The sequence below is a fragment of the Microtus pennsylvanicus genome, chromosome 5 (genome assembly GCF_037038515.1).
Source record: "Microtus pennsylvanicus isolate mMicPen1 chromosome 5, mMicPen1.hap1, whole genome shotgun sequence".
In the NCBI taxonomy this organism is placed as follows: domain Eukaryota; kingdom Metazoa; phylum Chordata; class Mammalia; order Rodentia; family Cricetidae; genus Microtus; species Microtus pennsylvanicus.
The window spans coordinates 121,868,633-122,012,811 of NC_134583.1; the positions used below are offsets into that span (position 1 = coordinate 121,868,633).

The 144,179-nt window shown below is 37.3% G+C and overlaps 1 protein-coding gene across 1 annotated transcript; it reads right to left on the reverse strand.

Moving 5' to 3' along the window:
• Positions 1-1,573: 1,573 nt before the first annotated feature.
• Positions 1,574-89,246, reverse strand: LOC142851421 (inactive heparanase-2-like). The gene is made up of 4 exons (XM_075975264.1): positions 89,104-89,246; positions 88,588-88,745; positions 2,540-2,701; positions 1,574-1,632 (listed from the first exon to the last, which is right to left on the reverse strand). Exons 1-4 carry the CDS (start codon positions 89,244-89,246, stop codon positions 1,574-1,576), a joined length of 522 nt encoding a protein of 173 aa, XP_075831379.1.
• Positions 89,247-144,179: the final 54,933 nt, after the last annotated feature.

Consider the following 144,179-nt stretch of genomic DNA (forward strand, 5'->3'; position numbering starts at 1 on the left):
GGAAGGTCTATTTTACGAAAGTGATATTACAATACCTTCAAACATAGATTATCATTTTTCCTCATCTAAGGAGTAGCTGATTAAAAGTTACCAGTTGAAATAATAGACTATTAAGTAAGAATTCTTACCTCAACCAAGGTTAATATTCACATCAGCTAAAGGTAGAACACTGACAGATAAGCTATCTACTTTAAATTTGGAATATATACTACACCTTTCAAAGATATCATTATTATATATACCATTAACTTGCCACAAAGCATTTATTACACACTACAAAACATATACATGAAAGTCAGTAAATAATATGGGAGGATAAGAGAAACTTAACTTTTCCTGAGATTTAGTGGCCTGGTTTTCTAAGTACTTTCATTGCAAAAAATTCATAGAGTATGCCAGAGCTATTGAAAGAATAAGTAGACTACCACCAAGTAGAAGCCCTCAAGTAGGTGTTCAGAATATGTTGGTAAAGAAAGTCAATTCATTTGAGTGGTCATGCCCCTTCGACTTCACCCTCCTTACCAATATACATTCATCACTGAAAAGGGAAATATTTACAAAACTTAGTTTAGTTATGTTTAAATATTATGTTTAGCTGTCTGGAGACCATGTTCTCAAGATTTATATAAGAAATCAAGGATTAAACTTCATAACAATTAGAAAACCACACTGTGTAAAATCAAAGACTTAGTTAAAGGACATTAAAATAGTTTTACCATTGGTACGAAACTGAAATGACTCCATCTCTCCCCAGCACCTGGAACTGAAACCTTTTGAACTTTCACGTAAACAAACCAAGGCACACCAAATGCTCTGTCTGCTGCAAGGTACCACCTCTGTACAAAGGCATATGAGTGAAAAATGTGGAGAATGCCTGAGGACGCTTTGAAGCAGCTTGGGAGAAGTGAGAGCAGGAAAGAGGCTCTTCTCTAGGGTAAGTTTGTTTAGTAGAAAGTAAGCAAGTTGTCAGGGTAAAAGTTGACAATGTTGATTCCAACAGTTTGAACTGTGAATAAACATCCAAAGGGATTATGTTACTGAGAATTAGAAAGATTCCATTGAACTCAATAGAACTCTAGTGTTTTCAAAGATAATATGCCTTTGAACCATACGCTGGATCTGCAGTTTAGGGTTAGAATTACTCTAAAGTCTTTTGTATGCTATAATAAAGAACACAGGGTATGACCCTACTAATACAATACTAAAATTGTTAGAGTAAGGGGGAATAAAAATATTTCATTTTTAATAACTAAATTGGAAAAAGAAAATATGTATACTTGTGCATATTTTGGAATAAACTAAAGAAATCTGGAGAAAAAAAATCCATATTCTTTTCAAACATCTAAACTTAAACTTAGCCTTGCTAGCAAATTTAGAAAATACATGCATTGGCCATAAATCATTTTTAAGTATTCCCTTCTTAATGCACTATCAAAGAGCAAAACACACCCTACACTTATGGAATCCATAATCCACTTCTCTGCTCACCAAAGCCACATTTAACCTGGCTTTCATCTCATGCTACTGGGTTTCCACCAGGTACAGGATGAAAAGTTCGAAGAGTCTTGTGCTTTTACAAAAGCAAAACAATTTGGTTGCCACTCAGCAATTCCTGGTAAAATGCCAGGAAGCCTGTAAAAAGAGTTAAAATTTTCCAAACTCAGAGTTCGCAAAAATAAATATGAGCTGTTCATACTGTCAGATACCCCATCTTTTTCATTCTTAACCATTCATAAACAAAAAAAAACACACACACAGTTTTGAATTGTTAAAAAGTTCATTCAAAACAGTCATCAAGTGTACTTTAAATGCTCCCGAGAAACTGAAGGCAGCTGAGATGGTTCTTAGTTCATCTTGCCCTAGAGAACTTTCACAGCAGAGTCCATATGAAAAATCTTTACAACGCCTAACAAATTATGCACCTTGCATATTGTTTACCAGAAAGGTTTGTAGGCAGTGCTACAAAATGTTATTTTCCTTTGCAGTTCTAACTCATATTTATTTCTAGAATCATGAATGTGGGCAAGTCCAGTTTAGCCTGAAACCTCTTTATGCTTAAAAAGAAAATCAAGTCCACAGATACTTTCAAACACTATCAGGAATAGAACATTCTCAGTTCTGTATGAAGATCATTATCATTTTACACATTGTTTTCATATTTACCAAGTTCATAGAAAGGGCATAAGCAGAAAAAAGAAAATAGCTACTTCTTTAAAAGATTCCAAATTTAGTAACCCTCTCAAATCTATTGGCACATATTTAGAAAGCTGTATTTTCATAAGACTTAATTAATTTTCCACTGGTTTTATCATTAAAAAAAAACACAGAGACTCACCCATAACTTTAAACCAAAAGTATCTACAGACTTCAAGAAATGTTTGTTGTAGGAAGAGAAGAGTCATCACAATTAAAATGCAGCAGAGTGGGTAAAGACAGGCAGATGTGGACTTATCTGGATGTCACACTAGTATCTCCTACGCATTAACTTGCTAACTCACAGAGGTCATCAATATATAACAATGCTCTAAGGTTCTATTACCTGTTAATATGAGATTACTGTAAGTATTGGAGAACTGCTCTTTCAGAAGGACCAGATGCATCTGAGCTGCCTTCTCTCTCTGGAGCTCCAGCATAATATCAGGATGCTGGGCAATCTTGCAGCCTTTCTGTTTATCCAAGGCAACATCACTCCGGACAATGTCTACAAAAATAAAGATGACAGGCAGTAAAACAAAACAAAAAGCATATTTGTATAGAGGTTTTTTTTAATTAACCCAACATGGCAGAATGTATAAATTACCAGCTTCTTTATCAAACTGAAAATATCAAGAAGTAATACCCAAGAGGGTTCTTTAGCTCCATACTGAATCCTATGTTTCTCTCCTTATTTTCCAATTCTTTGATAATTTCTGATACTTAGCTCTCTCTGGCCTAACTAAAGACATTAATCAGATATGTTTCTTCTTAGCTCACCTCCAGGATTTATTTACCTTCTGGGGCCTTTTCTAAACATCATCTGCCATTCACCAGAAGGAATAATAAAACAACTTCAAATACTAGGAGCTATAACGTTGACTTCCTCTACTTTCTGCCTAGAACCAGGAACAAATAGTCTAAAAACTTGGCTATTTTCAATTCACTTTCCAGCTAGACCATTCAGCCTAATTTGGGACTGCCATCGCGTGGGTTACCTCATCAAGGACTCTCCTGCTATTTTCCCTGTATGACTGTGAAAATAGCTTCAATCTGACCTGGAAGTCATTTTGTCAATCCAGAAACACTTTTGAGTCTCTGAAGTAAGAAAGAGAGCTCAGCCCCTAAAGCCTCTCCCCTGCTGTTTTTTCATTAACTACAGGTCGCCTTTTGTAACTCTGTGTGATTTTGCACTGAGAGCAAATATAGCTTGGAGAAAATAGTCTTCCTCAGAAAAAACAAAAATCACTCATAAAGAATGCTTCCTAGCTATTAAGAAACACATTATATATACTATAATGTATGGAAGTTATTTCTCCATTTTGTCAATTAAAACCTAATTTGTCTGATTCTAATAGGAACAAGTGATACTGTTCAAAGCAATCTAGATAGCAACTCTAGAAACTTCCAAGTTTTACATAGCTAGTCAACAGATTTTATGGGAAAGAACTAGAAAGAGCCTCTGACACTGCTGAAGCTAATGGTTTCAAATGGGGTGAAAATGCCATAGTAAATTCACCAATAGGAAAGAGTTCCTAAGCAGTGCTCAAAAACACCTGCCAGAAAACACAGGACAGAACATGGCAAGAAGGGTTGGGTAATACTCTGAACAAGCAGGATTTTATGAGACCCTACATCAAAGAATGTCCCATCTAAAAATAGAAATTCAACACATGAAGGTTAGGATATGTGACCACAAATAATAGCTAGATTTGAAAACAGTCCATTCTAGTTCTTAGATAAAACAAGAGCTGGATGGAAATGATGTATTCCTTATATCTAAATATATTTGTACCAACTCATAGAAATAGGCAATAAAATTAGCTAATTCACGTAAAAAATATCAGATTTTATGAGATTTATATACAGAGAATGAATTAAGTAAAAGAAAGAGTCAAAAAAGTCAAAAATTCTAATTTTAAAAATTACCCCGATAAAAGAGGGTTAAAGTATTTCTTTAAAATACTAATTTCTTTAAATTTTGAATAGAAGTATTTATTTTAAATGTTAAAATTATTTAAATTTTAGATTATTTCATTGAATCTGCACAACAATATTATCAAAGATTGTGGCAGACATTGCACTGTGCTCTCTTCCTCTATTACAGAGACTGAAAGTCATTGTCACAAACTTTTCTAACTTCCTTGAAACAAAGACAGCAAACATTACATGGTTCTGGAAAGTAAGTTTGACTGAATCTGAGAAGGGACACCTTACACTGTCCTACTACCCTCCACCCCAATACTTGGGGATTTGAAAAAATAAATAAATAGAAATAGATGAGAGGATATCCCTATTCCTTGGAGAGAAAGGCCCTCTGGTTTGTTTTGATATTTTTTCTTTGCATTTTCTATATTTGATTGTTTTAGATTTGCTTTGTTTCTCTCACCATTTTTGTAACTCTTTATCTAGCTATATCTATTATTAACTTAACTCAGTATTTTCTTGTCCTTTCTCATTTTCATCCTTTTTCTCTTCTTATACTTAATTATATTTTCATTAATATAAGCAATTTAAAGTGTTTTCCCTTCTGGTTTCTTTTCTAGGGTCATTGGTATTGTCATTATTTTAAAAGCTTTTTTGTGAGTTTGTTTTTTTGTTGGGGGCCATTTATTTTGCTTTTACTATTACTAGAACTAATTTGTTTTTAAGTTATTCAAATTACTTTGGTTATTACTTTCCAAAATGGTGTTAAGCATATTGAACACATAAAGTTTGTACTATGATGTTCAGATATACACATTCCAATTAATAGAAATTTCACTTACACTGTTTACAAGTTAATCTGCTAAAATTTAGATAGATACTTAAACAAAAAGTTATGAGAGACAAAAGCCTACAGTTAACACCCCTGCTCTAAGAAGATACAAACTGTAAGCGAAAAGATAGAGATTACTAAATATTAACCTCGGTATAAAAAAAAGACAGAGGGAAAAATTACATAACTGGTACAATTGCCCCAAATGTAATAGACACTGGCATAGGTTGCTACCATTGTTTTTCAAATTACACAGTGATAACAAGTCTAAAGGAGTAACTACAAAAACCTCACGTAATTTATACTCTTCTGTTTATGAAATAGCTATCAGGTAGACCACAGCCACCTGAGCCCTACAAACAAAGTAGGTAACTAAGGTTCCAAAACTATGCATACAATCAGAACCCACCAAATATGCCTCAGAAGCCACAGGAAAACTGCAAATACATTATCCAATTAGAATTAAGATAAACACAGCTGAGTATGGTAGCACATATCTATAGTTTCAGCAGGTAAAAACAGCAAGATTAAGCCAGCCTCATTATAGCAAACTCAACAAAATCTTAAAGCAAACTGACTTTGGCATGCATACACATGCGCGCACGCACACACACACACACACACACACATACACACACAATTAAGCTCAATACTACACCAGTAAAAAAAGAGAAGCTCAAGAGAAGGTCATGCCAAAAGAAGACCTACAAGTGAGAGGCATACCGATATCAATGGATGTGTAATTCCTAACATAAAAACACAAAAAAAATATGAAAAATAATAAGCAACATGGTTCTACCAAAAATCCATAATTCTGTTAATTGCTTCAAAATATATTAATATCAATAAGGTAATTTACAAAGAATTTTAAAAACTAAGAATTTTAAAGAAAATTCAAAAGGATCAATGACCTCTGAGAAAACAGGAAAATAGCTGAATATAAATGAGAAAGACGAAGACAAAATTAAGAAATTAATAAAAAATGAAAATCCTAAGGTGAAGGGGGCTTAAAAATGAAAGGCTCAACACATTAACTTTCAGAATCAGTGGAAGCCAGAAAGGGTACTGCTCATTTATAATTATACACTCAAAGGTTAAAGCTGGAGGATCTTGAGTTTATGTACAGCCTAGTCTACAATGTAAGATCATGTCTGTCATACTTAGATCCCTTTTGCTACAATAAAACATTGACTAAAATCAACTTGGTGAGGAAAAGGTTTATTTGGCTTACACATCCTGATTACAGTCCATCCTTAAGGGAATCAGAGCAGGAACGCAAGTATAGAGGAAGAAAGCTGTATACTTGGCATCCACAGCTTACTGCTTTCCTTAAAATACAACTCAAGACCACAAGGCCAGCACTGACACCATACACAATGGACTGAGCCCTTCCACATCAAACATCAGTCAAAAAAAATAACATATAAGCATGTCCACAGCTCGATCCAATGAAGACAATTCCTCAACTGAATTTCCCTCTCTCAAGATGTGTAAAGTTGACAAAAAAAAAAAGCAGAAGTGACTGGTCAACTTGATACACAGACATATAGCATCATTAGACCATAAATTTTGTTTTATTGTTTTTCCCAAGTACACATAGCATAACTTCAAAAGTCCCATGGTCTCTAAAAATTTCAACACTTTAAAAATCCAAGTTCTCTTCTAAATCCTAATGTCTCTTTAAAAATCTAAACTCTCAGCTGTGGACTCCTTTAAAATCCAAAACAAATTAAATATTTTTTACTGCAAGATGAATAAAGAAGAGCACAAAAACAAAGCAAGCAAAACCAGACCTCACCAGTGTAAAAACTCAGTGCGCAATGCCTGCCACTCCCTCATGATATTTTAGACTCCAAATACCTTCAAGTAGCCTCAATTCTCTGCCAACTGAAGCTTACACATTTTATCTGGTGGACTTTAGCTGGCTCCACTCCACACCTGCTTCTAGCCTTGGTAGCCATACCACAGTTTTGACATATGGGTCATCTGTCATTTCCATCATGCTGGGTAACTACTAGGACTGAGCTTGCACCTTTACTGATGCTATCTCCTGAACTCTCAGAGCAATAAGCCCTAACTGTTCTACTTGACCCCTGTAATCTTACAGAACTAGTACCATGTGGAAGACGTATTACCAAGTTCACCTAACATCTTGAGATGCAGCCTTGACCCACTCTGGACCTCAGCTTCTGTGTGCTGACACTGAGTAAATATTTCCCAGATTTTTGCCTCAATAATGCCTGTTTCTTCTAAGTCACAGCTGATTTTTTAGCTCCATCTAAACAGCCTCAATTACCCAGTAAAGAAATGGTTTTACTTCAAAGGTAACAAACTCTTGTTAATCATAGATTATTTTTTTAGTCTCAGTTAGCCAGGAATCATAGATTTATAATTCAAAATCTCCACGCAAATGGCCCTGATTAAGTCTTTGCTTCCCACTATAATTTCACAAGCTAGGCCTCCATCATCTGCATTTCTCTCAACACTCTTACAAGTTCCCACAGAATACCCCATTATGTTTTAAGCATCTATTCCATGACTAAAGTTCAAAACACTTCCACAATCTCCCAAAAACATGGTCAGCAACAGCCCACTCTCTGGTGCTGCAGGATGGTCTTTCTGCACACTGTGAATATGTGTTGCTTTCATTGGTTGATAAATAAAGCTGCTTTAGCCTATGGCAAGGCATGATAGAACCAGACAGGAAATTCAAGCAAGAGATACAAGAGAAGGGAGGAGTCTGAGAGACACAAGACAGCTGCTAGGAAGCAAGACATATACAAAATGAGGTAGGTAGGTAGGTGCCAATACAAGAATTCATCCAACAACCTAAAAAGCAACATGGTAACATGAGAACTCAGTGGTCACACAACAGAAAGACTTGATCATCCTAACCCAGAAGAAGCATAAGACATTGATTTTAAATGTAACTTTATGAAGATGACAGAGACCTTTAAAGAGGAAAAGACCATGATGGGTAAACCCATTGAAACAGTCTACCCGAGCTAATGGGAGCTCGCCAATACCAGTCGGAGTGGGAAGAAACAAGCATAGGACCAAACTAATTCCTTTGAATGTGGTTGACAGTTGCATGGCTGGGGCAGTCTGCAGGTACACCAGGATTTATCCCTACTGCTTGTACTGGCATTTGGAGAATCCATTCTTTTTGTATGAATACCTTGCTCAGCCTAGATATAGTAGGGAGGGCCTTGGACCTTCCCCAAAGCAATGTATTCTGAGGAATAGATGGGAGGTAGGGGAATAAGTGGAGGGAATGGGAGGAGAGGAGGAAGTGGGAATTTGAATTAGTATGTATAATAAAAAAATAGCTTGTTTTCTTTTTTAAAAATATAGAAAAAAATTAAAAAGTAAAAATACAAAAGAAAATGAGGATATTCCACGGCCATGTGGCAATACATAGATGAATAGAAATGGGCTGATTTAAATCTAAGAGCTAGCCAGTAATAAGCCTGAGACATGAGTCAAACATTTATAATTGATATTAAGCCTCTGAATAGTTATTCTGGAACTGGCAGGCAGGAAAGAAACTTGAAGTTACACTCTGGTACCAATTTTTGTTATAATTTGCTTCCCCTCATAACACTACTCACCTGTATTCTTAGCAGTCAAGAAATTGAAGCAGGAAGATTTTGAATTTAACATCAGTCTGAGATAGAGTAAGTCCCTATCTCAAAAAAAAAAAAAAAAAAACAATTGATTTTAAGTCTCACCTTGAGCACCTTGATTACACTGATGGCTCAACTTGGAAGAAAGATTGAGAATATTTGAAGATATTATTGATGCATATTCAGATAGTAATAAAGAAAAGAAGAAATTATGATAAATAATCAAGACATTTAGAATGCAAGTATGAATTCAAACTTAAAATTAGTCATCTAAATCAGGTATGTGAATCCTGCAGCTCATAGAACACATCGGTAGCAGGATAGCTATACATGAAACCCAACATGCTTGTAGATGCATCACGTCACAGGATCAAAAGTTGGATACCTGTGTTCTAGACAAAAAAAAAAAAAAAAAAAAAAATCCATGAAGTGAAAACAAAAACTTTCCCAGATCTCAAGAAAGGTGTAGCATAAGATACATTTAGAGCCCCTGCTAGACAAGTCAAGACTCTCCTCTCCACAATTTATAGACAAAAGGACAAACAATGAACATTGAAAGCTGCATAGAAAGGATTCAGGCACATGCAAACTCGAGCTCATCAGAATAACAACAGGTATTTCATAAGAAACCCTAGAGGCCAGAAGACCATGGAACAATGCATTCTAAGACTTGAATGAGATTAACTGTCTCAGTGGGTGGACCAACCCCTTGCAGTCCAGACTTCCTTGCTCATCTTCTCCCTCCTTCTTCTCTTCAACTGGACCTCGGGAAGTCAGTCCATTGCTCTAATGAGGGTCTCTGTCTCTATCTCCATATGTAGCTGGACGAAGAGTCCATGGTGATATTCTAGATAATCATCAGTGTGGTTATGGGGCAAGGCCAGTTCAGGCACCTTCTGCTCTGCTGCCCAAGGACCTAGCTGGGAACATCCCCACGGACACCTGGGATCCCCTCAGGAGCCAAGTTTCTTGTGAACCCTAAAATGGCTCCCTTAATGTAGATATCTTTTCCCCTGCCCCTATATTTGCCCTTCCTCCATCTCAACTGAGACAGTGTGCCTTATCTAATGGGAGCTCACCAAATACAGCTGGACCAGGACTGAATGAGCATGCAATCAAACTGGACTCTCTGAATGTGGTTGACAATGGGGGCTGACTGAGAAGCCATTGATAAAGGCACTGGGACTTGTTTGCACTGCCTATATTGGCTTTTTGGGACCCAGTCTATTTGGATGCAAAGCTTCCTAGGCCTGGATATAGGGGGAAGGGCCTTGGACTTCCCACAGGGCAGGATTCCCTGCCCTCTCTTAAGGAGGGAGGGGGAGGGAGGAGGGGGAGTGGGGGAGCAGGAGGGGAATGGGAAAAGGGGAGAAAGTGTAAATTTTTGAATGGAAATAATAAATAAAAAAAATTGTGGGGTAGGGGTGGGGTGGGGATAAGGGGAGATGGGGAGAGAGAAGGGAGATGGGGAGAGCTTGAGGGAATGGGATGGTTGTGATGGAGGAGGGGTAGATGTGGGAGCAGAGAAGTAGATATCTTAATTAAGGGAGGCATTTTAGGGTTGGCAAGAGACTTGACTCTAGAGGGGTTCCCAGGTGTCCAAGGAGATGTCCCCAGCTTGTTCCTTGGGCAGCAGAGGAGAGGGAGCCTGAACTGGCCTTATCCTATAGCCACACTGATGAATATCTTGCATATCACCATAGAACCTTCATCTGGCCACGGATTGAGATAGAGACAGAGACCCACATTGGAGCACTAGACTGAGCTCCCAAGTTCCAAATGAGGAGCAGAAGGAGGGAGAACATGAGCAAGGAAGCCAGGACCGCGAGGGGTGCACCCACCCACTGAGACAGTGGGGCTGATCTATTGGGAGCTCACTAAGGCCAGCTGGACTGGGACTGATGGAGCATGTGATCAAACTGAACTCTGAATGTGGCTGACGGTTGAGGCTGACTGAGAAGCCAAGGACAATGGCACTGGGTTTTGATTCTACTGCATGGACGGCTTTGTGGGAGCCTAGTCTGTTTGGATGCTCACCTTCCTGGACCTGGGGGGAGAGGGGAGGACCTTGGACTTCCCATAGGGTAGAGAACCCTGACTGCTCTTTGGACTGGAAAGGGAGGGGGAAGGGGAGGGAAGTTGGAGAAGGGGAGGAGGTGGAAGCTTTTAATAAAACAAATTGTAATGTGGATTTAACTAAAATTTAAGTGATCTATAGATCATATTAAAGAGAAATAATGTCTTAAATAATCTGAAGTTTCTCTCCATACATTTGATTTCTCACATTACTTTTTCGTATACTTCAGGATAAATGTACTCTACATTTTGATACATACAGTCAAACTTTTTTATACTAAATAGTATATTTAACAAATTACAATGTTTATTATAATTATAAATGAACACATAGAGTATTTAAAATAGTAAAGATAAGCTACATTTGTTTATGATGCAAAGATGTGTTGTGTTCTTTTATGTTGCATTTGTTTACCTCTGTGAAGTTGTGTTAATTTGCTTGTGTAAAATACTTGATTGGTCTAATAAAGGGCTGAATGGCCAATAGCAATGCAAGAGAAAGGATAGCCAGGGCTGGCAGGCAGAGAGAATAAATAGGAGAAGAAATCTGGTGAGAGAGAGATAGAGGAGTAAGAAAAGAAGGGGAAAGGGACATCAGGTGCCAGCCACCCAGCTACAAGCAAGCCACACAGTAAGAAGCAAAGAAATGTGTATAAAATAGAGAAAGATAAAATCCCAGACGCAAAAAGTAGATGGGATAATTTTTAAAAAGCTGGCTGATGGGCCCCTAAATAGTAAAAGAGAAAAAAAAACACAAAAAAATAACTAACTACAATAGAGTTCTCTTTAAATATTGACATTTTAATCTTCACTAAGAAAGTTCATTAGTTCTGGAAGTGTTTCCAAAGATTCTTTTGAATTTTTATGTAGATTATCATGTTACATGCAAGTACAGACATATTAACAACTACAATTCCAGTGAGTGTGCTTTTTAGTTCTCTTTCTACCCTTATTGTACTACTTAGGACTTCAATGATGTTGAATAAGAGATAAGGAAGAGAATATCCTTGCCTAGTTCATTTTGTCTTATTTGGATTTTGTCTGTTTTGATTTTCATTTGTTTTTGTCTTTAGCAGAGAGAAAATGAAATTGAATAGATAGAGAGATGGGGATGATCTGGGAGAAGTTGGAGAGATGAATAGAATATGATCAAATATATTTTCAAAATAAATAAATGAGGAGAATTACATTATGTTACAAACCCACAAGCCTAGCTCTAGACTTAGGGCCTAAGCATCCTCTTTGCTTGTGAGCCTCCTTTGCCAGTAAGTGCCTTCTTTTTCCTATGCCCATCCTGCATCCTTCCACACCTGATGTGGGAGTATCATATATCAATCTGTTGATTTCATTGGTTAAGTAATAAACAAACTGCTTGGGCTCATAGCTTAGAACATAGGTGGGTGGAGTAAACAGAACAGAATGCTGGGAGGAAGAGGAAGTGAGCTCAGACTCGACAGCTCTGCTCTGGAGCAGAGATGCCATGCTCCCCTCTCCCGGACAGAGGCAATAGCTCTGCTCTCTGAGGCAGACGCGATTCAGCTCCGACCCAGGAGGGATGTAGGCTAGAATCTTTCTGGTAAGCGCACCTAGCTGTGCTACATAGAATATTAGAAATGGGCTAGTCCAGGTGCGAGAGTTAGCCTAGAAGAGGCTAGATAGAAATGGGCCAAGCAGTGATTAAATGAATACAGTTTGTGTGTTGTTATTTCAGGCATAAGCTAGCATGTGGGTGGCCGGGGTGCTGGGGACGCAGCCCTGCCGCTCCTAATTACTACACACATCCATCTATGACTGTGGCCATCTCTGTACCCACAGGCCTAGATCCATAGATGTGGTCTTCCAACTTGTTTTGTTTAAAAGTTATCTTTGATGAGACACTGCTTCCCTCTCCCATCCTTACCTCAACAACTACCATCTCTGCATTACAGGCCAAGTTCCAAACCATCGTCTTTGTAAAACAGGCCAAATTCTAGACCATCACCTCTGCATCATAGACAAAGCTTCAGAACCATGTTTTGAAAGCTGTCTTTACCTAGTCCAGTTAAACAGTTCATCCACCACAAGTTTGACCTGGTTGAAATCAACTTGCACATCTCTTGCACTGCCTCAATCTAAGGAAGGCCAAATTATCACAGAAGACACACAAGCAAAGAAGTCTATATGCCAGGTCAAATTGCAAAAACAAAAACAACATGAATGGCCAAAATAGAATGTTTCCCCCATCAAACCAACTAGTCCTATAGACATGTTCTCTAAGAAAACCAAGTAGATAAACCCAAGACACAGAATTTGAAATAATACCCATAACCTTTATCAAAGATTTTATAAGAAGACATCAACAAACACTTCACTGAACTTTAAGAGGACAGCAACAAATGTTTGAGTTATGGCCAAGAAGATATAAATGTGTGAAATGACAAAAATAAATCAGGTTTTTGAAGACTTAATTCAATGTAGAGATAGATACATTGAAGAGTACACAAAGAAAACAAAAATAGAATTAAAAAAAATCTCAATTATAAAACTCAGGATGACGTCTTACAAGCAGAATGAATCAAGCAGAAAGTAGAATACTGGAACTCAAAGTAGAGGATCTGGAGTGACTAAGAAAAGAACATGAAAAAAAACTTTAAAAGCACAGGAAGAACATGCAGGAAATGTGAGGCATAATTTTTTAAAAAAAAAAAACTTTTGAATTATAGACATAGATGAGGGAGAAGAATCCCAGATCACTAGCATAGACCAGATCTTTAACAAGATCATAAAAAAACACTTCACCGAACAAAGGAAAAATATGCCCATGCAGATATAAGAAGCACACAGAACCCCAACTGAATAATAGCAGAAAAGAAACACCCTGTGACATATCATAGTTAAAATACTAAATATACAGAACAAAGGAAAATATTGAAAGCTGCAAGAGAAAAGAACACAGGTAATATATAAAAGAAAACCCATCAGAAAAATACCTCATTTCTCCAGGAAAACTCTGAAAGTCGAAAGCCTTGGGAACAATGCACTCCAAGTTCTAAAACACCAAGACTACCAACCTAGATTACAGTACCCACCAAAACTGTCTACTGCAGTTGGAGGGGAAAAAAATCTTTTCATAAGACAAACAGACTGAAAAGAGGAATAAGCACAGTCAGAAAAGTCTATAATGAATTCATTAAAATACAAAGCACAACTAAAACACAAAAAGAACAACATCCAAAAAAGATCAACAAAATGATTACAATCTAAACACATCTTTGAGTAATAACTCTAAATAGCAATAGCCTCAGACACAAACTAGCTGAATGGATTGATAAAATTCATTTATCTGTTGTCTACAAGAAACTCACCTATCTTTAGAAATGGGCAAAACCTTAAAAAATATTCCAAGCAAATGAGCCTAGGAAATAAGCAAGTATTGACATCCTAATATCTGATAAAACATACTTCAAACTAAAAACAAATCCGAAGAGACAAAAAGTATACTGTCAACTGATCAAGGTATCAACTAATTAAGAAAACATTACAGTACTAAAAATATATGCATCAAACTCTGGTACACTTAATCTATAAAAGGTATGCTAATAAAATAAAAACCACAGGTCAAAATAAATCCCACAAAAAGCCAGGAGGTGGTGGTACACAACTTTTCTAGCACATAGAGGCAAAGGCAGGTGGACCTCTACAAGTCTGGGGCCAGCTTGGTCTACAAAGTGAGTTCCAGGACAGCCAGAGACTGTTACACAAAGAAATCCTGTCTGGAAAAAACAATAAATAAATAAATAAATAAATAAATAAATAAATAAGCACGAAAATCTCAGAACTAAATGAAATCTTACATCAAATAAAAATAAAATCTGCAAAATTTTCCATATAAATACCAAAATATGCCCTAAAATAATCCATGCAGCCTCTCTGACTATTATGCAATAAAACTCAAAATTAAGCAAATAACCCCCTAGTAAATAAACTCATGCAGATTAAACAACTCATTGCTAAATGATGACTGGGTCAAAGAAGAAATCAAATTATTCTTGTAACTAAATGAAAATACGGCATAGCAAAACTATTGGTACACATTCAATGCAGTTCTAAGAGGAAAGTTTATAGCCCAATATGCCTACATTTAATTCTGGGACACATTCAATATAGTTCTAAGAGGCAAGTTTATAGCCCAATGTGCCTACATTTAAAAAAAATGTAGAAAAAAATCACAATAACTTAATGATGCAATTCAGTAATTTGGGAGATCAAAGAAAAATAAGTCCAGTAGACATTAAAAATAATAAATTTCAATACAGAAATTAATAAAATGGAAATAACAACAACAAAAGGTATTAATATTTCCAAGAGCTGACTATTTGATAAAATACAATATCAATAGACCCTTAGCCAAAAAACCAAAAGAAAGAGTGGCCCCAAATTAATGGAATAAAATATGAACATGGAAAATTACAAGACACGTGTAAGAAATAGAGAATATTATAAGGGAATGCTTTAAAAACCTGCATTTCTTTCAGCCAGGAAATCTGGTTCATTTCTTGATTCATCAAAATTACCAAAGTCAAACCAAGAAGAGAATAACAACCTAAATAAATCCATAACAACTAAGGAGACTGAGTAATAAAAAGCCTTCTAACTAAAAAATTCTAATCTACCAGTCTTATGGGTGGCAATGATAGCATGATTTATGATCATGAATTCTTCTATGATGTCAAAATTGTCTGGAATAACCCTGTCCAAACGGGGCAAGCCATTGGTGCAGAAAGCATCAAAAAACCTTCAGAAAGCTGTCATACATTTCATAGTTAATACTCAGCACAAACATGGAATTATACACAGAAAAAGAAATACTTTGGAATTCACAATTCAAGTATATTCTAGTCCTCATGGTAGAAGGGATAGCTGTAGATTTGAGTATATTAACTATCACAATCACACCATTTGATATCAAACTCTCCTGGAAGAGAAAACAGGCTTTCTATTTGATAATTTGCTTTCTGTTCTTTACCTTGATTATGACACTGATCATACTGGAATATGTAGAACATGAAATTTATGTAAAAAGAAAGTAGGTTACTTAAGACAACAATGCCTACTTTTCCTAAGATAAAAGCAGCCCTGATGACCAAGTCTCAAACAGGTTTAATTTATTTGCTCCAGTCTTTACCATCTGTTTCAGTAACACGGCTGGCACTGCATGAGAAGCCATAGTCAGTTGAACATGGAGGAACAAAGAACATTTTAACCTTTTAATATTAAATTTTAATTATCTCTGTGATAATATTGGGAAGTGAGTGTCATGATTTGAATGAAAAATGTCCCTCACAGGTCATGTATTTGAAAATATGATCCCAAGTTGATGGTGCTGTTTGGAAAAGTTATGGAACATTTAGGATAAGGAGTATTGCTGAAGAAAGTATGTCACTGGTGTCAGGCTTTCAGAAATTTTAAAACAGCATAACATTGAATCTGTGATATGATTGTTACTGATTACTCTTATGTAGTGCTACAATGAAATAAGGAAAGAGTCATAGATGGTTCCTTCATGGTTTCAGAGAGCCACTAAGACCCAAGCAATATATGGTGCAGCTAGAATTCCTTCTAGAAGTTTATCAGAGGCCACTACATGAAGTTATGAAAGTGAGACCTGGGTTTCAATGGATACACTAAGATACTGAAGATGCCAGAAACATGAGACATCTTCAAGGAGAGCTAGATACAGAGAGTAGGACCACCCTAAGAAAACCATATGTTGTCAGCAACAAAGTGTCCTAGGAACTAAAGCCATTTGACACTAAAGTCCCAAGAAGCAGCCAGGGAACTACACAATTTGAAGTTTGCCCTTCAGAGTTTCAGTCTTGTTTTGGTTCAGTCTTTTTTCACTATGCTCCAATTCCTCCCTTTTGTAATGCTAATGTTTTTTTCTGAGCCATTATTTATTAAAAGTGTGCATTATTTATTTTACAGAGGATCACAATTGAGAGACTGTCTTGAGTCTCAAAATAGACTTTGGACTTTTGAACAGTATTTAGACTATTAAAAATGGTGAGGACATTTAAAGGTGTCCTAAATGTATTTTACATTAAGATATAACCATAGCATCCAGGGAAGAATTTTGTGGTTTTTAAGGAGAAACATCCCTCCCCTCACAGTTTCATGTATTTGAACACTTGATCCCTAGTTAGTGTTGCTGTTTGGAAAGGACATAGAACTTTTAGGGTGGAGCCTTAGTATAAGAAGTATTTACTGAGGTTGGACTTTGAGAATTTATAGCCTTTCCCTATTTCTAGGTCATGCTGTCTGATCCCTAAGTACAGTTGACATGTGATTTTTCAGCGTCCTCATCATGCCACCATGCCTTCCTCACCAACATTGACTCTATCATTTTGGACTGTAAGCCAAGAAAAACTTTCTTCCTTAAATTGATCAAGGTATTTGATCATAGCAAAAGCGAAGTAACTAATAGAGTGAGCCTTCATAAGATGCTTAGTTCTCAAGGGTAAACCTTCATGAACTAATGTTGTTACAACAGATGTGGTTTCTCCCTCATACTCTCAAGTGTTCCCTTTATCCTTCTACTGTGTAAAGACTTCTACCATGTTATCACTGAAGAAAAAATGTCTTTAAGTATATATGTGTGTGTGTGTATCTTGATAGTAAACGTCTCAGCCTTCTTATCTGTGATCCAAAAAGTTTTTATTCATTAAAAACTGTCGTCATCATTGCACAACTAAGTAATTTGTATCTACAACTAACTAGTTGACAACTAATGCTGTCATAGGAGTACAAAAGGCATTAAGACAACTACTTAGCACTCTTGTTGCTCTGTGGGAATTGGAACTTAGAAAACTACTGATTATTTTGTCAATTATACTTTCAGGAAAAATAAAATTTTTCTATGGTATAAGAGTGTCACATTTTCTGTCAGTATCCAAGAAATGCTGGCAAGCTCTCTTCTGTTCACCTATAAGTCAGGTAAAATTCTCAAACCTTCATAGTAGATGACCTTATGATGTAGAATACCTAGTATACTAGGTAGAATCCCAAGTATAAATGTGACCTCAAGACGTTGTTGGATTGTTCCTGATTTTAAATGTGATTCCTATAATAATCCATCACTAATTTATAATTATAAATAATAATTTTTAGGTGGTTAGCATTTCTTTAGGATAGGGAAAATAGATAATAAAGACTCCAAGCCATTAATTTAGAAACTGAAGTTTTAATGCCCTAAAACATTTGATATACCTCCAAAATAGCTCTCTTTATAATAAAAAAGATGACTATTGATAAGAAATCTAGTGAAATTTCATACACCACAGTTAATATGTCCTCTGAAACGTCTGAAATTCTTAGCTCCCATCAAAACCAGAAGCATATTAAATCTCAATAGCTGAAAATCCCAATTTTTACAAATGTTTTCTAAAGCAGGAATTGTTAAAATTTCTATAGTCATATATTAGGTATTTTAGATTTTGCATTTGATACTCTGCTTCAACCCCTCAACTCTGTTACTATAATGCAAAAGCAGTCATAAGTAATACATAAATAAATAGATACAGCTATGCTCCAACATATCTTTAATAAAACAGATGGTCACAAAATTATATCTGAAAGCTATACTTTGCTAACTTCTAATCTAGAGGGCAGATAAAGCAGAAAATACCCTCACATTTCACAGATACAGAAATGGAAGTTAGCCAGGAGGTGGTGTTCATGCCTTTAATCCCAACACTCAGAAGGCAGAGGTTGGTGGATCTGAGTTCAAGGCCAGCCTTATCTACAGAGCAAGTTCCAAAACTGCCAGGGTTATGCAGAGAAACACTGTCTCAATAAAACAAGAAATAAACAAATAGATTTTTAAAGAAATTTTTTAAAAAAGACATGAAGGTTTGTGAGTAGAGGTTTTTTTTTTCAGAGGTTTTAGTGATTTTTCTCTAAGCAAAGATAAAGCCAAGCCTCCTGACTGGTAATGCCTCTTTGGATTGCCAGGATCAATCTCAGCAAATATTTTTTCCACTTTTACTAAATGTATGCAAATATATATATGGATACTTGGCAGATGCCCATGAATATTTAAGTCTCCCCTTGAGCTCTCTCCCTTGTGCTCTGCATTATTGTTCCAGCTCTGCATCATTCCCAGATGAAGACATCAGTTTAATTTCAATAATGTTCATGAAGACATGCACACCAGGTCTGATGCTACACCATGGAACAGTCTTCACACCACTAATAAGCACACATTGTTCATCTGCTAAGTGTTTCCAAGACTTGTCCCACTGTGTTGATTACAGCCCTGGTTTGTCATCTGTACACCAGGACTTCATATCTAAGCAACCTCATGTCTATTATCAAGAGATCTGAACAAAGAATCATCATGTATCAGCACTGTTTTATCTCTTTCATCTTCAATTTCTGAGATTCCATTCACTAAGATATTTTCTTTGTCTCACAGATTTTTTTCTACAAAAGTGCTAATAAAAGGACTGCAAGAAATCATAAATGTCTGCACGGAGATATAGAACTGGGAACAAACCATTAGTTCTTAGAAAAAAATTGGGCTAAGACAAAAGGAGCTACAACTTCAGGCTAGGTCAAAACCAAGAAATCTGCTTGTTCACTCGGGGTGTCTTAGAGCATTCTAAATCAAACCCAGTGGAATCTATGCGCTGTGTTTAAAAAAAAAATGACTACATTAACAAATTCTTTTAAAGTTAAGATTCAGTTATAGTTACTCCAAATTTTTTAAAAAATGATTGTTGTGGTCTGGAGGACTCCTGGAAGATGAACTCCACAAAGTATGAAAACTTAGATATTTAAACAAAAGTTAAAAGGCACAGGATGGTATTAACAGCTCTTCATATTCCTTTTATATTCACCACCTCTAAACATTAAAGAATCAAATGTCCACAAGTCATAGACTCATCCCAATTTTAAGGGCAACTGAGAAAGACACCCTTCTTGGAAATTTAGTATCCGCTCCACTAAAACAGTAGCCATAATGCCAAACAAATATGGCCAATAGTTTTGTACCTGAATAGCAACCAACTTATATGGTGATTTCCGATACTTTGGAAGTTGGTGGATTGGGTGAGTAGGGGAGTGGGAGAGGAAATGGGAAGAATTAGGGAGGGAAGATGGATATGGTCAGAATACATGCAATGAGACTCTCAAAGAATTACTGAAATATTATTTTTAAGTTCTTTGGAAGATAAGCGAATAATTAGTAAAGAAAAACCCAAGAATTATGCTTAATATACATATTTGGATAAATAAGTACACCTTATCTTTATTTTGTTCGTCTTCATTTTCTTGCAGAATTGTCTTTCTCTCTACAGCATGGGTAAATTGTCTATGAGTAGAATGTTCGAATTCCTGACCTATATCATTTTAGTATAAGTTCTTCAAAGAAAAATAAATAATCCAAGGTTGATGGTGATGAAGTCAAAAAGTAGAGTATTTGAAAAATATAAAGAATTTGGATGTCTAAATTTTTATAAGACTTGGCAAAGCATCATCAGATCTTTGTCTAACCTGGAAGGGGACCAAATTTCCTCATGTGGATGGTTTTGGAGCCTCCTAGTGGCAGCCTCAGGGGACCTACAGAGCTAGCTAAGAAAGGCTGAGGCTTTGAAGAGAAATAATTCATTATATATGTTGATTATTAATCATATTAGCTCCTGTAAGAAATATACAACATTGAACTTAGGAATAAAAATATGAATAAATGTTGGTGAAACTGAATAAATACTATAGAAAACAGGAGAATAGAAATATGCTAAAACAATGTAATAACATATAAAAACATAGGAAAGGGATAATGAGAGAACATATAGATATAATGGGAATGGGTTTTTTGCTAAACGATAAGTAGAAATCTAAATGAGAATCCAAGCACATATATTTTCACCCTTCCCTAATTCTGCTTCCTGTTTAGATGACTCCCTTGCCATCACACTTGAATACTAAGACTTCTTACCACAGATGAGAGGTAAGAAAGCTAGAAAAACAGATAAGTAACAAATTCAAGGTTTGAACTTTTATTTTTCATGCTTTGAAGAGATAACAGAAATTTTGAATCAAAGAAGTGGCCTACTGAAGTCCACACATTCAAATAACTCTGGAAATTGTATAAGGAACATTTTAGGACAGCTGATGATCTAGGAAGTGTATTAATTTATCACAGCAATCAAAGAAAGAGAGGAAAAGGAGCCTATCTGCTTTGGTAAAACACAGCAGTGTCAAGGTTTCAGAAATAATAATGGCTATACATAGTGATCAATAAAATGTAGAAATTATACCCAGAGTGCCTTAAGACATAAGGTAAATGGTGAAACTTGTAACAAAGACAGAGAACCACAGAAGAAATTGAAAGTTGTTATATTTTGAATCTCAAAAGACCTGAAAAGACTCCTGTGTTCATGGCTTCATTGCCAGCTGATGAACTTTGGAGAAGTGACAGAACCCTAAGGTCTCTGACCTAAACAATGGACTAATTCCTTGATGAATTGATTATATGATGGCACTGGTGGAAAATACTATAATGTAAGAGGAGGGGACATGTTGGAAGAGTAGATTAATGGGGGTGCTATTAAAAGATGCATATCCTCTCTCCAGCCCCGCACCACTATCATTCTCTGTTTGCTGCATGTTATGCTATGGAAGTCTTATCCAACATGTTCTATCTCCATGAAGTCCTTCTTGATTAGTCTCAGGACCCATGGAATGGAACCAAACAACTATGGTATGAAATCACTGAAACTAAACCAAAATAAATCCTTTCTCCCTTAAGTTCTTTCTCTCAGGTATAGAGTACAGTGATGAGAGTCTTACTAGCCCAGAAAATTGGTACCAGAGGAGAGATGTCTTTGGGAATGCCTGACAATGTGGTTCAAATATCTTTGGAACTGGTTTGTGGGAAGTTTTGAGAAAGTTTAGAGGTAAGTACTAGAGACAAGCGAAAATGCTATAAAAGGATATTGGTCAATGATTGTGGTGGCTGTGGTGAAGACTAAACTGTCCCTAGAAATGTACTAAAAACAGTACTCATGAGGACACTACTGCAAATTTGACTAGAAGTCACTCATGTTCACTGAGGCAAATAACTTACTTACATTTTGCCTATTCTATGAAATTTTGAGAGGTTTCATTTAAAATTGACAATCTAAAAAGCCAGCTCATGCACCAGGGACAGATCCCAGTCCCACTGCTAGTGGCCCCACAAACAGACCAAGCTACACAACTGTTACCCACATGAAGAGGGCCTAGGTTGGTCCCATGCAGGCTCCCTAGCTGTCAGTCGAGAGTCAGTGAGCTCCCACGAGCTAGGGTCAGCTATCCCTACTGGTTTCCCACAGAGCTTGGCCCAGTGCTTGGCTGTGGATTTCTGCATCTGCTTCCATCATTTACTGGATGAAGGTTCTATGATGACAATTAGGGTAGTCACCAATCTAATTACAGAAAACCAGTTAAGGCACCCTCTCCAACTATTGTTAGGAGACTTAGTTGGGGTCATTCTTGTAGATTCCTGTGAATTTCCCTGGCACCAGGTTTCTCCCTAACCCCATAATGGCCCCCTCTATCAAGATATCTCTTTCTTTGGTCTTTTTCTCCATCCCTCCCCTAACTCAACCATCTTGATTCCTCATGTTCCCATCCTCAAGCCCTCTCCTCCCTCCAAGCCCCAGTTTACCCAGGGGATCTCATATATTTCCCTTTCCCAGGATGATCCACTTGTTCCTCTAAGGGTCCTCCTTGTTACCTAGGTTCTCTGGGGCTGTTGCTCAGCCTTGATGCAGAGGGGAGCAGCTTGGCCCTGCCTCAACTTGATATGCCAGGCTTTGGTGACTCCCCAGGAGAGACCTTAACCTTTCTGAAGAGTGGACGGGGGAAGGGAATAGGAGTAGAGGAGGGAGGGAAAACAAACTGTGGTTGTTATGCAAAATAAAAATTAATAAATTGACAGTTGATGTGGGAGTGTCATATCAATCTGTAGCTTTCATTGGTTAATAAAGAAACTGCTTGGCCTGATAGGTTAGAACATAGGTGGGTGGAGTAAACAGAACAGAATGCTGGGAGCAAGAGGAAGTGAGCTCAGACGCCATAGCTCTCCTCTCTGAGGCAGATGCAATGAAGCGCCGACCCAAGATGGACGTAGGCTAGAATCTCCCTAGTAAGTCACCACCTCATGGTGCTACACACATTAGTAGAAATGGGCCAAGCAGTGTTTATATGAATACAATTTGTGTGTTGTTATTTCGGGACATAAGCTAGCCAGGCAGCCAGGAGCCGGGCGGCAGGAACGCAGCCGGCAGCTCCCCCTACTACAGACAGTCTATTGTCACCCTGTGTCATGGAAATCCTGCAGCTCTGGGTCTGCAGGACCAACCCTTTCATGTGCTCCAATAGATCATAAATGGGATAGATGGTACAGTGAGTCAACTTATAATCCTATTTTTGGGCTGGTTTGTCAGCACACCAGCTCTAAAATGTCCTCATAACCAGGGTAAGTTCTCTGGAATTTCCCCGGACTAGTTCACCCCTTACAGCAATGAGCAAGGAATTAGACCAGTTCTCCTGTTCTCGCACCTTTAGGGTTAGTTCTCTCACACCTAAACAAGCAGAGCCAGCTCTACTGTATTGCCCAGGCCAAGTGCAGGAGCACCCTCCCAAGTGCTGCAGCTGGTAAAGGGCAGGAACAGCTCTTCTGATCTTTTGACCTCTGGGCCACCTCTCCCAACCACCACATGAGGTGCTGGGAAGAGGGATCTCTCCCACTCCCACACCACCATATTCTGCAGGATCTCCATGACACAGATCAATAACAAAATATCCAAGGGGAGTCCCAGTGAGGGCCTAGTATCAGTAGGGTAGCAGAAACCAGAGGCCTCAAACCAGACCAATGAATCTTTAAAAGAACACTTGTAAGTAAAGATATATGAATAAAAGGATAAACTGTGTGACTCACTGTGTCACACTATAGCTTCCAAAACAAGATCTTTCTTTTTTTTCTCTTAAATTTAATTTTATTTTATTGGGGGGGGGGGAGTTACAAGGACAGAGAACAGATCCAAATAAATGGGAAATGAATAGGGTCAAGATGCAAGATGTGAAAGACACAAAAAAATGAATAAAAAGAAAGTTAAAAATTAAAATAAAATTGACAATATAATTAATAATATGAAAGAACTTTTCAAGAAGCCCACTATTCAATACTTGGTATAGCTTTTGCTGGATGCTTTTAACTGAGTTTATGGACAAAGTTGTGAGCAAAAAGCAAAAAAAAAATGTCTGGAAAAAAATCTACTTGCCATTATCCCAAAAAAGAAATGTCTGTGAAGATGAAACCAAGAAAAGGACATCTAATGTAATGACTATGGTCATTAAGTCCTGCTCAGCAAGAGAAAAATAATGAGTGGCAGAAGAAATCTAGCCAACTCCCCAGGGCTAGTAAAGTTATGGATCTTGGAGGCAAATCTACAACTACCACTTTACTATACCAGCATAATCCCTAACTACATTCTAAATATTTGTTCTTATATCCACGGTTAAGTGTACACCTCATCCCCCATGAAGGAAAGTTCTCTTTGCAACAATGGAGAATATTACAGAACATTAGAACCAGTCAAGTACAGAACCGTGGAGCCCAGTCCCACGGATACAACTACAAAACAAGTCCCAAAGCTGTCTTAGGAACATTGCAGAAAGAGCCAAAGGATCAAGGAGTTTGTTGTGAGACATTCATTCTTCCCTAGTAATGTCAGAAGCTACAAACATAAATTTTCCCTAACATGACTGCCTAAACATAAGCTGAACAAGGACAACAACAATAAACATGCCCGGATGGGGAGACACCATGAGGCCTCAAACTTACACAAAGAACTAAGGGTCACTAAGGAATGTTGAAAGTAGAAATAGTCTTCCCCATGGAAGAACACCAATTAGTTGTTCAGTGCCAAAGAGTGAACGGTGAAAATATTCAAACAAGTAATATAAAATTAAGTAACATTAAATGTTGAATAGGTTATATTTAGGAATATATATGTATATACACATCCGTGCATGTAGCAACAATTAAATAAAAAAGAGATCATGAATTTGAAAGAGAGCAAGAAGGAGTATATGGGAAGGTATGAAGGGAAGAATAAGAAAGAGAAATGTTTTTAATTATACTACAATCTAAAACATAAAAGAAAAATTTTAAAAGGCCACATACTTTATTTCAGGAAAGGGTCCTTAAGTCAAGAAGTAGCCAGACCTTTACACACACATACATATAATATACTTTGATCATTTTGAAACTTTCTAACATCTTTCCTATTATACCCCCACACTCCCTTTTCCCATTCCACATCCATAATAGTTCGTCTTTGATTTTGACACCTTGTGTTTTCTTTCTTTACATTCATATATCAGAGAGAACATGTAGTACCTATCTTTATGAGACTGGCTTATTTCACCTAATATCTCCAGTTCCCATTCATTTTCTTACAAATAGCATTTCGTTCTTCTTTACAGCAAATCAAACTCAATCATGTTTGTATACAACATTTTCCTCATCCATTAATCCACTGATTCTCACATAGGTTGTTGTTTCCATTACTTTTACTATAAAAAGCACATCACAGAACATGGGTATGCTAGTGTATCAATAGTAAACTGACTTTGTTTTGTTCTGGGATATTATCCAGAAATGGTGGTCATGGATCATATGGTAATTCTGTATTTACTTTTTTGAGGAACTGCTGTACTTATTTCCATAGTGTAAATAAGTGGAATTATTTATATTACTACAAGCATCGTATAAATGATTCCTTTATCTCTGTGTCTTTACCAATTTTTTATAGACATTCTGACAATGAAGAAACGGAATCTCAATGTAAGATTGATTTGCATTTCCATGTGGGTAAAACTAATATTTTTTCACGTACTCATTAGCTGCTAGGACTTCTTCATAGAAAAAATGCTATTTTAGTTAATTTGGCTAGATTTCTTCTATTTCTTACCTATGATTAATGAAGTAAGTCACAAAACAATTCCACACCAATTATGATTAATAAAAGGGTTATTTATTTAAAGGGAAAAAACGTACAGATCACGGTCCTAGACAACAGCCTCCTACATGACCAGGAAAAGCGTCTGGTAGCCAGAAGCGGAATTCGAAGCAAGAGAGAGAGTAGAGGGCTGCCGCCACTTTTTTTTTTTAAACTGAAAGATACCACACCCCAGTGGGCTCGTATCTCAAAGGCTATTGGCTAAAGGAGCAAAAGTAGCTCCCACAAGCATATGGTTTATTCTTTTGGTGTTTCGTGCTTTTTGTATTTAATCTGTTGTGGGATATTTGTACACTGTGTGAAGATGTATTGCTGTGATTTGTGTAATTAAAAGCTGAATGGCCAATAGCTGGGCAGGAGAGGATAGGTGGGATTCTCTAGAAAGAAAGAGGAGAAGGAATGGGAAACACTGAAAGGGTCAGACATTCAGTACAGAGAAGAGGTAACTAAACCATGTGGCAGAACATAGACTAATAAAACCAGGTTAATTTAAGTTATAAGAGCTACTAGAACAAGGCTAAACTAATGCCCAAGCTTTCATAGTTAGTCAAAAGTCTCCATGCCGTTATTTGCAGGCTGGTCATCCCGATGAAAAAGTATAACATATGGTACCCAAAGTGGAGGTTCAAATATCCAAACATAGGGCCTGAGAAAGCTAAGCAAAGTTCTGGACAAGCAGCTGGAAGTGGCTTCCTGTTCCCACAGTCTCTCAGGTAGGCTATGCTCATAGTGTACAGAGGTACAGCTTCTGGCCACTGCCATGGGCTTAAGCCAGCAGTCCATGCCATGTGATAAGCAAAACTGTATAGCATATTTACTGACCATTTAAGTTTTAGCTCATGTGGTCAAAGAACACAGCAGACATGCAGAAAACCAGGCCCAGACTCAAAAAGACTCTAAAAGGTACAATATACTTTAAAGGGTACGTAGGCACTGAAGAAAGAAAAAAAAATAGAGTATAAATAGTGATAACAAAATAGCTTAAAAATAATAAAGTCTTTAAAGAAAGAAAAAAGTAATATAAAAATGTAAGTCATGTAGGATGGAAAATAAAACAGGGAGTTTGGACATTATATGGTGCTTTGTTAATTCTGAATTTTCAAAAATGCTAATGAACAGAGAATGACAGCTGCTAAAAGACATTGGATTGTGGAAGGGACTGCTGAGTTAAAATATCCTATATACTTTAGTGATTAAGAACACTGCCTACTTTTCCTAAGGTCCTGAATTCAATTCCCTGCAACCACATGGTGGCTTACAGCCATCTGTAATGAGATCTGGTGCTCTCTTGAAGAACCTCATCAACTTATACCATGAAACCAAATATGGACAAGTTCAACAGAACTGCCATATATGGGCTGCCCATGCATGCTTCAGTACTGCCAGGCATAAATTTCATTTTTCATTTCACTCATACTTTAAGGATGGACACCAGACAATGTGTTGCATTGGGGGAGAGGTTTTGCTTTTGTTTCCACAGGAAATGAAAAGCTATGGATTCTATCAAAATTAATTGAGATCAGATTTGGCCATAGAAGACCTGATGAAGATGTTGGCTACAGAGGTAAAGGGGAAAAAAGCCAAGAAAAACTACAGGACAGGTGATATATAAGCTGGTCCTGGTTATAGGAACAGCTCTAAAACTGGATGAGATAAATGCTGTTGACTACAGAGACTTCATGACATACTACATGACAACTCTTCATATGGCATGGATAGAGATTTATATTACAAATTGGTTATATAGTCCAAATGGACTTATAAAATTGACAGATGCCTTTTATCTGCTCAAACATAGAACAAAAATCATCTTTAGATAACATGTGCACAGCACACATTCCATACTTGTTTTAATGCAGATATTTATGTTACCTTTAAAAGTTTGTGTGTTTCAGATAAAAAGGACCAGACACCAATAAAGACAAGCAACCCAGGTGATCCAGCCTCTTAGAATGCCTCTGTTGCACTTTCCTCAAAATTCTGTATCCAGAACAACTTCAGAGCTGCTGAGATGGTCCCGCCTCACAGACGACTCCAACCAAGACTTCAGATAAGCTCTACACTTTCCCACCACACAGAGACTAACAAAATATAATACAGCTAGCTCTCCCAGGATTTGACCAATATCCCAATTATCTCAGGGTCCACTAAAGATGCCACTGCCCCCAGACAACAGAAAGCAGTTTAGGGAACATGATGTCCACATTCCCAAGATGAGAGGTAAATGGTTTCTGATCATGTGATGGATGTCTGCCATTGTTTAGAGGTGTTAGTTGCAAGCTGTTACTGGTCACAGTCACACACACACACACAAAAAAAAAATCCTAAACTAAATGGGTTTAGATTCAAGGATCTCTTTCTGAAAAGAAAAAAGGGGGTTATAGGAAAGGGCAAATAAATAAATCTACTTTTAAATGTCAAAGGCTACTACTAACTAGTCTTAAATATTTTATATTGGTATGAATTTTTGTGTATTGACACAAATTTAAGGCTTTTTTTGTCATGCTGTATACAGTTTCAACTCTTTTTTAAGCTACTGTACCTATGTAGCTCATTTAACAATGTAATGTAAATTTATAGTCCTTGAAAGCTATTCTTAAAAACTACTTATGCCAATAACAAATGTAGGTTAATAGTTAATCACTTATAACAACAAAACCTGTAGTCATGTAGGTATGTTTCCAAATTCAAACAGAGACATATTTTAAATAGATAAATGGCCTTAAAATACTACAGAGATCTACAGAATATGGCATTTAAGATGTTTTAATAGCATAAAGCTTCTCATGGCAGTGAGATACATCTGCTCCTGACGGCATCAATCTACCTGAAAAAAAGATGATGGGCATCTAAGAACCTACATATGGAGTGTGCTTTCTTTGTGGCAAAAGTTAACCACTAAGCAAAAAATTTCCCTTGACTCAACTACTGACCACACACTGTCCAAATTGGGCAAGCAGGACTCAAGAGAAGGTGACTGACAAAATTTTCCAAGACGTGGTAGGACAGTCCTTCAAACTTCCTGCTTTACAAAATAGTCTGTCAGATATACTAGACCTGTATGCCAAATATGGATGCCCCAATTTTGAAGAGGAACCTTGAGTAACGGTCCAGTGCTGTAAGAATTCCTACCACCAGTAGCCTTTAAGTTACCCTCCCACTTGGACGTGGCCTCTTATATATGCTGATGTAAAGTGCACATCTGGGGGGAGATTCAGTTGCTGTTCCCCATTCCAGCAGAGGATTGTGGTCTGTGAGTCTACCCCTAAATAAATAAACCTCTATTATACTCAATTCTCAGCTAGTGTGGGATTTCTTTTAAGCATCCTTCTTCACCTGGCACCCCACATGGATCCAAACTCCACACCTACTGGGTAGATCAGCTTAAAAGCCTAAACAGTCCACAGCCCAGAGACTATCCCACCCCACCCACTTAGTCAACCTGCTTTTACCTACTAAATGTTTTTTTTTGTAAAACCCCTGCCACAGCAAAACTATCTGCATGTGGTGAATTGGAAATTTCCCAAGCACGCACATGCTCCCCACCCCCACTGCCACACTCCCTGCCGCGTGGTGATCTCAGCAACTTCTGGTTTATACTCCCGGCTTCTGAGTTCTGGGCTTCATGCTCCACCTACGAAATTGATTTAATTGCTTTGAATTTGTCGAGCAAAGCATATTTCTCAGTATTTAACCAGCATCAAGGCAGGGAAACCTAGGAGGCTGAGGACTGTTCATGGCATCAGGTTGCACGACTAGTCACAACTCTGCAACAACGATGCCTGCTAGACAATAAAGATTATTACACCTAAAACAATTTACTGAATTTTATAACAGGTAATTAATAAATCAATAAACTTGAAAGTTATATAATGACAGACAACATTACCATTGAAACATTTAGTAACTTATTTGCTAGAACTATGGATTATATTCTGCATGGCTTATATGGTTATGGTGACATATCCATTTATTGGATATTGGGATTCAGTTTTTTTCTTCATAGTATATCCTTAAGAAAATGGTTTGATAACAGAGCCAAGAATGAGACACTTTTACAAATTATACAATTTTTACAGACTAATAATGAACAGCTAGGTGACAAAATTAATACCACCGAAAATCAAAAGTTACCTGAAAAAAGTAATACTATAGAAAAGGGTAACATTAATTTGACAGACAAAATTGAATCCACGTCAAAAATACTGAGAAATTATCTGAAAGAATTCATACTATTGAATTTGACAATCAAAATTGGTTAAAACGTTATGATAGGTTAGCAGATAGTGTTTCTCTCAAGGATGGCAATGCACACTACCCAAATAATGTCCAAGGATGAGGCGTTACCTTTAAGGAAGAAACTTCAGACCTTGGAATCACATGTGCAGAATGAGGACCAGAGGCTAGGTGCCTCAATAAAATCACTAGAAATATTTATAGGCCAGGACATTCAGGATTTGCAAAAGACAATAAGAAAAAGATTTGAAATGATTGAGGAAATTATTAAAGCTGATGAACAGGGAAAGAAGGTACAAGGACAGGATTCAACATAACCAGTAGCTGTCAGAGATGATTTACCCAGGGTTTTAGATTCCTACCTTGTAATCTACTCTGACAAAGTATCAAGTTCTAAAGGCCCAAAAGGATACAAAGAAGGTAGATGGGTAACTATAGGAATGGATAATCTAAAGAAATTAAGCAAATTATTGTAATATAGGACTTGCATTCCACATTTATTAGGGAGATGATAAACACATGGGCTTCTAGCATTAAAGCAATGCCACACAAATGGCTTCAGTTAGTTTCAGAAGCCCTGGAAGCTAAAATTTTAGAACAAAGAAAAGCAAAAGGACTTGAGACTTCCCAAGATAAAATTCTTGGTAAGGGTACTTATGCTGACTCACAAGCTCAAGCTCTTAACAATGAACAAATCTTGTCCCTATGCACAAAGCAGCTTTAAAAACTTGGGACAGGATTCAAGAACCAAGAAAATGAAATGAATCATATACCCGGGTTAAACAGTACCAGAGAGAATCCTTTAGTAACTTTTTACAAAGAATAACTAAGGCTTGTACAAATAGGAGTAACAGACCCAAATGCTATCTCTGGCTTTTAAAAATGCCAACTTAGAATTCAAAAAGATACTTGGGCATTTAAAGATTAGATCAGCACCAATGGATGAATGGATCCTGCATACAATGAACACTGAGACATTTGACTATAATACTGAATCTTGGGTAGGAAAAGCAATTTCCAAAGGAATAAGGAGACATAAAAATGCCAAATTTTTAATTTTGGTAGAAATAGTACATCTGAGAAAGAATTGCAGGAATTCTTAGGAATAATATCTCCTCTGGGAATGGCAAGAATAGGAGGACTCAGCCTTCAGATATATGTAGAAGGAGTGGCAAAGGCCAACATTGGACCAATGAATGCAGATCAACAAAAGACAGACAAGGCAACCCAATACCATTGGGAAACTCCTTGGCGGGCCTCTTGAAGGCCCCCAAGTCAAAAGTGGTCCAGGCACTGTGGAGAACATGTCTCATCAGTAAAATTAAAAAATCCAGAGCCTTTTATAGAAAAACATACTGTTCTAGATGACAGAATAAGCAGGGAAGATAGAAATCAAAAATTCCAATAGGATATAGAAAATGTATATTCTGGCAGACTTCTATAAATGATCAAAGGCCAAAGATAAGAGTGCATATAAATGGCACTGTAATTGTGGGTTTGATAGGCACAGATGCAGATATGAGGATCATTACTCCAGAATCTTGGCATCCAAATTGGCCTCTTCAAGAGGCAGATGTTCAATTACTAGGAATTGGAACCATATCTCAAGTTAAACAAAGCAAGATATGGCTTAAATGCACAGGGCTGGAAGGACAGAGAGAGAAGCTGAGGCCAACTGTGGCTAATACTGCAGTGAATTTATGGGGCCATGACCTGCTGCAGCAATGGAATACCCAGATTAACACTGAAGCGGTTCCAGAAACTCATAATTTTGAGAAGGATATTATAAGGTACTATACACAAAGGTCACCAGCCATTCAGGCTGTACAAGAATCGTTTGGATTCTGCTTATCTCCAGGAATAACCTTCTCTCCATTTTGACAATAAACACACAAAATGACATTCATGGTGCATCCCCAGGCTTGCATTTCCGCTCTCCAGCTCTCCTTGGTTTATATCAAGAAACACCCTTCGTCAACAGTCAGTGCACTCTCCTGTGAGTCAAGACACCTTGCTTTGTGGGAAAACCTGATTTGTCATCCCTAGGACAGATACTTCTGTGGCCATTGGCTTAGACTTCTTAGAAATACTAAATTTGACAGACCACACCTAACAGAAGAGAATATAGTCTGCTCATTGACCTTCCCCCCAATCTGTGTTACCCCAGACCCAGTTCTCAGAGTTGCCATTAGCACAGCACCACAACACCAGCTACAGGTTCCCCTACCCTCCGTCCATGACTTCTGAAGATCCCACAGACCATGCCCACTGACCTTGCCTCATCAAGGTGTCCCAACCCCCAACTGGGGGAAGACATAACCTGCTCAAAACGAGCCACACCTGCCAGAAGACCAGGTAGGCTGTCCTTGAACCTTCTCTATCCTCTCTATTCCCCTTGAGCCAATTCTTAGGATCACTGCTTACAACCGCAACAAACCATCTCCCATTGAACTCTCCTTCCAACTGCCTCCAAAACAAGCAAGCATTTCCCCTTGAACACAAACAAAGAGGCTGGATAAACAAGCAACATACAACCAAAACACTCATAAATCCAGAGAAAAACTAGAAACTAAGGAACAAAAAAACCTACCAACAAAGAAAAACTCAGAAATCAGCACCTAGACCTATAGTCACCTCAAACACAGATGTTGAGATGATACCATAAGAATACAATCAATAACAGCCAGGGCAACATGTCTCCAGCAGAGCCCAGAAAACCTATCACAGCAGGCCATGAATATTTCAACAAAGCTAAAGCAAAAAAAAGGCCTTAAAACCAACTAAATGAAGATGATAAAAGTCCTTAAAAAGAAAATGGATAAATTTCTGAAAGAAATCCAGGGAAGCACAAACAATTGGAGGAAATAAGTAAATCACTTAAAGACAGACAAAGGCAGAAAACAAACAAAGAGTTGAAGGAAAACAATAAGACTGTTCAAAATCTTAAAATTGAAATAGAAGCAATAATTACAACACAAAAGGAAGAAAATCTAGAAATAAAAAGATTTAGGAATACTAAAAGGAACTACAAAGGCAAAATTCAACAACAGAATAAAAGAGATAGAAGAAACAATATCAAACACTGAAAATAAGATAGAAGAAATAGATACATACATGTTCAGTCTAAAAAATTCCTGCCACAAACATCCAGGAAATCTAGGACATAATGAAAACACCAAATCTACAAATAATAGGAATAGAGGAAAGAAAAGAACACCAGCTTGAAGTGCCAGAAAATATTTTCAAGAAAATCATAGAAATTTTGCTAATCTAAAGAAGGAGATGTTTATAAAGGTAGAAAAAAGAATCTCAGGTGCTGAAGATACGATAGAGGAAATAAACTCATTGATCAAAGAAAACAGCAAATCAAACAAATTCTTAACACAAAATATCCAGGAAATCTGGGACACCAAGAAAAGAACAAAACAAAGAATAATAAGGGTAGAAGAAGGAGAAGAATTACAGCTCAAAGGCCCAGAAAATATATTCAACAAAATTATAGAAGAAAACTTTCCCAACCCAAAGAAGAATATTCCTATGAAGGTATAAGAAGCATACAGAACACCAAATAGACTGGATCAAAAAAAAAAAAAGAAAACCATACTCTTGCCATATAATAATCAAAACACAAAACATACAGAATAAAGAAAGAATATTAAGAGCAGCAAAGGAAAAAGGTCAAGTAACATATAAAGGTAAAACTATCAGAATTACATCTGATTTCTCTATGGAAACCATGAAAGCCAGAAGGTCTTGGATAGATGAGTTGCAGAAATGAAGAGACCGTGGATGCAAGCCCAGATTACCATACCCAGCCAAGCTTTCTTTCACCATCAATGGAGAAAACAAGGTATTCCAGGATAAAAACAAATTTAAACAATATGTAGCCACAAACCCAGACTTACAGAAAGTAATAGAAGGAAAATCACAACCCAAGGAATCTGATAATACCCACAATAACATAGACATCTAACAACCCTCCACAAGCACAACCCAAAGAAGTGAAACACATAAACTCTGCCACTGAAATAAAATAACCAGAGTTAACAACCACTGGTCATTAATATCACTTAATATTAATGGTCTCAATTCACCTAAGAAAAGGCACAGGTTAAAAGAATGGATGCAAAAGCAGGATCCAACATTTTGCTGCTTGCAAGAAACACACCTCAACCACAAAGACAGACATTTACTCAGAGTAAAGGGTTAGGAAAAGATTTTTCAATCAAATGGACCTAAGAAACAAGCAGGTGTGACTATACTAATATCTAACAACCCTCCACAAGCACAACCCAAAGAAGCAAAACACATAAACTCTGCCACTGAAATAAAATAACCAGAGTTAACAACCACTGGTCATTAAGATCACTTAATATCAATGGTCTCAATTCATAGGTGACTCAAAAAATTGACTTCAAACTAAAATCAATCAGAAGTGATGGAGATGGACACTTTACACTCTTAACAGGATGAAGTATCAATCCTGAATATTTATGCCCCTAATATAAAAGCACCCACATACGTAAAAGAAACATTACTAGAACTCAAAGCACACATCAAACCCCACACACTAATAGTAGGAGATTTTAACACTCCACTCTCACCAATGGACAGGTCAACCAGAAAGAAACCTAGCAGAGAAATAAGAGAACTAATGGAGGTGATGAATCAAATGGACTTAACAGACATCTATAGAACATTCCACCCAAATAGGAAAGAATAAATCTTCTTCTCAGCATCTTATGGAACCTTCTCGAATATTGATCACATACACGGTAACAAAGCAAACTTCCACAGATGCAAAAGACTTTTAGTAACCAACTGTGTCTTATTGGATCAACATGGAATAAGGTTAGAATTTAACAACAATTCTACCCCCAGAAAACCAACAAACTCATGGAAACTGAACAGTCAACTACTGAACCACCCCTGGGTCAAGAGAGAAATAAAGAAATTAAAGTCTTCCTTGAATTCAACAAAAACAAAGACAAAACATACACAAACCTATGGGACACTATGAAAGCAATGCTAAGAGGAAAGTTCATAGCACTAAGTGCCTACATTTAAAAAACGGAGAAAGCTCACATTCGAGACTTAACAGCACAGGTGAAAGCTCTAAAAAAAAAAAGGAGGAGAAGAAGACTGGAAATAGTCAAAATGAGGACTGAAATCAACAAAATAGAAGCACAGAAAACAATCCAAAGAATCAATGAAACAACGAACTGGTTCTTTGAGAAAATCAACAAGATGGGTAAGTCCCTATCCAAACTAATCAAAAAGCAGAGAGAGAACACACAAATTAACAAGATCAGAAATGAAAAGGGGGACATAACAACAAACACTGAGGAAATTCAGAGAATCATTAGGTCTTACTACAAAGGCCTATATGCAACAAAGTTGGAAAATGTAAAAGAAATGGACTTGTTTTTAGATAAATACCATACACCAAAATTAAATCAAGACCAGGTGGACAATTTAAATAAGCCTATAAGTTGTGAGGAAATAGAAGCTGTCATTTAAAAAAACAAAAAAACAAAAAACAAACAAACAAAAAAAAACCTCCCAACTGAAACAAAAAAAGCCCAAGACCAGATGGTTTAAATGCCGAATTTTACCAGAAATTCCAAGAAGAGCTGATACTTATATTCCTTAATGTATTTCACAATATAGAAACAGAAGAGTCATTGCCAAACTCTTTTTATGAAGCTATAGTTACCCTGATACCAAAACCACACAAACACTCAACCAAGATAGAGAATTACAGACCAATCTCGCTCATGAACATGGATGCAAAAATTCTCAATAACTGGCAAACTGAATCCAAGAACAGATCAAAAAAATAATCCATTACAATCAAGTAGGCTTCATCCCAGAGATGCAGGCCTGGTTCAACATACGAAAATCTATCAATGTAATCCATCATATAAATAAACTGAAAGAAAAAAACCATATGATCATTTCATTAGATGCTGGAAAAGCATTTGACAAAATTCAACACCCCTTTATGACAAAGCTCTTGGAGAGGTTAGGGATACAGGGATCATATTTAAGTATAATAAAAGCAATATACAGCAAGCCAACAGCTAATATCAAATTAAATGGAGAGAAACTCAAAGCCATTCCACTAAAATCAGGAACAAAACAAGCCTGTCCACTCTCACCATATTTCTTCAACACAGTGCTTGAAGTTCTAGCAGTAGCAATAAGACAATGTAAGGAGATCAAGGGGATTAGAATTGGAAAGGAAGAAGTCAAATTTTCGTTATTTGCAGATGGTATGATTGTGTACATCAGTGACCCCAAAAACTCTTCCAAAGAACTCCTACAGCTGATAAATACCATCAGTGATGTGGCAGGATACAAGATCAACTCAAAAAAAAAAACAAAAACAAAACAAAAAAACAGTAGCCCTTCTATACACAAAGGATAGAGAAACAGAGAGAAAAATCAGAGAAACTTCATCTTTCACGATAGCCACAAATAGCAAAAAGTATCTTGGGGTTACACTAACCAAGGAAGTGAAAGATCTATTTGACAAGAACTTTAAGGCTTTGAAGAAAGAAACTGAAGAGGACACCAGAAAATGGAAGGATCTCCCATGCTCTGGGATGGGTAGGAACAACATAGTAAAAATGGCAGTTCTACCAAAAGCAATCTATAAATTCAATGCAATCCCTATCAAAATCCCAACAAAATTCTTCACAGACCTTCAGAGAACAACAATCAACTTTAGATGGAAAAACAAAAAACCCAGGATAGCCAAAACAATCCTATACAATAAAGGAACTTCCGAAGGCATTACCATCCCTGACCTCAAACTCTATTTACTGAGCTACAGAAATGAAAACAGTTTGGTATTGGCATAAGAACAGAGACATTGACCAATGAAATTGAATCGAAAACCCGAATATTAACCCACAAACCTATGAACACCTGATTTTAGACAAAGCAGCTAAAAGTATACAATGGAAGAAAGAAAACATCTTCAACAAATGGTGCTGGCATAACTGGATGTCAACCTGTAGAAGAATGAAAATAGATCCATATCTATCACCATGCACAAAACTCAAGTCCAAATGCATTAAAGATTTCAATATAAATTCGACCACAATGAACCTGATACAAGAGAAAGTGGGAAGTAGACTGCAACAAATGAGCACATGAGACCAGTTCCTACGTATCAGTATCCCTCCTACGTACAAATGACAAACTTAAAAAGAAACTTCTATAAATGATCAAAGACAAAATAAATAAATGGCATTGTGATTGAAGGTTTACTAGAAACAGCTCTGAATGTAATAATTAACCCAAATCCTGGCATCTAGATTGGCCTCTTCAGGAGGTAAATATTCAGCTTCTAGTAACTGAAACTTGAGGGGAGTGGGAGGGGGGAGATGGAGGAAGGGCGGATATAGGAGCAGGGAAGAAGATATCTACATTAAGGGAGCCATTTTAGGGTTCGCAAGAGACTTGGCTCTAGAGGGGATCCCAGGTGTCCACGGGGATGTTCCAAGCTAGGTCCTTGGGCAGCAGAGGAGAAGGTGCCTGAACTGGCCTTGTCCCATAACCACACTGATGATTATCTCGAATATCACAATAGAATCTTCGTCCGGCAATAGATAGAGATAGAGACAGAGACCCTCATCAGAGCAACAAACTGAGCTCCCAAGGTCCAATTGATAAACAGAAGGAGGGAGGAGATGAGCAAGGAAGTCGGAACCATGAGGGGTGGTTCACCCACTGAGACAGTGTGCCTTATTTATTGGGAACACACCAAATCCAGCTGCACCTGGACTGAAACCAGACTCTCTGAATGTGGCTGGCAATGGGGGCTGACTGAGAAGCCATTAATAATAGCACTGGGACCTATTTCTACTGCATGTGCTGACTTTTTGGGACCCTAATCTATATGGATGCACACTTTCCTAGGCCTGGACGGAGGGGGAGGGCCTTGGACTTCCCACAGGGCAGGGTACCCTACCCTCTCTTTAAAAGGGAGGTGGAGGGAGAAGAGTAAGTAGTGGAGCTGGAGGGGAATGGGAAGAGGAGAGGAAGTGTAAATTTTTGAATGGAAAAAAAAGGTTTGTTTTTCCTATTCCTAGTTTCCTAAAGGCTTCTACCAAGAAGGGATATTTAACTTCTTGAGGGCCTTTTTTTTTGTATCAATTAAGATGATCATGTAATTCCAGTCATTGATTTGTATTTCATGGCCCAACCTTATATTCTTGAAAAAAACACAACTTGATCATGCCAGAAAAAAAAAAAGAAAAGAAAAAAACAAAGTACAAGATAGGTTAAGTATAGAGGGCCATTGGGAAATTAAAGTCATATGTGGCTAACATAGCAATGAGTTTATGGGGAAGTGTTTAGGGACAGCAATGGAAAACCCAGATTAACATTGCTGTTATCTCAAAATAAACCATAAACTAATATATTCTTCTGAGAAAAATATTAAAATATATTATCATGAATAGTCACCAACCATTCAAGTTGTACATAAACAGGGCACAACAGCAAGCAGCTTATCTTCCAAAGGTACCAACAGCTCTACCTTTAAAATGGTTACCTGACAAACACGAGTGGGTAGAAAAATGGCCTTTAGCCAGGCAGTGGTGGTATATGCCCTTAATTCCAGAGCTCAGAAAGCAGAGGCAGCAGGACCTTGGTGAGATCCGGGCCATCCTGATCTACAGAGCTAGTTCCAGAACAGCTAGGGCTGTTAAACAGAGAAATACCCTCTCAAAAACCAAAACAAAACGACAAAAGACCTCTGACGTCAGACATTAGAACAGTTGGTATAGGAGCAGCTAAATGCTCAACACTTGAGGGATTGAACAGTCCTTGGGATTCCTCTACATTTATCATTAAACCAAAATCTGAAAAATGGAGAATGGTAACAGATTTAAGAGTCATAAATAAAGTGATTCAACCAATGGGCTCTTTACAGTCTAGAATTCCCTTGATTTCTGTATTACCTAAAGGATGGTCTAGTATAGTAACTGATTTAAAAGACAGTTTCTTCACTATACCTTGACAAGAACAAGATAGAGAAAAACTTGCCTTCACAGTACCTGCTTATAATAATCCACAGCCTGTTAAAAGGTATCAGTGGAAATTTCTCCTATAAGGAATGTTAAACAGCTCCACCCATGTCACTATTTTGTAAAACAGTCATTGGAAATAATTCATAAATATAGATTATTATGAATTCATAAGTATAGATAATTTATAATCATACATTTAGTTTCCTAAATCTATACATTATATGGATGATATTTTACTAGCTGATTTGGATGCGGATACCTTAGAAAATGTTTAAAGAAATAAAGAAAATTTTACCATGTTGGGGATTACAAATTGCTCCTAAAAAATACAAAGAAAAGATACAATTAATTACCTAGAATATAATACAGGTTTACAAAATGTCAACCACAAAAGTACAAATCAAGAAAGGTCTATTTACAAATTCTTAATCATTTTTCAAAATTTGCTGGGAAATATTAACTGGCTTCAGCTCACAATTGGATTAACTACTCAAGAACTAAGTAAGTCATTTCAAGCCTTACAAGGTGATAGGGCTTGAACAGTACAATAAAATTACCAGTCAAGGCTGAGAGAGAATAGCTTTTGTAGAAAAGAAACTACAGGATGCATATATGGATTGTTTGGATCCAGAGCTTAATTGTACCCCAGTCAAACTGCCTTCTATGCATTCTCTTACAAAAGTTGTTATGCAAAGAGAAGATAATATTTTAGAATGGATATTATTGCCACACAAAGGCTAAAAAAATAAATATTTAGAAAAGTTTTCTGAATTGATTATGAAAGAAAAATTGAGACTTCATCAATTAACAGGAATACACCCAGCACAAATTGTGTTACTTTTTAACTTATGTTAAAATTTCCTCTTTATAGGAAGAACATTGGAAAAGAAGTTACAGTAGTTTCTTGGAAGAGATTCACAACAAATATCCCAAAAGAAGAGACTTCAGTTTATAAAAAGAAATAGCTGTATCCATCCTCACATGGTAAAAGCAACACCAATTTCTTGAGCCCCTATATTCTATACTGACATAAATAAATCAGGAAAAACAAGTTATAAATCAGGAAATCTAAGTAAAGCGGCTCAAAGGCTTTATGATTCTATTCAAACGTCAGAATTTATATGTTATTCTCATAGTATTATTAGATTTTTCAGACCCTCTTAATATAGTTACTAACTCTCAATATGCAGAAAGAGTTGTTTTACATATTTTACATATTGAAACTGCTGAAATTATTCCAGATGATTCAGAATTAACATTGATAGTTATTTAATTGTAAAAATAATCAGAAGTAAAAATCATCCTCTTATATAATGCCTATCACATTCCATACTGCTCTACCAGACCCTCTAGCACAGAGTAATGATGAAATTGATCAGCTACTGATAAGAAATATGCTAGAAGCCTCAGAATTTCATAAGAAACATCATGTTAATAGCAAGGGTTTGAAAAAAGATTTTTCTATTACCTGGCAGTAAGCCAATAAAATTAGAAGAAACTGTCCTACTTGTACTTTATAAACAAACTCCACTACCTAGAAGAAGTAACTCAAAGGGTACTCAAAGAAATGCAAACTGGCAAATGTATGTGTTTCATTTTGCAGAATGTGGACAATTAAACTATGTACACCATACCATAGACACATATTCACCATTTCAATGGACAACTGCTTTGAATTCTGAAAAGGCTGATTCTGTAATCAGACATTTATTAGAAGTCATGGCCATCATGGGATTACCTGCACAACTTAAGACTGACAATGCTCTAGCATATGTCTTTAGTAAGACGAAACAGAGTTTTTGCATATTGCAGCATAGATTATATTACAGGTATACCACAAAATCCCACAGGACAAGCAGTTATAGAAAGATCTAATTGCACTTTAAAATATATGCTTAACAAACAGAAAGGGTTAACAAAGACACCAGAAATAGATTACATAATGCTTTATTCACTTCAAATTTTTAATGCTAATGAGGAAAGAACGACAGCTGAAGAGAGACACTGGATAATAGAAAAACCTGCTAAATTAAATAAGCCTGTATAAAGACGTGTTGACCTCACAACAGAAACCAGGTTATGTATTATGTTGGGGAAGAGATTTTGCTTTTGTTTCCAAAGAAGAAAAACTATGGATACCATCAAAATTGATAAAGAAAAGATTCAAAAGAGAGACCTTTTGATAGAAGGGGTGATAGTTCATCAAACAGTGTGGCCATTTCACCTGCCAAGAAGAGGAATTCCCAAAATTAAGGTTGGAGCAGGGTTTTTTGTTTTTCCAGGAAAATAAAAACATCTAACTAAAGAATCTGAAGACCACTAGACAAATGAGACATCTGAATAAATCACCCAGAGAAAATGTTCCAAGGAAAAGGGTAAATTGGCCTAATGTTATAGCACACTTCTAATAAGATAAAATTTCAAAAATTTTCCGAAATGTTTGCTTTTGCTGCTTTTACCAAATGCATAATGTAAATGGTCTTTTTGTAGTCCCAGTTAAATTAAAAATAAAGCTAGCTTTAGAAATGGAATGTGGCTTTCTCTTTTTCTAAACCCAAACATGCTTGTTAAAGGAAAATCCAAAATCCCTGTCTCATGTCAGAAGAGCTACCTAGTATAAGACAGAAAAAAAGCCAAAATTAAAAAACTATTCTATTGGCACCAATTTCATAATCTTTTGGTCTTGACTATTTAAAAATTTTCTTAAGATATGATTGTTATCTCAAAATGTATAAGATTAATATACATGTATATATGTGTGTGTGTATAGATGTGTGTATATATGCATATATATTTAAACTTTCTGTCATGATATTAATGGTCATACAGAGTACTGATTCTAGAAATAGGCTTCATCAAGCTTCCTGTACATTACCTCGATTTTGAGTCTGAATCAAGTTAATTAGTAATTAAGTTTGTGTACCCTAGATATATGTAATAGATTATGGTTATTTAACCTCTAAGATCTGCTGCATACAATGTTTAAAAAGTTTAAGTTTTTTGCAGTGAACCATGATATCAAACTTGGAAGTCTCCAAAAGTATGATGGGGCCCCAAAATGATAATTTTACCTACATTGTGGTAACACCACTAAGCTGACAAACAGCACCCAAAGATTAGCTTTAGATGTTATTTGTAAAAGTATGAAAAAAAATATTAAATATATTCCATTGCTTGGAAAGATAAGAAAATACAATAGCAAAGATAAATATAAAAGAAATAAGTTGAATTTTAAGTTGACAGGACAAGCAAGATACAAAAAAAGACTGTCAGCCGGGCGGTGGTGGCGCACGCCTTTAATGGCAGCACTCGGGAGGCAGAGGCAGGCAGATCTCTGTGAGTTCGAGGCCAGCCTGGTCTACAAAGGGAGTTCCAGGACAGGCTCCAAAGCTACAGAGAAACTCTGTCTCGAAAAACCAAAAATAAATAAATAAAAAAGACTATCAAACCTTGCCAAGACAGGGTAAGACAGTTCTAAAAAATTCTCTGCCTCTACAAATGGTCTGTCAGTTACGCTAGGCCTTAGTCAAAGTTGGTTGCTCTCTCTCTCTATCTATCTGAGGAACAGTTGAGCTTGAACTTTCTGTTCCTGTTCCACGTGAGTTTTCCCCTTACAATAAATAAAAATATAATTGTTTTATCCTTTAGCTAGCCTGGTTACTTCCTGTACTGAGCTAATTTCTACAAATGATGTTAAGGACATAGGATTACAAACTATCCAAAATGAAAGGGGAGGAACCTTGAGCACCACCAACCTCTAAGACAATATTAAACAGTATAACATGAAAATAATTTGTGACATCACAAAATAAATGAGAGAATACACGAAGGAAATTTGGAAAATATGAATTAGGTTTAAACTATAAACTCTAAGAAAAAGTAATAGGAACAACAAGGCACATCAAAATAAAGCTGCTGAAGGCTGGGGAGATAGCCCTGTTGGCAATGTACCTGGTTCCCAAACTTGAAGACCTGAATTGGATCCCCAGAACCCAAGAAAAAGTTCTAGATATCATTGACTGGTGCAACTCTCGGCCTTAGGCAGAGTAATCTCTTTATAAACCATTTAAAACACTGAAAATGAAAGACTACTAAGTGTTCAACTCCAAATGAGACATCTATAAAATCCATTCCAAGGCCAGGAAACATTTCAGAAGAATGACTAGACGGACTTTAAGAACCAGATGTTCTTAAATGTTGTCCAGATGCTGTCTTCTGGATATGACATGGCTATGGCAATAATTAACCCACAGCAGCTGTAATTACCTGCAAAAGACTAGCATCTCTCAAAATACAAAGATCTAAAAGGACTAAATGGGAAAAGATGGGGTGAGCAAAAATGGGAGGGCATAAGAGAAGGTAACAAAGAGGAAAATGCTACCAACACATCGTATACAAATAAGAAACTGAAAAAATTTTAAATTGATTTTCAGAAACAAAAGAAGTTTACTTCAGACTGTGGTGGCTTGGATGAGATTGATACCCTCCCCCAATAGACTCATATAATTGAATACTTCATCACCAGAGAGTAGAACTATTGAGTAGATGTTGGCTACTATTGGCCTTCTTGGAGTAGCATGGCCTTAGAGGAGGTATTGTCACTGGTAGAGGGCTTTGAGAGTTCAAAAGCTCAGGCCTGGCTCAATGTCTCTTTGTCTACACCTACAGATCAGATGTAAAGCTTTCAGTTACTTCTCCAGCTCTATGCACTTCCAGCCATGATGATCATGGACTAACTAGGAGAACTATAAACAAGTCCCCAGTTAAATACTTTCTTTTATAAGAGTTGCCTTGTCCCTGCTGGTGCTCAAACTAGAGCCCATGTCAGGTGGAACTGGGATTGGGAATATTAGGGACTGCAAGGTTGAGTCCCTGAACAGCAGGATAAAGTGGTGCATGCTTTTAATTGCAACACTTGAAAGGTGGAAGCAGGAATATTAGCAATTCAAGGTCATTCACTGCTCAAAAACAACTTTGAGGTTGAAGTAACTCAAGATGGATGCTTCTGCCACCACTGGAAAGATGGAGGAGCAGCTCCCAGGAATGTGAGAGAGTCTGGAGGCTCAAAGGGGACACAAGTTGGCAGAGAAAGAGTCTACAGAACCTGCAGTATCTCAGGAAAAAACTTTCAAAAAGGCAGGTCTTATTAGAAGATGCTTTTAAAATGTGGTCTCACAATACTGGGAGGAAATATGGTAGAGCAGAGCTGCTCAAGGTGGACAATGAGGAACCTAGAAATACTATGACAACAGGTATGGGAATGATGGGTCTGTAGCATGGGCCCTGCTGCTGCGACCTATAGTGTCATTTCAATTATACTAATAAATAGAGACCGCCTGAAGTTCTGAGAGTAAAACAGTCACACTAATCAGCCTTACAGACAAGGTTATGGTAACACACATCTTTAATCTCAGTAGCCATAATGACACGCACCTTTAATCCCAGTAGCCACACTAGTTGCCATAGAAACTGGGCGGTGCATGCCTTTAATGATGGTACGTGCCTTTAATCTCAACTCTAGAGAGGATTATAAAATTGGGGAAACAGCTCCCAATACCCAATCTCATTCTAAGATTCCTAGAGACAGGATCATCATTTTGGTCTGAGGTCAAGGTAAGAGCCAGTGGTTAGCTGTTTTGCTTTTCAGATCTTCAGGTTGAACCTCAATTTCTGACTCTGTGTTTTTATTAATCATGCATCAGAGGTCCATCCTGCTTGCACTGCTGGAAGAAGAGAGAGCAGGGCCTTGGGGCTGACCAGAAAGCAAGCACAACAGTTATACCCAGTGAGCTGTGGGGCAGGAAAGCACTAATGGCAAGAAGAAATGCAGCATCCTGGAGCTTGCATGGGTTCTGGCCCAGGATACCCTGCCCAGCCACATGACTGCACTGACTCTGGGCAACAACAGGATGTCCAAGATGGAGAATATGATATAGATATGATTAATTTGCATTGATATGGATCTTGGTTTATTGATACAAATTTAAGGTCAATTTTGTTATATGTATTTCTGATCTTGATTAAGGTATTGTGTTTGTGTAGCTCATTTAAAAATGTAGGGGCTGGAGAGATGGTACAGCGGTTAAGAGCACTGACTCCTCTTCCATAGAACCCAGGTTCAATTCCCAGCACCCACATGGCAGTTAACAACTGTCTTTAACTCTAAAATCTGGCAGCCTCACACAGACATGCATGCAGAGGAAACAGCAATATACATAAAATAAAATTAATAAAAAATTTTAAAAAAATAAAATAAAAATGTAATGTATAATTAAGAAATATGAGTTAATAGATATAGGTATTCTTCAAATATTTCAGAGGCCTTCAGAATACGGCATTTAAAATGTTTTAATAACTTAGGACTTTTCATGACAATGAGACACATCTGCTCCTGGCAGCACAAGCTACTTCAAGAGGAAGATGGGCATCAAAGAGGCTCCTTATGGAGTTGGTTGGAACTGGACATGGAGGCCCACAGAGAAATGACTGCTGAACTTGCCTAAAGGTGAGACAATCCTTCAGAGTTCCTGCTTCATAAAAGAGTCTGTGAAACATTCTGCAGGATACAGAAGAAAGTGAGTGACTGAACTGTCTTTGAAATTTTCTGTTTCATGGAAAAGTCTGCTGGATACTATGGGCCTGCAGGCTGAAGATGGATGACCCAATGGTACAGAAAAACTTTGGGTGACTGCTCAGGCAGTGAAATGTCTCTGTCCATTCTAGAGTTCTGGAAGTTGCTTACAATGCACTTCCTGTTTACTTAGTTAATATATCCTTCTGGAGTCTTTGATGGAGTTGAAAAATTTATAGTTATAGTTTTCCTTAGTTATGATAAAAGTAAATAGAAATATTGTAACTGTAATTCTTGCTTGATACCTGTTTTGTTATATGTCGTTTTGCTATGTTAAAGCCTTCCTTTTTGTTTAAACAGAAAAGGGGAAATGGTGTAGGAGGTCCTTCTGTCCATGTGCAGCTTTCATTGGTTAATGAGAAAGAAACTGCCCTGGCCTGTTGATAGGGCAGAACTTAGGTAGGCAGGGAAAACTAAATGGCATGCTGGGAGAAAGGAGGCAGAATTAGGAGACACCATTGATCCCCCCCCCGCCAGAGTCAGACACAGAACCTTGCCAGTAAGCCACAAATGTGGTGATGGTTGTTAAATCAAGATGTAAGAGTTAGCCAATAAGAAGGTAGAACAAATGAGCCAAGCAGTAATTTAATTAATATAGTTTCTGTGTGGTTATTTCTGGGCTAAGTTAGCCGGGGCAGTCAGGATAAACAAGAGGGCCTTCTTCCTACAGAGAATGGCTCATTTTCTGGACTAAACCTCCTCAAAATACTTCCATGTTCCAGGCTGCTGCCACAGACAATGTTGTTACCTGTGGTCTATGCTACCACCCCAGGGCCTGTTGATGTATGAAATGTGCAGCTTACTGGAGGCCATGTTGACATCTGTGGTCCATGTTCCTGTGTGGCAGAATATTTGTTTACACTGTGTAAATTTGTTTATACAATGTGTCATCCAAGTGGATCAAAGACCTCAACACAAAACCAGATACACTGAACCTGATAGATAGCCTTGACACACTGGCACAGGAGACAACTTCCTGAACAGAATACTAATCAAGCAGGCACTAATATCAACAATTAATATATGAGACCTCATGAAACTAAATAGCTTCTGTAAAACAAAGGACACTGTCAATAAGACAAAACAGCAGCCTATAGAATGGGAAAAGATATTCACCAACTCCATATCTGACAGAGGTCTGATTTCCAAAATGTACAAAAAAAACTCAAGAAACTAGACATCAACAAGCCAAATAATCCAATTTTAAAAATGGGGTACAGATCTAAACTGAGAACTCTCAACAGAGGAAACCTCAAATGGCCGAGAAACACTTAAAGAAATGTTCAACATCCTTAACCATCAGGGAAATGCAAATTAAAATGACTCTAAGATTCCATCTTATACCTGCCAGATGGCTAAGACCAAAATACCAAGTTACAGCTCAGGCCAGCAAGCATATGGAGCAAGAGGAACACTCTTCCATTGCTGGTGGGAGTGTAAACTTGTAAAGCCACTTTGAAAATCAATATGCTGATTTCTCAGAAAATTAGGAATCAATCTATCCCAAGATTCCAACTGTATTGGGACCACAACACAGTCACATGACCTCTGACCTGCAATTTGCTCTACTTACAAGATATGCTGGGACAAAGGAGACACAGAAATTATGGGAGTGGCCAACCAATGACTGTCAAGTTTCAGACCCATACTATGAGAATAAGGCCACCCCTGCCACAGCTTGAAAGGCCAGGACCCAGAGGCTGGACAGCCCAGAGACCTACAATAGAACCAAACATGGCAGGCAAAAAAGAAAAAAATAGTCAGTGAAATGATTCCTAATGATATTCTGCTATACTCATAGATCGTTGCCTAGCCTAAATGTCATCAGAGAGGTTTCACCCAGCAACTGGTAGAAACAGATACAGAGACCCACAGCCAAAAATTAGGCAGACGTTGAGGAATCATGTGGAAGACGGAGAAGAGAAAATATAGGAGACAGAGGGTTTACCAAGGACACTACAAGATAACCCATAGAATTAACTAACCTGAGCTATTGGCACTCATAGAGACTGAACTGCCAACTAGAGAACTTGCATGGGTCTAACATAGGCCCTCTGCACATGTGTTACAGTTGTATAGCTTGGTCTTCTTATGGTACATCTAACAGAGAGGGTAGGGGCTGTCTCTGACTCTATTACCTGCACTTGGGACCCTTTATTCTTACTGTGCTGCCTTGTCTAGCCACAATAGGAGAGGAAGTACCTAGTCTTATTGCAACTTGATATGCCAAGTATGACTGATATACATAGGAGGACCATACATTTTTGAAAAGAAAGGAGAAGGAATGAATGCAGGGAGAAGAGGTGAGCTTGAGGGAGGAACTCGGGGGAGAGGAGGGAGGGAAACTATGATTAAGCTGGGGTAAATTAATTAATTAATCATAAAAATCATAATATAAATCTCACCAAATGACTCTATTAAGCAGGACATAAGAAAGGAGTACCAGGATAACACAACAAATCTGATGAAAGTGTACGTGCACACATAAATAAGGAAATAAAAACCAGCAAGGTTATCACAACTTTGAATAACTACAACATAACCAAGTGTCAAAATCTAATAATCCATGAGATAGAAGGGGTTGAGATAGACACTAAAAGCTTTTAAAACCTATTTAATGAAATTATAGTCAAAAATGTCCCAAAAGACATTTTTACATGGAAAAGATATAGATATCCAAACACAAGAATCATTCAGAACCCCAAAGATATCTGACTACAAGTCTTTCCATAGCATGTTATAAAGTGGTAATCCTACAGAAGAAAGAACCAGCAATAAAAGCCAGAAAGGGGTAAGAAAACTCCCTTACAAAATAACCCCTAAAGAGTAACATTGAAACATCTCAACAGAAACCCTAAAAACTAGGGAATTATTAAACAATATACTTCAAGTCCTGAAAGTAGCTAACTACCAACCAACTGACTAAAGTTATTTTTAATAGAAAAATAGTTATTTGAAGAAAAGCACAAATTGTTCATAGCCACAAATCTATGACTGAAAAAGATATCCATGCAGAGGAGAAAAGTCTAAAACAAGAGCAGTAGAAAGAATAAATGTCATAACAAGAAGGATAAATGAACAAAAAAAAATATTGGGAAACAAACAAGATGTCACACTTACAAAATCAGCACAACCCCAATGAGAATCTGAAAGAAAAAATTAACAAAGAATATTCAAAACATCATCAACAAAATTACTAGAATTAGCAAACTGCTCTCAACAACAATTCTAAATCAAAAGTCTTAAACTTTCAATTAAATGTGCAGAATATCTGACAGGTGTGACTGCCTTTTGTCTACAAGAAACACATCAAACTGAAAACCACTGACTCTCATAAATTGCCGAGAGAAAAGCAAAATTGAAGTGCAATCCTAATTAGTCTTAATAATAAAACCTGGAGTCAGATATTGTGGTAAAAGCTGAAAGAACAAAGTAAAGGATCAGCCAAAGTGGCCTCTTACCTGCTCAGACCGAAAAGGGCCAAGATCTTGTCTATGCCCCACCTTATCACCTCCTGTCTGTCTATACAGATCTTCAGACATCTATGATTAACTAATGGCTAGTTCCACCCTCTTATCTCCAAGCAAGATTTATTTGTTAGAACACAAACAAAATATCAAAACATTTCCCCCTTTTGTAAAAAGAGAGGGTTATAACTTACCTAGAAAAACTACAAACAATAAATACAATGACTACAATGCTCTAGGATCCTGTATGCTGTGACTATGTTGCTCTCATTAGTTGATAAATAGAGCTTCTTTGGTCTATGACAAGGCAGGATAAATCCAGGCAGAAAAGCCAAGCAGTGACACAGGTAAAAAGGGGTGGAGTTAGAAGCCTTGACCCTAACTGCCTCCCAAGAAGTAAGTGTCTGGGTTCCCAGCGGGAGGGCCCTGCTTTCCAGGTCCTAGCCCCCAGGGGCACATCTGCACACCATGCTCACCCTTCAAAGCCCCAGAGATCCTGGAGAAGCCTCACCACACCCACAACAATACCCCACCATAACTGCAACCACCAGAGCCTTGGCCCTGACTGCAACTGAAGAGGAGCCCCCAGAGTTGCATCAGTGATCACCAGAGGTAAGGCCCCACCTGCACCAATTGGATGAAGAGGGACCTCTAAAGCACAGGCCCACCTATACCTGTAGTGATTTTCATTTGTATTTTAACAAATAAAACTTGCCTAAAGATCAGAGAGTAAAACAGCCCCACTGATCAGCCTTACAGACCAGGCAGTGGTGACACACACATTTAATCCCAGTAGCCATACTAGTTTGCCATAGAAACTGGGAGGTAGTGGCACATGCCTTTAATTCCAGCCCTAGAAAGGAATATAAAACAGGAGGAGACAGCTCTCAGTCAGTCTCATTCTGATATTCCTAAAGGCAGGATCGCCCTTTCAGACTAAAGTAGAGGTAAGAGCAGTGGCCAGCTGTTTTCCTTTTCTGATTTTCAGGTTTAACCCCAATACTGTCTCTGGGTTTTCATTAATCATACTCATGTACCCATTGGTGGAAGAGATGAGTAGATGACAGTGTAAAAATACATTCATCAACATAAAGAGCAAAACAGCATCATCAGAAACTAGAGGTTCTATGTCAGTAAGAACTTAACATACCAACACAGATGGAGAAGAAAACAACCTTAAAAATAACTTTATGAAGATGATAGAGGCCCTTCAACAGGAAATGAAAATTCTCCTTAAAGAAATGGGGGAATAAGCAAACAATAATTAGAAGAAATCAACAAGTCCCTTAAAGAAATCAAAGAAATATAAGAAAAAACAATCAAACAGGTGAAGGAAACTGTTGCGGGAGCTCCTTCCGCTTTTTCAGCCAATAGCCGCTGAGATACCGCCCATTGGGTATTGACCTGTTTCCCGCAACAGGAAACAGATCAAACTTAAAAACTGAAATAGAGGAAACAAAGAAAACACAAACCAAGAGAATTCAGGAAATGGAAATTATGGGTAAATGATCAGGAACTACAGATTTAAGAATAACCAACAGAATACAAGAGATGGAAGAGAGACTCTCAGGTGTTGACAATACAAAAGAAGGATCAAAGAAAATGATAAATCCAACAAATTCTTAACACAAAACATTCAGGAAATCTAGGACACCATGAAAAGACCAAACGTAAGAATAATAGGGATAGAAGAAGAATTCCAACTCAAAGGCACAGAAAATATATCCAACAAAATCATAGAAGAAATCTTTAACAACCTAAAGAAGTATGCCAATGAAAGTACAAGAAACTTACAGAACACCAAATAGACTCGACCCAAAAAAAAAAAGAAAAGAAAAGAAATCTTGTCACATTAAAACACTAAGTATACCATACAGAATGAAAAAAGATTATTAAGAGCTGCAAAGAAAAAAGACCCAATAACATGTAAAGGCAGACCTCCAGAATTAAACCCAACATCAAAATGGAAACTCTGAAACCCAGAAGGTCCTTCATAGACGTTCTGCAGACACTAAAACAGACACTAGCCCAGATTACTATACCCAGTGAAGCTTTCAATCACCACAGACAAAGAAAACAAGATATTCCGTGACAGACAAAATTTAAACAATACAAAATATTTCATGACAGAACCAATTTAAACAATACAAAACAAATTAAAAAATACAAAAAGGAAAACTCCAACCACAGTAAGTTAGATATGCCTATAAAAACATATGCAATAGATAATCCCACACCAGAAAAACCCAAAGAATGGAAACACATATACAATACCAACAACAAAAGAAAAACCAAAAATAACAGAAAGTATCAATCACTGGTCATTAATATTACTTAATATCTATAGCATCAATCTGCCTATAAAAAGACACAGGCTAACAGAATGGATACAAAAAGAGAATTCATCCTTCTGCTGCATATAAGAAAAACACAGCTTCAAAGACAGACATTACAACAGAGTAAAGAGTTGGGAAAATATTTTCCAATCAAATGGAACTAAGAAACAAGCTGGTGTGGCTATCCTAAGATCTAACAAAATAGACTTCAAACTAAAATTAATCAAAAGAGATAAGAAGGACATTTCATATTCATCACAGGAAAAATTCATCAAGATAAACTCTCAATTATGAACATCTATGCCCTAAATACAAAGGCAACCACACTTATAAAAGACACATTAATAAAGCTTAAATCACACATCAAACACCACATACTAATAGTGGGAGACTTCAATACTCCACTCTCACCACTGGACAAGACTGCCAGACAGAAACATAACAAAGAAAAAAAGGAGCTAACAAATGTTCTGACTCAAATGGAATTAAGAGATATCCATAGAACATCTCACTCAAACACAAAAGAATATACTTTCTTCTCAGCACCTCATAGAACATTTTCTAAAATCAACTACACACTCAGTAACAAAGCAAACCTCAAAAGATACAAAAAAATGGAATAACCTCCTGTATCTTATTGGATAACCATGGTTTAAAGTTAGGATTCAACAAAAACACTAATTGCATGGAAATGGAACAACTCACAAATGAATCAACCCTGGGTCAAGGAAGAAACAAAGAAAAAAATTAAAGACTTCTTAAAATTCAATGAAAATGAATGCACAGTATACCCAAACTTATAGGACACTTTGAAAGCAGTGCTAAGAGGAAAATTCATATCACTAAATGCCTATATATAGAAACTGGAAGCCAGACTGTGGTAGCAAACAACTTTAGTCCTAGCACTCATGAGGCAGAGGCAGGAGGATCTCTGTGAGTTGGAGGCCAGTCTGGTCTACAAGAGCTAGTTCCAGGACAAGCCCCAAAGCTACAGAGAAACCCTGTCTCGAAAAACCAAAAAAAAAAAAAAAACCAAAAAAAAAAAAAAGCAAGGGAAAGAAAAGAAAGAGAAAAAAGATAAAAAGAACCTGGAGAAATATCACACTAGCAACTTAACAGCACATTTAAAAGTTCTAGAACAAAAAGCAGAAACTTGCCCAGGAGGAGTAGAGGCCCAGAAATAATTAAATTAAGAATTGAAATAAATAAATAGAAATGAAAACAATACGTGCATTACATGAAGCAAAGAGTTGGTTCTTTAAAAAAATCAACAAGATACACAAACCCTTATCCAAACTAACCAAGAGACAGAGAAATATCCAAATTAACAAAATTAGAAATGAAAAGAGAGATATAACAACAGACAATGAGGAAATACAGAGAGAATCGTCAGGTCATACTTCAAAAAACCGTACTCCACAAAATTGGAAAATTTAATGAAAATGGACAATTGTCTGGATAAGTACCACATACCAAAATCATATCAAGGCCAGATGAACAATCTAAATAGACATATTACCCCTAAAGAAATAGATGCAATCATCAAAAGTCTCATTAACAAAAACACTCCAGTAAAACAGTTTCACTGAAGAATTCTACCAGAATTTCAAAAAGGAGCTAATACTAATACTCCTCAAATTTTTCCACACAATAGAAACAGAAGGAACACTGTGTCAGGTAAACAAGGAAAACTACAACTATAACTATCTAGTCTTTAACTATCTCAAAGACCCAAGAAGGAAATAATATTAACTGAGTAAACAGGAAGCATGTGCAAGCAACTTCCAAAAAATATGAAAAATAACAGAAACAACTGACTGCCTGGAGAGTCACCAAAGTTCCTCTCCAACATTGGGGCATCTCTATCTTTGTTCCATAGGCCTAGCATATCTGACAGACTATTCTGTGAAGCAGGATATTCTGAAGGGCTGCCCCTCTTGTCTTAACAATGTTTGCCAATCATTTTCTTGTGTCCTGCTTGTCCAATTAGGACAGCATACTGTCAGCATTCTCTTGCCCAGAGGCTTACTTTTGCCACAAATAAAGTAAACACCATGTGGAGTTTCTTCAATGCCCATTTTCTTCTTTGAAGTAGATTGGTGCTGCCAGGAGCAGACATGTCTTATTGTCATAAAAGAAAGCCTGTGTTATTAAAACATCTTAAATGCCATATTCTGTAGATCTCTGAAATGTTCAAAGATGACCTGTCTATCTAAAATATATCTTTGTTTCACCTTGAAAACATACCTAATGTGTCTACTAGTTCGATAATGATAAGTGACTAATTACTAATCTGCATTTCCTTATTATCCTAAACAATTGGTAATAATAACTTTTAAGGATTAGAAATTTGCATTACATTGTTAAATGAGCTCTTTGGGTATAATACTTTGAACAAGATCAGAAACATATGCACAGTATGTTTTAACAAAATTAATCTCAAATTTGTGTCAATATACAAAATTTGTATACAGTATACCAAAGTTCAATCCAATGTAAAACATTTAAAACTAGTAGTTGCTTTTAAAAAGTAGATTCAATAATCTACCTTTTGATCTTATGTCTATAGCCTCCATTTTTTTCTTTTCAGAGCAGATTTAATAACCTACCTTTTTATACTATCATATCTATATCTCTTTTTTCTTTTCTTTCCAAAACATGAACCTCAAATCTAATTTCCTTTTTTAGACTTTTTCCTAAACATTATCAATAACTACCTGTAACCAACACACTAAACAAAGACAGGCATCCATAATCCATTTTGGGGGAATATGGGTGTAGTTTTCTAGGCTACTTCCTGCTAACTGGGGTGCTGATAATCTTAGGGGGGCCCAAAAAATTTAGAATTATGGTGAAGTCCTGACTGGAGTATTCTGTGAGGTCAGATCATCGCAGCCAGCAGTCTTGAAGCTGTTTTGAATGTAGAACTCAACAACTGCAACAGGGGTGCTCTAAAATATTATGGATCATCTGGGCCATTTGCTACTACTGGAGATTTTTCAGGAGAGGTCTTCCTTGATCAAACCTTATTTTTCTTAAGCCAGAATGAATCCACAGTCTCTCACTTCATGTGGGAAGAAAAGGAAAACCTCTTCTTTATAGTAACATACTTTTTGACTTAAATTTTGAATTCAAGGCATTTTCAAAATATATAGGTTAGATTAATCCAGCAACATTAATAATCAAATGTCTTTTAGCAATGGCTGTGCCTTCCTTAGCAGTCAAACAATTCAAAGACAACACAATAACATACAGTATCCAGATTCTCTGTGTATTTTCCCTCTTTACATGGAAGCTAAATTGGGGTGGATGGTAGCTAGAAGTGTTAGTTTCTCTTCCAAACCCAGGTGGCTAGGTTTGCATTCTGCTCAGACCTGCGCTGGTGGCTAAAAAGCCTCAGGCAAATGGGTTTTTTTTTTCCATGAATTTGTACCCCAAACATTGGGAACCAAATGTAGCATGAATAATGAAAACACAGAGACAGAAATTGGGATTCAACCTGAAAGTCAGAAAAGCAGAACAGCCAGCCAATGGCTCTTACCTCTACGTCAATCTGAAATGGTGATCCTGCCTCCAGGAATCTCAGAATGAGACTGTGTCTGTGAGCTGTCTCCTACCGTTTTATATTCCTCACTAGGGCTGGGATTAGAATAGAGAAATGGAATAGAGAAATGCATTGCCCGGTTTCTATGGCAAACTAGAGTGGCTATGAGGATTAAAGCTGTGTGTTACCACTTCCTTGTCTGTAAGGCTGATCAGTATAGCTGTTTTACTCTCTGAAGTTAGGGCAAGCTTTAGTTTTAAAAATACAAATGAAACATCACTACAGTACTTAAAGTTCTAGCTAGAGCAATAGGCAACTGAAGGTCAATGGGGATACTAAATGGAAAAGTCAAACTTTCACTATTTGCAGATGATATGATAGTAAACATAAGTGATAAAAAATTCTACCAGGGAACCCCTAAATTGATAAACACCTTAAGGAATGTGGCAGGATACAAGATTAATGGGAAAAAATCAGTAGCCCTCCTAAATACAAATAATAAAGAAGCTGAGAAAGAAATCAGAGAAACATCCCCTTTCATAATAGCCACAAATAATATAAAATATCTTGGGGTAACACTAACCAAAGAAGTGAAAGACCTATTCAACGAGAATTTTTAAGTCTTTGAAGAAAGAAATTGAAGAAGATAACAGAAAATGGAAAGATCTCCCCTGTTCTTAGATAGATACAATCAATATAATAAAGATGGCAATCCTACCAAAAGCAATCTACTGATTCAATGCAAGCCCCATCAAAAATCCAGCACAACTCTTCATAGACCTTGAAAGGACAATACTCATCTTCATACGAAGGAAAAAAAAACAAAAATCCCCAGATAGCTAAAATAATCCTGTACAACAAAGGAACTTCTGGAGGCATCACCATTTCTGACCAAAGGATCTATTATAGAGCTATCATAATGTAAACAGCTTGGTATTTGCACAAAAACAGGCAGGTGAATGAATGGAATTGAATCAAAGACCTTTGATATTAATCCACAAACCTATTAACACCTAATTTTTGACAAAGGAGTGAAAATTATACAATGGAAAAAAGAAAGCATCTTCAACAAATGGTGCTGGCATAACTGGATGTCAACATGCAGAAGAATACAAACAGATCCATATCTATCACTAGCATAAAACTCAAGTCCAAATGTACAAAGACCTCAACATAAATCCAGTCACACTGAATCTCATAGAAGAGAAAGTGAGAAGTACCCTTGAATGCATTGGCACAAGAGACCACTTACTGAATATAACAACAGTAGCCTGTGCTACTGAGATCGACAATTAATAAATGAGACCTCCTGAAACTGAGAAACTTCTTTAAGGCAAAGGACACAGACAATAAGACAAAATGGCAGTTTACAGAATGGGAAAAGTCTTCACCAACCTCACATCTGACAGAAAGCTGATCTCCAAAATATACGAAGAACTCAAGAAACTAAATATCAAAATACCAAACAATCCAATTTAAAAATGGGGTACAGATAGAAACAGAGAATTCTCAACAGAGGAATCCCAAATGGCTGAAAGCCACTTAAGGAATTACTCAACATCCTTAGCCATAAGGGAAATGCAAACCAAATCAACTCTGAGATACCATCTTACACCTGTCAGAATGGCTAAGATCAAAAGCAATAATGCTGTGGGACAATGGTCTATACCCTGTCACTTGTATTGTAATAAAACGCTAATTGGCCAGTAGCCAGGCAGGAAGTATAGATGGGGCAACCAGGCAGGAAGTAGAGGCAGGGCGATGAGAACAAGAGAATTCTAGGAAGAGGAAAGACTCAGTCTGCAGTCATCACCCCGACATAGAGGACACAGATGAGAATGCCTCGCTGATGAAAGGTACCAAGCCACGTGGCTAACACAGACAAAAATTATGGGTTAAGATGTAATAAAGAGTTAATAAGAAGTCTGAGCAAAGTAACTGATAGGGACAGATGCAGAGATCCACAGCTAAGCATTGGGTGGAGCTCCTAGAGTTCAGTCAGAGAAAGAGAGGAGTGATAATACGAGCAAAGGGGCCAAGACTATGATGGTGAAACCCACAAAAACAGCTGATCTGAGCTAGTGGGAGTTCACTGACTCTGGACTGACAACTGGGGAACCTGCATAGGACTGAACTAGGCCCTCTCAATATGGGTTACAGTTATGTAACTTGGGCAGTTTGTGGGGGTCACTGGCCATGAAACCAGTACTTAGCCCTAGTGTATGAACTGGCTTTTGAGCCCATTCCCTATGAATGGATACCTTGTTTAGCATAGATAGAGGAAGGAGGTCTTGGTCCTGCCTCAAGTGATGCAACAGACTCTATTGACTCCCATAGGAGGCCCCGCCCTCTCTGAGGAAAGGATTTCTGGTAACAACCTGTAATGCTTGCAGCTGCTCTGAGCACGAGACCCTCAGGAGTTCTTGATGGTAGGGGAGTGGTTTCTAGTGGGTTTGGCTGGGGCATGGCTCTCAGTTAAGGATCCCTATATAAGCTTCCCCTGAACACAATAAAGGAGGCATTCCTGTTTCAAGGATGACAATGTCTCTCTCTGTCTGTGTGTCTTTGTGTGTTTCAATCTCCAGCCCCTTGCCCGGTTCACGAACTGTATGGTAGAACATAAGCACAGATGGCATGGTGCACTACAGCTAAACACATCTATCAAAGAATCCAAGAGTTATACCCATAAGTACTTACCCCAAATAAAACACACTTGAAACAGTCAAAACCTAATAGGAACACAAAATTCCACTGAATGGAATAGGTAAGTTATAGTATATACATTAAATGAAAGAGTTTTTTATAATAAAAATGAGCAAATTTCCAATAAATACAACAATGCTGAAGAATTTCCAAAGGATTATACTAAATGAGGGTGAAAAGGTCAACTCTATTATCAATAGTTCTTAGAAGGAGTGAAGCACAGAGTTAACTGTAAAGGGGGAAAGAACAAACTTTTTGAAGAACAGAATTGTTTCTCAATCATTTACCATAATAGGAGTAGAAACAAGCAAAACTCACTTAAGCATGTGGTTAATAATTTGGGATGTTTACCTAACTAATGCTGCCAATAAAAATAAGTGAATATGTCAGGTGGTGCAGATTTTTAATCGCAGCATTCGGGAGGCAAAGGCAAACAGATATCTGAGTTCAAGGCCCACCTAGACTGTAGACTGAGTTCCAGGTCAGTCAGAGCTACATAGAGAAACCCTGTCACAAAAAAAGAATAAGAATAGGAGGAAGAGGAGGAGGAGGAGGAAGAGGAGGAGGAGGAGGAGGAGGAGGAGGAGGAGGAGGAGGAGGAGGAGGAGGAGGAGGAGGAGGAGGAGGAGGAGGAGGTTGACGACGACGACACAGTCAATAAGACAAAATAGCAGCCTAAAGACTGATGAAGCCATTGCAATAAAGAACATTTGGGAGGCAAAGCAGGATACTTGTAGAGTTTGAGGGCAGGGTAAATCTAGAATAGAAAAGATCTTTTGGACAATTGAAACAATCTGTTTAAATACTTCTACAATATTCAAATGGAAATGCACTTTCAGAGATGAAAAGCTAGCTATCCTTGGTTAGAGTTCGTACATTCTTCATGGATCCATATGGACTCGCTTGTATGCTCATGACCTCATAGTTCTGAAGACAAGTGGAAATTCAGCACACTGTTCTCTGCTTGAGTCTTACTTACCCACATGACTTTTCTCGCCTTTTAATACCACAAGAGACATCTAATTAACTTTTCAGCCACAAGCAGCTGGCACTAAAACAAACCAAGCTGTGAGGTGGCTGACCCAGAATTTCTGATGAATTTTCAAAGTAAACAGGCTTTTCAGACAATCTGGAATGGTATATTTCTAAGAGGACAGAGAACCCTTAAAGTTAATTAACTCATAGGGACAAACTGTCCACTCAATGGAAGTTTTTCAGTAATGAATATCAGACCACGGGTCTTTCTGCAGCTGGGCTTGTTCATCATTCAAGAAGGCTGCTTCTGCATGTCTTGTGGATATTTTCATGATTATTTATTTTCACTGGCTTCTGACTTCTTGTAATCAAATAGAAAGACCAAGAAAGCAAACATCAAATTAAATAGAAGATCTTACATTTCCCCAAAAGGCAGAAATACTATTTTTTCACATGTAGAATTTTGGAAGAGAGAAATGAGTTCCATTAGAAAGCATGAGTCTACGTAAGTGATTTTGTTACTATGTGAAAATTTTAATAAAGTGTTCTCAACTGAATTTTTTTAATTATTTATTTATCATTACACAGTTGTTCGGTCTGCATGCCAGATCAAATTACAGATGGTTGCTGGGAATTGAACTGAGGACCTCTGGAAGAGCAGCCAGTGCTCTTAACCTCTGAGCCATCTCTCTAGCCCCTTAACTGAAATTTTTGAAGATTACTATTGTGACATTAAAAAAGGAAAAGAGGAAGAAGAAGGAGGAGGCAGGGGAGGAGGAGAAGGAGAAGAAGAGGAGAAGGAGGAGAAGAGAAGCTGCATTAGGCTAACATGAAGACTGAAGATTGTAGCTTAGCGCTAAATTAGGAAATAATGAAGTAAATAAAATAAATGTCCTGAAATAATTCAACTTGAGTTCATGAAACAGTTAATATATGACATATCAGGCAAGGGTTTTTCTACTGTTTTGCTTCCTTGATTATTTTTGTTAATGGAGAATATATTATTAATGGGCTCTGCACCTCTGAAAGGAATAGAGCATCTCATGTGTGTCCTTTTTGGAACAGCAGCATTCTTTGAGAGAACCTAAACTGTCTTGTCAGAGAGGGCATAAGAGCAACTCTGGCCAGCTTCAGGAGCGTTAATCAGTGCCGCTGATCTCCTGAGAACCAGCCTGAGTAGATGCTCTCTTACACTCCAGCTATTATTCTGATACTTACCTTCCTGTTTGGTTTCTCTGCGTTTATTCAATACAGTCATATATATTACAGATCACTTTAAGAGGCAAATAAAAGGAACAGTGTTCATTAATAACTAACTATGCATTAGACACTGTGCCAATACTTTACATATATAACTTGATGTTCTTCTATAATAGTTGGTGTTGCAATATAGAGTAATAGCTGGAGTATCAGTTCTGGAGTCAGACTACCTAAGTTAGGTTCGAGGGTTTTCTTGGTTCATCATGTATAGGTAAAATTAACTTGGTTGAAGTTATAGGACCTGTTTGTTTTTAGTACCTGTATCTGTCTATAAAATAATGATATAAAATCTATTTCATATACTTTATGTGAAAGAGAAATCAAAAGATCAGTAAATGTGAGTCATTTATCATTTTATAAATTTAAAGGAACTTGCCAGAGTTTTACAAATAAATAAAAGTTCAGAAATTACTTGGCCAAAGCAATAAAACCAGCAACAAAATATAATCTTCTGATAGTCCAACATTTCTAATACTGTCACCTACACCACTGTCTCTAAACTATGTTATGTGTGTACCATAGGCATAAGGGAATAACAATGTAACATACATTTTTGTATTTTAATGTGTTTTGATCTTTAATTATACATATAATATACTATATGAGTATATTAGTTATATTAGAATATAAATATATGTTATAAATAAATACAAAATTTCGAAGTATACTCAAAAATTATTTTACTAACAAAAAGATACTATCAGTAAGGTTAGAACTGGCAAACAACATGGTGCTATGACAGAGGACAAGAGGGCAGTTATAATAGACTCTCTATGGCATTCGCTAACAGTGTCTTCCAAATGCAAAATTCAGATACTGTTAAATAAAAGGAAAGGAAAGAAAATGCTATGGGCTGCCCTCAAAACTGAAATAACTTATTCTCCTTACAGTTCTTAAAATTTCAAAAATATAAAACCCAGTTTTACTTAGAGTTCTTAAGCAACCAAAATCTCTCAATCTCTCTCTCTTTCTTCTCCCCTGCCGTGTGTGTGTGTGTGTGTGTGTGTGTGTGTGTGATGAATTTAACATGTTAATGATGTGATTTTATTAAAATAGCACATTTTTTAGTTTACTTTCTCATGGCTTTGCTAAAAAAAAAATACTGAAAAAAGTAGCTTAAGAGGAAAGGGGTTGTTTGGGATCACAGTTCCAGAGGTATTCAATTTATCATAGCAGGGGAGACAAAGCTGCAGGCAAGGAAGGCATGGAACAAAAAGCAGGAAGCTGGAGAGCACATTGCATTCACCAACAAAGCAGTATAGTAACAGGAAGTGGCCTATCAGTCCTCACTGCCCACACGTAGTTATCCCCTTTCTCCAGCAAGGCTCCAACTCCTAAAACTTCCAAAATCTCTACAAGCAGAGCCACGAGCTAGGGCCCAAGTGTTCAAGCACATAATCCTATGGGAGACAGTCCACATTCAAACCATATTTCACCCCTAACCGCTATAAGCTTATGTCTATCTCTTCATGCGAAATGTATTCAGTTCAAAACTCTTTAGAGGCCCAACACTTGTACAAAAGTCCAAGTCCAAAGTCTTCTTAGAGATAAGGCAATCTCTTAACTAAGACCCCCCCACACACACACACACACTTTAAACCAAAGACACAAATTATGCAATCCCAACATACAGATTATACATTCCCATTCCAAGAAAGAGGAATGAAGACATAGCAAGGAAGTTTGCAAGACCAGATCAAAACAAGACTGAAACCAGTAGAAAAACACCTATATACAGCTATATGTCCAGCATATGGGACTCATAATGGAATCATCTTGGTTCCTGTCCACATCTGCAACTTTCTTCAGCAGATGTCTGTTGCAAGGTGGGGGCCACTTAGTTGTTCCAGCCGCCTGGCTAGCTTAGCCCCAAAATAACCGCAGAGAAATTGTATTAATTAAATCACTGCTTGGCCCATTATCTCTAGCCTCTTATTTGCTAACTCTCACATCTTGATTGAACCCATTTCTATTAATCTGTATATCACCACATGGCAGTGGCTTACCGGGAAGGATTCTAACCAGTATCCTTCTCAGGAGGAGGATCCATGGTGTCTCTCTGACTCTCTTTTCTTCCTCCCAGCATTCAGTTCTGTCTTTTCCACCTACCTAAGTTCTGCCTTATCAGGGGCCCAAAGCAGTTTTGTTATTAACCAATGAAAGGAATACAAAGACAGAGGACCTCCTACACCATTTCCCCTTTTCTGTTTAAACCAAAAGGAAGGCTTTAACTGTAACATAGTAAAAATACATATAACAAAACAGTTATCAAGCAAGAATTACAGTTACAATGTTTATATTTACTTTATCATTTATCATATCTAAGGAAAACTATATCTATCTATTCTTCAACTCCATCAAAGACTCCAGAAGGATATAATATTACCTAAGTAAACAGGAAGAAGCAACTTCCAAAGTTTTAGAACTGACAGAGACATCTCGCTGCCTGGACAGTCACCCAAAGTTCTTCTGTACCTTTGGAGCACCTATCTTTGGACTACAGGCCCATAGTATCCAGAAGACTTTCCATGAAGCAAGAAATTTCAAAGACAGTTTAGTCACTTTCTTCTGTATCCTGCAGAATGTCTCACAGACATTATGAAGCAGGAACCCTGAAGGATCATCTCATCTTTAGGAAAGTTCAGCAGTCATTTATCTGCAGGTCATGCATGTCCAGTGAAGCAATCCAGGCAAGAGCAGTTTCTTGCCCAAATGGATAACCAACTCTAAAAGGAGCCTCTTCGATGCCCATTTTCCTCTTGAAGTAGACAGGTGCTACCAGGAACAGATGGGTCTCATTGTCATGAAAGGTCCTAAATTCAGCCGGGCGATGGTGGCGCACGCCTTTAATCCCAGAACTCGGGAGGCAGAGGCAGGCAGATCTCTGTGAGTTCGAGACCAGGCTGGTCTATAGAGCTAGTTCCAGGACAGGATCCAAAGCCACAGAGAAACCCTGTCTCGAAAAACCAAAAAAAAAAAAAGTCCTAAATCCTTAAACATTTTAAATGTCACATTCTGAAAGTCTCTAAAAGATTTAAAGAATCCCTATCCATCTGAAATACTTCTCTGTACATCTAGAAAATATAACTAACATGACTACAAGCTTGGCTATTAAAGATGACTCTCTATTAACCTATATTTCTTAATTATACATTACATTTTTAAATGAACTACACAATCATTGGAAAGGTAAATCCATAAATAAAGGCAGGCCCATTAGAATAATACCTGACATTTCAATGGAAACTCTGAAAGGTCCCAAACAGGTGTTCTACAAACTCTGAGAGATAACAGACTACAATGCCCAACAAAACTATCAATCAAAAGTGCAGAGAAAGAAAAGCATTCTTTGAGAAAAACAAATTTAAGTAATTTCAACCTACCACTCCATAACTCTAGAGAAGGCACTAGAACAAAAACAACAATCTGAAGAGATTGATTCACTACATCCAAATAAAAAAAACAAGGAATAAATAATTCTAGAATATTAAATCAAAAGAGGTGGGGAAACCTATACAAAAACAACAAGATAACAAAAATCAATAAAATAAGCATTTCTCATTGATAACTATAGTGATATTTCGTTTGTACTTTAATAAATAAAGCTTACCTGAAGATCAGAGAGTAAAACAGTCAGCCTTAAAGACCAAGCAGTGATGACTGAGTAGTCACACTAGTTTGCCATAAAAATTGGGCTATAGTGGTGCATGCCTTTAATCCCAGCCCTAGAGAGAAATATAAAATGGGAGGAGACAGCTCTCAGGTTCTATTTCATTCTGAGGATTCCTTGAGGAAGGATAGCCATTTCTGACTGACATAAAAAGAGCCAGTGGTTGACTGTTTTGCTTTTCTGACCTTCAGGTTGGACCTTCAGGTTGAACCCCAATATTTGTCTCCGGGATTTTATAAATTGTGCTACATTTGGTACCCAACACTTGGTATACAAATTCATCAAAAAGCCATTTGCCTGATGCTTTTTAGCCACCGGCACAGACCAGAGCTAGATTCATACCTAGCCACCTGGGTTCTATAGTAAAACTAGTGTTCCCAAATTCCATCCACCCTGGCTTAGCATCCTATCCTGCCTCCTATCCTGTCTTGCCTGTGTGTCTGTGGTGTGTCTGTAGATTCCTGTGGCACCCGCAGCTTGCTGCCACCATGCACAGCACCCACACAGCCTCCCATGTCCCAACCCTGCAGTTTCCTGTGGCTTCCGTGGACCCACCAAACCCTGTGTGCAGGCCCCATGCAGCTATCCTGGCTCCTGGTGGCTCTCGGGGCCTGTGTGCACCAGCTGCACAGGTACCCTGACCAGCGTTTCTTTAACTAAAATCCATTCAGTTTGGTTTTGAGTTCTGCTTAGAAAATCCACAAGTTAGTAACATTGGAACAAGTATGACAATAGCTCCAGTGTCTCCAGACTGCTTTAGTGCTATATCTACAACACCTGCAGGCCCACATCGCTATTATACCGCAAATTCTCATTTGAACCAGGATTTTAACAGAGGTAAGTAATCTGATATTGGCAAACAATATCACCATCCAGGAATTTAAAAATCTTTTCATTTATACTATGAGGGGAGTTCTAGAATAGGTATATGACCTATCTGGAACATGTACATTCTTAGCCATAGCTGCTATCAGTTTGATACTTTATAATATATCCTTAAAGAAATGGCTTGATGACAGAGTCAAGAATGAGAAACTTTTAGAAATGATAGAGACTTTAGAGACTAGTAATGAGAAGTTGGCTGAAAGAATTCATATCATTGAAAATGATATCCATAATTTGACAAAAAAATTCACTCCATGTCAATAGTATATGAAACTTTACATAATGGTACTAAGAGGTTATCTGAAAGGATTCATACTGTTGAAATTGACAATCAAAATCTATTAAAAAGTTATGACAAACTAGTAGATAGAATATCCCTCCTGGAAGACAATCTACATGCCATCCAAATAATCTCTAAGGATGAGAAGATTTCATTAATGGAAAAACTTAAAGACTTGGAATCATATGTACATGATGAGAACTAAAAATTAATTTATTTAATGAGATTGTTAGAACAATTCACAGGTCAATAAATTCAGAGTCTACAAATATCGCCAGTACCTCTAAGAGTCAGAGATGACTTCCCAGGAGTTTTAGCTAGTTATCCTGTCACTGTTTCTTGTAGTGGCATTTTATTTATATTTTAATGCCCAAAGCTTGCCTGAGGATCAGAAAAGTAAAACAGCCATACTGGTCAACCTTACAGAACAGACAGCAATAACACACACCTTTAATCCCAGTAGTCACAATGACACATGCCTTTAGTCCCACTAATTGCCATAGAAACCAGGTGGTGGTGGTGCACACCCTTAATCCCAAAACTGGAGAGGATTATAAAACAGGAAAAGAGAGCTCTGAGTCTCAGTTTCATTCTGAGGTTTCCTAGAGGCAGGATCACAACTGTCGGACTGAGGTCAAGATAAGAGCCAGTGACTCGTGGCTTTACTTTACTGGTCTTCAGATTGAGCCCCAATACCTGCCACTGAGTTTTTATTAATCGTGCTTCAATTTCTAAAAAGTCAGCAAATAGTAAATACCCAAAAGGATATAGAGAATGTAAATGAGAGCCTATACACATGAAAGATCTAAAAGATATTAAGGAAGCAGTAGTATCTTACAGCATATATTCATCATATGTGAGGAAGTCGGTAAAGACATGAGCTTCAAGAAATAAGGTTACTCCACATGATTGGCTTCAAGTAGTCTCAGCTGTAGTAGACCATGGTCTAGCTACAGTGTTAGAGTGATTGAAGAGAGGAAGCTAAGGTCCTTGAACACCAAGGAAGACTGAGAGATTTTAAGGCCTCCCAAGATCAAATTCTTGGTGAGGGTTGTTTTAATATATATATATATTTATTTATTTATTTATTTATTTATTTATTATCTATACAGTGTATATATACATGCCTGCAGGCCAGAAGAGGGCACCAGATCTCATAATGGATGGTTGTGAGCCACCATGTGGTTTTTAGGAATTGAACTCAGGACCTCTGGAAGAGCAGTCAGTGCTCTTAACCACTGAGCCATCTCTCCAAATGATTAAAGACCAAAGCTGAGAGTACAAATAAATACCAATATAATTGAAGGATTATTAGACACAGGTGTAGATGTGACTATTATTACTCCAAAATCCTGGCATCCTAATTGGCCTCTTCAAGAGGTAGATGTTCAATTCACAGGAAATGGGACCACATCTCAGGTAGTCAAGCTACATACAATGAACACAAATTGTCCCTATGCTATACAGCAGCCTTGAATGCTTGGAACCAGATCAAGAACTAGGAAATAGTGGTGAATCATATATTAATGTTATACAAGGTCCAAGAGAATCACTTAGTGACTTTTTGCAAAAATTAACTAAAGGTGTACAAATAGGGGTAGCAGATCCAGAAGCTAGATGAGTAGTCATTAGACCTCTGGCTTTTAAAAATGCTAATTTAGAATGCAAAAAAATACTTGGGCCCTTAAAGGTCAGGTCAGCACCAATGGACAAATGGATCCTACACATAGCCAATGTTGAGTCCTTTGACTAAAACACTGAGATTTGGGTAGGAGAAGCAATTTCCAAAAGTATGAAGAAAAATCAAAATACCAAATGTTTTAATTGTGGTAGAATAGGCCATCTGAGAAGGGACTGTAGACAGGGTGTTCCTAGAAATAATGTTTCTTCTGGGAATGACCCAAATAGAAGTCCCTAACCTTCTGGATTATGCAGATGTGGCAAAGGCCAACACTGGACCAATGAATGTAGATCAAAGAGACAAACAACACAACCTGTTACCATCAGGAAACTCCTTGAGGGGCTTCTTGCCATCCCCCAGATCAAAGAATGTGGTCCAGTCATTCCCAATCACTGCAGAAGACATGCCTCCCCAGAAAAATTAGAAAATCCAGTGCCTGTTACAAAAAATCATACATCTCTGGATGATACATAAACATGGAGGATGAATCAAAATTTCCAGGAAAAAATAGAAAATGTATCTTTTGGCAGACTTCTTTTTTTAATATATATTTATTTATTTATTTATTATGTATACAGTGTATATATACATGCCTGCAGGCCAGAAGAGGGCACCAGATCTCATAATGGATGGTTGTGAGCCACCATGTAGTTGCTGGGAATTGAACTCAGGACCTCTGGAAGAGCAGTCAGTGCTCTTAACCACTGAGCCATCTCTCCAAATGATTAAAGACCAAAGCTGAGAGTACAAATAAATACCAATATAATTGAAGGATTATTAGACACAGGTGTAGATGTGACTATTATTACTCCAAAATCCTGGCATCCTAATTGGCCTCTTCAAGAGGTAGATGTTCAATTCACAGGAAATGGGACCACATCTCAGGTAAAACAAAACAAGAGAAGGATTGATTGCATAGGACCAAAATAACAGAGAAAAAAGCTGAGGCCATATGGGACTAATATAGCAGTGAATCTATGGGGTTGTGATCTGTTGCAACAATGGAATACCCAGATTAACATTCCTGCAGTCTCAGAAATGGACCATAAACCAACGCATGTTTCTGGGAAGGATATTATAAGGTACTATAAAAAACAGTCACCGACCATTAATGCTGTACAAAAACACAGAACAACAACTGGTGAACTCTCAGAAGTACCAACGGCCCTATCTTTAAAATGGTTAACTAAGAAACCTATATGGGTTAAGCAATGGCCTTTAACAAAAGAGAAACGGCAGGTTTTAGACTAGCTGGTACAGGGGCGACTAGATATGTAGTATATTGAAGAATCAACCAGCCCTTGTAATTATGATTTGTTGCTAAAAAGAAATCTGGAAAATGGAGAATAGTAACAGATCTAAGAGCTGTTAATAAGGTGATCTACCCAATGGGTTCTCTACAATCTGGAATTCATTTGCCTTCCCTATTGCCGAGAGGATGGCCTCTTATAGTTACTGATTTTAAAGATTATTTCTTCACTATACCTTTACAAGAAAAAGACAGAGAAATTTTGCCTACACAGTACCTAATTATAATAATTCTCACCCTGCTAAAATATATCAATGGAAGATTCTTCCACTGGGTATGTTAAAAAGCCCCACCCTGTGTCAAAATTTTATAAGTCAGTCATTAAAAATGATACATAAGCATTTTCCTGAATCTATAGATTACCATTACATGGATGACAATTTTGCTACCTGATTCAAATGCAGATAATTTAGAAAGAATTTTTGAAGAGGTAAATAAAAGTTTGCCTTGTTATAGACGACAAATTGCTCCTGAAAAAAAATGCAAAGAGGAAATTCTACTAATTATTTAAGTTATGTAATGGGTTCACAAAAAATTAAACCTCAAAAGGTGCAAATTAAGAGATCAATTGCAGACTCTTAATGACTACCAAAGTTTGCTAGGAGACATCTCCCTGATACAATCCATCATTGGGATAAAACCTGATGACCTTGATGATTAATTTAAACAAAATCTTAGATGGTAACAAGGACTTAAACAGTCCTAGGAAATTATCAACTGAAGCTGAGAGAAAACTGATTTGGATTGAAGAGAAATTACAGAAGGCACAAGTGGACCATGTGGATCTAAATCTTACCTACATTCTGGTCATATTATCCTCCATACATTCCAATACAGGAATTTTAATGCAGAGGGAAGGTATTACCTTAGAATGGATATTTTTACCACATAAACTGAGTAAAAAATCAAAAACTTATGCGGAAAAGATCTCTAAGTTAATTCTAAAAGGAAAATTGAGACCTCTCAATGAACAATAATAGGCCCAGCAGAAATTAAAATGCCTTTTAATAATGATGAAATTGACAAATTAAAGGAAGAAAGTGAACACTGGCAAAATGTATGTAATAATATTTTGGGAGAGATTAACAACAACTATACCAAATACAAACAGAGATTGCACTTTCATTTCCTGGACACCCAGACCCAAATACTCACAAAAAAAAACCCTATATTAATCAAAACACTGTCCAGTGACTCAGGCATATTCCCAACTATCTCTTACATCTTAAATTAACCCATTTCCATTAATTGGAACATACTGTGCATATGTTTCTGAACTTGTTCAAGGTATTATACGCAAACAGCTCATTTAACAATGCAAATTTCTAATCCTTAAAAGTTATTATTACCAATTGTTTAGGATAATAAGGAAATGCAGATTAGTAATTAGTCACTTATCATTATCGAACTAGTAGACACATTAGGTATGTTTTCAAGGTGAAACAAAGATATATTTTAGATAGACAGGTCATCTTTGAACATTTCAGAGATCTACAGAATATGGCATTTAAGATGTTTTAATAACACAGGCTTTCTTTTATGACAATAAGACATGTCTGCTCCTGGCAGCACCAATCTACTTCAAAGAAGAAAATGGGCATTGAAGAAACTCCACATGGTGTTTACTTTATTTGTGGCAAAAGTAAGCCTCTGGGCAAGAGAATGCTGACAGTATGCTGTCCTAATTGGACAAGCAGGACACAAGAAAATGATTGGCAAACATTGTTAAGACAAGAGGGGCAGCCCTTCAGAATATCCTGCTTCACAGAATAGTCTGTCAGATATGCTAGGCCTATGGAACAAAGATTGGAGAGGAACTTTGGTGACTCTCCAGGCAGTCAAATGTTTCTGTTATTTTTCATATTTTTTGGAAGTTGCTTGCACATGCTTCCTGTTTACTCAGTTAATATTATTTCCTTCTTGGGTCTTTGAGATAGTTAAAGACTAGATAGTTATAGTTGTAGTTTTCCTTGTTTACCTGACGCAGAAAGCAAGTTATGATAGAAAGTAAATCAGGTACAAGACTTTGGACTCACCAAGATAGAATACATATGGAATATTTTTTCTGAATTTGTCAAATGCAAATGGACTAGACATTGTTGATGTATGTATTGCCTGGATATATTGTATATAGTTATTTTACTTAATGTGTATAGCTTTTCTTATATTAGATATACTCTTCTTTTTTATTTTAGACAAGAAGCGGAATTGTAGTTATATTTCATTTATATTTTAACAAATAAAGCTTGCCTTAAGTTCAGAGAGTAAAACAGCCACTCTGGTCAGCCTTACATACCAGGCAAGTGGTGACATGCACATTTAGTCCCAGCAGTTACAGTAGCTTGCCATAGAAACTGGGCAGTAGTGACACATGCCGTTAACCCCAGCAATGTGGAGGAAGATAAGATGGGAGGAGACAGCCCTCAGGCTTGGACTCATTCTAAGGGTTCTTAGTTGCAGGACCAGTATTTAGGACTGAGGGAGAGGTAAGAGCCAGTAACTGGCTGTTTTTCTTTTGACCTTCAGGTTGAACCCCAATTTCTGTCTCTGGGTATTTATTAATTGTGCTACAGATAACTCAAAATATAATGGCTCAATTCACCAATAAAATAATGAAAACTAACAGACTGGTTAAAAAACTGGATCTCTCCTCTCCTATATTCAAGAAATACACCTCAGAGTCAAGGATAAACATCTCCTGAAGTCAAAACAGTGGAAAAAGTAACTTTTTAAAAGATGGACCTAAGAAACAAGAAGATGTAGCTATATTAAAATATGACAGAATATACTTCAAAGCAAAACTATTCAGAAGAGGTAAAGAAGAGTGTGACATTCTCATTAAAGGAAAAATACACTAAAAAGATACTGTAATTCTAAACATTTATATGTCAAACACTAGGGCACCCAAGTTCATAAAAGAAGCACTTCTAAAGCTCAATCACACATTGACCCTCACTCACACAATGATAGTGGATGATTTCATACCCCCCTCTTACCAATAAATAAATCATCCAGAAAAAGAGCTAAACAGAGAAATGCTGGGTTTAAAAAACTTCATAAACCAAATGGACCTAGCAGACACCTACAAAACATTTCGCACAACCACTAAAGAATATACTGTCTTCTCACCAACTCATATAACCTTCTCCAAAATTGACCACATACTAGGACAAAAAGCAAATCTAAACAAATAAAAGAAAATTGAACACACTGGATCCTATCTAAAACTAGGTATCGACAAGAAAACAGCAAGAAGTGTACAAGCTCATGGAAACTGAAAAATTAGCTAGAAAATGAAAAATAGGTTCAGATAGAAGTTAAGAAGGTAATATAAAAATTTTTGGAATATAATGAGAATAAAAATACAATGTACCCAAGCCTATGTGATACAATAAAGGCCATTAAAAAAAGACAACTTCAAAACCTTAAGTGCCTATATCAGAAAACTGAAAAGAATTCATATTAGTAATGTAGTAACATACCTAAAAACTACAGAACAAGGAGAAAATTATTCAAAAACAAAATATGGAAAGAAATAAGCAGTATCAGGGCTTAAATCAATGAAATATAACTAAACAAACAAAAACTTAAAAAGAATCAATAAAATAAAGCTTTAGTTCTTTCAAAAAATTAATAAGATTGATAACTCCTTAACAAAAATAAGTAAAAGATGGAAAAAGAAGATCTAAATTGATAAAATTAGAGATGAAGAGGAGAAAATTAAAACACACAGCACCAAGGAAAGATAGAGATCATATGGTCATACTTTTTAAAAATCTGTATTATACCAAGCTAGAAAAAAAAGAAATTTCTAGATACATATGGCCTTCCAAAGTTAACACAAGATGAAATAAACAATTTTTTAATATTAATTTATTTATTATGTGTACAATATCCTGTCTGTGTGTATGTCTGCAGGCCAGAAGAGGGCACCAGACCTCATTACAGATGGTTGTGAGCCACCATGTGGTTGCCAGGAATTGAACTCAGGACATTTGGAAGAGCAGGCAATGCTCTTAACCACTGAGCCATCTCTCCAGCCCCGAAATAAACAATTTAAACAGACCCATAATCCTAGTCAGAGAGAAGCAATAATTAAAAGTCTTCCAACCCAAAAAATAATAATAATAGCCCAGGGCAAGATAAATTTAGTGGAAAAACTTCAAAGAATTAATATCACTACTCCTCAAATTATTATTTAAAACAGGTACCGAAAGAACATTTCCTAGTTCTTTTTATGAATTTATAAAGCTCCTATTACCCTGACACAAAAACCACAGAAGAACCCAACATAAATCAAAAATTCTCATTAAAATACTTGAGTCTAGACGGACAGGTGTGGAGCCTCCACAGGACTGAACTAGGCCTTCTGCATGTGAAGCTACCATTGTGTAGCTTGTTATGTTTGTGGAGCCACTGGCAGTAGGACAAGGATTTATCCCTGATGCATGAACTAGCTTGATGGGACCCATTCCCTTTGGTGGGACGCCATGTTCTGCCTTAAAGCAGGGAGGAGGGGCTTGGTTCTGCCTCAGCTTGATGTGACAGGTTTTGCTGACTACCTGTGGGAGGCCTTACCTTTTGAGTGGAGTTGATACTGGGTGGGCGAAGGGGGACAGGAGGAAGGGTGGGAAGGTGAATGTGGTTGGAATGAAAATATTTTAAATATTAAAATAAAAAAGTAATAAAATTCTTGAAAACCAATCAAAAAGATTATTCACCATGATCAATTTGACTTCATCCCAGAGATGCAAGAATGGCTCAACATGCATAAATCAGTAAACATAATCCACCACATAAACAGATTTAGAAACAAAACCCACATTATCATTTCACCAGATATTATAAAAGACCTTTAACAAAAATCCAGCATCCCTTCACGATAAAAGTTTTGGAGAGACTAGTGTATATAAGGGATATATCTCAACATAACAAAGGCAATTTACAGTAATACCACAGCCAGCATCAACCTACATGGAGAGAAACTCAAAGCATTTCCACTAAAATCAGGAACAAGACAGAGATGTCCTCTCTATATACACTTAATCAATAGATTACTAAACGTCTTAGGTACAGAAAAAAAGACAACTGAAGGGGATCTAGGGATCCAAATAGGAAAGGAAGAAGTCAAAGTATCTTTATTGGTAGGTAATCCAATTTTATACATAAAAGACCCTAAAATCACCATCAGAAACTTCCACAACTGTTAAACATTTTCAACAAAGTAGCAGGATACACAATTAGCACACAAAATTCAGTAGTATATCTATATACATAGGACAAAAAAAAACTTATACAAAAATACAAAAAAAGAAATGAGGGAAACAGTATCTTTCATAGTACTTCAAAAATTTCTTAAGTTAATTCTAAGCAAACAAATGAAAGACTTGTATAATAAAAACTTCAATACATTGAAGGAAGAAATTGAAGAAAACACCAGAAGATGGAAAGATCACCCTTGTCCATAGATCGGTAGCTTAATAATGTGAAAATGGCCCTCCTATCAAAATCTATCTAGAGATTAAATATAATTTCCATCAAAATTTCAACACAATTCTTCAAAGAAATTGCAAAAGCAATCTTCAACTTCTGGTAGAAATGTGCACACGTACACATATACACACATGCATACACACACAGAGAGAGGGAGAGAGAGAAATAGCTAAAAATTCTGAATAATGAAAGAACTGCTAGATCACTACCCCAGATTTTAGTTGTATTATAAAGCTACAGTAATAAAAACAGCATGGTATTGGCATAAAAACAGACACATTTGTAAACTGAATTGAATTGAAGACCCAGGCATGTCAAGATACAAATAGACATATATCCAAAGGCCTCTACAGCCTACTACAAATATACTTGCTCATCCATGTTCATTGTTGCTATATTCAGAAATTGAAACCAGCTTAGATGTCCATCAAATGATAAGTAGATAATACAAATATATTAAATTTACACAATGGAGTATTATTCACTTGTTAAAATAAAGTTATTAAATTTACAGCTAAATAGATGACACTAGAAAGAATCACCCAGACCCAAAAAGAACCAATATTGTATGTTTTCTCATGTAAGTGGATGCTAATTTTTAAGCTTTCAAAATATGTGCTACAATCTAAATAACCAAAGAACTTAGGTACATTGCAAGGGACTTGGGGGAGGAAAGGGTCTCCCAGGGAAGGGGAAATAGAATGTAGTGTTACAGAAAGATAATGGGGAAAGCTAGAATCGGGGGATTAATAGGGATAAGGATAAGAATGGGAGAGAAAGATAAAGGAAGCCTCCAGCACCAGACATGGGTTACATCTTATTGAATCATTGACCAGCCAAAGGGGTCCCATGGAATCTTCAAACATTACAACCTATTGTAATTGGCTATTGGTAAAAGGCTATTGGTTGCTCTCCATAACTTTATGTTAAAGGCCTACTGCAGAAGACAATGCCCACTTATGTCATCAAATACAAAAAGGTCAAGCTGGTGCCCAGCTAGAAGTTTCACCCCTATTGACTATTGTTCACGGTACCAGAAGGTACTACTCCTCATGTTCCAGAGGAGAAAAGTAATCATCAGTATCAATCACTCAGATACTAACCCTAGGAGACAGCCTAACGTGTTTTCCCACTCCATTTATGTGATGATATATAAGGTGTTTGGATAATAAAGAGGGGATCTTCAGGAGATCGTCAGGAGAAAAGACCTGAGATGCCCTTCCATCATGATCGTGTAAGCTGTGTCTGATTATTCCTCGCGAGTCCGTACCAGTCCCAGTTAGGGAAAGATAACTATCTATGTTGGACCCACACGGGCTTCAATAGTCTATATAGAGGGAGCCTCTAATTCAAAAGGTATTTTCTCTGGCCACACACCAATAAGAAGAAAGTGGAATTTTGTTTTCATTTCCTTTCACTAAACTCTTTAATTTAATTAATTTGTCACATATCTTGTAATAATTTAATATAGTAGTTGTTCAAGTATAAGGTACATATTCCCAAATGAAAAGAGAGATTTTGAAGGCAGGGAATACTGTTAATAAACTGTCACACCTCATAGTTTCCAGCAACTCTCTTGCAATCTAAGGATTGCTAAGGAGAAACGTTCCTTGACACTGTCCTCAACTATTAAATGTTCTGATTTTGGTGTTTTGGGAAATGATTCATTAGAAAAGAGAATGAAAGGAAAGAAGAGTCCCAGCAAGGAAAATAAGAAACTGGAAGTGGAGTATGAGAGGAAGAAATATTTCCAGGTAAGTCAAAAAGAACTAAAACATTGTTAGGCATTAACTGAACACTTTACAAATAATACCTGACTTATGCCCATGTTACTCATCCCTCAGTATATAAGCAGTTTGATCAAAAATAGTGTTTTTCAAAAAAGGAATAGACAAAGGCTTCCCCTTTGTGTTCATTTCCATTTTATTTTCCTTTACTACAAGTCCCTGCTATCCCCTTCTTGCTACTGCTGATTCACTAATGTGAATCCCATCTCACTCTTGAATACCTTCTGTAGAAAGACATCCATATCACTCTTCTAGACTATGTGCTAAGGTGCCATGATACAAATCTTCCTAAATTCAAATATAATTTTCTTGTATTAACTTCTATAGATCCTTTATAGATTTCACATCACACATTCCAATCATACCCATTTCCCCATTCCCTCCCACCCATCCTTCTTCCCTGCAACATCCCCCCAAAATCAAAACCAAATTTAACACAAAAACTAAAAACAAAACAACAGCTTCCATGGCAAGAAATACAATTTTCTTAATCACAATTATTCTTTGACGATTTTATAGTTGCTTAAAAAAAAATTCCAATCTCTTCATTCTACTCTCAAGTTACTTCTATCTTCTACAGTACAATCCCAAACACTAATTTAACTTCATCTTCTAAGAAATCCCTTTATGGGGAACAGGAGAGATGGCTGAGCGATTAAGAGCACTTGACTGTTCTTTCAGAACACCTAGATTCAATTCCCAGCACTCACATAGCAGCTCACAACTGTAACTCCAGTTCTAGGGGATCTTGCATCTTCACACATATATGCAGGCAAAACACCAATATACATAAAATAAAAATAAATGAAGTTTTTAAAAAAATAAGGAAAGAAATCCCTTTACAGGACACCATCATTCAAGCAAAGCAGCAGCCTAGCGAATGAGAGAAAATACTCACCTGATACTCAGAAGATACATCTAATAGAGGATTAATATTTCAAATATATTTTTTAAAAAACTTAACATCAAGAAAACAACCTAGATATCTAGATGCCTAAAGAGGAAGAGATAATTATCCAGATAGGATCACCAAGCAAAGAGAATTAAGAATTATGAGGACATGTCATTTGAGGGTAAGAATCTCAAAAACAAACTAAAATATTAATCATGATTCACTTAAAAATCAAAGCTGGCTTTGGAGTTGGACACTAGCTGTGTCCTTCTCTAAATCCAAGCATATTGTTAAAATAAAAATTCATAATAAATAAATAAATAAATAAAAATTCAGAGTTTCTCATATCAGGAACCATGATATGGGACAGAAAGAAAAAAAGAATTTAGGAAAAAATTTACATTTCTTCATCCTATTTTTGTCTCTATTGTACCTTTCATTGAATATATATGTCTGTATATGTGAATATAAATAATTTTTAAGTTATCTACAACATTGGGCACTATAAATCAAAATCACAATAAGATACCATTTCATATGCACTAAGAATTGTTAAAATCAAAAAAAGATATAAAAATATAATGCAAAGATGTGAAAATGAAACCTTCATACTTTTTGGTTCAAATGTAAATAGTACAATCCTTGGGTATATTTGTCAGTTCCTCAAAAGTTTAAGCATAGAATTACTATATGACCTATCATATAATTCTATTCTTTGATATATATCCAAGAGAAAGGTATACACATGTCTACTCAATAACTTACATATAAATGTTCATAAGCAGCATTATAAATGAGAGTCAAAAAGAAAACACAAATTTAATTAAGCTGATAAATGGATATCTATTGGTCTCTATATGGTTGGTTACAATTTAGTAATAGAGAGAAATCCAATACTGACATACATTAGAACTGGGATGAACACTGAAAACAGTATGCTAAGTTTTAAAAAGTCAATCACAAGGCCAATGTGCTGGTGAATGCCTTGAATTTCAGCCCTTGGGAGGCAGAAACAAGCAGATCTCTGAGCTTGAGGCCAGCCTGGTCTACACAGCAAGTTTCAGGACAGCCAGCCAGAGCTACATAGATCCTGTCTTTAAAAAAAAAAATCAGAAAGTATTATTACACAATATATTATTCCATTTATCTGAACTATTCAGAAAGACAAAAAGATTAGTGGTTGCCTAACACTGGGGAACAGGAAACAATGAAGAAGCTAAGGACTAAAAGGTTTTCTTTAGAGATGAGGAAAATGCTCTAAAATTATAATAAATGGTTGCACAATACTAGGGCACACTAAGTTGCTGAACTGCAAACTCTAAGTGGAATATAAGTTGTATGCAAATTGAATTACATCTCAAAAACTTTTTTAAATAATTAAACCAATGCTCATAAAGTTTATAGTACAGTATCAAGTGTCTTGGAAGTGCTCAATAAATGTAGGCTGATGACATTATGGTGATTCCAGAAATATGTATGTGTATACAGTTAATAATCACAGTTAATTTTGAAATTATGAAGCTGTAGTAGGAGGCTTCTTGACATCTGCTCCTGGCAGCACCAATCTACTTCAAGAGGAAGATAGGCATCAAAGAGGCTCCTTATGGAGTTGGTTAGTCATTTGGGCATGAAACTGAGCTTGCCTGGACTGTTTGATGATATGCTGTAAGAACTGGACTTGCAGGATCCACAAAATATGACTGCTGAAGCTACTTTTAAAAAGTAAGACAGTCCTTCAGGGTTCCTGTTTCATGAAAGAGTCTGCCAGACATTCTGCAGAACACGAAGAAAGTGAACTTGACAAACTGCCAATATAGGCAGAACTATCTCTGAAATTTTCTGCTTCATGGAATAGTCTACCAGACACTATGAGCCTGTAAGCTGAAGACAGATACCCCAACAGTACAGAAGAATTTTGGGTGAGTGTCCAGGCAGTGAGATGTCTCTGTCAATTCTAGAGTTTTGGAAGTTGCTTACAATGCACTTTCTGTTAACACTTAGGTAATATTATATCCTTCTGGAGTTTTTGATAAAGTTGAAGAATATCTAGGTATAGTTATAGCTTTCCTATATTAAAGTTAAAACCTTCCTTTTTATTTAAACAGAGAAGGGGAAATGGTGTGGGAGGTCCTTCTGTATATGTGTTGCTTTCATTGGTTAATAAATAAAGAAACAGCTTTGGACCTTAGCAAGGCAGAGCTTAGTTAGTTGGGGAAAATTAAACTGAATGCTGGGAGAAAGAAGGTGGAGTCACAGAGAAGCCATGTAGCCCCACTGGAGACAGATGCCGGAACTTTACCTGGTAAGTCACAGCCTGCTGGCAATACACGGATTAATGGAGATGGGTTAATTTAAGATATGACTTAGCCGGAAATACGCTTAAGCTATTGGCCAAACAATATTGTAAATAATATGGTTTCTGTGTGATTATTTCAGGGCTGAACAGCTGGAAACGAACCAGCGGCCTCCTACTACATGAAGCCATTATGAAATGAAATTTTTTACATTCTCACCAATGGCCTCATGACCTAAATTACAGCTACAAACATTCTCAACAATCAGAAACAACAGTAAATTTATCTGGTGGTACTTTTTGAAGTCTTCCTCAACTATTTCAGAACACTTTATTTTTTCCTCAGAAATGCCTGTTTGTATTTATTGTACCATTATTGAGTCTATGTCTTTTTCCCACTAAAGTATGAGCTCTTAAAGTTCAAGAACAATGTCTTCCTCATTTTTAGGGTCTAGAAGAGGAGTCTATTGAAGGGCTGGTACATAGTAATAGCAGGTACTCAATTAAATGAAGATTTAGCTCTGAAAATGCCTGAATTTTTAAAATGCTTCATTTATCTGAACTCCTGTTTTGCCTCCTTTAAGAAGTAAATGGGTTGGTGAGGTGGCTGGTGGGTAAAGGCATTGAGTGTGAAACCCTAAGAACCTGAATTTGATACCCAGGAACCATGTAAAAGTGAAAGAGAAAACCAACTCCCTTAAGTTCTCATCTGGCTTCCACCTGCACATGGTGACATGCATGTTTACACACATATGATGTATACATTCAATAGTAAAATTAGTTAATAAAGGGAAAGGAGTTTGAATGACTGGCCAGTTTAACAATATCGACATCTCTACTAGATGAAATTGCCTGGACGACATTTCATTGAAAGAAAGTTTCACTACACTTGATATTCCAAGAGTTTCAAGAACAAAGTAATAACTTTAGTCAGATGATGCAGCCCTGGGAAAGCCAACAATAGCCCAATGAAAACAGTACATTTAACCAGCCTACCACCACAGCTAAAGGAAACTGGATGGGAAGATCCAACCAGTTCACAACTATTGTTGCCTTTCAGTGAACATTTTTTCCTTCTGGCTAGCATCAAGATATTAATGTTAGTATCCATAGAGTCAAGCTTTGCCGCTCCGATATGGTCTGCAAGCTGGTAGCATAAAAATCACATGGAAACGTGTCAGAAGGTGGCAACTCACTTTTAACCAAATCCCCAAATAATGCATATGCACACCATAAATTTAGGGATTCTAAAATACCTGGCTACACCTGGGTTCTAGATTCGGTATTCTGTATAGCCAAGGTACCATACACAAACCACTTCACCCAGAGATTCTTGTACAGGTCTGTACTTCAGACCACAGGAAAATTGCTTGGTTTCTATATTGTAATGTTGAAGCTCCTTCCCAGATATTGACTTAATTTGCCTAGAACCGAAAATTTTTAAAACTTCCCTGGCTAATTCAGATGTGGGGAGCCATGATTAACTCCTCCAATCTTAAATCATTGAGACAATTAGTAAGTAGTACTGCTCCATTGGGTAATGAGAACCAAATTGATCACCTCTGAAGAGCTTTGCAGTGCCCAGTAGCTGGGACATTTTAGTATTCAAAAAACAATATTACTTAGAACCCAAGAAATAAATCCTTCTGCAGCAGAGCTGACATGAACAGACTGAGAACTGCTAGCCTGAGTCCCATAGCACAGGCAGGCACCTGCTGTAATCAAAGAGCACATTATCCTCAGGACAAGGTTCCTTCTTGTGGCAAAATGTGGATTGCAGCTTCACAGAAACACAGTGTCAAATAAAGGGCAAAGGTGTCTCCCAGGTGTCAGGAAGGCCAGCAGCTTCCTTGCAGTCTACTGATGGAAAGTGGAGGCTACTTCAGCCATCCTGTAACACAGGAAATCCCCTTAGCGCACCTTCCTGATTTACACTGGTTTTTGATACACACCACATGTGTCTTCAGCTCTCTTTTCTACCCCCACTCCGCGTTTTCAATTGTTCAGCTCCACATTTAGGTGATGAAAACTTAAAACCTGTGGTTATAACTTCTATGAGAAATTTCATTTTTAAAGCTTTCTAAATTTCTACTTTAGTGCCATGAGGAAAACAGAGAAACAAAAGACCTCAGTCATCTACTAACACAAAAACCCCTAGTGAAGACATTTAATAAGTGTAAGTTTTCTGTTGAAAATCCTGACCTTTGGACTTGGGTGCCAGTCACTGGTTTTTACAAATGTTCTAAGAAACAATAGCATTTATTTTTCCAATGGTTTTATGTTACATGTTCCGTTTCACCTTCAGACTTGAATTTGGCTAAGTCTGGCCTGGTGTTGCTTTTGAATCTAAATCTCACCAGATTTGCTTAAAGCCTACCCTTCCACAGGAGCTTCTAACAGCTGGGCAAGTAAATCTACAATCTGTTTTTCCAATAATTGTAAGAAAATAAACACCCCATTGAGAATAGCATACCTATCTCAAACCAATGAAAGATAGAAAAAGCTTTATCTTAGTGGTGACTACATGTATTTTTCAAGAATTATAGTTTAATGACTGTGTCACCAGAAAGCTCAAGTTCTAGCTTTCAGTCCTCCTTACTCACCACGGGCCTCCTCCACAGCAAACGAAATGCACACCCCTCCCTTTTGTGCGGTGTACTGTAACAGGCAATTAATGCCTTCTTTGAAAAACTTTTGAATTATTCGTTGGAAATCTCAGCAGTGATTTTGGATTCTCATGGGGCACTCTCAAAATCTCCTCTATCATCTGGATATCCTCTGCACTCATACCCTTACCCCAGGCTCAAGTCCTAAATCTAAATGGTACCTGGAATTTGACTCCTAAATCTGTAAGAATGCCATTCTGCAATCTTTTTTTATATTTTGAGCTTGTCAGATAAAGAATACTTCAAAAACATGGAAACATCTAGGGCTAAACTGAAACTCCAGCACACATACAAGCAGACATGCCTCTAACAATACCACAGTGTCATTTCAGTCTCACAGATAAGTGATCAACCTACTACCACAGGACACAAGAACTCATCCCTGTCCACTGTTAGGAATGAGTGGGGAAAATCATAATCTGAAGTGAGACTGTCCTGGAATCAACCATGTCATCCAATTCTAGCATGGTTACTTAAACAGCCCTGAGACAATGTGGAAAATGCAACCTCTTGGTTCCTTTGGTTTGTAATTTCAACTATTTAAAAGGTTGTCTATGGAATTTAACAAATCTCAACTGAGAAGAAAGATTTAAAAAAATAACAGAAACAAGTCTTTCTTGAAATCTCACCCTTATCAGTTCCCTTTTCCTTCACAAATTTCCACTACACCTAGAACTTAAAGAAAAAATAAACCAAAATCTAAAATTACCCAACAATTTTAAAGTTTTTACAATATTTTTTCAAAAATTTTTGTCTCTGTTTTTGCTGCTATCCCTTACCTCAGTATGACAGCTGATCTATCTCCACCTCTTCTTCAATATATATCTTCCAAGACATTCTCACTGCAATGGAAACCATAAGACCCGTCCACACTAATATGTTTATTCTACTCCTTCAGTGCTTCCTAAAAGATGACAATCATCATCTCTTCCAAGTATTCTTCTAATCCCCTGTAATTATCTTTTCATTGTGTATCTAACAACCATCTTGTGACCTAACCTGCAAGACCTTTTAATATGCTTATGATACATAGTTTTTTTAATGCTCCACAAGATTTAATATATGGCTTGATTCAGATTCCAGAAAAGTGAATGGATGAGCAAATTCAATAAGTAAACACACTGTGATGAGTGGAGGGCTATGTTTTAATCCTGGTGTGCTAACTACTCTACATCTGACCTTGTACAACACAGTAAAAGGTTACTAACTGACACAAACCTAGGCATACCTGAGAGGAAAGAATCCAAACTGAGAAACTACCTCCATCAGACTGCCCAGTGGGCGTGTCTGTGGGGCATTTTCTTGATTAACAATTGGTGTATAAGGGCTCAGCCCACTATGTGTGGTGTCAGCCATGGGCAGGTGGTCCTTGGTTGTATAAGAAAGCAGGCTAAGCAAGTCATGGACATTATGCCAGTAATCAATGTTTGTTCATGATCTCTGCTTTAGTTCCTGCCTCCAGGTTTCTTCCTTGAATTCCTGTCCTGATGTCCCTTGGTGATCTATTGTGTTCAGGACATATAAAATAAACAAACCCTATCCTTCCCAATTAAATTCTGGTCATGGTATTTTTATCAGAGCAATAGAAAGCAAAGTAGGACAGAGGTCAATAACTATTATTAGCTTTATTATTTACCCTAAAACCAGGTAAAACCCCTTCACCTAGGTCCCTCTTCTGATAATTCAACTCTCACTTAATTAATTACCTTCTCTGAACTATAACAACCTTAAAAGCTTTTTCTAAATCCTTTGACCTATGGTTATCTCCTTTTTTGTTCTTATAACTATTTTTCTGGTGTATCTTATGAGCCTGAAAAAGTCTGTATTTCACAGAATACTAGAATCAGACACTATATAGAGACTACAGAGTTAACCTTCTTCATTTTAAAATTCAGGAAGTTTTCAGAAGAATTAACACCAATCCCAATAGTACACAATTGCTATAAGAACCAAGACTAATAATGAAATCTCTGTGAATCTCACACATAGAAGTAGAGTTCATGCCTGCAAATTTAATGGCAGACATCATTCAATGTGCCCTTAAGCTGGGCTATATTAATAGCTCACTGGTAGAATTCTTACCTAATATATACCACGACCCAGAGTCACATGCCCCAGAACCATGAAGGAAATATGAGGTGGTCAACAGGGTAGGGGCTAGGGAAAAAATGTGGAAGATAGAAAGGGAAAGTGAAGAAATTATTTCATGTCTACCAAAAATGCTTTTGAACACCATAAAGCCAATTTAGATATAATTTCTAGCAACATGAATTTGTTTGGAATCCTTTATAACATGTACTTCTCTTTAATTACAAACTTTTTATAATTAACAAAAATGTAGAAATACGCTTCTCTAGAAAAGAATCTGATACAGTTCTGGTACATGAAGTAAGATTTTAAAAAATAATTTCTAATATACTTTTCCAGAAAATCTCTTACTGTCCAACTACACCCCATGCTCTCTCAAGCTAAATGCCTTTTCTCCTGGCCTTTATGTCTCTAAGATCTATCATCATTCACAAACTCAACCTGATTTGCACCAAAGTCTTATAATAAATACTAATTTATTCTCCTCAGATGCTAATTCTATGTTGTCTTGCTGTTACTTTTCACACAGAAAGAGAATCTATGAACATATACTGAAAGGGCACTATCCTTTGTTAATAAATACTACAAGGTGGTGTATATAGCCTGTTTTGCTTTAAAGTTTGGCTTATTTATTTCAACACTGAATTATGGATTTTCCCCAAAAGCAATTAATACTAATATTCAAATGGAAATTTAGGACACTATCATTTTCTATTCTGGTTTTTATTGATTAAGATAAAGTTAAACCCAAAGTAAGTATTTAATAATGTTTTTATTAACTGAGTTTCAGGAAACATTGTGTGAAATAAAATGAGATAATGAATACTGTGCAAGTTCAAGACAATGTGTGTATTTTGACAGCTGTGCTACTCCTATGTCATGTGTCTCTACTGATGAAATGAGAACAGAAAGAAGAGGAACTAACTACTTGATCTTCATGAAAACTGAAAAACTCCCTAAAGAAAATAGAACAATAATAATATTTGTACCATGTCTTAGAGTTTAACAATGTATGTTCAAATTCATTGTTTATAATAGTAGAAGTTCTCTGAAAAGACTTCAAGAAATGAAGACTAAAAGTATATGAAATTGTGAAAAAAAACACTATTATATCAATAGCTACAAAACAGACAAAGGAACTACAGAAAGAAAACAAAGAAAAGCAAAATTCAAGACAAAAAAAAAGTATGTATAGTAACATTACTTCCTTCCCAATGCAAAGCTTTAAATTTAATGGTGAAGTTAGACTTAATGCATAGCCTGGAACCAAGACAACTTGATGGACAAAAATAAAATGTCTGTATATGTACCTGAAATAATGAAAGAGTTACTAAAATAGCATTTAAAATGAACTTCCTGGGAACACGCAATGGAGGCAAAAGAATGAAGAATCTTTACATATATCTTGACTCATTGCTTCATTGGTCACTTTTATCTTCCTAGAGATTTTCACAGAACTATTGAACTACTGGAAATATTTGCTAAATAATAAAGTACCTGTGAGTGTTTACTGAAGATCTATCATATGACATTTAGCTACAATATCCTCCTATACTTTGCATTTCAGTTGAAAAGGTGAACCAAACATTTATATATGGGAAGTTACATGTCAAGAAGAGATAGAAAGAGCCAAAAGAGCATAAAGAATAAAAGCATGCCTTCCAGAATAAGAAGAGATCGCTTGGAACTTCCTGATCAAAAGAGACTGTACAAATAAAGAGTATTGCAATATCCCTTTAAGAACCAAGTGTGGTAGTGTAAGATTTGAACAGAGCCAAGAGAAAGACATTCAAGCAGAAATATGCTAGTCAAAAAAAGAGGACATATATTTGAGACAAAAAGGTACTTTAGGGAGATCTGAATAATCAAGGAAGGCCATATTAAAAAATACACAGAAATATTGGGTAGGAAAAGCTTTAAACACCATGTTGAAGAATTTGAAAAGTTTATATAAGCAATCCACAAATAATCAAGGCTTTTAGCAAATAAAAAAAGAATGTAACATGATAAACATAAAATTTTAGACATTTCATTCTTAATATGCATAATAAATGGTGTACATCTTCATTACAGATATCGTTATAGCCATAAAAAGAGGGTGGTTGTACAAATAAAGAACACTAAAGACATAATAAAGAGGGGAAGGCTAGACCAAAACAGACCTAAGAAGAAAATATTCACCCATTCTGTTGTGGGGAACAAGTACAATACAACACACAGACAAGAGAAAGTTAGGAAAACGTGAGATTCACAGAGTTTTTTTAAAAATCATTGTTTTACTTCCTCCACATTACTATGCATATGTGAAATTCAAATTGCCCCAGCACAGAGCAAAGTGCCAAATTGATTGTACCAAATTGATATAAAAACAATGGCTTCACAAAGTTCAAGAAAGTGCAATTGTTCTACTGTGCTTAAGAAGTATTTGAAAAATAGAAGCAACATGACTTATTAATTGCATATTAATTCAAGAGAAAATTCATAACAGAGTAACAATATGAGTGAATTAACTAGAAAAATATGGATTTTGCCCAAGCAGGAGCTGCATTTCAGTTTAATGTTAGTATATCATAAAACGAAGAGTTAATCTCTTCTCTAATCATCACACACACACAAGGCTTCTTTGGCATCTTATCTTAAAGTGTCCCTATAGTCTTTTAATACTCTCAAATGATCCCTAAGCCAAACTCCTTTCACACTGACTTCAATCTTTCTCAAGCTTAATCACTACTCACTACCACTTTACAACATTAAATGTAAATGCTGTAAGAGACTTTAGCCTTCTTATAGTGCTTTGCCATAAACAAAATATTTACAGATTACTTTTTATAATCTTCACAGAAAAACATGCACAGCAGGAATTATCATCATCCAGCGTTACTGAGAAACAGTAAGCCAGTGCCACACAGGCTTAAGTGTTAGATCCAGGCGTACAGTCTGAGCTTTCTAAGCCCAAGTTCCACATTTTCTTCACTATATCATCGGTTTTCATACTTCATTTGTGAGTACATTGTTATTCAATATCATGTTTAAGTGAATATTTTTCAGGTAATAGTATTTTTATTTATATTTTGCACAGGTTTTTATTTTAGTCACAAATGTTGGGCCCAGCCTGGCACAATAAGTGATTTCAATGCCCTGTTTTCTCCACTAGACAAGTCATTTGTTCTTCTGACTGGTGTGGCCTGAACCTGAATATATTTTAATAAGTACCTTGATGGTCAACTATGTAATGCAGAGCTATTTACTAAAAGAATCTAATTATTTTGAGATGTCTGTGATGATTACAATTATCATTGAATGAAAAGTGACAAGAAAACAGACGCTAGTAAAATTGTTATTATACCAAAAATATTTTTGTCTTAAATTCCGCAATGTAACATTTAACAACAAAGACAATATGGGTGATTTAGGGATATGTGAGAACCAAAGGGCAAGAATAGGACATTCCTACTCTCCTCCACTGCTGATATAGTTCATAGCATCCTATTACCAGGGGGACATAAATCAGAAGGAGTTCAGCTAGGAGCAATAAAACAGATTAGGGTCTGGAAAGGCTGACTTTAAAGAAGGTTTTAAAAGAATTAAATCCAGGTAGTCTGTGGAGTTGGTGCCCATGCCAAAGACAAGTTATTTTGAAGGTATGTGTCTTTAAAAATATACAAGTATCACTGTAAATATCTGCAGAATACTTAGAAAAAAAAGGTCAGAAGAAATTTGCAGGCAAAAAAGAAAAACTAAAGGTAGGAGAACTCTCTCCCTCAGGCATGAAAATTATACTCCTATAGGTGTTCAGTATTAGGTTGGAGAAAGTTCATCTTGGATGATGCTATATTAACTCTGAAGTAGAAGAGGGTCTGAAAGTGAACAGACTTTTCTATTCCTCTGGTTTGATGGTTGTTTTGTTTTTGTTTTTAATTCTGCGAAGTTTTACAGACAAATCTGTCTGCCAATTCCTTTTCTCCTCATGATGCCCACTTCCTCCTTTTATAAAGGGAAATAAATTGCATTCTACACTTGAAGCAGAATTCACTATACTCAGTAAAGGGTTGACAGAATTTTAAATTCAAGGTTTAAAGAAAAGATCAATTTCTAAAACATATACTATTCTTTTTCTCCTTCCAGCAATTTCTGGAGGTTTCACATGTTTTTCCACAAACTAAAGAGGAAGAAGTTTTAATGAATTTGAACAAAAACTATCTCATCAGGAAAATCATCAATACATCCCTCTTCTTTCTGATGCCGGAACTGACAGTGACCCTGAGAGCAATGAGACCCTGGGTCATACCACCACCAGAGATGCTATGCAGATTGTCTTTTACCTTTCCTTGCCTCATACTGAGTGACAGCAGATTCTACACGCAGTTCATATTTTATAGCAATGATTTTACCTTTGAAGAGATGAATTCTTAAATACCTTCACTCTTGGGCAAATGTTTCAAAAGAGTAAGTCTTAGCAATGCTTCAAACTCAACAAGCTGTAATCTTGCCCTCTGTCTACTCTAAGCAAAAGATCATCAGCCACCCTACCCTTGGAAAAGATCCTAATACTTCTCCAAAAGTCTCATTCAGTGGATCCCACAATGACAAGAACATCTCCTTTTTCAGGTGATTTCTAAGAAGTTGTAACAAAATCGCAAGGTCTCTGAAAACCTGTGCCCAGTCCCTTAAAGCTGATAATAACAACAGCAGTAATAATAAATACTATGAGAAGGAACAGCAGCACGGGGGGGGGGGGCACGAAAGAGAGAGAATGCCCTTGAAAAAGACACTAATGCCTCTGCTACCAACTTTGACAAACGGTAACTGAAGATGCTACAATTGTCACCTATCTCTGAAAGAAAACTTCATAGACATTAACACCAAACCTTTATAGAAAAATTTTAAGTATCATTTTCATTCATTTCCAATAAAACCAAAATTGTTTAAATTTAAAATGATTGACTTCTCACACAAGAATTTGGAGCTTTCAAAGTCTTTGCAAGCCTTAACTCATCTATCTGATTCTGGCTGTAAAGAAAGCTAACATCTGCAATGCCACTGTTAAACTGAGAGAAACATGTGACTACTGATTAGGCAGTCCAAAGAAGGGAGAAACCTTCCTCACAGTGGAACAATCTAAGAGGTATTATTCCATTAAATTTTAGAGTGGGCTTCAAAAAAGGTTAAATTTCTATTTCCCATTCCAGGAAAAGACGAAATAAGACAAACAAAAGGTACATGTGCCTAGAATTTTAGGAATAAAGTGTGCCTGCCTGGCTCCTCAATAATCTGGGAACCTGGCTCAATTTTCTCAAAAGGGAAAAACAAAACAAAAAACAAAAACACTCAGACCTGGCCCAAAGAAGTATGGCCTACAGGTTCCAGGACTTTGGAGACTCTACCGCCCAGCACAAAAGCAGACAGCCAGGCTATGGACAACTGGGGAGATCTCTTTGCATAGTCACCTCAGGAGTCCTCTCCTAGTGAACCCTAGCCTCCTGCTGCTGTAGTTTTTCAGGGGAACTTCAAACAGGCTCTGTTCCAAATCACACACACACACACACACACACACACACACACACACACACACACACACACACACACGGCAGAGTGCTTGTTCACACCCCCAATTTCCACTCAGAATTGGGACCAAATTTCTCACCATCCTCATAGTTTTTGAGATAGTAATCTGGGCCCGGGCCCCCGCGGCTTTTCGCCGGATTTCTCAGGTTCTGGAACTGCAGGAAATCCGTCCTTTTGCCCCCGAAGCGCAGAAAGGCGGGCGAGAGTCCCCGGGCCAGAGTCACCAGACGCTTGGAGCTGCAGGGGTAGAGAAAGAGAGAGAGGAAAGGATCCCGGGAGAAGGCTAGAACGCACCGGTCAGGGAGCAAGGCCCCTTCTCACTCCCTGCAGGAGACCCGGCGGGAGATTTATTATCTAAACCCGCTCCAGCTTGCAGTCCGAGCAGGCAGCGGGCTGCTCTGGGGCGGCTCCGGTGAACCGGCTCTGCTGTCCGGTTTCCCCTCAGCCTCAGGATTCCCTGGGGCTGTTCTTCCTGACCTCTGCAGGCCACAGCTGCACCCTCCCACCGACACCTGGATGCCCTAAGAACTGCCTTCTGAAGGGTTGAAGATGTGTTTGTTCCCTGTGTTGAGGTAGGGGCATTTGTGCGGCGAACTTGGGGGCAAGACGCAACTGGCTGGCTTCTGCTACTACTAAGAAAGCGCTCCTGGCACAGACGCTCAGGGAACGGACCGCGGGCCTGACTGTTGCCAAATTTCCAATCTGAAGTCCGCGTTGCCTCTCTGCCCCCACGGGCATAGTAACCTCCAAGAAGGTGAAACTTGGCCTACTTTCTCTAAATCCAGGCACAGGACCTAAGGTTAAGAGGATTGCTTTTAATGCCAAAAGTGATTTTCTGATTCTATTAATTACATTGTAACTTAGTAGCTTCCCGAATCTTCAGGCAGACAGAGGGGTTCCCAGGATAAACCCTTGCTTTTCAGTGGACGCCCTCCCAGTCACCCCCTCCCCCCTACCGCGAAAAAATAAATAAATAAATCACAGTAAAAACCTGTCTTTTTGGCACTTGAAATAATTCAACTTGATCTTAAGAAAGATAGAATTCTCCCATTCCTCCCGACACACACACAAAAACGACTCCTAGCCCCAACGGGGCTTTATCTTTCTTTTTCCTTGCCACTTGCAGCGGTTTGGTAGCGCGCTGGGTTTGAAAAAAAAAAAAAGGTTTGACGAATTTTGGAACACTCGTGTGTCGGGGAATTCTGATTACCAGAACAATAATAGCATTTGCTTCTATTCAAGTTCGGAATTTCCATCGACAGGTTTTTTAAAAGCCAAAGACTGCTACTCTGGGAAGGAATAGGGAACCAGCCCTGCAGATGCTCTTAATGTTGAAGCAACCAGCTGTTGAGTCCCGGGTCTATACATTGTTTTTAACGCTTTGCTGGTTCAGGTTCTGAGAATCCAAATCAAAATGGAGACGTTAAAGAGTATCATAAAGGAGGTAGATTCAAAGGGCACAGAAATAAACGGAAATTCCACTTTCAGATACTTGTGGGGAAGATACATGTCTACCCTGAGAGTTCCGATGACCCGAAGGTTTGGCTGGGCTCTCCAGGACCGAGTTCCAGGGTGGGCGCAGTTAAGGTGTCGCGGGGGCCGGGGCGCAGAAGGGACGTCCGCGCAAGTGTGGCCCCAGGGAAACGCGGCATTTCTAATCTTCCGGATAAAGCCTGCACAACCAATGCAAATGCGCCCCGCCACGGCTTCTTCCCCGAAAAGCTGCCTTCCAGAATTTTTCTGCAGCAGGCAAATATTTAGCGCGAACAAGCTGACATTTCTTTAAGGAGGAGGAGGAAGAGGAAACTCGGAGTCCGGGCAGCTGGAGCAGTGCAATGCAAGTGGGGCGTGCATTTAGGGAAACCCCTTTTGCACCACACATTTGGATGAATTCAGAGAAGCGTTCTGCTGCACAGAAAAGCTTTCAAGGATGAAACCCGGTAGTGCAGCGCTGTTCCCGCCCTCCCAACAACTCTACCCTCTGGAACCCCTAAACGGCCTCCGCCTTGGCGGAGACGACCTCCGGGTATATGGGCTACGCTACCAGGACCTGTAGGAGCGCTCAGAGCAGCGCCCACAGCTACCTGCTGCATCCGCAGACTGGAGGCCGAGCGCTAAGGGGCGGGTGCACCCGGAAAAGTAAAACTCGAGTTTCTCGATGAGTGAAAAATGCTCACTAAAGATGTTCCGGACGCAGCCTGGATCTGAAATGGCACTCCAGGCTCTTTGAAAGAGCCCAAGCCGACGTCTCTAACTTGAAGGGAATTTTCAAAAACTTAACACTTGGATATTCGATATTGCAGAAGTTTTTCCTCCCTTTTCTCTTTTGTATTCTTTCTTTTTTTCTCCAACACCCCCTCCCTGCAACTGTCCCTGATGGGAAGGAATCGCGGTTGCTCAATTGCCAGAAAAGTAACAACTGGGGAAAAGGGTGAACCCAACTAGATTGCTAGGGAATCTCAACCTCCGGGTTTGCTAATCCACCACTGCCGGGTTCGGGTTCAAAACCCCCAACGCTTTCCCCTGAGAGTTTCTAGGACCTTTATGTGTCGCGTATAATATAGACTATGACCCGAGCAATGACTTTTTTTTCCCCACTGTAAAGGAAAACTAAACTATGCAGTTACCAAGGAAAACTCAAAGAAGAGGGCGGAGGGGGAAGGGCTCCATCTATAAAAAGTGCCTTACAAAGTCCTCAAGTCTGGTAATGACAGCAGAGGATACAAAATAAAAAATAACTCCAATCCAACTTGCTCACCGCTCAAGACTCTCCTTAAATTCGTTTTCTGTCTAGGAGTGGAAACTGATGAAACCATCTTTCCGTGGCAAATTCCACTTTCATGCAAACCAACTGAACACTCAGACACACGCACACTGCTCTCTCTCACACACACAGCCACTCCTCTGGAGTCTTTGTTGTTCCAGATCTTCCCTTTTGTAACTTCCCTGAACCTCTTGTTTCTTTTTCAGAAAGGGAGACTAATTGTGGATATATGTAAGCACAACATTTTTTCAGTCATAACTGATAAGTTTCTGAAATGCCTTCTGCATTGCAAACATGTGCATCTTAATAGAAAACATTGCTTTTCTCAATCACTAGTTACAGCCTCACAGCAAATATTCCAGGAGGGGGAAACCTCCTTTTTTTTTTCTCTTTGAAAGACAGATCGGTTAGCTGCTGCTGTTGCTGCTTCTGCTGCTGCTGCTGTTGCTGCTTCTGCTGCTGCTGGTGGTGGTGCTGCTGCTGTACCTCCTCCTCTTCTCCTTCTCCTCCTCCACCTTCTTACTCTTCTTCTTCCTCTTTTTCTTCCCCCTTTGGAGTAGGGGATAGGAAGAGAATGGGGGTGGGGGTACTTAAATTTTTAAATGATTCATCGAAGCCCCTGCCTTACCTTAAGAAATCGAGCCAGCCATCATGAATGATGGAGGGATCCAGCTGCAGAGAGAGGAAGTTCTCATTGACTGTCCTGACTGGGTTCTTGGTGCTCACATCAAGTAGAATCAGGGTCTTTTCCTTCAAACCTGTAGTTCTGTCTACAGGCAAGAGTCTCCTGTCTCCAGCTTGGAAGGAGAGGGATAGATGGATCAACAGAGCCAAAAAGAGAGCCACCAGGGCTAGGCACGAGGGGGGGCAGGAGCTGCTGGAGGACATGGCTTCAGGGAAAGCACAGATCACCCTCATTAAATCCCTCTGATTTAAACTTCTCTCCCTACTGGGTCTCGATGGTGACTAATTGTCCTTATCTAAAATGTGTGTCTCTCGCCCCCCTTCCCTTCTCTCCCCCCCTATTCTCTTTTGCTCTCGCTCGCTCGCTCTTGCTTGCTTGCTCGCATTTTTTTTTCAGTGTTTTGGTGCTGGTGGAGCGAACTCACGCCCCTAGCCAGCCTTCTCAGCAACTCGTGCCAAGAGCACTGTTCACCAGCACCGCCCCTTTAAGAGATTTGACTGCAGACATTTTTAACTTTTTAAAGGTAAGGGGTGGGGGAGGGGGAGAAAAGGAGGAAGGGGTGGTCGTTGTACCCTACTGATTTAACCCTCTAGGGTCAGGAAGCGGCCAGTGGGATTGAAATAGCACTGCGGTACCATCTTGGGTAAGAGCTGACGTCTTGTTTTCACTTCCCCTCCGAAGAGGGCGCTTCACTGCCCAAGTGTCAGTCTGTCCCGACTACTCCTTTCATATTGTCCTCTCTGTGCCTTCCTTTTGGGGTTAAAGTAGTAAATGTAAGGGTTGTTAGTAGTAAAGGGTCTTGTAGCAGTGACCATAATTTTTACTAAGGCATAGAGAGCAAAAGAGAGTCCATGCCTAGGTGTGCAGACCTCTGAGCCTCCCAAGTAAAGAAATGTCATTCCTCCTGAAAAGTGGAATAGGAGACTAAGGTGGGGGAGAGAAGAAAGAATGCCCAGGTCGAAGTGCTTCCTAATCAGGAGAGTCAAAAAGAATCAGTATGCTCGTGGTCCTGTGAGAGAGGGTTTTGAGCTTTCCACATGTTGACTTTGGCAAGGTCAAGCAACCCATTGGATTGCAGTTGGATAGTCAAGGTATTCTGTGTACATCTGAACCACTCCTTGGTTGATGTATTACACTGCAAAAGTAAAGATGCCCCTCGAATTTCTCCTTACCAACAACCCCCTTCAGGTGGGTGTGTCTAATGAATAAAGGGGCAATAAAGGGGCAAACCCAACCCCTGATCAAAATTAGAGCACGCCTCCTTGTAACTCCTAGACACAGATCAGCCTGGGTGTCCAATGCACTACAAACCTCTGCTCTTTGAATTACCACCCTCAATAGCCTGTAGATTATTCTGAGTCCCATGCTAACACCACAAAGAAAAAAAAAATCCAGACACAATCTGAGTCAGACACACCCTTGGCCCTACTTTCAGCTTCTCTCTGGGATATAACAAGCCCTCTGCTTGGCAGATAAAGGGAGTTACTTTATGAAAAAATGGGTACCTAGGAACATCCCAGGGCATTCACAGATAAAACAGACTAGATGACAGTTGAATGCAGAGTACAGGTTCATCCCCCACTACACACTACCCACACCACCCACGCCATCTACCCACCTGCCCAAGGTGGATCCACAGTGGGCAGTATCAGAGCTCAGCAAACTCTATAATAACAAACTATTTTCCTTCCTTCAACCAGAAGGTACTAACACATCTGGATAGAACTGGATGATGGGATAATAGATTTGTAATTGTGAGTTACTGTTTTTAGACAAATATATTGGTATTGATTCTTGTATATTAATACAAAGTTAAATTATATTGACTATTGTATGCATGCATGCTTCTGCCTCTGTTTAAAACATTTTTTATGTATTGATATATATATATATTGTATAAATTTACCATATTCAGTGTACATTTCTACCTCTGACTAAGATACTTATATATTGCTTATGTATTGATATATATTTACCATATTGCATTGCATATTTGTACACTGTTTATATTTTGAGGTCATATTGTCCTCATTTATTGCACAGTTGTTCATTGTCTTAGTCTTTCAGTTAGATAGGTATTGAGAATTATATAGATCAATAGTCATCTAAGTTTGTCATTTATAATTAGACTAATCAGGTTCTTTAGATATATAGAGTTTATATTCAATATAGATAATCTTCAACCTCTTCAAAGAGCTGTAGAAAATGGACTTTAATCTAACTCAGAGTTTCGTGGTAGTGAGACACAATTGCTCCTGGCAACACTGATCTATTCCCAAGAGAATGTTGAGCACCAAAGACACTCCACCCACCTAAGGGCTGGCCTATCAAATGGGCTAAGGCAGTTTCTTTATTAACCAATGAAATTAACTCCTCCATCAGATCACCTTTAGCTAACATTCCCTGAGGATTCTCTGCCAATCTAAGCAACCAGAAAATGTGGAGGTTATGCTGCCTTGAACTGGGAAGTTCTATGAGAACCCTCTAAAGGTATGACTACATAGAATGAAGCTAACAGAGAAGCCACAGATCAGATCACATAGAGATGGGTTATAATATGAGTTAAATGCTGGCTCTAGTCTGAACACCTGCTTCCTTCAATTTCCTAATACCCCTATGTCCTTAAAGATGTACTTATGCTCCCAGGTTTAGGATGCAACAGGCACAAGATCCAGTACAAACTACTGCACTTTTGAAGAGTACTGACACCTCCTAAAAATGGTAATGGCCTGGTGATCAAAGACTTCTCTGTATCCCCAGACTCAGACACTTAGTGAGCACTCAAGACATACTCAGAACATACAGTAATAGTAAGTCAAAGCTGCTCAACACACTGTCATCATATGCTGCTCTCAAGAACTTTGCCACAGTAATTGTATTTTGAATATCTGTTCACTGATTTATTTTCATAGTTATTAGCACTTTCTTGGTTATCTCCTTCAGGAAGTACTTTTTTTGAAAAGCTGTTAGTTCATTTACTAAATTCAGAATTAAAATATACTATATCTTCCTAAAAGGAAGCTAAATTTTCCAAAGATTAAAACACCCTTTGACTCACAAGTAAGTGAACTTTGGAAGCTACATTAATTAAGACCATTGGAAAATCATTTCAATGAAATAAACCATTTAGCAATTAGATAGCTATAATTAATATATCTTTCAAAGATATTCATTCAACTAAGGTATATTGAATATATTGAGACTCTGCTAAATTGTGAGTTTTTGCAATTTTACTGTTTATTGTTATGTAATACTTTGGTTGTCTCGTTATTTTAACTAGTATTTGATGTTTAATGTTTATATAAAACATGTATGTAGTAGTAAAATCAAAACCAACCAAACACACTTATTTAACTGCTGATGGACACCATCTCTAGCCTATTCACTGAAATTCAATAGTTATAGCCAGCCTCAAGACATCAGGGAAAAGAAATCAATTTGATAACATTTTAAAGAGTTCCAGATAGCTTCGGTTGGCTCCATGATGATATGATTTGGGGGACTCTGATCTATCTTGGTACAAACTTCCAGAGCTGCTCTTTGTATATAATCTCTCTTGCTAGCATGGCTTTTGTCTTGCCTCTCATTTGCCTCTAAATTACATGCTATAGATAGTTCTTTGCTAATCTATATATTATGCTGATTCTTCTAAGCATATTTTCTTTGTGCTGGGTGACAACAATCTCCATGTCTTTTCTATCTTAGATTACAATTCCCTACAGAATAACAACAATAAAACTACCAACTAACGCAGATTCCCATCCTACTTTTATTTCTGTTGCAGTGACAACATACCTGGACAAAAAGCATCTTGGGGATTTAAAGGTATATTTTAGTTCATAACACCAACTTACAGTCCATCATAACTGAGAAGGAAAGGCAGTAGGAACTGAAAGCAGTCATATCACATCCACATTCAAGAACAGTGAGAGAAGGAATGAATGTAATCTTACTGCTAAGACTGCTTTCTCTAGTCTCAGAGAACCCAGGGAATGCTGCTGCCTACTTTTAGGCTGGCTCTTCCCACATCAATTAACATAAGACAACCTCCACAGGCAAACCCATGGACAAGCTCTTATAGAAAACCCTCTTTGAGGCACTCTTCCCAATTGATGCTAGATGACTTCAAGTTGACAATTAAAACTAAAGTTCACAATGTCTCCTTTGAAATATTATGTTAGATTTTCTACTAAATGGTCTAATGGTTTTCTTTTAACATCTAGAAGATTAAGTTTCCAAAACTATAAGAAAACTTGAAGATTAACCATTCTGTGATTTCTAGGCTTTGGGGATTTGAAATAAAAGTCAATGAAAAGAACAGACATATATATGCCATTTTATTTTTACTAGTAAAGATCTTTCTTTAAAAAATCTGACAACCATTTATTAATATTACATTTCAAAATAAAAGAATACCTTATCAAAAAAAAAGAATACCTTATCATCAGAAAAAAACTGAAATGTCAAAAAGCAGGTATTTGAACTGGACAAATTAAGCTGTGTGAAAATCACCGTATTGCCTCTCTTACCATTGTCTCAGAGAAGTACAAATAGTCCGGGGACTCACACTAGGGATGAGGCTGAGACTGATGATATTTCCTGTTTGTGGTCATTTCTGTTTTGTCACATAGATATTACAACAAGATTTATAAGCTTTTAATAATTGCCACCTTGACTACATGATTTTCCTTCACTTTTCCTATGCTTTTGTTCCTCAATTTCAGCTTGTCACAAACTTCAGCTCATATACAACACCTCCTTTTCCTTCTACTAAATAAAGATTAGTTATTTCTATACTTAGTCCATTGTTCTGAAAAATGTTGTGCCCTGCCTGTCTAATATCCAGAAAAAAAAAATCCTCCCTATCCTAAGAAGGAAGGGAAAACGTAATGATACAAAAGTCTACTCACTATGGCACTGTTCATGCTTGTCAGCTTATAAACAGTGACATTGTTTACTGAGATTATGGGAACCACACAATCTGCTCAATAGCTATACACATAATCTTGTTAACCTTGAATAGTTCTGAGAGGTAGAATAATTCCTTACTATAGGTGTGTGTAAATGAACGTTCAAATGATAGTCAATTTCTCATGCACATACTAATAAATGGCAATACACCCAGTGACACTTGCCCTCAAAGCCTATTTTTTGTGTTATCACCACACTCTACTTCTAAGTGTATATTGGGGGAGGGGAGACCTTTGAAATAGAAGTTCAAGGGTTGCAAGACCTACACTTAAACATCTGAATTTGCTGGACCTGGCTTTGTGATACTGAGTAATTTTTAACTACTTTAGTACTCAGCCATCTAGAATTAAAATTAACACAATATTGATGAATGCAACAGTAACTGAATACATTTATATATGAGGAAAGTGCTTTGTAAAATCTAATATATAATTGTGCTACTTGTTTCCAGTTTTAATTAATTATCTTTACACTTCTCATAAATATACTTTCCTAACTGATGGCAGAGATAAAAATAGTATATACAAATATAAACATATATATTTATATAATACATATAAATGTCTTTGTAACAATCTTGAAATAAAAGATTATCTTTGAGTTCTACATGTCTTTCTCAGTCTTCCACTAGAAGACAAAGACAGGAAGGTAAAGCCAAATGCTAATTAGAAAGTATGGCATTTCATCCTCAAAGACTGGCTGTCCTTCCAGACAAGTGGAAATATACCAGAAACCAAAATGGACACTAGGACTAGAGACTGGTACTAATGATATTCCCTGTAGTTATGACCAAATTCCACCTATCACATACAGTGTTGTTGTAAACTATACACGGAAAGGCACTGTACATTTGGAAGATCAAGGGATGAAAACCCTTTCTATGAACAGCTAAATAAGGCATCTGTGAGTGTGCTTACTCTATCTCCTGATATATACCCAGATGGCATTTAACCCAGCACTGCCATCAAACAGCACACTTGTATAAGGACGAGCATACATAGTAAATACAGTTTATAACTTCTGTTTGTGAAGCCTAGCATGATAGAGGAGGATGACAGTTAATATGAAGAACTTGTATTTGTAGGAAACCAAATAACAGATAAAAGTTCACATCTTAGTCATATCTATTAAAAAGTCTGTATTTTACATTGTAGCCCATTTGGTTCCAAAAAAATTATCATATACTAGAAAAAGCATATATTTTGGAGTCATTGATTAAAATATAGATCACAATTTACTATCTCTAACGTGGCCTTCGTTGGACAAGTCATTCATCCTTACAAAGCTCCAATTTACCCACCTAAACAATAGACATAAGAACACCCATTCCGGCCGGGCGGTGGTGGCGCACGCCTTTAATCCCAGCACTCGGGAGGCAGAGGCAGGCGGATCTCTGGGAGTTAGAGACCAGCCTGGTCTACAAGAGCTAGTTCCAGGACAGGCTCCAAAACCACAGAGAAACCCTGTCTCGGAAAAAAAAAAACCCACCCATTCCGTGTGGTTGTCAGAACTAAACAAAGTAGTATCTTTAGTTCTTGCCATTTTTCTTCTCTGGTTGGGTTTCATTGTGGAAATAACTGCAATTTGCATAGACAGGGCAGAAGGAAACTATGCACTTGAACCCTAAGGTTTTGAAGTATTACAGTAATAAATAAAAAATATTGTATTTCATTTAATGCTTAGATGACAGGATTTTGTCTCATAATTCAGGTAAGAAAATAGGGAGTCAAAAGGTCAAGCTGTGCCTTGCTGAAACTGAAACCAAAGTCTGCTCTTCTGACTGATAACTAGATTATAATTTTGACGTTTGTTATTAAAAATGCCTGAAGGCTTTAATATTTAGTGTCCCACAGAAACAAATTTAGATTGCCTTTCAGGTGTTCTATACTTTCATTAAGTATACCAGTAGATATGAGGTTAGTTATATATACTACTTTCCTCGTCAGACAACTCTTAAGGATCAATGTTGAAGACAATTTCTAAGAAGATGAAATATATAAACATTATCTATTTGTCTCAATATATCTGATATACTAATCCTGACATTGAATAATTGGACCTATAATAAAACATTTGTCTACAGCAGAGTGTTGTTTGTTGACTCTCAAAAAGTGACTAGCTATAATAGCATTTGCTTTGGTTCCCACTGTTAAAGACATATTTTGTCCTTTTAAAATACCATAATGTGCTTAATCCATAAGAGAGTTAATAAATGTTGGCTCAGTACTTGTTTCAGTCTGCTCCTCAACAGCCAAAACTGTATGGTAAGAATGTACTTGCAAATACATACCTACTTGAGTATTTTATTTCTGCCTGAAATGGAATCTACTCCTAATTCTTTGGAGTATCTGGGTCCCCAGAGAAGCAACTCTAAATCCTTCCTTAGTTCAATGAAGTTAAATTCAGCCTTACCAGACTTAACTGCCAGCAAAATCTTCCAGTTTCCCTCATCCTTTTAATCACCTAGAAACACTCAGTGTTGATGACTCTTAGAGTGTGGAATTTCCACAAGATATTTAAATTTTAAATTCCTCTTTGATTTAATTAAAATTTGCCAATGTAACAAAATGGTGTTTTATGTTTACTTTAAAATAATATTTTCCATGTCAGGCAAAAATGATTTTTTAAAAACCTAAGCCTCTAGGTCAGTGGTTCTCAGCCCTAGTTGCATATTAAAATCATCTGAGTAGGTTTCAAATCATTGATTTGGGGCTGGAGAGATGGCTCAGTGGTTAATAGCTCTGGCTGCTCTTCCAAAGGACCTGAATTCAATGCCCAGCAATCACATGGCAGCTCACTACCATCTAGAATGGGTTTGATGCCCTCTTCTGACATGCAGGCATATGTGCAGATAAAGCACTTACACATAAACTACATAAATAAATAAAAATTTGAAACAACACTCAAATCTCTGATTTGGAGTGGAGCTTGAACATAACCTGAATCTCTCACTCTATAATGCTATTTGCGGGGGGGGGGGGAGGGGGGCTAGCAGAGAAAAAAATTAGATGACAAAAGATGTCACATAATTTGAACCTATTTGATTCATATTCAGATAATTGGACTCCAAATTCTGAAAAATATCTAACAATACATATTGAAACTTACTTTAATACTAAGCATAAACAATGGAAGTTCTGATAGTAGATAGCCATCATCAAATGGGAAAAATTATGCAAGAGGGTTTTTTTTTCCTTTTTGAGATGGGATAGCAATCTTTAGCACAAAATGACCTAGAACACACTATATAGACCAGGCTGGCCTTGAACTTGCAGACATCTCTCCTGAATGGGCTAGGGTTATGGCTATGATCCTCTACATGTGACTCCCATTAACTTTACTAGATTTTCAGCTGATGAGTTTTTTTCCACTTGAGAAATGTTTTCAGTTTATACCATCTAACTAGCAAAAGCTCAAGTACTACACAGCTCTAGTTGTTCAATGGAGGGATGGAGGAGACTTCTGGCAGGTTACTAGGAATGTAAACTGAGCCATTATAGATAGTTATCTGTCAATAGTTTGTAAAATTTAAGTACATAGGAACTGGAGAAATGGCTCAGTGATTAAGAACACTGGCTGTTCTTCCATAGGTCCTAAGTTCAATTCCCAGCAACCACAAGGCAGCTCACAACCATCTGTAATGGGATCCGATTCCCTCTTCTGGTGTTCATGAAGACAAATCACTCATATACATAAAAAATAAATATTTTAAAATACATACATACATATATATATTCCCCAACATTCAATAATCCCATACTGGGTATAAACTTCCAGGAAACTCAAAAAAGATTCCTAAAAGTAATTTGAATGAGGGTGGTTAGTTTAGTATTGAGGAATTGGAAGTATTTAGATGTTCATCAGAAGGAACATGGGTAGATAAAATGAGGACAGTGGTTAGAAACCATGAACTTGTGGTACATACAACAACATAGAACATGAACACTGTGATGTGTGAGAAACACACACAAGAACATATCAAAAAATGTGAGAGAAAATTAAACACACGTGTAAAACATATTTTGAAAGATGATTAAAATATCATGGAAGATATATGAAACACAGTAGAATTGGGCCTCAAATGTAGCTGCTAACAGGAAAAACAAAAAGCCTTTGAGTTGACCAATGCTCATAAATTCTCAAATGCCTTCAAAGCAATCCTAACAATTTTTTTGGGAAATGAATTAAATAAAAAAAAATATTTGTTGAGTGACATCTATGGGCCAGATATTTTGTTCTCTTCCCCTCCAAACATTAAATAAGAACGTTCTTTTCCTTAATCTCACAACTGACTGGGAAGACACACACATATCCATTTGACAGGTACTAAGACACAGTTTAGTGAAAATTACTAAGAAATACTTAAAGGTTTCTTAATTATTCTTTTTATATCTGAGGCCAATTACTTGATACATATATTTTATATCACAATAATGAATAAAATATTCCATTCTTCTTATGTGTCCAGGTCGGTAGATTTGTTTGACACAAAGTCAGGCTAAATAGCCTAAGCTGACCTCAAACTCAGATCTGCTGGTCTCAGCCTCTCAAGTGCTGAGATTATAAGAGTGAGCTACACTACCCTGGAACTATGTAAAACTTCACTAACTTTCTGACTGAGACTAGGTGAGGGTTCCAGGCTGTAGAAATATTACAGTGCCATCTGCTGGTGGAAATGTTTAAAATCCCTTATTACCACTTCATTCCTTGCTCCCCACAATCTACTTCACAATTTCTTTTCAAAATATAAACAAAACAATCATATCTAGAATAGGATAATTAGGCTTAAAGTAATCTTAGAAATCATTTAGTTCAGAATTCTGGTTTTATAAAGGAGGAATTACAAGATTTCACATTTTATTATAGGACTGAGGATTGACTATTGGGCCTTGGGGATGCAATGCAATCATTTTAACCACTGAGTCATATCCCTAATTTTCTCTTTACTTTTTATTTTGATACAGTGTCTCACTAAGTTAACAACTTTTCCTTGAATTTACTTTGTAGTTTAGGCTTGAATTTATAATCTTCCTGCCCCAGCCTCCTGAGTAGCTGGAATTACAGTCCTAAATTATCAGCTATAGTTTAAGATTTCATCTTCTTTAAAGTAGAGGATCATGGCTATACATGCAAATGTGTAAACGGTCACACACACACTTCTATAGTTTATTTTCCCAGATAAATAGAAACTCTTTTAAAGGATTCTGAAAGAAATTTATTTTAAAATTTTTATGTAGCGTTCATTTCAGGGTAGAACTCCTTAGAAGACAGTTTATTTCAGTATAAAAAGACGTTTTGAGATTAGGCTTACGTTCACTTCAGCTTTATCATGTATTTCAAAGCCTTAAGGAATACGTTTACATTTCCTGTATCCCCTTTTATACATAAACTAGGAGCAGAGTTCTTTTGATACTTTTGGGGCGTGTGTATAAAATAAAATATACAGCACTGTCAGGGAAGTTCAGTGACTAAACTAACCCTGATACTAATGTGATTTCTCACCTATCCTCAATGAAGCTAAAAACTAAATCCTGTACCATTTTTTATCTTTTCATTTATAATATAACACTTGAAAAATCTAAGACATCCTATACAACTGATTCCATAAAAGTACAGATAGGATGTAAAGTGTGATGTAATCGTATACTACATTTCTGAACGATTCACAGATTCAACAAGGTCAGTATCGCCTAGATGCTAAATAAAATCTAGCTCCATTATCTCAGAAGATCTACTAGAACTACTACCATTCTACTCCTTTCAGACAAATTTATCTAAAGTTTAACAATTAAGTGCATAATCTTCAGTTCAGGAAAACTCATATAATACACAACATACAGTCAAGAGGAATAAGAAAGAAAGGCATAAGTAATACCAACATGTCATTAATAGACTAATACTCCAAAGTCCAAACGTAAGAATATGAAAGTACAGGGTTCCTGTTACTGAGATCAATAAGCCCTTGCAAAATATGGAACAGATCAGTCATAAACATAAAGATTAATGCATACATATATCCCTGTATATGTTTGATAAAACACTGAGCCATGAAGTAGTAATCTCAAACCCAGCAGCAGTTCATATTAGACACAGACAGTCTGAAAGCCCTAGTGAACGACCAAGTTAGTAAGCTAGAGATGCAAACGACACAGGACATGCTCCTTGGGAACCTTGATCTAACTGTTTAAACACACACAATGTTCTATTTACATTAGTGAAGAAAAACTGTCATCAAAGTTATTCAGTGTCCACCATATAAAAGACATGATAAAATACAAGCAAGCTACGGCATTAGAGAGAATGGATACACATGAGAGACTGTGCAAGCAAGTGAAAACTATTTTTGCCAAGGAAAAGCTCAGTCTGTGCTTTCATCACCTCAAGTAAGAAATGTCAGTGGTGCAGACCAACAGTAATACTTAACTAACCATCTTCCTTGACTGTACATTAAAAACAGACACTGTAAAAAGCATTTTAATGTATTACTTCATTTCATCCTTACAATAATTCTAAAAGATGAATTCTAGTTGCCTCATTTTAAATAAAGGGGAAATAAACCTAAGAATTGGAGTAATAAATAACACTGCAAATCACTTTCAAATAAGCAATAGCTTGGGGATTCAAATCTAGATCTGCCATTACGAAGGCTAAGTTCTTAATTTCTAGCATAGTCTGAATTAATCCATGTAACATGTAAATGAGCCCTATATTTAGTTAAGAGTTAATAAACATCTAAGTGAATGTTCATATTTTTCAATATTTTTATTAGTTTTGTTTGCTTAATCTAACTGATACTTGCTTCTAAGTAACAGTCTTTTTGTTTTGTTTTTGGTGTTTGTTTGTTGTTTTTTGAGATTGGGTCTCTCTACATGGCTCAGGTTGGCCTCAAAGTCACAGAGATCATCCTGCCTCTGCCCCCACCCCCACAAGTGCTGGGAAAAAAAGTAGTGTTCCACCACCAGCAGTTTTATTTTTTACAAAACAAAATTTAATTACTTTTCAAAAAAATGGACTTTAATTTTCTTTACAAACTCTTAATTTTTTTATTTATTTCACCTGTTTGAGTATTTGCCCACATGTATGTTTTACCTACAGAGATAAGAAGAGGGCATTGGATCACGTAGGACTGGAGTCACAGAGGGTTGTAAACTGCAATATGGGTCCTGGGAATACAAGCCTGGTCTTCTACAAGAATAAATGCTTTAATCGTTGAGCTATCATCCAACTGGCCCTTGATCTTCCTTATAGACTTTTAATTGCTAAATAAATCTACACCAATGGTTATTTTTCACTCTCATCAAGCATACTATAATTAGACACTAAGTCACACCAAATCTGACTCCAAGAAACCCCCAGAAAAGTTTCTTTGCAATGAATAGTGGAGAATGCAGAGGCATCCAACTACTCAAGGTGTTGAAAATTAGTGATGTTTGAGAGAACAGCCCTAAACAGAACAAATATTTATACTAACCTATCTAAAGTTCAGGAAACATCATGGAAGAGGAGGAAAAAGAAATCTAAGATCTGGAAGACCCAGTGAAATGCCATCTTCTGGTTATGGACAGCCAATGCTGTCATGACTTCAAAACAGCTGTGGTTATTATATTCAGTAAGTCTACATAAGAATGAGCCTATCAACAGGTGATCAGGATGGGCCTGTGGTACCTACTCCTCCCTGCTAAGCTACTTGTTACTGATGGATTCTGGAGAAAGGGCAGTCAAGTCTTCAGTTGCAGACCTTCTGGTGAACCCACAAAGATCTAATGAATAATTCCAAAGCCATGGTCACACAGATGATTCTGGTTAAACTCAATGGATCTCAAAACAACAACAAAAACAAAACAAAACAAATGCCCCAAAGGGAATTATGGTCAATATTAAGATAATATCTATACATGTAATATTAGAGAGGCAGAGCAAATTGTATTATGTATGTATGAATGTATATATGTGTGTGTATTGGAATATTAGGGAATATATGTGTACATAAATATATATACTTGTTTGTACATAGAAGTAAAAAGAAGCCATGAATGTGAGAAACAGAAATCAGGGTGCATTTGAGAAGTTGGAGTAGGGAAAGGGAAGTAAGAAGATGATATATCATAATTTTAAAAATAATAAGTTTATGCAAAACTTCAGTTATATTAGCTGTTACTTTGCCATTTGAAATATGAAATAAAAGCAAGACTGTTAAAGAAATAATTAAAGGGGGATTGTATGGATAAGGAAGTGGGTAAATCTTATTGGCTATAGAGTCCTCATGACTTATTACTACATGCCATCCTTTCATACGGCATAGAGATTTATATTACAATTACAATCCAAGTGGACTTATAAAGTTGTTAGGTGCTCAAATATAGAACAAAAAAACATCTTTAACTAACTTTTGTACACCACACATTCCATACTTGTGTTAATGCAGATAGATATGTTATCTTTGAAAGTTTGTATGTTTTCAGAGCAAAGGAACCAGATACCAATGGAAACAGCGCAGGTGATCCAGCCTCTCAGAGTCCTCTGTTGCAGTTTCTAAGAGTTCTGCTTTCAGAACAGCTTCAAGGCTGCTGAGACAGTCCAGTCTCAGACTATTCTAGTCAGAACTGCAGATAAGCTTTGCACATTCCCATTGCAGAGACTAACAAATGTTACGGTTAGCGCTCCCAGAACTTGACCATTATCCCAATTTTCACAGGGTCCCCTACAGAATCCATCACCCCCAGACAATAGGAAGCAGAAAGCAGTATATAAACACAACATCCACATTCCCAAGAGGAGGGATGTGTCGGCAACCAGACTCAACAAAAATACCTCTTGCCAGGGTAGAGACATGGGGATTTAGAAATATATTAAGGGATATGAAGACGCAAATAAAAATAATAAAACAGAGAAACATATAGGATAGTATTGGGAAGAAATTACAGTGAGTAATGAAATTCGCCCACTTTTAATTTTCAGTTGCTTTAATACCCTGACCCCAAAAGGTAGAAGTAAGAAAAAGAACTACTTTAACATGATACAAGGAAATGAACATACCAATTGAAGATAGCAGGCTACATTCATAGTTAAACATTCTGTTTCTAGAACAAAACAAGTCATGCTCACATCCTAGTCCAAAACATTCTGTAAGCAAACAACTCCCTGAGTGGAATTCAAAGTTATCTCCTTAAAAGAACTGGAACTTAATTGGATCCTTAGACTTTTGTTTGAGGTAGGAACAGATCTACACTCTATTCCTGGAGTACAAGCACTGGCTATTAGCCATACCTGTTGACAATAACCTTAAGAGAGCAGAACTCTGATCTACATCTAAGTGGGACCTTTATTTGGGGTAGAAGCACAATAACCTTGAAGGAACTAGAGATAAGTTCCAGCTCTCTGACCTTTGGTCAGTGTGGAAATAGGCTCACATTTTCAGGCCTCCACAGGAATGGATTGTTTTTTGATCATTCAGTGGGTTATGGATGTTTGTCATCACTTATGGGCGTTGGTTACAAATCATTACTGGTAATGGTCAGGGAGAAAGCTAAACAAAGTAGATTAGATTCAAGGATCTAATACAGGGGATATAGTATAAAAATTATGGGATAAAGGGTACATTGTTAAGTCTACTATTGAACAACCACTGGTTTCAAATATTTTATTTACATTGATATGGATTCCTGCATATTGATACAAATTTGATGTTATTTTTGTTATATTATGTTATATATTTCTATTTTTTGTTTAAGGTATTGTACATATACAGCTAATTTTAAAATGTACTGTAAAGTTTTAATCCTTGAAAGCTATTTAGAATTATAAAGAAATACAGGTTAAGAGTCATCTGTAATTATCAAACTTATAGTCATGTTAAGTATATTTTCAAGGTCATACAGAGATATATTTTAGATAGATAGATAGATAGATAGATAGATAGATAGATAGATAGATAGATAGATGTTCTTCAAACACTTCAAAAACCTACATAGATAGATGATCTTCAAACACTTCAAAAACCTACAGAATATGACATTTAAAATGTTTTAATAGTATAAAGCTTTTCATAACAGTGAGACACATCTGCTCCTGATAGCATCAATCTACTTCAAAAAAGATGATGGGCATCAAAGACCCTCCATATCAAGTTTGCTTTCTTTGTGGCAAAAGTTAACCACTAGGCAAAGAAACTGCCCTTGCCTCAATTGCTGACAATATGCTGTCCAAACTAGACAAGCAGGACACAAAAGTATAAGACTACTGAACTTTGCCAAGACAAAGTGGGAGAGTCCTTCAAAATTCCTGCTTCCCAGAAAAGTCTGTCAGATATTCTAGGCCTGTAGGCTGAAGATGGATGCTCCAATGTTGTAGAGAAACCTTGGGTGACTGTCCAGGCAGCTAGATGTCTCTATCATTTCTATAGTTTTGGAAGTTGTTTGCTCTGTACTTTGTGTTTACCCAGGGAATATATCATTCTCGGGACTGATGGGGGTTGAAGATTAGATAGTTATAATTTTACAGTTTTCCCTGTTACCAAATTCAGAAAAAAAATTTACATAAGAGATGTAAAGTTTATAAAGTTGAGAGACATAAAAGTTTAAGTTACTTATCTAAAAAAGCTTTTGAGGTCTAAAAAGAGAGTGTTAAGATGGTAATACAAGTTATAACAGAAAATGGTTTAGGTATAAAGCTTTAAATTCATCAAGATAAAATAAATAGAGTATTTTCACCAAATATGACAAATACAAATGGACTAAACATTGTGGATATAATTCTTACTTGATAATTGTTCTTGTATATAGTTTCATTTGTTAACGTTAATACCCTTCCTTTCTATTTAGACAATACCTGATAATTGTTCTTATTGAATATAGTTTTACTGTTAGAGTTTGAAAGCTTTCTTTTTTATTTAGAGTAAAAAGTGGGAAATGGTGTGAAATAATCATTTTGTATTCTGTGAATATGTCACTCTGATTGGTTTAATAGAAAGCTGAAGAGCCAATAGCTAGGCAAGATTTCTGAGTAGAGAGGTGTAAATGGAGACTGCACATTCATTTCCTGCCCACCCAGACCCAAATCACACAGAAACTATATTAATTACAGCACTGTTTGGCCAATGGTTCAGGCATATTCCTAACTTAAAATTAATCCATTGCTATTAATATGTGTGTGGCTTACCGGTAAGGTTCCAGCATCTTTCTCCTTCAGCAGCTACATGGCATCTCCCTGACTTCATGTCATTATTGGGGAGCAAATGGTACTAACGAAAAAGTCTGACTACATATATGGAACCCAAAATGTTCTGGAATATTCTTTTACACTACATGAAGATATGTCACTGTAATTGGTTTAGCAAAAAGCTAAATGGGCAATAGCTAGGCAAGAGGTATAGGTGGGACTTCTGGGGATGGAGAGGTCTTGAGAAAAGAAGAAAGGTGAAGTTACCAGTCAGATGCAGAATAAACAGGATGGGCATAATGGAGATGAGATAACATGCATGTGGAAGAACATAGATTGTAAAATATGGGCTAATTTAAGTTATAAGAGATAGTTAGAAATAAACCTAAGCTAAGACCAAGTTTTCATAATTAATGATAAGTGTCCATGTCTTTTTTTGTAAGCTGGTAAACCAAAAAGAAATGTCTACAAATGGATAGAAAACTATAGTAATAAGAATGTACCTTACATATATATGAAACTGTCAAAGAACAGATTCAATAAACATTTTTAATTCAATAAGCTTTTTAAATAGGCTTAAAAGAAATTTATTTTTTATATTTTATTTTATTTCTAACCCCGAGAAAGTAGATTAAGTCAAAAATAAGATAAAAGGGGCATAGAAAGGAACATATATCAAAAATAGGCTTAAGAAAGATGTAACATAAATCTGATAGGAGTTCCTAAAGAAGAAAACCAATGCAGTAGGATAAAATAGATAAATAATTAATTAAAATTCTTCTGGAAGCTAGGCGGTGGTGGTGCACGTCTTTAATCCCAGTACTCAGGAGGCGTAGGCAGGTGGGTCTCTGTGAGTTCAAGGCCAGCCTGGTCTATAAGAGCTAGTTCCAGGACAGGCACGAAAGAAAGCTACAGAGAAACCTTGTCTCAAAAAAAAAAAAAAAGCCTTCTGGAAAAAAATTAAACTATATATTAAAAGGATGTTGTATAACAGTAAATCACAGATACATATATTCTAGTAAAATAGTACATAAAAAAGAAGTGCCAGAATATATGGAAACAGCAGTTAAGATGTACATATACAAGATGTATTGCTCTTAGAAAAGGCCCAAGTACAGATCCCATAAGACCTATTAGTCAAATCACCAGCACCTATAACTCCAACTCTCACTTCTGAAGTACACACACACACACACACCACCACCACTACCACCATCACCACCACCACCACCAATAAGAATTAAAATTAATAAAAATAAATCTCATTTTTTAAAGAAAAGATATCCTTTGGGCACAGGCAAAAAGACTTACTTACAAGAGTGAAAATCAAATTTATCATCAATTTTCAACACCATATTTTATTCTGGGAAATAATAATAAAACCCAAGAACTGAAAATGTAAACCAGGGATGATGATTTTCAAGTGTAAAAGCCATAAAAAAAACTGTTAGGGAATGTAATAACTCAAAGAATGCTCCTAGGAGGCCTTCCAGAGAAATCTATTAGAAAACAAACTACAGGAGGATGGAGAAATGGCTCAGTGGTTAAGCACTGACTGCTCTTCCAGAAGACCCTGGTTCAATTTCCAGCACCCACATGGCAGCTCACAACTGTCTGAAGATCTAGTTCCACCAATGCACATAAAATAAAAAGCTAAAAAAAAAGAAAAGAAAAGAAAAGAAAAGACACTACATGTAACACAAATGACTGATGAGATTTCTATTTAAGAACTGACTGTAATCATTAGCTGTACATGTACTTACAGAACTAAGACTAAACAATGGTTACACAAGAGGCAACAGCTGTATTTTCTAACAATGTAGACCCAGTATCACAAGTAAAAACTAAGTAAAGGAAGTCGGGCGATGGTAGTACACGCCCCTTTAATCCCAGCACTTGCGAGGCAGAGACTGGTATATCTCTGTGAGTTCAGGCAGCCTGGTCTATAGAGCTAGTTTTAGGCCAGGCTCCAAAGCTACAGAGAAACCCTGTCTTGCAAAAAAATAAATAAATAAACAAACTAACTAACTAAATCAAGGATGGAAACAACAATACTGACTGGTTTACTGAAGTTAAAAAATAATACTTTAAATTAGATACTGGGAGAGAAGGAATGACAAAGATAGGTTATGCCTCATTTCAATAATGCTTATTATCAGGAGGCAAAAAAGAAAACTAAAGCATTATATCACCTGGGAAGTTACACTTTTGAAATATAGCTTGTCCTATTGATTTGACGTTTTTGATGTAAACTTTTACTTAAATATAAACAAAAATATATTTTTAAGATATCTCTTAAAATTGAAAATAAAACAAGGCAACATAGATATGTGTCCAGGTAGAAGTTAAGCACACATGGAAAAATTACTTCAAGCGATTTCATTTCAAAGTATTTCTCTACCTCTCTAATAACCTTTATAATATGTTAGTGATAATATTGGTATTATCATTCTTAAACTGTTATGTGTATAACAGAAATTAGTAAATCAAATAGATTTTTATGTGACTATCTATTTTAGACTATAATATGTAGCATTCAGGAGAACTGGAGCTCTCTGTCTATATGAAGGAAACTATAATTAGAACAACACTTAATATCAAAAATCAAACAAATCTGAGGCTGAGTAAAAATCTTGAAGCTCTGAATTTAAAGGAAGAAACAATCCAAACTAAGAGTATATAAAAAGGCCTATGAATGTAAAAACACACCAACTAGTAAGCTAATTACAAATATAGCTTTAAAAAAAAGTTCAAATGGGATTACCCTGGTTGGGAGGACGATGTCACTCCCAAAAGATGATTAAATGAAAATTGCAGCACACAGCACAGGAAACCATCATATAAGTTACTGGTAAAGGAGGATCCAGAGGTTTCCAAAACAACTCAAGCTATTGTCATCACTTTTGGTTACCCACAATAACTACAAGGTTAGTAAGACCTTATTAAGAGCACTGGCTGATCTTCCAGAGGACCTGGACTTGATTCCCAGCACCTACATGGCAGCTCACTATCCATAACTCCAGTTCCAAGAGATCCAACATATCCCTTCTGACCTCCATAGGCACCAAACACATTTATGGTGCACAAACATATGCAGCAAAACATACATAAAATAATAAGAAAAACTGAAGATAAAATTTTAAAGATCCTATTACTGAAAACACTACACATTTGGTAATAGGACATAAGAAAAAAATAATCTCAAACAGATCAGGAAGCTGCCTGCCTGCTGGCTGTCATAGTGCCAAAAAGTGCAATTCAGTCTGCTGGAGGGCAGACATCAACGGTCTTGCCCAATACTTGACTATGCATGCTACAATACCAGCCTACCAGGCAAGATGCATCCACTGCTGCAATAGTCACATGACTGTTACAGGGTAACTAACAGTATAGTGATCGTATTTGAGGCCTGCCCCAGAAAAAGGAATTCCATGCCACTTACTATAACTTTGGTCAAAAGCCCATGGCTGGGGAGGTCATATACCCTAGTGTACAACCTGCTATTATTTTAACAAATGGTCATGCTTGTCAAATTGCCTTGTAAATATTTGTGTTAAGTCATATGTCTGAAAAGCTCTCAACCTTTGTCAAAGAAGTTTCAGGGAGCAACTCTCAATAGACAGATGCAAAACTGGCCAAATGATCAAAAATTAGAGACTCAGTTCTCAGCCCTAAATGGGACATCTTTATCATACCACCATCACAAGCTCAGGGAACATCTCAGCATCTCAGTATAGCAAATGGAAAGAATGTAAGCCAGAAGATGAAAAACAGTGCTGGTTGCTATCTTCTAGACATGACATAACTATCACACTTATTAACTCAAAGCAGCTGTGGTTACCTGTACAAGATCAAGTTAGTCAAAAATTCCAGCTATGCTGGATAGTTTTATGTCAGTGACACAAGTTAAAATCATCTGAGAGGAGGGAGATTCAACTAAGAAAAGACTTCCATAATATGGGACTTTAGAAAAGACTGTAGGGCACTTCTTAATAAATTATTGATGGGAGAGGACCCAGCCTGTTGTGGGTGGCGCCATCTCTGGTCTGGTGGTCCTGAGTTCTATAAGAAATCAGGTTGAGGAAGCTATGGGGATCAAGACCGTAGGCAGCACCTCTCTATGATCTCTGCATGGTCCTGCCTCCAGGTTCCTGCCCTATTTGAGTTCCTGTCCTGAGTTCCTTCAATGACGGACTATAGACGCAAAAGTGTGAGCCAAACAAACTCTTTCTTCTCCAACTTGCTTGTGGTCATGGTGTTTCATCATAAGGAATAGTACCCCAAACTAAGACACCAGGATAGGTGGGAAAGATGCTTTCCACGTTCTATGCATTACTGTAGACCTATTGATAGGTGATAATGGCTGAAAGAGAAAGAATCGCTCTTTTATTTTAATGGTGCAGCCACTGGTAGGTTTTCCAAGCTCCAGTGGATGATCTCCTCACCCAAAAACATATGGGCAGCACTAATAGACTTAGTGGGTTATCAAAAATAGCATAAAAACACAAAATAGGGCATGATATTGAGAGGGGAATTTGTTGGCGGGTCATGGGTAGTTTGCTTCCTTCTGTAGATGGAGATATTTCTTAATGTCATCATTGGACAGCCTATCTCTTCTGAAGAGCATTTCATTGTCCAGGTTTCAGAGTTGCAAAGAAGGCAGCTCAAGATAAGAGTCTCATATACGTATAATATTGTTGCTGTCGTTATGTCTCTTGCTGACCTAACCTTTCCTAGTGCCTGAAATGCAGCCCTCGCTATCTGTATCTTCCTCTTGATGTCGAAATAGTTCCCTTATTTGAACTCTTTGTCTATATTTCATTCTAAACATACATAAAGTTCTCAAAAATAAAAATTTTTAAACAAAAAAGAATACAGAAATTCAGGGTTTATTTTATCTTAATAAAAACAGACTTTCTAATTCTACCCATTGAAATAGCCTAGAACAAAATGAAAAGTTTTATGTGATTTGATTATTAAAAACTGCTTACCTTTAGATATATTTTTAAAAAATCCTTAAGGCTTAGACCAATGTTGAAAGTTCAAAAAGAGCATTTACTTGTGAGTGAAGTTGGGTATAACATAGTGGCAGCATGGATTCAAAGTTTAAATTATCTGACTACATGTTTTTGATAGTAAATGGGTGAAATTTCTTTTAAGAAATAACTCTGGTCTTCACCGATAAAGCCCCAAGCTTCTGTTTACATACCCCAACTTTTCCTTCATTACTTATAAGCTTTCCATTATGAAAGTTTCCTGAAAACAAAAACTAAGTCATAAAAAACTCAGGCTGTTGTGACTCACATTGGTTTCAAGTTCATCATAATAAGAGATGCATTCTGAAATATTTACAAGTAAATTTACATATTGGGGAATTTTAGATAATCTAAGAAAAGGCAGTAAAGAGAAGACAAATGACAAAAAGCATTCTTAGAGCATTGTTAATTACTGACTCTGAGAGATAGAGGCTCAAATATTCTATTTTGAGATCTTATGGAAACACTATACAATAAAAAGGGTTTTTTAATGTTAAAAAAATCATGGCCTGTGAACTCTCTCTTCCTGACTCTGTTTTTAACCTAAATATAATAATTGACAAATTAATGATAGAGTAAGGAAAATAGAATCTAAGAAAATAGGATGTGAAAACTAGTCACTATAATTTGGAAAAATTGGACTCTTCATAACTTGTCCCCAATATACACCAACATAGGAGAGAGAGAGAGAGAGAGAGAGAGAGAGAGAGAGAGAGAGAGAGAGAGAGAGAGAGAGAGAGAGACAAAAAAAGCAAAGGAGACATGTCTTTACTGAAGTTGCTTTGTACAGAAATGTAATCAAAGTACATATTAAATGGACAGATAGAGGAAGAGACACATAAATGACCCACTGACTACTAACAGAACCCACTAAAACAATAATGAACAATAAAAAATATGTGGCTATTATGAACAGTATGAACAAAATGAAAATCAGGGTGCTCTGGCCAGTAAAGTTTTGTAACTATTTCTGCTATCAGAGATAGGATTTCTAAGATATAATCTTAACAAAACCCTATTAGAAGATAAAGGCAAACAGATTTTCAGGTCATATAATATTCAAGTTTTATATAAATGAAAATTAGCCAAATGCCGATTAAGAAGCATAGAGAAACAGGAACAGAAATTAAACGCTAAGGTCGGAGATCCTGAACTGTAATTTGTCAATCAATGGAAGTGGAAATGAGAGAGGGCTTTCAACTCCTGCATCAGAAATGCAAGAAACACCTTTTTAAGGGCAAGTGCAAGTTTGATTAATTCAGAGTTTCCCATTCTGAGATTATTTCTTAAGGGACTAAATGCAGATAACAAGATTCTCTAACAAGATGTCATGGCAGCTGTCTGAAAAGGAACTCTTGCCATCCCCCATACACCCATTTCCACAGAATAAAGAAGTAAGCAAGTCTTCACATAGTATAAAAACAAATACACAGTGCTCAACTGGGAAATAGACTTCATCCATACCAGATTTAATTATCTTACATGGTAACTTTTTGAAGCTATGACAAAATTCTGCAACAGTGTTCTTTTCTAGCCTACTGTCTCATGAAAAAGTAATCATTTAATATTGGAGCTAGAAAAGACTTAGGACAAATTTAATTCAATTCTTCATCTGGGACTCTTGGAAGACCAGAGAGGGGAAAGTCATATAATAAGTGGCTCAGCTAAACCTAGAATCTAGCCTCTCCAAAACTCAGTATTAATGTTCTCAAAAAAGTGTAATACAACATTGTTCATTGAAGCAGCAATCATAATAGCTCATTTAGTACTATATTATCTTCAGTACATCTTAAACATTCTCTTTCCTAAATCATATTTACCCTACAGCCAAGAACTATTCCATGTGTCACTAAATATCATTATTTTGTTAGCATACAAATCCCATGGGAGTCAGGCAATGGTGACACACACCTTTAATCTCAGCACTCAGGAGGCAAAGGTGAATGGATTTCTGAGTTTGAGACCAGCCTGGTCTACAGAGTTCCAGGATAGCCAAAACTACACAGAAAAACACTGCCAAAAAAGAAGAAGAGGAGGAGGAGGAGGAGGAGGAGGAGGAGGAGGAGGAGGAGGAGGAGGAGGAGGAGGAGGAGGAGGAAGAGAAGGAGGAGGAGGAGGAAGAGGAGGAGGAGGAGGAGGAGGAAGAGAAGGAGGAGGAGGAGGAAGAGGAGGAGGAGGAGGAAGAGGAGGAGGAGGAGGAGGAGGAGGAAGAGGAGGAGGAAGAAGAGAGAAGAAGGAAGGAAAAGCACTACTATTACATAATTGATTTGTGCACCATTGTTGTGACGGCAAGATGTTTTTTGAAAATCTTTTCCTCAAGCTCAAAGATTTCACTACACACTAAACCCTATCATGTCTATGTTTCAAGTAGTCTTTTGTTTGTTCTTATTGCTGCTGTTGTTATGGTTAGTCACTTCTTTTCTCTGGTTCCCTCAAATATTCACAGCCTCATCCAACTAATATTTATAATGGTCTTTTAGGCATTCCAGAAGATTTTTTAAAAAATCAGTGTCATTTCTTTAAATCTTTGCTTAAAGTCTTGAAAATCTCATAGCTAGCAAAAGGCTGCTATTAATAACAACAGACAAGAAACAATATTGAGTTCTGTTTTCTACAAAGGTAATTATTAAAACAGTGGCAATGACACAAATACTCAGAGGCAAATACATTTTTCAAGCCACAGGGGTGTTGTTCAGTTCTTTGGAAGCAGCTTAGTATACTGAATTAAATACCAAGTGGTGAGTTGGGTATCAGAAAGAACATGAAAATATAAAAATATTATTCTGTTATAAATACTGGGAAATATTTATAATTATAAAGTAGAAATATCTACTTACAACCATTTACATTTATATCACCTAGTTAGAATACAAATATTAAATTATGCTCCTGTATTATTCAGTCATAATCTTTAAATTATCTTGTCAGTTCTGAAATAGTACCAAATAAGAAAATGGATAATGACTGCCATCTTGTGGAGTTTTACCTAATTACAGGGAAAATATTAAAAAAAAAAAAAGTTGGGAAATTGTTGGAAGCTGATTTATCCTCATTCACATAAGTCAAGCTACCACCCAGAGGTAGAAACAACATAAAGACAATTTATATGTGTATATATTTTATGATATTATAAAGAACAAATGCACACATGCACACACTCACACAATCAAGTGATACAGAACAATTTGAACCATTCTAGAAATGTAAACAAACTATGACAGAAGAAAAAAATTGCTAAGATCTAAAATAAATACTAATTTTAAACAAATAAAATTGTGTGTGTTTCTCCAGTCTACTAATCAGCATTTTGATAGAAGTATTACACTAAATCAACTTTGTCAATATTAAAGTTCTGTCTTTTTATTCCTATAAAGAATAAAATGCTTTACTTAATAATTTTACATTTATTTTTTAGAACAAAAACTAAATCAAGGAAGAAAAAACTTAGCAGATACTGAATACACAATGTTCAGAACAGAGCCAGTAACCGTTAACCCTGTCACTTCTCTGCAGGGAAAATATTCTAAGACTTGTCAATGCTCTTTTTTGTGTATGTGCACATACAAGTCGAATATCTTACTAAGCACTTATAATACACTGCAGCAGTCAATTCTGAAGTTTGTAATATAAAAGTAAAATTAGAGTTTCTCTTTTACTCCTTCACAATTTTATGTGCAGGAGATTCATTCTTACCATACCAATACTATCATATGATTTTTTTTTATTAAGACAAGCCATTCACTTACAGAAAACAGTTCAGGACTTGTCTAAATTGCTAGCATCAATACACTTGCACTCTGAGGTCATTATTAAGTAACATAGGACTAACTAATGCTGTCACACCACAATCAACCTGGCAACTTGGTGGTGTGTAAGTAACTACTAAGCAGGTAGCACAGGTAGCAGACACATGCTGGACAGAGCGGTGATTCACACCCTGTGGAATTTACTGTGCTACTCAGAACAGCATGCAATTTAAAACTGAATGTACCACTGTAATTTTCTGTTTACTATTTTCAGACTTATTTAGTTACAAGTAAGTGAAACCACAGATAAAGGGGACACACTTGAGACATGCAAGGTAAGCAATATTCAATGAAAAACAGTTGCACAAGTTAAAATATCAAGAATCAAAGAAAGCAAAGGTAAATCACAAATTTCACTTTTGGCCATTTAATTATAAAAGTGTAAAATATGATAGTAATATCCAACAACATAGTAAATATTGAACAAGAATATAATAACATGTATTTCTCATCTATTTCCTTTTTTCATTAATTTTTTCAAGACAAAGTTTCTCTGGGTAGCCCTGACTATCCTGGAACATATTCTGTAGAACAGGCTGGCCTATAACTTACAGAGATCCTCCTGCTTCTGCCTCCCAAGTGCTGAGATTAAAGGTGTGTGCCACAACCACCACATCCTTACTAACTTCTAGTAGACAAATAGAATTATATAATCCTTATAGGAGACAAGTTATCAATATATTCAAAAGCACTGCATATTCACATTTATTAATTTTTTTACCAGTTCCCATTATAAAATTATTCTACAGATATAGAGTGATGCATTACATAATCATGTACAAACATAATCACTAAGCATTATTTGTAAGTTGGAAAGAATCTAAACACATTAACAAAAGAATGTTTAAGTAACTATTATGTCCAAACAGTTTAACAACAAAGTTTATCCTCACAAAATCTTATTCTACCTTAACAGCCCACATCAAGAACAATGATAAGCTAGAGACCACCTGGGAAGGGAGATGATATAAAAGAAAACCAAAATATCAAAGAAGCTCTGCTCTACCCGCCTGCTCTGCTAAAGGCTCAAAGCAGCTCTCTATTCATTAACGGTAATCACAGTGTATAGAGGGAAACCCCACAAACAGAAAAGGGGAAATGGTGTGGGAGGTGCTTCTGTCTATGTGTGTCTTTTATTGTTTAATGAATAAAGAACAGCATTGGACCTATAATAGGGTAGAACTTAGCTAAGCAGGGAAAACTAAACTGAATGCTGGGAGAAAAGGGGGCAGAGTCAGAGAGACACCATGTAGGCCCACTGGAGACAGACGCTGGAATTTTACCCGGTAAGCCACAGTCACATGGCGATATGCAGATTAATAGAAATAGGTTAAATTAATATAAGAGTTAGCCAATAAGAAGCCAGAGCTAATGAGCCAAGCAGTGATTTAATTAATACAGTTTCTCTGTGATTATTTTGGTTCGGGGTGGCCGGGACAAACAAGCGGCTCCTCCTTCCAACAACAAATCTAATATACACATATTAGTTTGTTTTTGTTTTTGGTTTTGATTTTGTTTAGTTTGGGTTTTTTTGTTTTTGTTTTGTTTTCTAAGACAAAGCTTCTTTGTGTAGCCTTACCTGTCCTAAAACTCACTTTGTAGGCCAGGCTGGCATCAAACTCACAGAGCTTTGCCTGCCTCTGCCTCCCGAGTTCTGGGATTAAAGGCATGTGCTACCACTGCCCAGCTCTTTTGCATAATTTTTAATGCTCTATTAAAACCAATATTTATAACTACTTTTAGAAATTTAAAATACACTCAGCAATTCTAAAAAATAAAATTTAATTCATAATGTCAAAGAAAGGTAATTAAGATCTTCCAAAACTCCAATTTTATTCTACATATTATTTCTCTACCTTTATATGTGTTTTGTTAAGGACTTAAAGCAGAAATAACGCCGTTAAACAAGGTGTGGTAGCTCAAGCCTTTAATCCCAGCACTTGAGAGGAAGAGGCAGGTCGATCTCTGGGTTCAAGGCAATACTGGTCTACAAAGCAAGTTCCAGGATAGCCAGGGCTACACAGAGAAAGCCTGTCTGATGATGATGATGATGATGATGATGATGATGATGATGATGATGTTAATGGCAGTAATTAATTTATCTTTAGTAGACAGATTGACATTATCAGATTCTTTGTCTATGACATAGTTTTAGTGCATCATAAACTTCTATGCTAGGTATAGAGGTTCACACCTATACTTCTAGCATTTGAGAAGCCTGCGTGGTTACACAGAAATATTCTGTATAAAGAATTGTAAAGAAAAGGTGGAAGTGGTGACACACCCCTGTAACCAGCACTCAAGAAGCAAAAGCAGGAGGATACAAGGCCAGTTTGGGCTACAGAGCCAGACCTTATCTTTAATAAAAAAAAAAAAACAGCATAAAAATGTATGCTGTAAGGGCTCTGTCAGGTTTGAATTCAAGTCCTAGATCTGCCATATACTAGTTGATAAAATACAAATCACTTAAACTTTTTAATCTCCAGTTTTTTCACTAGCAAAATGGTCATGAAAACGTAATCTCTATAGCCATGGGACTGTTTGGAGAAAAAGTGCGAATAAAATGCCCAATCCAATGACTGCAACATAGAGATCCATACAAAAATAAAACTCTTGTCGTTTTATTTTGATATGTTTAATATTATTTAATTTGTAAGATTTTGTTGGTCTATACCTATTAAATGATGTGAGATGCCCTTCTGTATACTGTGAATATGTTTTATTACTATTGATTAATATAGAAGCTGATTTGGCCATATCCAGGTAGAATAGTCAGATGGAAAATACAAGCAAAGATACAGGGAGAAAAAGGGCAAAGGCAGGGAGATATCAGCAACTGTGATCTGTTGTGCAAGATGTGAGGTAACAAGCCATAAGCCTCATGGTAAAATATGGAATAATAAAAATGGGTTAATTTAAGTTTTAAGAGCTAGTTAATAATAAGCCTGAGCTAATAGGTCAAACAGTTTGTAATTAATATTAAGCCTCTGAGTGGTTATTCAGGAACTAGCCAGAGGGAGAGAAACCTCCAATTACAAATGGTGCACACTGTGGGATATGGACCCACACATGATCTAAAAATGATTCATCATCCAAAACTGCTTCAAGGCAACTGACTGAGATGATTCAGCCTCTCAGACCACAGCCAAGATTTAACCAAGATTTTTTTTTCAGGATCCCTATATGTTGGGTGGAAATTGTTCATTCTCAGCTGCTCAGCCCCAAAATAATTACATAAAAACTATATTATTTGCAATACTGTTTGACCAATAGCTTAAGCATATTTCTAAATAACTGTTATATCTTAACCTATTTCTTAATCTGTGTAGCACCACATGGCTGTGGCTTACGAACAAGGTTCCAGAGTATCTGTCCCAGGAAGTAGCTACATGGCTTCTCGCAACTCCACCTTCTTTCTCCCAGCATTCAGTTTAGTTTTCCCTGTCTAACTCTACTCTACCCTATCACAGGACAATGCATCTCCTTTATTCATTAACCAATAAAAGCAACACATATACAGAAGGACTTCTTACAACACCCATAAGATTACCAGAGTTCCCAAAAATCAGCAGAAAGTAGTATAAAAAACTATACCTAAATTCCCAAAATATTGTCTATAAATGTTTGTTTTCATTTAAAGAGAAATTGGTCATAGTCAATCTCTAAAAAAAGGGGGGAGTGATATAGAAATGATGAAACAAAGGTAAATTATTGAATCTACTTTAGTTCAAAAGTGACTGTTAATCTCCAAATACTTTATATTGATATGGATTTTGGTTTATTGGTACAATTTAAGGTCAATTTTGTTATAAGTATGTTTCTATTCTTGCTCAAGTTATTATGTTTATATAGCTCATTTAAAAAATGTAATGTATAACTAAAAAATGCAAATAGTCATCTATAGTAGTCAAACTTATAGTCATGCTAGTTAGTTTTTCTAAATATCCCAAGATATATTTCAGATGGTTACATAATCGTCAAATACTTCAAAGACCTATAGAATATTGTATTTTAAATGTTTTAAGAACTTAAGATTTTCTCGGCAGTGAGACACATTTGCTCCTGGCAGCACCAATTACTTCAAGAGGATGATGAGCATTGAAGAAGCTCCTTAGGTAGTTTGCTTTCAATGTGGCAAGATTAGCCATTTGGGCAAGAAACTGCTCTTGCTTGGATGGCTTGACAATATACTGTATAAAGCGGACATGCAGGACCCACAGGAAAATGACTGCTGAACTTGCCAAAATAAGGTATGACAGTCCTTCAGGATTCCTGCTTCATAAAAGAGTCTACCAGACATTCTGCACAGAAGAAAGCAACTGATGAATTTTGCAAAAAAAAAAAAAAAAAGGCAGGACAGTCCTTTAAATTTCCTGCTTCACTGGGAAATCTGCCAGATACTATAGAGATACTATAGGCCTGTAGGTTAAAGAAAGATGCCCCAATGTTGCAGAAGAATTTTGGATGACTGTCCAGGCAGCCAGATTTCTCCATCATTTTTAGAGTTTTGGAAGTTATTTACAATGTATTTCCTATTTACTCAGGTAATATTATATCCTTCTGGGGTCTTTGATGGAGATGAAAACTATATAGTTATAATTATAGTTTTCTTTAGCTATGAAAAATTGGATATGAAACTTTAGACTCACAAAGATAGGAAAGATGATAGAGTATTTTCTTTAATTTTGTCAAAAACAAATACACTAAATATGGTACTGTAATCCTTGCTTGATAACTGTTTTGTTATATATAATTTTAAAATGTTAAAGTTAAAACCTTCCTTTTTAATGAGAAAGACAGAGGGAGATGATGTGGGATACCCTTCTGTATTCTCTGAATATGTTTTATTACTATTGGTTAATAAAGAAGTTGATTTGGCCAATATCCTGGCAGAATAGAGCCAGGTGAGAAATCCGAGCAAAGATATAGGGAGAAAAAGGGCAGAGTCAGAGAGACACCAGCAACTGTCAGGGAAGCAAGATGTGAGGTAACAAGCCACAAGCCTTGTTGTAAAATATGGAATAATAGAAATGGGTTAAGTTGTAAGAGCTAGTTAGTTAATAATAAGCCTGAGCTAATAGGCCAAAGATTTTGTACTTAATATTAAGCCTCTGAGAAGTTATTTGGGAACTGGTGGGCAGAAAAGATACTTCCACATAAAGTAAGACATACCTCTAAATTTACTTTATAGAACTTGTCTTCAGTTCATAACCTCACGACCATAAGGCAGCCAGTGTTTCTCAAACTTTAATATTTCCACAAATAATCTTTGGATTTTATTAAGATGTAGAATCTGATTCTATGTGTCCATTAGTGTATCAGAGATACTGTGATTCTTATAAACTCCCAGATATCACTAATGCTGGTCCATTTACAACATGTACCACATCACTTTCTAAACAAGAATGAGGAAACAAAATAGAAAAAAGAAGAAGAGACAAATTGTGGCTAAGTGAATCATTTCTGATTATGCCACTGACAATTCCTTCCTCTACCTCATGATCATTCCTAGCTAAATAGGAAGCTAATAAATAATATTGAGTTCTGTCTATTAGAAAGAAAACAAGTTGAATACCAGAATTACTGGCCTTAGAAGTCAACAAATACGAGCTTAAATCCAAGTTCCTGGGCTAGGAGTATAGTAGTAGGGAGAGCACTTGCCTAGTATGTGTAAGGCCTTAGGCTTAATAGCATCAACAGAAAAATAAATTAATAAATAAATTTTAACTTCACTATGGTAAACTATGTAACCATGAACAAATTACCTATTCTTTCTAACCTTCTATTATTCCATCAATAAAAGTAAGTATTAAAATGTAACATGTAGGGCCTGCTCTTGGGGTTTCTGTCCTGTCCAGTTCCCGCAGCCAGCAAGTCCCAAAGAAAATCACACAGAGTCTGCATTAAATATAAACTGATTGGCCCAAAAAAACAAAAAACAAAAAACACTGATTGGCCCATTAGCTCAGGCTTCTTATTAGCTCTTGAAGCTTATATTAACCCATTATCCTTATCTATGTTACCCACATGGCTCCGTACCTTTCTCAGAAGGGCAGGTCACATCTTGCTTCTTCTATGATCCAGGCAAGACTGGGAGGAATGGGTCTCCTCCTTTCTAGAATTCTCCTGTTCTCTTCGCCCTGCTTCTACTTCCTGTCTGGTTGACCCACCTATACTTCCTGCCTGGCCAATCAGCATTTCTTTAAAACATGATTGACAGAATACAGACAATTCTCCCGCACCATTAAAATAACCACTTTGTATTAAGACTGAGTGGGAGACAACAATCCACATGCCCACCTGGGGATCTCTGCCCCAGACCAGGAGACAACAGAGGCCCACCAGGTGCCTTTTGGTACAGAATAGTCTATTATGGTGAGCAAATATAGAGTGGAGTATGGGAGAGAAAGACAGACAGAATGGCTCATGTCCTGTGGAGAGAGGCAGATCCAAAGAGGTGAAAGTGATTTAGAGTGGGGTGAGGTGGGTGAACTTCTTGTCAGCCAGGGCCATAGTGATGTCCTGGTCTCGGTTGCTGTTACCATTGAAGGCTCCTTTCCTGAAAAACTGCATCATTCTATACTGATATCATAGAAAGTAACAGCACATTAATAAGTTATCTAGGAAAAAATGCCAAAAAAATTATATTCAGAAAGATTGGATGATTCTGATTTTGAGCTCAAGAACATTCTGATAGAGGTTATGTCAGCACAGAAAAAAGAGGTGAGAGTTTAGAGTCTCAGTAAAAAATCAAGGCTTTTATTCCCTGCCTAAGGGACTATAGTTAGTCAAGATTTCTAATTTGTAAATAAAATCCAGGATCTAATCTTATACTGTAAGTAAAAGTCTAGAATTTTATGTTGAGTATTCTGGTTCATCAGTCTAGCCAAGAACACAATTTTTAAGTGGTAGGTTTTGGCAAGTTCAAATTCAATGCATGGAGGTACCTCGTAAGTAAATGTGAATGCCCAATACATGTAAAACAGAAGCATTTAATAGTATTCGGCTTTGTCCCATATGGGGCTAACCCAGGACTCTTTATGGGAAATCAAACTATGACAAACAAAACCCATGGGAAACTTAAAATGTGTTCCTCCCCACTCAGAGATTGGCAAGTCACCAGGGGAGGCAGACTAAATAAATTCTATATTTGCATATTGCTGTCAGGGACTACACAGAGTAAATAAAACAGACGTTATTTTCTCTTAAAATCCCATACTCTGTACATGAAAACTCACACAAGCACATACTTTAAAGCTGATGTCAGAAGAAATCCATAAGAGAGGCCTCTCAGCATATCCTGTACATACTGCTTCTAGCAACCCAAAACCAGGCAGAGTAGGGCAGTCTGCATACAAAGCCTCACAAGGCTGGGATATTAACTAGCATGACTTTGGACAAGTCTCCTCACCTTTCTAGAGTGGGAGTTCTTCAAAAGTCATCCAATTTTCAAATAGTTAGCAAAAAAAAAATCAGATTTACCACAAGAGAGGGTAAAGCTGAGGAGTGAGGAGGATATATTAAAGGCACTGTAAAGGAACCAGAACATCAAAGGGTGTGGTGTGGGTAGCAATGGGAAAAAGGGATAAAAAGAAAAGTTTATCTGGAACAAGGGCCTTAAAGTCTTCTGCATCTTTTAAAAGAATGCCTACATTTACGTAGTAGCTATAATATACTAAAGCTTCAATGACCTCAGTTATATAGAAAGAAAACAAAACAGACATTTGATATTCACATGAATTTTCAAGTCTCAATTAGCTAACTATTGCTTCAGCTTTTTCTCCCACATCTTTCATCAGAGCAGTTGAAGGATGATAATACACCTTTCAAAGTTCTCAGAACCCTCCTAAAATAGTGCCACTTAGCTAGGGACCAAGCATTCGCAAACAAGTCCATGGAGGGCATTTCATAGTCAAACCATAAAATTATCAATAGATTTTCGACAAGATTTCTTACTGCAATGGCAGTAGAAGTTTTCTCAGCAGACGGTGTTGTAAAAACTGTGCCCATTTCATTACTCTTCCCCACCATCTTGCCACAGAAGCAGCTGGCCTGAGCTCGTGGGAGCTCGTGGACTCTAGACTGACAGCTGGGGAGCCTGCAAGAGGCCGACCTAGGCCCTCTGCATGTGTGTAACTTGGTCTGTTTGTGGGACTCCTAGCAGTGGGATCAGGACCTGTCCCTGGCACTTGAACTGGCTTTTAGAAACCTATTCCCCATGACGGATTGCCTCAAACAGCCTTGATGCTTGGGAAGGAGCTTGGTCCTGCTTCAAATTGATGTGCCATGCTTTGTTGATGCTTAAGGGAGGCCTGCCCCTTTCTGAACAGAGATGGAGGAGGAGTGGATGAGAAGCAGGGTAAATGGAAGGTCAGGAATGAAATGGGAAGAGAAGAGGGAAAGGGAAACTATGGTCAATGTTTAAAATAAACAAGAAACATTAATTAATAAAAAAATTTAAAAACTGTGAGCATGAAAAAATGAAGTTAATATGCAAAATAAAGCTCAGTAGCTCAAGTTTTCAAATATACATTAGGTCCTAAACCCAGCCCAGCACCATCAAACTTTACCTTATACCACAGATATTTTTTCATATTTTTTTTAAAATAGTTAAAACTCATCAAAAAGTTAAGTGTAGGAGTTCAAAGAAGAAACCTCTTAGAAAAAATAATGGAGAATTATTAGAATCTTAGACTTGGCAATACTCTCTTAATTATGACCCTAAATACGCAAGCAAAAGAAAAATAAGTAAAATGCATTTACTTAAAATTAAAATATATGCATGCTATCAAGAAAGTGAAATGACACCCTAAAGAGTGTTAGAACTTCTTTGAAAATCACATATAAGCGTTCACTCTTTGGGATAGCCAAGGAACTCTTACAACTCCACGCAATGATTAAATGGATGATAGCCTATTGGTTATTTTTATATACTTTTTACTCTTTGGCTCCTTGGGGGCCTGCCACCCAGCTCCCAAATAAATACACACTGAGACTTATTATTACTTATGAATGCCTGTCCTTAGCTTGGCTTATTTCTAGCTTTTCTTAACATAAATTATCCCATCTACCTTTTGCCTTTGAGCTTTTGTCTTTATCCTATATATCTTTCCTTACTTCTTACTTTGTGGCTTGCTATATGGGAGGCTGGTCCCTGGAGCTCTCCTTTCTTCTAGATTTTCCTCCTCCCAGGTTTCTCCTCCTATTTATTATCTCTGCCTGCCAGTCTAACTATCCTTCTTCCTGACTTACTATTGGCCATTCAGTTCTTTATTAGACCAATCATGTGTTTTAAACAGGCAAAGTAACGCAATTCAACAGAGCTAAACAAACTCAACAGAAAGAAATGTAACACATCTTTGTATGGTAAACACATTTTCACAGCACAAATAAATGTAACACATCTTAAAATAACATTCTATGATAATAGACTGTCGAAATTTCTCCAAAATAAACATATAAAAGCCAAACAAGCATGTAAAAAGATGCTCAAACTACTAATTAGAAAATACAAAGATCAAGGCTACAGTGAGACACCACTTCACACCCATTAGTGTGTATGTAACAGCAACAATGGAACAAAAATCAAATTCTGGCAGGACTAGAGAGAAGTTATAAACTTCATACATTGTTGATGGAAATGAAAATGCTGTTATGAAAAACAGTTTGTAAGTTCCTCAGAAATTTAAACATAGAACATATGATCAACAGTTCCACTTTTTCATACTCAAAATAACTGAAAACAGAGCCTCAAACAAACAGTTCCATAAATGTTCGTAATAGCCAAAAGGGGAAAACAGGTGTGAGAAGTGGATAGATCAATACATTCAACAGAATATTCTCAGCCATAATGAACAAGTCCTGACACTAGAAAGACAGCTAGTGCTAGAGCAGGTAGTCAACATGCATAAAGCTCAGCAAACTAGCTACGTGAAGAGAAACCATTAATTCCTCCAAGTTCTGGTGAACTTTATGGTTGATCATTATCAACTTGATGGCATTTAGAATTGCCATGTAAACATGCTTTGGAATATATAGCTGTGAAAGAATTTCTAGATTAAGTAAATTGTGGCGGGAAGACCCACTCTAAATGTGGGCAGCACCACTCCAAGGGCATGGCCCGGATGCATGAGAAAGAGAAATTCTGCTGGGTATTCATTCACTGCTTTCTACATCCTACTGCATATGCAGTATATGAAAAGATGCAATGGAACAAACTGCCTCAAGCCCCCCACCATAATGGACCATACTCTCTATGTGCAAGCCAAAAGTAACCCTTCTTTCCTTCCTTAAACTGAATTTTTCAAGTACTTTGTCACAGCAATAAGACAAATAATACATTAGTGTTAAATAGTAACGAAAAAGGAGCTTATCCCAAACAATGTCAAAGGTCTCATCTAACCCAAACATTCTCTAGCCCTGGGCAATAGAGTTAAATTTGAAATATCAGACATATGACCTGATGTCCTAAAGTTTTCTTTAGCTCCTAGCTCAACAGACCTGAAGATTTCTAATGCCTAATTAGGAAAACTGAGACCTCGGGGTGCTGTAGAAATGGTCCAACAGTTATGAGCACATACTGCTCTTGCAGAGGAACCAAGTTTGGTTCCCAGTGCTCACATCAGACAGCTTACAACTGCTTGTAACTCCAGATCAGGTGACATGATGCCCCTTTCTGTCTTCCAATGGCACCAGCAATCAAGTGCACATACCTCAATATAGACACAAACAAGCATAAATAATTTAAAAATAAAACAAGACTAGGTGTGTTGGTGCACTTTTAATCCCAGCAGAAGTCGATGTATCTCTCTCAATACGAGGCCAGTCTGGTCTAAATAGCAACTTCCAGGACAGCCAATACTGCCTAATAGAGAGACCCTATCTCAAAACCCAAAGTAAAATAAAATCAAACAAATCATTTTAAAAAGGAAATTGATCCTGAGAACACTTACTTTTAGCAATCATTCAAAGTGAAGTTTTGGTCTGATTTAAGTAGAAAAGGCTAAAAGTAATTATTAAAAGAGAACAAAAGTAACTAGAGCTAGGTGAACCCTGAGTAAGCCCCCTTTCTTGAGTACTCTGTTCCCAGAAAGAATACTGTGAAGGAAATAATATTAAATAGGATTAAAGAGTAAGAAAGTTCACAAGGTCAGTGTTAGAATAGAATAATATGAATGTGGGGTCACAGAGGATGACTCAAAACCCATAAATTTCCCAACCTGATTCACAGCAACCTGATACCCATTTCTTCCTTCTCTCACTAATGGTTGGAGAAGCACTGGATGTTGTTGCCAGGAAGAGCCACAGAGATCATCTGGGGTTCTGTTCCCTTGTTTCCTTCAAGACCTCGAGATATTTTCCAAAAAAAGTCACATTCTTTTTTTTTTTTTTTTTTTTTTTTGGTTTTTCGAGACAGGGTTTCTCTGTGGCTTTGGAGCCTGTCCTGGAACTAGCTCTGTAGACCAGGCTGGTCTCGAACTCACAGAGATCCGCCTGCCTCTGCCTCCCGAGTGCTGGGATTAAAGGCATGCGCCACCACTGCCCGGCATAAAGTCACATTCTTAAGGCTGATTTTCAAACTGTCTGTGAGTCTGTAGCCTTTACTAGCATGGCTTGCATCCTTACTCTTGTTCTCAGTATGTAATATTTAGTCATAAAAGATAATAGCCTGTAGGGGGTTCCAATCTGTCAAGTATATCATATACTATAGTAAGGCCCACTGAAAAAGGCCTACACAGGTGTCTGAGCAGAGAAAGAAAACCTAGATTTTTCCACTCAGCCATTGGCAAATTCCATTCTTCTTCAGTGGGATTTAGTTGAAATTATAAGGAATAACAAAAACCTAGAAGTCAAAAATGCTTTTGAAAAAGTAAAAGATTTCCAGAGTATATATACCATTGTCAATTTGAAGAAGTCTAAGAAACAAAAGAGTTTAGCAGGAAAGGGAGTAAAAAGGAGAAAGGGAAAAGAAGAGAGAAAGAAAGGAAAGAAGCAAATAGCCAGCCATATCACATTGGAAATACCTGAAAGTCAGCCGGGGACTGGCTAAGCACAGAGGAAGTAGATAGTTTGGAAGTCGGTTGGAAATTTCCATGAGAAGGCATTTTTATTTTATTCATTCATCTAATAAATATGGTCCTTTGTTTTGTTTTTTAAATTAACTTTTTTTTAAAAAAAAAAAACCTATCTTTTCTCATTTTACATACCAATCCCAGTTCCCACCCCCTCCCCTCCTCCCGCTCCCTCCAGCTTCCTTCCCCCTCCCCATCCACTCCTCAGAGAGGGTAAGGCTTCCCATGGGGAGTCAACAAAGTCTAGCACACTGCTTTGAGACAGGACCAAGGCCCTCCCCACTATATCTAGGCTGAGCAAGGTATAGTTCCAAAGAAAATGAGTTCCAAAAAACCAGTACAAGTAGTAGAGATAAATCCTGGTCTCACTACCAGTGGCCCCACAGTCTGCAAAGCCACACAACTGTCACCCACATTCAGAGGGCCTAGTTTGGATCTATGCTGGTTCCCTTTGGTTTGAGTTTTTGGTTTTTTGAAACAGGGTTTCTCTGTATAACAGCTCTAACTGTCCTGGAACTTGCTTTGTATACTAGTTGGTCTTGAACTCACAAAGATCTGCCTGCCTCTGTGTCCCGAGTGCTGGAACTAAAAAGACTTGCACCATGCCTGGCTGCGCAATATATATGTTTTGACTGCCTACTGTGTGTGTTTGTCACTCTACTAAACCTATAACAAAATACTCAAAACACTAAAATTCAGTCCCAAGACATTAAAAACTTATAATCTAGTTGGAGGGGTAAACGCATGACTAAACAAGCATTCAGGGAATGCTTACTACATGCTTGACATGTGCATATTCAGAAACAAATGAGATAGTTCCTGCTTTCATGAAATAAAAATTTTAGACCAAAGTTAACAAAAATAAACATGAGTGCCACAAATAAAGTCACATAGTAATTCTAAATTCTCTACTAGCCATTCTTCGCAGCTTGTCATTCAATAGAGTTTGGTCATATTTCCTCTCCTCCAAGTACTCCCAGATCCTCCCCACATCCTAAATCTTCACGTTCTCTACCTATCTATAGAATGATAGATAGATAGATAGATAGATAGATAGATAGATAGATAATGATTGATAGATAAACAGGTAGATAGATAAGACAAATAATAGATATTAAAAAGAAAGACAAAAAGACCAAAAACGTCAAACCATAACCAAAATAAAAAAAAAGAAAGAGTTCATTTTGTGTTGATCAATTACTCCTAAGCATGAGGTCTGCCCTGGAGTTTCATTGATATACCCAGAAAACTGATTTTCCCTCTACCAGCAGATATTGATTACAAATAGCATCTTAGTTAGGGGTGAAACTTTGTTCCCATTCCCCTTCTCCATAGCAGCCATGTTAAAAATAATAATTTTAGTAATATGTTTTATTGTACATAATATGGCCAAAGTATTATTTCAACATGTAATTAATCCAAACATAAAACTAATTTATGTTTCTTTTTTTTTCTATTTTTTAAACCTAGTAGTTACCCTGACTGCCCTGAAGCTCACTCTGTAGACCAGGCTAGACTTGAACTCACAGCGATCTGCATGCCTCTGCCTCCCAAGTGTTAGGATTAAAGGCGTGCATCACCACAGCTTGGCCCATTCTTTTCTTGTAAATCCGAAATCCAATGTAGTTGCACATCCCAATTCACTCAAGACACATTTTAATTGTTCAAAATTAACTATATTGTTGGAAAGAACAAATTTGAACCCATACCTTTTAAACTTCTATTTTGGGTTTGTTTGTTCTTTAGACAGAGTCTTATAGTAACACAGGCTAACCCAGAACTCACTCTGTAACCCAGGCTAGCCTCCCACTCAAGGTGATTCTCCTATATCAGTCTCCCAAATGTTTCGATTACGGGTGTGAGCCACCACACTCAGTTCAAACTTCTTTGATAAGACTAAATGTTGTTGCACATTTCTAAGGTTTCTGATGTATATTTCTTCTGCCCCTGAAAGCCTTTAAACTTTGTTCAAGAAGAAATTCCTCTCTATTGTCACTTATCCCTTCTGTGACCCAACCCAAATCTGTAATTTACTGATGAGATAGTCTATGCTTTTCCAAGATGCAGGTGACCTTCCTCTCCTATGATATCTGATAGGCGGCCACCTACTCTCCATCACCATTATTTACATACTCAATATGTATTTAATTGTCATTAAATATAAAGGTGAATCAAATAAAAAAAACAAAATAGTAATATATGAAGGGAGTAGATAAAAGAAGAGGTTACCTCTGTGGGCAGTCATGATCATATACCAAATGCTCAAAGTTAGAACTGAAAAACGCTGTGTAAGTCAGAACTATACAGGGAATCGGGGGAGCCTTTATCGAGACAGTGAGACTTCAACTACAGCTTGAAAGATGAGGATGAACAGTGAAATAAATTTTAAAATGCTTTGTGTTTGTCCTAAAAGATGTGGATAAACCATGGTTTAAATTACATTTTAAACATTTTTCTGAAATTGAAGCTGGGAACATGGCTCAGGGAACTTAATACCCAGTACCACCCAAAATTATTGAGGTTGTGTACCCACTCCTAAAATAAATCTCAGAGAAAGAAATTAAAGGATTTGAACTTTTTATAAAAAGTGACGACAGAGGCCAATTAAAAGTTATGTTCACATGAAAACAACTTTTTTACAGCATCAATTTTAAAATAAAATATAGACAATGAAAAAGTGTGACTTTTTAAATATTAAAACAACTTTTAACAGTATATAGCCACAGAAAAATTACTAAAAATCACAAAAACAGAACATTACATTTTAATCAGTAAATAATCCCATATTATAACCAACTAGGAGCAAAGAGAAGAAAATATGTACAAGGTAGGACCAACAGATGAAGGCATAAATGACATTAGGTCCACCAGCCAAAATGTTTTATAAATTTGTAGGAAAATGCTTGTACTGGTTTGACACTAATTTGTACATAAATACAAAACAGGGTTAGGTTTGCTCCTCATCTCCACATCCTGGCAAACTACTTAGGACAAAAATATTCCTTCCTTTGGAACAGTTATCTCATGGAAATACAACAATATTATCTGAGAAGAGAACTACGTTCTAAAAATCATATTAAATACAACTTCACATTAAGCCAGGAATCAAGCTGTGTGCCTATAATACCAGCACTTTGGAAGTGTAGGCTGGAAAAATCATTCTCAGGTATATGAAGTCATTGTGAACTATATGCAGCCATCCAGAGCTACAACAGACCAGCCTAAGCTACAGGAGAACTTGTTTTAGCCTGCTCCCCCTACAAAACAAAACAAACAAGAAAACAAGACTATACATATATACATTAACTAACAATTTTCAAGACTTTCAATGGGGTAGTAATGAAGTTAGCAGATTTCAGCATTAGATTGCCCTAGCTGACTCTTAATTTGATGAAGAAAAATTATGTGTGCTATATTAAACCAAGACCTTCAAGTATGTTAAGTACATGCTTTGTCATGATATACCCCTAATCCAAAAGTTTTTATTTTTAAATATATATATCACATATATCATCGATATTTATTATACCTCACCAACAACACACACAAAAGGAGCGTAACTACTCTAACACACTGTAACTAGGAAGGTAAATTGTAAATCAGCCACATTTAAAAAACAGAGAGGTGCTTTAAACTCTTGTTTAAAACATGTAATTCTATTCCTAGAAGTCTAATTAGGTAATATGTTAGTTTATTTTCCTGTTGCTTATGATAATATACCCCAACAAAAGAAGCTTAAGGAGGTTCATAGAACATTGGGAAACAGGAAGCCAAAAAGTTTGAAGAGCCAAAGGACCAGGAAATCTGCTGTGAGGTTATATTTCCTAGAAATGACAAGGAAGCTAACCCCACACGCAACATCACAATATGGTTGCCTAAACAAGACCAAACAGTGACAGCCCTAACAGACATGCTAAAGTGAAAGGAAGAGACACCAAGGGGCGCATACTTAGACAAAGAACAGCAACTAATGACTGCTGAGACAAGAGTTAGTATTTCCCAGGATGAGGCCCCTAATTGTTTATATACTATCAGTGGCCAGTCCTGAAAACACTGACTGGAGTCAGCATGTTGTATTTATATATTTAAGTGTGTGTATGTGTGCATGCATATATAACAATAATAAAGAAAAAGTTCCAGCTCAGGGACCTCTGAAGTACACAGTGTCTTTAGCAATAGGGATTTAGCATCCACCTCTGAAGATAAACCAAAGGCAATAGCAATACCTTGTAACAGGAGTTTTGATTGAACAACCCTGACCAACAACTCGAAAGAGGGCTTCTCAAGCTCGGTGTTAGGCTTTTTTGAATGATCTTTGTCTCTTGGAAGGAGCCCAGGCAGAAAATTTTCATTTAAACTATAAATTTAAACACCAACTTACATGTATTGTAGGGATGTTTAGGCAGATACTTAAGATTATGATTCCTTAGGACTTTTCCAGACATTCTTACTGCTATTCTACCCTTCCTCTTCCCTAATTAGAGCTCCCACCCCTAATTGCCCTTCTCTATCAGATTGCTTAAACACAGATGTTTCCCTTTCTATTGCTCATGTATCCTCAACCCTGGCAATAGTCCCTTTTTGCTTTTCTAGTTTTTGCATTTACTCCAGGATATAAGCTCACATCTGAAGATTTGGAGCTAGGAGCCTTAGAAGACAGAGAAGAACATTTGTCTTTCTTAATCTGGTTACCTCATTCACTATGATCTTTTCTAGTTCCATTCACTTACTGTAAATTTCATCATTTCACTTTCTTTACAGCTGAATAGTATTTCATAGTGCACATGTACCACATTTTCATTATCTAGTCATTGTTTGAAGAATTGAGGCTACTTTGACTTTGTAGCTATTGTGAATAGTGTATATGGTACCAGAAGGTGTCATGCAAGCTTACAACAGTCCTACCCAGTATGACATCTATGAACTACAGTGATAACCAGAATGGCACTGTAACCCTGATGGTACAGTACTGGCACACACACCTTGGTGATAATCAACAGCTTTCTAATTGGACTTAAAGCCCTAGCAATAAGAGTGAAGTCATTCCTGGTATTAGAAACCTAACCAGCTACCCACAACTAAAGAAACCATGAATCTTGGAGGAGAGCCTAAAACCACTACTTTACTAAACCAGCATAATCTCTAACTGCATTCTATATATTTACCCTTATACCCACAGATGAGTAAGTGTAGTCCTCGCCCCCATCAAGGAAACTTTTTTTTTTTGCAACAGAAAGAGACCATTAGATAAAAGCACAACCAATCAAAATGGAGAGTTGTAGAGCTCAGTCCCAACGGATACATCTACAATACAACCAACCACACCCAAGGCTCAGGGATCATTAGTGGAAAGAGGGTTAAGATTCAGAGGATCCGGAAGTTTGCTGTGAGATTATGTCTCCTATCAATGTCAGAAACTATACCAATAAAGTCTGTCTCACCAACATGACTGCCTAAACATGAGCTGAACAAGGACAACAGACATGATAACATGGAAAGCCCAGGAGCCCTCAATCCTATACAAATAATCACAACAACTAAGGAATGCTAAGCATTGGAGCTAGAGAGATAGCTCAGTGGTTGAGAGCACTAGCTGCTCTTCCAAAGGACCCTCATGGAAGCTCACAACTGTCTGTGACTCCAGTCCCAAGGGATCTGACACCTTCACACAGACATACATGCAGGTAAAACATCAATGCATATAGCAGTAAAATAATAATTAAATTATTATTTATATAAAATACATAATATAAATATAAAATAATAATTTAATTTTAACATTAAAATAACTTTTATTTTAAAAAAAAGAAATGCTAAGAGCAGAAAAAATAGTATTCCCTAGAGAAGAGCACACTATTTGGTTACCCAATGCCAAATGGTCTTCTCTGAAAACATAAATAGAAGTAACATTATACAGACTGAACAGGTTGTATTTATGTATTTAGGAATATACATATATCTAGATATATATGTAACAACAATTAATGAAAAAAGAGGCCACAAACAAGGAGGGGTATATGGGAAGGTTTTGACAGAGGAAAGGGACAATGATGTAATTATAATTTCAAAAAAGAAAAAAATTAAAGAACGGAAAAGAAGCCAAGAATTTGAAAAGCAGTAAGGGAGAGAACATGGGAGAGGTTAGAGGAAGAAAGAAAATGGGGAAATTAAGTAATTATATTTTAGTTAAAATTTTTAAATTATTAAGAAAAAAACAACTTAAGAAAGAAAGAGTTTACTATTTGGGCTCACAGTCCAAGGGTACCAGGGGAAATCACTACACTATAGTGGGAAATGCTTTTACTCAAATAGCAGCTATTTTCTATTAGGCAATATTCCTTTGTCAACCCTTTCAATCCTCTCATCACACAAGAACTGTCTTCTGCATTTAAAAATGGAGACATTGGCACTAAGGAGATCCCTCAATTTGCAAACTACTTGCTACTCAAGTTTCCCAGGACAAACGTATAAAGTCCTGGCACTGCAGCATGTATCTGTAACCCATACAGGCTGAAGAGGGATTAGAGCTAGGCAGCTCCTTAGAGCTCATTGATCAGCTGTAACTCTTGTACCAGGGGATCCGACTGCCCTCTTCTGGACTTTGTGGGTGCTGCATGAACATGGAGCATTTACATACAGTCAAAACACTCACATAGATAGACGATGATGGATGATGATGATGATGAAGAAGATAGATAGATAGATAGATAGATAGATAGATAGATAGATAGATAGATAGATAGATTTTAAAATATATTCCTTTTTTTAAGAAATAAGGGGATGTTAGAGGGGCTGGAGAGATGCTCAACTGGCTCAAAGTTCAGAGTTCAGTTCCCAGCAACCATGTCAGGGCACTCATAGTCACTCATAACTCCAGCTCCAGGAGATCTGGCTTCATCTTCTGGTATCAGAAGATCAGAATAATGGCACAATTTATCTATACAATAAATTATTAATATATTAAATTATGTTTATGGATACTACACTAAAACTGAAAATATGTCTTATAAAAACCTGAACAAAACTTCGTCACCTCATGGAAGATCTGCTCTCATCTATAAATGGGGTTATAGATTAATCCTATAATTAATGTGAATATAAATAAGACGGTTGAAGTAAAAAATAATTTGGAAAGCAATTTGATACAATTTCCATTGGTAAAAATAGCATTTATGTTATCATCTTAAAAAACACTGCCTCCAAAAAGAGCCCCCCAACTCTCCAAATCTAGCTTCTTTAATCTTGGCTTGGTCTTTGTAGCCCCTAAACACGACACACTCCTCCTGCTGCAGTGGCCCCTAAACATGACACACTTCTTCCACTGCAGTGGTCTATTTAATTACTTTCTGTTGGAAGAAGAGCTTCAAAATTTCCCTTCAGTGTCTTCCAAAAGACTTTTTCTAAAAGCATAAACCTAAAAACACTTGCCTTCCCGTGCAGAATTAAATAATCTGAAGTAGACAAGCATCACTTCCAACTAAAGCTAGATAGATGCCTCACAATATTTAAAGCCACCAGAAAACTGCAAACACAATAAGGAATGTAAAGCAAAAAATCCAGAGAGCAGAGGTGTTTGTAAGAGCACTCGCCAGTTCTGAACACAAGCCAGCTGGTGAGACCTGTAATTGGAATTAAAGAAACAAACAGAACTTTTTAGAGCTACCTGGCAGGAATGACAGAATGGAGATATGGCAAACCTCAAATAGAAATTTTCCCCATGAAGTATTTTCTGAAATCTGAAATAAAAACTTTATTTAGAAAAAGTAGAAGTTTTTAGAACCTATTGATACTTGGTGGGATCAAGAACCTTGAGTAAGATAAGCGAGATGACACTAACATCTACTACGTTCTACTTCATCGCATTTGCCACCACGGGCACCTGAAGCTAAGAATCCAGACTTAACAGGAGGAAAATAAAGAAACCAGTAGAGTTGTGCCAGCTCAACCCACAGCCATTTCCTCCTCAAGACATCTGTGGAAAGATGAGCACAGTGCCAGGAGTTCCACACACTCTTGGGTTTTAAGCTGGAGAATCTTTTGATCTTAGAAATTCAAAGACATCCAGCACTTGGGAGGCAGAGGCAGGAGGATCTTTGTAAGTTCGAGGCCAGCCTGGTCTACAAGAGCTAGTTCCAGGACAGGCTCTAAAGCTACAGAGAAACCCTGTCTCAAAAGGCAAAAAACAAAAAAAGAAATTCAAAGACACACAACAAGACCCCATCTCAATATATCCTTAATTAGCAATATAGCATTAAATATGTTATTTATGCCCAACCTAGCTCACAGACCACCGCAATTCTAATGTTAAGAATTCCTGGTTTAGGACCAGCAAGATGGTAAAGGCATCCTGCCAACAAACCCTGGTGACCCGAGTTACACACACACACACACACACACACACACACACACACACACACACACACGACCCACATGGTGGAAGGAAAACTGGAGCCTTCAAGCTGTTCTCTAATCTCCAGACCACAGTGAGAAACCAAGCACCCACAAGTACATAAAATAAAAAAGAAAAGGAGAATTCCCGGAGTGAGAGAGGAGAAGCAGCTGGAGGATGGCGATTTTGAGGAGACAGAAAGGAGAAGGAACAGAATGGGGAAGGCGAGCAAACACGGAACTAACCTGTCTGGTCTCAGGCACAGGAAAAGGCTAATGCTGTGGTGACTGTAGCGAACCAGGTTGTGACCAGGTTGTTGCGTGGGGTCCTGCTCCTTCATCTACCCTCAGTTCCGCAAGTCGCCTGGCTGGAGCTACTGAGGGGCGACGAGGAGAGTAGGGCTCACCTACCCGCTGGGACCTGCTGCTGTCTGTCCTGACCCCGCGGGGGAGAACGACACCACCACACCACCATCGGTGTCCTATGCCCGTGGGCGCTCCTCGCTTGGAGATGCAGCTTTCTCACTCTGGGTGCTGGGCCTGGGTGTCCTCCTCAGAGGCCCCTGCATGGCACAGACGGAGCCGGCACGTGGCAGGGCCTCTCTCCTCAGGGCCTTCGGTCAGGTGACCCCAGTCCTGCTCCAGCTTTGTCAGCTGGCAAGGCCGCCAGCTCCGGTCCCGGAAAGTCAGGGCGAAGGCCGGGACGTGTGGTTCCAGAAGCGCACAGCGCCGTGGGCAGCGTGCTGCACAGCGGGCAGCGGACGACGACCTGTGAGGAAACTCCCGGCGTGCCTTGCGGCTCCGGAAGTCGAACGTGGGGGCGAGCGGGGGGGAGCTGTGGGAAGATTCCCCCAGGTGCTGGTTGAGCCAGTGCTGCCTTCTCCACGACGGTGTCTCTACCCTCTTGACCTCACTGTCGGCACCACAGCCAAAATACTGGCCGGCCAGCCAAAGGCCACAGAGGACAAGGCTAGGAGCCAAGCAGCCCCAGATTCGACCTGGCTCGAGTCCCTGCCTTCTTCTCATTAGGATAAAGTCTGATGGGAAACCGGGGCTTTGCATGGCCTCCACAGAGTCAAAGAGGAAGAGACAAGATTCCCCCCCACCTCCCCAATTTAGTTCCTGAAGACTCTCTGGAGTAGCAGAGCCAGTCAGAAGTTTTAAGTCTCTTTGTTCATGCAACACTCATATGCTTGTCGCCTGGCTCTGCAGATATGATGGTGGGACCCTGAAGGGGCAGAATTCAAAGCCTCGTCAGGAAAGTGGAAAAATAAACTGATATTTATAATTCAGAGCTGCCCCAATGACAATGAGGTTATATCTGTGTTAACCCATGTAAATTAAAAATTCTGTACGCTGACATATATTCCACAGATTATCAGTTTAGCAACATAGTCCAGTTATGGTGGAGAGTCATGCTATCACCACTAGAAAGAAATACAACTCAGTAACCCCTGAGGTCCATCTTGCCTGGTAAACCTCAGAGCCTTTGGTGGCCTCGATATCCTCCATGGAAAAGAGTTTCAGGAGGATCAGGATGTGATTTCAATGAGACGTCCCTGACGGTCTCAGGCATTTGAATACTTGATTCCCAGTTGGTGGCACTTTTGGGGTAGGTTTGAGAGGCGTGACCTTACTAATGAAGTGTGTCACTAGAGGAAGGCTTTGAGGTTTCATAGCTATGCTCCATTCCCAGCGTCCTCTTTTTGATTTATGCTTGCTATTCAAATGCAAGCCTTCAGCTTCCTGGCTCCTCCTCACATGCCTTTACCCCATAATTATGGACTCTAAGCCTCTGAAACCATTAAATCATTCTCTATAAGTTGCCTTGGAAATGGTGTTTTATCAAACAATAGAAAAGTAGCCAATGCACAAAGTGAGACAATGAATTTATTGGTGAAGCAGAAATAAACGCGGCAGTTGAAGAGAGTCAAGCTGAAGTAGGCGGTGGGAGAGAAAAGCACAGAAAGGCCTCCGCTGTAGCTAGATATGTGAATCTGGGGCTTTGACACTACCTAACCTGCCACTAATTTTAGATATTATAAAGTATGTGTTGTTAGATTCTTTTTTCATATCAACAAAATTCAGTTCTTGATGAAGAAACACTTAAGCTCATTGTGCAGGCTGACAGAGGCAGACAGGAGCGCCAGGAGAGACAAAGCTGCTCGGAGAGATGCTTACGAGCACATACACTAAGAAGAGGTTTATAACATAGTTCATATGGACTTAAGACATAGTTCGCTATCCGTTTTCAGTCTTGTTTATGTTTCTCAGAAAAGGAAGTGCTGTAATTTTGCAGGTGGTCTGCTTAGTTATGTTAAAATTTCTGTGTGTCTGCCAACCAATAAATAAATAAATAAATAAGAATCAGAACCTTTCTACACCCCCTAGCCAATTGTCCTGCCTTGATGCCACTTATCGCTAGCCCATAAAAATTAAAATTCAAAGTGTATAAACAAACATGATGATTGTGCTCCTCCAATGCTGCACTTGGCAAACTGAGGCGGAAGGATGAGTTCAAGGTCAGCATGGGCAACAGAGAAAGACACGTCTCAAAAAAAATTCAATCTTATGAATATGTGTATCACTTTTCACCACCATAAAGTCAAAACACTATAAACTGAGCTGTCATGAGTTGGAAGTATTTATATAATAAATGATAGATGCCAGGACATGGAGAATCTTTTGTAGCATCAAGCACAGGATTTCAACATCAACGTGAAGGAAGTCCCTGAAAACATCGTGACGAAGCTACCAGGATGCAATCTGAACATGGAAGGGTGTTGCACGAATAGTAAAAACCCAGAGTCAGATATTGGGGTTCAAGCTGAAGATCAGAAAAGCAAAGCAGCCAAACCACTAGAGAGGCCTTACCTCTACCAAGGCCCAGATAAAGGGACAATCTTGCAATTCTCTCCACCAACCTCAGATTCCCCATTCCACTGAGTTTCTGTCTCTTCCCCTTTATATTCCTCTCTCCACCCAACCATACGCTCCTGTCTCCACCTCCCTAGTGCTGGGATTAGAGGCATGTGATCCCAAGTGCTGAGATCACCTTTGTGTGAGTTCTGCTTCTCTTTTTAGACAGATTCAATCTTGTGTAGCCCAGGGTAGCCTTGAACTCACAGAGATCCTCTGTCTCCCAAGTCCTGGAATTTAAGTGTGCCACCATTCCCTGGCCTATATTGCTGGCTGTTTTGCTCTCTGATCTTCAGGCAAAGTTTATTTTTAAAAACACAAATAGTATGACACCAGAGAAGTGCTTTTTGTTTTTATTTTTGGAAAGCTTGCTTTTTTAACATGAGTTTCATGGGTAAGTACAAGAAACAAATTGCCATGTTTAGAGAGAAATGCAAGTCAGCTTACCTGCCATGCCTTCAAAGCAAATTGAGTACATTTTTATTCATTTATTTATTAAAGATTTCTGTCTCTTCCCCGCCACCACCTCCCATTTCCCTCCCCCTCCCCCAATCAAGTCTCCCTCCCTCATCAGCCCAAAGAGCAATCAGGGTTCCCTGACCTGTGGGAAGTCCAAGGACCACCCACCTCCATTCAGGTCTAGTAAGGTGAGCATCCAAACTGCCTAGGCTCCCACAAAGCCAGTACGTGCAGTAGGATCAAAAACCCATTGCCATTGTTCTTGAGTTCTCAGTAGTCCTAGAGAAGCTAAATAAGAAAAAGAACCCAAAGAAAAACATATAGGCATCCTCCTGAATATTAACCTTCATCAGGCGAGGAAAGGAGACAGAGACAGAGACCCACATTGAAGCACCAGACAGAAATCTCAAGGTCCAAATCAGGAGCAGAAGGAGAGAGAGCACGAGCAAGGAACTCAGGACCGCGAGGGGTGCACACACACACTGAGACAATGGGGATATTCTATCGGGAACTCACCAAGGCCAGCTGGACTGGGTCTGAAAAAGCCTAGGATAAAACCGGACTCGCTGAACATAGCGGACAATGAGGACTACTGGAGTACATTTTTAAAAGAAGAGTCGTGTAGAATAAAGTTCCTAGAAAGCTGTCTGTTAATATCCAAGTTTGGGGAGGTGGTTCTTAAGTGACCAACAGAGAAAAATACAATCAGAGACAACAAGATGTAGCAAAACTTAAAAACAAGAGAACATGTAATTCATAGAAAAAACTCTGGAAAAATGGCTCAAGATGACTGACTCCTGAGGCAAGGCAGTTAAAATTATTAGCACGAGTTGATAGTGGTTCACACCTTTAATCCCAGCACTTCCTAGGCAGAGGCAGTCAGATCTCTATGAGTTCAAAGTCAGCCTGGTCTACAGAGCTAGTTCCAGGACAGCCAGGGCTACATAGGGAAATCCTGTCTGGGGAGGGGGAGAGTTGCTCTGGGGCTGGAGAGATGGCTCAGTGGATAAGAGAATTGACTGCTCCTGCAGAAGATCAGGACTCAGATCCCAGGACATATATGGTGGCTCATAACCATCTATAACTCCGGACCCAGGAAATCTGACTTCCATGGGCACATACATGCATGCAGGTGGCACACTCACACACATAAAATAAAAATCTTTTTAAAAAAATAATATTAGCTCTGGATGTAGCTTTTTCTCAGATCAAGTCTCACCTCTGCCACTTCTTACCAAACAAATAAAGCAAAAGGCTAGAGGACACAATTTGTGAAGGACTTTGGCCCTGGTAAGTGGTTTATGTTTCATCCTATGAACAATATAAACCCAGTGGAAAGCCCAAATCAGAACACAGGGTCTGTATTTTATAAATATTACTCTGGAAATTGGTGATGATGATGATGATGATGATGATGATGATGATGATGATGATGATGATGATAATCAGAAAGAAATACAGGAAAATTAAATTTTGAAAAAGCCAGGGCCACTATTAGTGAACTAAGAAAATTCCTTATAAATGTTTTCATTCCTGCTAATCCAAAGAAAAAGGTTATTAGTGATAATATTCACCTACACAAATAACAGTAGTTTGTACAAATAATTTTAGTATATCATCAAGTCTTTCTTCCTAAAATCCTTTCAGTTTTGACAGAGTATCTAGAAACTTGTTCTGCACAGCAACGGACAGCATGCAACCTGAGGTTTTATCCCTGTTGGCTCCTTCACCAAAATAAACCTTTCTGGTTTATAACAGGGCTGCCCTTGACTCCCGTACCCTTGCTTCCACAGATAATAGACACAGAGTCACTTGAATGTTCAATAAAGAAAGACCTTGGAAAGACCAAGGCTGCAATTCAGTGGCAACTCACATTTGTAGCATGCTCAAGATTTGGGTGCAATTTCCAGAATTTTTTTTAATATCTCAGTTTTGGAAACACTGTAGTTTGATTTTGCTAGTTAAACAAGTCTTTCTCAGTATTCATTCAAAAATAGGTATAAGGTCATGTTTTGGCCTCTGATAAGTAAGCTCATATGAGGGGCCTGCTACCAAACCCTTTATACCAGTCCATCACCACTTGCTAACAAACCAGGAAAACACAACCCTTTGTTTTGTTTTGTTTTGTTTTGTTTTTTACCTCTCCACAGTTGTATCACACAAAGCACAACTCATTCCTTCAGAACTTCTGCATCCTGATCTGGTCCCCATTGCTCTTCCCCCAGCTATGTTCTCCCTAAATTTTCCCATTTTCACCAGTAGGAGTGACTGATGAATTCTCAAATATGGAGGGGGGATTCTTTGCCTGCATTCTTTCCTGGGGAAAAGATAGCATATAGCTTTGGATCCTGGGCAACTCATTCTGTCTAGACTTAATCCTAGCTCTACCTCCTATTTCTATATATTGTGGCTAGTTATGGTGGAGCTAACGATGGTGCTACTGCATGGGATTTCTGTGAGTATACATGATTTATGAGAAACAATGAATAAAGTCAGGAATATTCATAAGAATAGAATATCAACTAATGCCCATGCTAAGCCCTGGAATCAGAAATTACTGAGAGAGACAGGAAAGGTCTTTCCGCTTCTGGGTTTTATACTCTACTAGAGAAAAGGTAAGAAAGAAATAAAAGTGAAAATTACACATCGTGTTGATATTATAAACTGGATTATGGATCAGGAATGGAGACTGGAAATAAGATGTTCACTGCAGGAAGAAAGATGGAAAAGAACCCACAATGCAAGAAGCTGGTCTAGGAGGAAGAGCTTGGAGCATTCTAGAAACAGTAAGAAACCAGCTGTGGTTAAAGTTTGGAGCACTTGGGGTGGAGTGGTAGAAACTAAAGTTGAGATTCGGGTAAAAACCACATTCAGCCAGGTGGTGGCGGTACACGCCTTTAATCCCAGCACTCGGGAGGCAGAGGCAGGAGGATCTCTGGGAGTTCGAGGTCAGCCTGGTCTACAAGAGCTAGTTGCAGGACAGGCTCCAAAGCTACAGAGAAACCCTGTCTCGAAAAAAAAAAAAACACATTCAGCTGAACCTTCTGAGTCCCTGGTAGGTGGATGAATTTATTCAAGTGCCATAGGAAACTACTGAAGTTTTTAAACAGATAAATAATATTAATGTGATCAAGTCTATGTTTTAAAAAACTTTCTAGTTTTTTAAATGTCTTTTTCTTTATTGTCTTTTCAATGCACTTCACAAGAGCAACATACCCTATTAACAGAATTTTAGTCTAGGAACTTACAGGTCACAAAAACTCATCTCCGAAGTCCCTCTCCCCTTCAACAACCAGTGATTCTATGCTAAATTTAAGATGAAGAGCATCTAGGTTGTTTCCAGGTTCTGCTATTACAAACAATGATGCTATGAACATAGTTGAGCATATACTTTTGTTGTATGATAGGGCCTCTC

Coding starts and splice junctions, on each gene's coding strand:
- LOC142851421 (XM_075975264.1), bottom strand. CDS start 89,246: ATGCCCGTGGGGGCAGAGAGGCAACGCGGACTTCAGATTGGAAATTTG. Junction 88,746..89,103: donor CAGTTGCGTCTTGCCCCCAA/GTTCGCCGCACA, acceptor CTACCCCTGCAG/CTCCAAGCGTCTGGTGACTC. Junction 1,633..2,539: donor CAGTAATCTCATATTAACAG/GTAATAGAACCT, acceptor CTCTTTTTACAG/GCTTCCTGGCATTTTACCAG.